This window comes from Dermacentor variabilis, chromosome 3 (assembly GCF_050947875.1).
Source record: "Dermacentor variabilis isolate Ectoservices chromosome 3, ASM5094787v1, whole genome shotgun sequence".
NCBI lineage: Eukaryota > Metazoa > Arthropoda > Arachnida > Ixodida > Ixodidae > Dermacentor > Dermacentor variabilis.
In genome coordinates this window covers 68684739-68828917 of record NC_134570.1, presented here as the reverse complement: position 1 = coordinate 68828917, position 144179 = coordinate 68684739, and the positions used below count along the sequence as shown (strand labels likewise).

General features: G+C 46.3%; 2 protein-coding genes across 3 annotated transcripts; one reads left to right on the top strand and one right to left on the bottom strand.

Annotated features, from left to right (window-relative positions):
* Positions 1-4065: 4065 nt before the first annotated feature.
* LOC142575835 (transmembrane protein 120 homolog) lies at positions 4066-33551 on the top strand. The gene is made up of 11 exons (XM_075685533.1): positions 4066-4428; positions 14349-14581; positions 18653-18709; positions 18810-18902; positions 21076-21165; positions 21317-21382; positions 21764-21825; positions 22431-22523; positions 24070-24134; positions 28547-28615; positions 30437-33551. Exons 1-11 carry the CDS (start codon positions 4354-4356, stop codon positions 30575-30577), a joined length of 1044 nt encoding a protein of 347 aa, XP_075541648.1. The 5' UTR covers positions 4066-4353; the 3' UTR covers positions 30578-33551.
* Positions 33552-37636: 4085 nt separating this feature from the next.
* Positions 37637-115305, bottom strand: Hk (potassium voltage-gated channel subfamily A regulatory beta subunit hyperkinetic). Of its 2 annotated transcripts, XM_075685532.1 has the most exons (16): positions 114812-115305; positions 66665-66806; positions 63278-63406; positions 62418-62461; positions 62231-62268; positions 61091-61170; positions 60217-60261; positions 58274-58318; positions 57626-57669; positions 54783-54869; positions 54083-54168; positions 53524-53644; positions 51277-51371; positions 50213-50366; positions 48949-49037; positions 47546-47772 (listed from the first exon to the last, which is right to left on the bottom strand). In XM_075685532.1, the coding sequence occupies exons 2-16, from the start codon at positions 66712-66714 to the stop codon at positions 47686-47688; spliced, it is 1194 nt and encodes a 397-aa protein (XP_075541647.1). In that variant the 5' UTR covers positions 66715-66806; positions 114812-115305; the 3' UTR covers positions 47546-47685. The 2 variants fall into 2 exon arrangements, with proteins under 2 accessions (XP_075541646.1, XP_075541647.1); XM_075685531.1 differs by lacking the exon at positions 48949-49037 and having other exon boundaries at positions 37637-47772.
* Between the last annotated feature and the right edge of the window lie 28874 nt (positions 115306-144179).

Below are 144179 nucleotides of genomic sequence, written 5' to 3'. Positions count from 1 at the left end.
AAAGCAAAGCGCGTTGGACATAAATTAATCTTGGGAATTAATTATTGCCGGGGTTCTCGCATCGCTTTCCGTGTTCAGAGGCTGCGCAACGCAAGACATTACGCAAGAGAGCGCAACCAAAATGTTCATATCCGCTTACCTGCTGAACGCACAGGCAAGAGAACGCCGGCACTTTATGGAGAGAGTCTATAGGTACCCTTCCCTATCATTCGCGACGGGGTTGCAGCAGGACAAAAGAAAAAAAGAACGAAAGAACGAGCGAATAGGTTCATAATGGGTCATTACGCTTTCTTTTTTTATCGAGCTCCCCGCTTTGGGTTCCAGCCGTTAGCATTCGTTACAAAAGCGCCGAACGCCCAATACGTCGCTATCCGCCTTGCCTGACGAGGACCAATAATGTTGAGTCACATACACACACGCTCGCTCACGTGTTGTGTCTGACAAAGGAGTCACGACGCCGCAAGGACGCCCGGGTACGCGAGATGCATTTATCTACGCAAGCATTTGAACTATTATACGAGGTCGAACGATATATGCGCCCCAAGGGTTCCCCCTCGCCGCCGTTTCGCCCGCATGGTTCGGGATTACGGTGAGGCGGAAATGTGGTCGCTTGCTCTGGGGCCGGTCGTGGAAGTTCCTCACGCCGCGCACGAGGAAAAAAGAAACGGAATAAAGAAGAAGCGGCACTCGATTGGTAACGTACGTGCATCGGTGAAGCTCGACATCTATAGCAGTTCTGCATGACGTCAACAAAGGAAATCCACAAGAGCAGTGACGTGGCTGACGCGGCTGACGTGGCAAGAGCAGAGAGCGCTGGTAGTGGGACGAGACGATGGGGGTGGTGTGCGTGTGCGTGCGCGTGTGGTTCAATTTGAGGTTAATAGAGCTCACGCCTTGCGACAGTAACATTGATACCTCGATGTTCCGTGGTTTTTAACATGTATATATATAACGTTCAAAGGGCACACCGTAAGATAATTTACACCCTATGAAGTGAGAAAGGGTGGAAATGTGCCTAACTCACACCCTTAGGGTGTCCATAATATAGATAACACCCTAAGGGTGTGAGTTATAGACACTTTTACAACCTTTTTCACTTTTAAGGGTGTAAATCATTTTACAGTGCACGCGCGTTTCTCCTAGAGCGAATTTTACAACCGGGATGAATGTGACCGGATAATTTTTATTTGAAGAATTTATGGCACAGGTTGGCGCAGGACAGGGGTATAATCGCAGGGAGAGGCCTTCGCCCTACAGTGGATATAAAATAGGCTGATGATGTTGGCACGCAGTTAACCTGACATATAGGGACACAAGATATCGAAGTTGTTTTAACTAGAGTTTAAAAAAAAAAAAAATTACAGCAATCAAGCAGGGTAACGGCAACAGCACGCGTAGAGTTTTAGAAATAAACTCCCAGCGAGCAGCCTCGAGTTTGTGACAGACTTCAGTGCACAGATTCGGCACAAAACAACTCAATGCACGAGGTCATTATTGTTGTGCAGCAACTTTTCTGTCTACTTACGCCGGCGAAAGATTGCTGCGTGCAGCGCAATGGCCGTACTACTGATATTGGCTCCGTGCACTGCGCAATATGAGAGAGAGAGAGAGAGAGAGAGAGAGAGAGTAAAACTTTATTCAATGTAAATAAAATGAGGCACGATGGTTCGAAGCCCTATTCCAGGGCCCCACTGGCACGAGCGGCTCGGTGGGCTTGGTCCAGAAGAGCCAACTGGCTCTCCCGACCGTAGCTCCAACATCGACACGTTACAAGTGGGCCAGCTTATGTATGCTGGACCTCTGACCCGTCTGAAGACGTTTCCTTCCCGCGAGCCAGAGCAAGAAGTTGGCACACTCTGATAAGATGGCTAACGTACCACGCGACGCTTCCGTTTCCTACTCCCGGTTTCAGGAAAAACAGTGAAACAAGTGAAAGGAGGAAGGCTTGGAATGCTCTAGCGGCAGTACGTTACACCCGCGCCCTCGTCTTATCTTCCAGACTCCGTTCCTGAAGAACACCAGGAAAAAACAAACCACTCCTGGAACAGGCGTATAACAGACAGTCCGGAGAGTGCTAACCAATGATAAGTTTCGCAGGCGGCTAGCCAGGAAACTGCTATGAGGAAAAGCCAGCAACCAATAGCGCCGATCGTTTCATTTTGGTCATGATATTGAGGAGGAGAAGCGAGGTCGTGCGTTGGATCCCAGCCGCGAAGGCAGCACTTCCATAGGGACGAAATGCAAAAACGATCTTGTACTTAGATTTAAGCACACGTTAAAGTATCCCAGGGGGCCAAAGTTGATCCAGCTTCCACCACTGCAGCGTGCCTCATATTACACCGTGGTTTTGGCACGCAAAGCTCCACACTTCATTCAATGATGATGATGACGATCCTCATCCATGGCGCGTGCCCACTGAGGGGGATGGGCCATGAATCGGGTGGCAGGAGGTAACGTAAGAGAAGTAATTATTCTAAGAGGAGAAACGAGAAAGGCGATAGGAAAGAACGGAAAAACGAGAATGATTTCGAAACAAGAATACATGGGCCAGACAGGAAAGTGCCTAAATGATAGACTTCGCGAGAAAGATCACAACGTTCATACAAGACAATGCAAGGGCACAATTCGTTGCAGGGTTGCGGTTATCAACCTGTTTTTGAAGATTGCGAGGTGGTCACCAATCATCAAAACCAAGTCGCAAGAGAGTTAGTTCACGCTGTAACAATTATTCGCCTGTGAATCGAATGTGTCAGGGCTGCATCGATACGGTTCGCACAAAAGGAGTTTGATTATCTGCCGCAATGTCCGCGGCCACAAGTGGCTCCTCTCGGCTCGTCTTGTAGGGCGAATTATTTTTTCCTGTTTGTTTTCTAATCGGTGTGGGCTGCGCGCGTGTTAGAGTCAGTCAAAGTCGATTTGTTTGTTTTCAAGTCTTTTTTTTTTCTTGTCAATAGCATGTAGTACGATCATGTCTGGATGTAAACTTCACCCTGCCAATCAATTAGGTGCCGTTGGAAGTTTGTGCTTGCGTCTGTGCGCGTGTTATTGTTTTTAATTTGTGCGCGAAACCTACCGCTCTACGTTCTACTTAGGACGTTTAGAGATGGTCGAAAGTGGTCAAAATATATCCGAAGTCCCCCACTACGGCGCGCCCCATAATCAGATGGTGGTTCTGCCACGTAAAACCCCACAATTTATTTTAATTTATTCACCGTATATCTTAAAATGTAGCGTAATAATGCACTGTCATCGCACCTGAGCTTGCTGCAAGAGGAACACATTTTACTCAGCTCACGTTTCTGGCAATTGCGTCCAGTTTAAACTGCGTCGCTGTCTTTTGCTTGCAAGAGTATAGACGGTTTGCATTGACGCTATCCTGGCCGTCATCTTGAGGTTCTGGAGCATACAGAAGCTGCATAAACAAGAAACATGACAGTATGTCAGCACGATGGGCTCATCTGGGGAGCCTACACGAGTCTTGCGCCGAGCGACAAACAAAAAACTGTGATAACCCAATGAAAAATGGTCACTGTCAAAAATCGAAAAAAAAAAGTGTACACTTGATGATATCGTGTAATGACGTCGTCGCGGCCGCCATGTTGGGTAATATCCCGGTGAAGAGCTGGAAGGAAAAAAAGAAAAGACGTCATGCAGTGGCGAACAAATGGATGTCGAATCTTCGCCGTTGCCCAAGCACCGCCCTTTTCCCCATTGTAAGAAATAAAGGTTCACTCACCTGCTAAAATGACAACAGGCACGTCAAGAAATTAAGGGTATGCGTTTCGCAGCAGTGGCGTGGGGATTAGCCAGGCCGCATACTAACAGGAATTTCGGGGGCACGTGCCCTATGTCTCCCTCCCTGGCTGCGCCAATGTTTCGCAGTTAAGACGGCCAAACGTTTCATGCCAGCGCCGGTAACAGATTGACGCCGCGTCACGGAAAAACCTGAGCGGCGCGCAAACATCTGCCTTGAATTTCCCGCTCGTCAGTGCGTCACTGCTGACGTCGCAGCCGAAGCACGCAGCGCAATCCAATCCAAGTGACCAGAGCCATTGCTGCGAGAGTAATGAAATCGCAAGCCAGCCCCCACAAGCGACGCAAGGCCAGCGAGGCAAGCCAGCGAAGAGGCGAGTGGAAGCGAACGCCGGGCGGGCGTGTTTTGTGAGAGGGTGTGATCGAAAAGAGAAGCCAAGGGACTCTAGCGACCGAAGCAGCGTCGGAGTTATCGCGGCGTTGTCCTCTGTGCGTCTTCCTTCGGCGGCTTCGTTAGGTGTCTGCCCCCGCCGACGTGCTTGGAGTTCCGGCGAGCGCTGGCTACTTTGCTGCGTTCGTCGCTCATTCCACACTGCTGAGATGAGCGATTCGCAGCCGTTGGCCGCCTGCATTGAAGAATGGGACCAGCTCGAGAAGGAATACTGCGACTTAGAGGTGAGCTCTCTGCGGGACAGCTTGCATGTCGTGACGTTTGAGCTAGCAAGCGTTTGGCAAGTGCTGCTTGTTGCGTCTACGCTGCGGCCGTACTGTTATAGTCTCCTGGATAATGGTACTCTTTTTGGCAAGCACCTCTTTGTCAGTTACTTCGCGAACACAAAAAGTCATTGCTGCTCAAAGGGAGTTCGCCATGCATTGTTAATGCAGGCAGGGTTAATTACTTTCGTTTCACCAAAATCGGAGAGTTTCCCCCACAACGTCTCGTAAGTTCTTTGCCCTAGTGGACAGCTTTGGCTGGGTGGTCTGTAGCGAGGTTCGTGTATGAATGCTTTTCTGTTAGCGGATGCCTGCGGATCTCCGTATTCCCCTGATACATCGTCACGTCTGTGCCACTAAAAACAATCTTTTGCGGAGTTTGAAGAACATAGTAGTGAGGCTGAGGCATCCGGCAAGGTTCGTTGCTAGCATCGTGACTCTTGACCCTGACATGTAATACCGACCAGCTGCTGACATCATGTTGCCAGCGCAAACGTTGCCGGCCAGTGTGCCAAAAGACATCTACTGCGCTTGCCTACTCCTCTCTTGCCGTTTTTTTCTGTCTTCACGGCATGTTTTTTTTTTTTTTAAATCCCAGCGTGAGAAACAAAACACACTGTAAACAGTTCCGCCGAATTGGCTGTCTCATCCGCCTTGAGAAGTAGGCGCGCCGTCGATTCACTCAAGGTCGAACGGCGCCTCAGCCTCTGCTTAGCATGTTTTCCTGCCCCTTGGCGATCTCAATCATCGCTTAACTGGTGTCGGTAAGAGCCGAATAAAATACACCACCGTTGCGTGCGCTTGTGTTGTGGACGTTGTTTCCCACGTGATTTTTCCCCAGGGCCGTTCTTTTGCGGCAGCCGATTCTGGCTGTCGTGAGGCGCTGTGTTCGTAGTTGAACAGGAAGAGCCAGCAAAGGCGCACGAAGGAGAGAATCTGGCATCGAGAACGTAGGTGAGATGAAAAAAAAAAAAAAAAGTAGGACTGTTAGTGCCGGCCATGCCGCCAAGTTCCCAACGTATGGCCTGTGCAGGGAAAAGGTAAAAAACGGCGACACCACAGAGTACTTCGCATTGAAATGCGTTTTTAAATCGGCTCGGTTTGACTGGAGGCAGGACCATTCGGATTTCCTCGTGCTCCGCGGTCGGTTGCTCAAGCGCGAGATTTAGCGAGTATGGGCGTACAGCACGAGCGCCACTTAAAACTCGGTGACCTCGGTATGCTATATATATATATAGCTCGGGGAATTTAGCAATAGTTAAAATTGAAATGTCGAAAAGAAAATGCAGTAAAAGACACACACACACACACACACACACACACACACACACACACACACACACATATATATATATATATATATATATATATATATATATATATATATATATATATATATATATATGAGAGTCCCAAAATAACCACATTATGTAGTTTCGGGGTGTTCGCTCGTTGGGAAAAATAGACAATGTTGAAATGTACAGCCTTTCATTTTGTGCCTACAGTAGTAGCTGTATAATCTCCTGAAGGGCTGTCTGAGCGGCTGGAAAATAGTCTACGCATATATGTTATTCCATCACCATGCCTCTGTTTCCTGTAGATAGTGGGCCTCTTCAGACCGGTAACAGACAAGCATGGTCGTCGTGCACAGATAAGAGCAGTGTACTTTTTAATGCATTGGTGCTGGTGGCATTGAAGACAGCAGCTCACTGTCTGCCGGTGCTTATCACTGCCTCAACAGCACACAACACCAGACAAGCGAGATAGGAAGTGTCGTGATTCTGCCCCATGGGTTGGTTGGGCTGCTGCGGTTATTGCTGGGAGCTCTGTACAAGCAAAGAGTGTGTTTCACAGTATATCTAGGCTCCAAGTGCTGCCATTGTGCGATACAACACTGTGCTGTTTTCTATAAATGTCTTTATTTTACACATTTATTTGCTCTTAGGTATGTAAGGAGTTAGGGCACCTCAGCAGCTTAAGTACAGTAAAATTGGCAGTTGGAGGCAGTTTGATGTATCTTTCCTTGGGTAATGCAAGCCTTCCTTGTTCTTTTCATACCGTCAGTTATTTGAACACGCTTCATGTGGATACACCCGCCGTGGTTGCTCAGTGGCTATGGTGTTGGGCTGCTGAGCACGAGGTCGCGGGATCGAATCCCGGCCACGGCGGCCACATTTCGATGGGGGCGAAATGCGAAAACACCCGTGTGCTTAGATTTAGGTGCACGTTAAAGATCCCCAGGTGGTCAAAATTTCCGGAGTCCTCCACTACGGCGTGCCTCATAATCAGAAAGTGGTTTTGGCACGTAAAACACCAAATATTATTATTATTCATGTGGATACCTTCTTAAGATGCTGCTCGTGGCTGACTGTTTTCAGTGAATGAATCGAATACTCTGGTATTCAGTTCCTTATTTGTAGCATTGAAAGTACTTGTGCGTACTTGTAGTCCTTTCCAGCGAAAGTGCTCTGGGTGTTGCCATAATGCCTTCTGGTCTGTTGTGTAAATATGCATGAGCCCCTTGCAAAAGCACTGCAGAAGCTGCAGCATGTGGTTTTGTTCTCACGTGCGGCAGCCTGGAGAGAAGCTCTAGTCTGCTGCAGTAACGCTGTGGCTATGGCATTGGCCTGCTGAGCTCGAAGTGTGATCCCTGCCATAGCAGCTGCATATCTAAAGGGGAAAAATGCAAGACCGCTTGTGTACTTAGATTTGTAAGTTCCCATTGAAGGACTCCAAGTGGTCAAAATTAATCCAAAGTCCCACCTGCTACAGTGTACCTCATAATCATATTGTGATTTTGGCTACTAAAACTCGAGAATTTACGAGATGGAGATGCTCTCCGCCCTGCCTTGATGGAAAGGTCTAGCATTTAGCGGAAATACCGGAAACAGTGTGAGAAGTGATGGGAAGTGTGCTTGCAGAAATATGCTTGCTGCATATTTCTCTGTGAGAGATTGTGTCTCCCTGTCTGACCCCTTTCTTTATAGGTATCTTCCTGCTTTTCTTGTGTAGAATTAAGGTAGCTGTAGAACCTCTGTATATATTTTCCAAGGTATTTACGTAAGCGTTCTGTACGCCTTGATTACGTAATGCTGCTATGACTTCTGGTATCTCTACTGAATCAAATGCCTTTTCATAATCTATGAAAGCCATATAGACAGGCTTATTGTACTCTGATCGGATTCATATCATGAGACTGAAATAATCAGAAGAATAAGAATGGGATGGCAGTACGTTTGGCAGTCATTCTCAGATCATGAACAGCAGGTTGCCATTATCCCCCAAGAGAAAAGTGTATAACAGCTGTGTCTTACCAGCACTCACGTACGGGGCAGAAACCTGGAGGCTTATGAAAAGGGTTCTGCTTAAATTGAGGACGATGCAACGAGCTATGGAAAGAAGAATGATGGGTGTAACGTTAAGGGATAAGAAAAGAGCACATTGGGTAAGGGAACAAATGTGAGTTAATGACATCTTAGTTGAAATCAAGAAAAAGAAATGGGGCGGGGGGCAGGGGCAGGACATGTAATAAGGAGGGAAGATAACCGATGGTCATTAAGGGTTACGGACTGGATTCCAAGGGAAGGGAAGCGTAGCAGGGGACGGCAGAAAGTTAGGTGGGTGGATGAGATTAAGAAGTTTGCAGGGACAACATGGCCACAAATAGTACATGACCGGGGTAGTTGGAGAAGTGTGGGAGAGGCTTTTGCCCTGCAGTGGGCGTAACCAGGCTGATGATGATTGTGCTCTGCGGATTTCTTGATCACCTGATTAATGACATGGGTGTGATCCATTGCAGTGTCTCCCTTCCTGAAGCCAGCCTGTTCCCTTGGTTGACTAAAGTCCAGTATTGCCCTTATTCTATTCGAGATTATTTTGGTGAATATTTTATATAATACTGGGAGTGAGCTAATGGGTCTATAATTTTTCAATTCTTTAACGTCTCCCTGTTTGCGGATTAGTGTAATGCTTGCATTCTTCCAGTTTTCTGGGACCCTTGCAGTCGATAGACACCTCGTATAAAAGCCACCAGTTTTCCAAGCATTGTGTCTCCTTCATCTTTGATTAAATAGACTTATTCCATCTTCTCCTGCTGCACTTCCTTGTTTCATGTCTTGTAAAGCCCTTCTGACCTCATCGCTAGTTATAGGAGGAGTTTCTGTATCCTGTTCATTACGGTTTCTAATGGTGGTATCCTGACTCTTCTGGGTACTGTACAGGTCAGTATAGAATTATTCCGCTGCTTCTACTATACCTTCGAAATTGCTCATATTACCCTGCTTATTTTTCAGTCCAGACATGTTGGTTTGTCCAATGCCAAGTTTTCTTCTCACTAATTTCAGGCTGCGTCCATTTTTTATGGCTTCTTCAGCTTTTCTCACGTGACAGTTTCGAATATCACTTATTTTCACCTTGTTGATCAGTTTTGACATTTCGGCGAATTCTATCTTATCTCTTGTACTGGACAGTTTCATTCTTTGTCTTTTCTTTATTAGGTCCTTTGTTATTTAGGAGAGCTTGCGTACTGGTTGCCTTAGTGCCTTGCCTCCCACTTCAATTGCTGCCTGTGAAGCCAGTCTAGTTACGGTTTCATTCATTACCTTTATGTCATCGTCATCTCTCTGTTCTAAGGCTGCATATTTGTTTGCAAGTACCAGCCTGAATTTGTCTGCTTTTACCCTTACTGCCTCTAGGTTGACCTGTTTCTTCTTGACCAATTTTGCTCTTTCTCTCTTCAAATTGAGGTGAATCCCAGCCCTCACTAAACTATCATCAGTGCACTTTACCCTATTTGTCACTTCTACATCCTGCAGTATGCTGGGGTCGGCAGAAAGTATGAAATCAATTTCATTTATTGTTTCGCCATTAGGGCATTTCCAGGTCCACTTTCTATTGCTACGCTTTCTGAAAAAAGTGTTCATTATTCGAAGCTTACTTGTTTCCGTGAATTCTACCAGCATCTCTCCTCAAATGTTGCTAGAATTGATGCCGTAGTTGCCAATTGCTTGTTGACCAGCCTGCTTTTTCCCCACTTTTGCATTGAAGTTTCCCCTGACTACAGTATATTGAGTTTGCGCTTTTCTCGTCACTAATTCAACGTCATAAAAATGTTCTATTTCATCATCATCGTGACTGGTTGTTGGAGCGTAGGCTTGTACTACCTTTAATCTATACCTCTTATTAAGTTTCATTACGGCTACTGCTACCCTCTCATTAATGTTGTATAATTTGTCAATGTTGCCTGCTGTGTCCTTATGAATTAGGAATTCTACCCCATATTGCTTCTTATTAGGGAGACCTCTATAGCAGAGGACACGGCCGTTGTTTAGCAATGTATAAGCCTCACCAGTTCGTCTAATCTCACTAAGGCCGATAATATCCCAAACAATGTCTGATACTTCCTCAAAGAGTGCTATTCTTGATTATAGACAGCTCACAATGTTGATCCTTGGGCATACAAACACCTTTTTTTGAAACTAAACTGATGCATGTACTGCACTGTGTAGATGTGTAACATTTAAAGGGACGCTATTGAGAAACGAGGAAAGTTTAGGTTGCTAAAGTATTATTAAAGGGCTATACAGTTGATGGCTTCCCATTAATTGGTTGATTATTGGAAGTGGAAATGATGTTCGAAGCTCTATTTTCAAATTTCCCACCGAACTTGCGGAATCAGTACACCAATGTGACGCCATAGATAACATAGTATCTTTTCGCATTTCGGCCATTGTGCTTCAATAAATATTCTTGAAACTTCCCAAGTTCAGTGCTTGCCTCTTTCAGAACAATGTAATTCATTTTTACCTATAAAGAAAGCTTAACTATGCCTGAGGAGACGGCATAAATATCGCTGTTGTCACGGCTAGCTGGTGCGGGGAATTTCAAGGCGGCATCACCAACCGCCTTTCGTTCTTGCACCTTTTCTGGCTTACCAGGTGTATTCTTGGAGTATGAGTGACTGTTTTGCTATTGTGGAAAGGTAATTTACTTACACAGCTGAAATCATTCTTCTCTTTAGTGACCTTTTAACCAAGTACATTTTGGTGATGGTATTAAAAAAATATGGTATTATATTTATGCTGCATGTACAAGTAGGTTATTAGTTAATACATATTTAAAACTAATGTTGCATTACAAACTTAGTTATACACGTCTGCTTACTTGTTCTTTTTTCATTAAAGTATTTGGATGCACATAAAACCATTAGTCTTAGCTGGTTCATGCAGTCATTCAGTTCTTTAGAAATACTGTCATGATGTTACATTGGCACATCTGTTGGCTGTTGTCCTTCACATTTAGATTCCTTGTCATATTTCACTAAAGGTAATTGCACAGACAGCTGTTTTTCTTTGATCTAAGCAGTCCAACTGCATTGTTTGGTGTATGCTGATGTATTGCTCACTTTGGAAAAGCTGAGAGGAGGGATAAAGGGCAGAAAAGAAAGAAAAATTGACTTTTCATTGTGTCTCCCATTTCACGTCATCTGTCTCGAATGCCCCTATATTTAGCACAAGCAGGGGTACAGTTGCTTTCCTTTTGTTCTGTTCTCTTGTTTGCAGTGGCTTCCATATCAATGTGCATCCAAGAAATCATTGGGCGCATTCTGTAGAGACTAGTGCATGAAATATTTTGCATGCCTCCTTAAGTAGGTGTTATACATTCATTTTTTTTTCGGCAAGGTATGAAAGATCTTTTGAGACATCGAGTATGATGCTCTAATTAGTAGATACGAATATTTGAATTTAGTATAAAACAATGCAGTTGCACTTGAAACTGCTTGACATGTCTGTAGTGAAAAAAAAACAACAAAACAAAACAAAAAAACGTGACCAAATAAGGCAATTGTGTAACTTCAAGCCAGTCAGTCACTATACAGCATGTCACAACATTTAAGGCAGTTATAATGGAACTTCTCTTTCACTTTGTTTCTGCAAATTGCAACTTGAGGCGACTGAGGCAGTATACAGTCTTTGTAATGTTGATCATAGCAAGAGTTTTGGAAACACAAAAGATGTGTATTAATCTAACACATTTCCATCAAATGGCATCTGTACCTCATTTTAACTCCACTTTCGAAGCATGCAGCTGTATATTTCAGCATATTATATACCCAATTATGCTTGCACACAAAAAAATAAAGAGCAGTGAACGAGGGCACAGTGTGGGATAAAAAGTAACAGCTGCTTGAAAGAGCTTTCATGCAGTTGTAGTTGAAAGAGCTTTCATGCAGGTGTAGAATGTTGAATGCGTTGTCTCTGCAGGGTCTAGTAACTGCGGTGCTTATTTCGGACGGGTGGCCAAGTATATTAAAGGCACACCAAACAGAAAAATTGCTTATGCTGCATTAGTAAATGACCTTTCTATGATACGAAAAATGCCACTCTTACCACGAAAAACTTGGTGAGGCCACAGATGGTGCAAAACGAAAGACACGTGGGGATGTCCCCTTGAAGCTCCCACGTCAGCTTGCCGTCGCATCATAAACTTTGATGGACAGCATCTGCTTGAGCCTAGTTAATTAGTGAAGATGGACTAAATTGTGTTCTAAAATAATAGCAAGTCTCGGGAACAATTAGTGAACCACAATGGCCAAGTAAAAGAAACATGCTTTCAAATCCATCAGTCACACTGATGTACTAGCACTGGGATTTCAGTGTGAAATACAAATATAGAACTTTGACCTTCTTCTTTTTCTTCTAGTAATGAATGTCTTATTGTGAAATTAATGAATATAGTTTTGAAAAAATGCTTTATCAGTCTTAGCTGATTTAGCTTATCTCTTTAGTGCTTCTCTTCATCATAAACAAATCATTTTATTGGAATTCATTCCTTGCTCAAGCTTCTCACATTGTTTTGAACATGGTCTCTGTGTTGCACGCATGGTTGTTGTATGAGTGTGTGCAGATGCAGGCAAAGGTTTTTCCTTTACAAAGAAGGGTGAGGCAGTTAGCAATGCAGAGGCCACAATGCCTCAGCCCTTTAGCTTATTGGGCCTTGCTTAGTATACATTAAAGATCTGGAGCTGAGGAGTAGGCTGGAAATTTAATGTTTATATTCTATCTCCTCAAACTTGACATAATTTTTTCTGGCCAGTGTTCCAAGCACTTGGGCTTTGTGGCTGACCTCTAGAATTGGATTTGATTGCCAGTTATAATGTTAGGCATCCTCGGGGTGCTCTACAGATTTGCCTGCAAAACAGGCATCATCCACCTTTTTTAGAGGACTTCTAGATGGCATCCTCAGGATTGGCCACTGATTCCCGCGATGCCCCTCTGTTGACCTTCGCTCCCAGATCAACCTCTTCCTACTTAGGCCACAGAGCCAGCTTTGTGATAGTAAACACATTCATTCATTCATTCATTCATTCTGGTAAAGCAAGCTGAGCAGAGTAATTGGTGGGGAAGAAATAAGGAAGGTGATGGAAATGGAAGAGTCGTTAGCAAAAAATATGAGTTTGTTATTAAGGATTGGGAAAGAAAAAAAATGCCTTGCACCTTCCTTTCATGCCTCGAGAGAATGCAAGCTTTGGGAGGTATACCCGTGACATCGGGGAAGGCAAACATTATTCATTGGCCTCGCAATATAGTGGAGTGTATGTGGCAGCAAGCAAAGTTTTACGAGGTTTGTCAGGACACTGCAGGAGGTATTCTAGATAGCTTTTCTTACACGGGGTTCACTTTCTTTCTTAATTTAATACACTTGCATTGCTACTACTGGGCATTGATTCACTAGTGTCTAAGAACTTTGATTTTCTAGGGTGTAGACTTGCCGAAAGGCACATAGGGAATAAAAAAATAAAATTTGCAGTGGCTTAGCTCGGCTGTGCCAGGATATACGTAGCGAAAGCTAAGGCATAGCATGGTTGTTAGCCTTGGTTAATCTTGATTGCAAGTCCAGGTTAGTCTGGTTGTCTAGCTATGTTGCGGCGTTTAGCTAATCGTTCGGCGCGCTGTTCGTCTGTTTCCTGGGCGATTCGTTTCCTCTTCATCTCGTTCCGATGTCGATTCCAGGCCTCCTCCTGCTTATCAGAATTGTCACCATCCATGCTGCCGCCTCAACTGTGGTTGCGGCGCTTGCGAGCTCTCCTTTTCAATCCTCCGACATGTTATCAGGCATGCGACGCAGCTGGCGGAGCGAGCGGAGGCGAGCGCAATGACGAGGAACGCGGTGTGACGTCATACCAAACGGCGGCGGCGGAAAGGCGCGGCGCTGCGCAGCGGCGGGACACCTTTGGCTTGGTGCTACTGGTGGCGCATGCGCAGTAGAGTCTAGGGAGCGAGTAGGAGAGAGAAATATCCGCGGCGAAGCGTGCGTTGTGACGTCATGTGCCTCCTCGGAGCACCGCCACGGGAAAATCGCAAGTTCGCGGCCAGTAAAGCTTCCCCTTTAAAATCTGCTAAGAGCTCCTAACTCTGAATTGTGCAGTAACTGCAGCAATGTTGCTGTAAAGTTATTGTCAGTCACCCAATGGGCGTAGTTCTCAGGTACATCTGGCTTCAGTGTAAAAGTCTATAATCACCTGCATTCTAGGGCACATGGAAAGCAGATGTCGAGCATCCTATTTATTGCTGAAGCTCATTACCTACCTTACCCATCTCGCCTCCATTCCACTCGGTCTTGAAGTGCTCATTATGATGTTGTTTGCTACTCCAGCAAATATGTCCTAATCAAGGTTTTCTGTACACAAATGGGCACCATCTATAATATGAGAGCTGGGCAAGGCTTTGTTCCATTCCTGTATACTTCCCCTTGTTCAAGTGACTGTTCACTTTTCTTGTTTTCTGCAAAGTGGTGGTTATTGTGGCAAGGCTAGGAGCTGATCTCTCCTTCCATCCCTGCTATTGTTTATTTATTCACTTCTGCTTCTGTGGCCCTTACAGAAGCTGTACCGTCGGTACACTGTGCTGACCGGAGAGCTGCAGCGGTCCCAGGAAGAGTGCCTCAAGGCTCTGAAGCACCACCGCTACCGGTCATCACAGATCCTCGAGTCGCTGAACAAGATTCAGCCAGCCAGCGATGAGGAGAAGGCGCAGAAGACGCAGCTGCTGCAAAAGCTGGAAGCCAAGCGGTTGCACTTAGACGACATGGGACAGGACCTACCACATCCCAATGGGTAATTTTGCACATGCGCCTACCACAAGCGATCTCTTATCAGTGTACTAGTTCAATGCCTGTTCATATCTTTCAGTCAAAATGACTTCGAGAGGTAGGTAGTGGCTTGACTTGCTCTCATGTAGCAAGCTTTAGCATATGCATGTCTATTGGGAAATGAGATCCCATTTTCACATCAGAAGTTTGTTCGACCTCATTGAGAGTCCTTGAAACTACGAAATTTGCAGTTTTTTTCAAGAGTGTGGGTTTCAGAAAATCTACAGGTCTGACACAGTCCAACTGCTAGCATGATATCCCAGTGAACCACCGATATCCTATCAACATCCAGGTATGGTTTATAGGTCCACGTCCCATCATAACATCTAAAGGACGTCCTACTACGTAGTATGTATTTTGCAAATATCAAGTAGCTCATGTCTTATTGACTTTCATTCTACTTTAGAATTACTCTTTATGAACATCACATACTGACGTCATAGAGATGTACCTACTACATCATATTGGTTGACTGCATTTTAAGTTTTTTTGAAGATTATTTAAGATGCAGTATCGGTTGGGAGGTGTAAAGTTCTGTAGTTAAATTTTTATGCGATTAGATCTTTGAAAATGCCAAACTCCCCGAGCTTGATTGCACATGAATTGCCATTCACGTTGAATGTGGTGCTTAAATTTTGCAGAAGTAATAGGTGGAACTATAGGCTCAGGTTAAATTGAAGGCTTGTCGAAATTTTTCAGAGAATTTTTGTTCCGAAACATGGTAGTCCGTGGCTATGGCATTGTGTGGCTGATCACATAATGTTTAATGTATGTTGTAACAACCTGACAAAATGCTTTTTTCGGGCAACACATGAACAGTTGCCGCCACCCCCATAGGCCGCTTTTCCATTCCCTATGACGGAATTACGTTTTCTCGTTTGTTCAAATTATAGTTCGAAACTATTCTGTCTGCATCTAATATGTATACATCTACTCTGCCTATTTTCTGATACAAGTTACTTTTAAAGCTTTGTTAGTTAAATATGCTCATTGTGCCAGGCGGGAGGTCCAGGTGAATAAGTAGATGCTGTGCTTTGTGGTCGTGGGCGTGTGTACTAATGTGTGCAAGCGATGTATCTGATCTTGCTGCGTGAGCGTTCTGCCACACAGTGTCTGCTATGTGAACATTATATTGAATTTGTCTTGATAGTACATCTGCTAAGGCACCTGCAAAAATAGCTCGCTAGTGAGAACTGAAAAATATCCTCTAGATGTTCTATAGACCTCTGCATGCCTAAATTGAGCATTTATTAGAGGTCACATATGTCCAGCTACGACGTTCTTACAACGTTACAGCAGTGTGATCTGGATTGAACTTAGATTGTCCACAGTATGTATTTGTAATGTTTGGACAAATCTAGATATCTATAGGATGTGTGCAATGTTGAAAACATAGTGTTCTATGGACATTTATGGAACATACATGGTTATCTAGGATCACTTGAACTGCATAATTTGTCATTCTGACCTCCTGCCGCGAAATGTTTATTCAACCAGCAATTTATTTATGTAGTGGCCAGGGTATGGATCATGGGTAAGTGTCAATAGTATGGAACTTTATTTTTATCCTCTGTTCAATGAATAGTTATCTTGTCATTGGTTGTGATCAGTTTTGACTTCATTCTGCTGAGAGCATTAAGTCAGCTATGATGTCAGTCATGTTTGAGGCTCATGAGCCCCGATACATTGTGGGTGGCTTAGGTGGCTTTGTGAAAAGAAGTGCTTTCCAAGGCATTCAAATATAAGAACAGTTAACATGTCCCCAAATTTCAGCATTTATGGTGTAATTTGCACTGAAACTGATTTTAAAAGGCTTCATGAACGCACAAGCTTCTGAAATTGGCCGGTATTCCTGCGGTATGTTTAAAGCAGCCATGCCAATTCTTGCTTTATACCCATGTCATTTGCATTTTCAGATGCTCATAACGCGGTAGCCTTTGAAGCTTACATTAATATCTGCATTACTTGCAGTAGCGCTTTTCCCGCTGCTCGAAAATACGGCTACCAACTGGGAATTTTGAACCAAGAGCTTGCAGCACTGCTGCAGCCAGCATCAGCGTTGTACAGTAGACTTCCGTTAATTCGACTCCGGTTAATTCGATTTTTGGGTCAATTTGATCCCGGTCGAAGTTTCCGGCCGGCACCCATACATTTCTATGGGCCCAAACTTTCGTTATTTCAATCATAAAATTTGCCTTCGCCGGATAATTCGAACTTTACTAGGCAGCATGCTCGCGCCTCATGCCTATGGTGACCTTTAGTGGCAGCGCCTGTCTCGGCGGATCTTAGGGGACCGTGAATGCGTTGAACACACTTAATCTCTTGTCAAAAATGCCTACTTTCGGCCCGCCCCTGGAAGATTTTCTAGCAGTAACCGTAGCTTACAATGTTTCATTACAGTATTTACCCGATTCTAATACGCGCCTTTTCTTCTTTTTTTTTTATTTTTTAAAGAAGATTGGACCGGAAATAGCCTGTGCGGTGCAATACGACCGATACCAAAACTGCCTTCGCAATGTTCAGATGCGTTGCGGCGTAACAGGGAAGCATTGCGGCGAAGCTAACTTGAAGAAACCGGCCGCCATCTTGCAACATTTCTTTTTTCACTAAACAATCGGTTGCTCATTATATTTCTACTTTGTTCAGGAGCTATAATGTCATTTCTACGTTAGTTTACTACTTTGGACACATAGAAAGGGGACGCGCCTTTGATTTGGGAGTGTGTTAAAATCGGTCAAATACTGCCAAATGAATCAGTGATGTGTTTTGACATTTTTTCTGCATCTTGTTTAATTCGACCCGTCAGATTATTCGATCAGTTTCCTTGGTCTTGTCGAGGTCGAATGAATACTGTATGCAAATGGCCCTGAAATCTTTGTTGAAGGATGTAAAAAATATGCATAATTTATCTAGAATATTTTTTGTGACATGCTACAGTGGCTCAGTGGCTATGGACTTGTGCTGCTGAGGATCTGGGTTCAATTCCCAGCAGCGCCAGCCACATTCCAATTGGGGCAGAATGCAAAAATGTTTGTGTACCATGAATTGTTAACAAACTCCCAGTAGTGAAAATAAATCCAGAGCCCTCCACTACAGCATCCCTCATAAACCTACTGTGTTGTTTTGAAACTTTATACCTCAAAATTTAGTTTATCCAGAATGTTTTTGCTGTGCATTCTTACAGATTTATCTGTTGTGCTTGTAGCATTACATGAATGTGAATTTTGTTTGTTCATTGCATTCGTATATTTTTCTTTGGCCAATATTGGAAAGAATTGAGTGTGTTTAGAAACTGAAAGGAAAGTTCTGTGCTGTTATATATAATACTGTTTAAGTCCCCTGTTAGTGTTCTTTTCAAGCTGCCACATTGCAACTAACCTATCTTGAAGTGGTGGCTTGTAAGAACTACAGTGATATTCAGGCTGCACTTTTGACAGCATGAACCAGGCATTCCCTCTTGATGTAAGACAACCTATCTGTTTTAAGCCATTAGATAACCTTCCGGTAATTGTTTCCCTTCAAAAGTCCTGTCCAAGGTGTGCTAGTGCAAACATTTTGCTGACATGAGTGTACAGTGCAGCCGATCAACACAGTTTTATGAGCGTTCCATCGGACTCTATGGATTCAATAGATTATACGGAGTTGAGGGCAGTTGAAGCTGCTGAGGTACCACTTAACAGTTCAATATTGACTTTATCTAATATGCAAATTTAGATGCCTTCACAATTCCCATGTGGAAAGGGCATTAACAAACTCTCATTGTGACTTGCTGCACTTGCTGGTGTCTGAGTGATATTCCAGCGAACTTGATGTGCTTGGTAAATTGAAACAAAACTGGTCACAAAGAATGACAGAACATATCTTCCTTTACCAGCTGGAGTAATTGGAGTTCTCAACCAGAGGCTACTGGCCACTTTCTTGGGGGAAACAGAAAAATAAAATAGTAGAAAATGCGAAAGTTCTATGCTGGGAGTCCTTTCTAATGCTTTTGCTGTGAAGCTTCTCCAGAGTCATGCCTTTCTTTTATTTTTTGCAGCATTTACTTGCAGATTGTGCTTGGAAGTGTCAACCTTTTTCTCAGGGATGCAGACAAGTAAGTGGGTTCAGATATTTGGCCAAAAGGTTGGCCTACTGTACTCTACTCCTTCACCAACTCTTATTTCATATGACCATCATTATTATTTTTGTTTTAGGTATCGGTACAAGGACGAGTATGAGAGGTTCAAACTGAAAGTCACCATGTGCATTCTGGTCATGTCCATCTTGTGCATAACAATGAATTACAGGTTGGTAACACTCTCGGTTCTGTTATTTGCTCCTCAATTGTTTGAACAAGGACAGGCAATGATCAAAGAGCTATAAAACCTTGAAGCTAGGTGAAAGTTGCACCCCTTACTCTGATGCAAATCATTATATCTTTGTCAAATAGTTTACCAAAAGAAAAAGAGAAAGGGAGTTTAAAGTGGAAGATACAGTAGAATCCACATATATAACAAATCATCATCAGCCTATATTTGTGTCCACTGCAGGACAAAGGCCTCTCCCAGTGATCTCCAATCACCCCTGCCTTTGCTAGCTGATTCCAACTTGCACCTGCAAATTTCCTAATTTCATCACCCGGCCTAATTTTCCTCTGTCCTCAACTGTACTTTCCTTGCCTTGGCAAGGAAAACACAGTTCTGTAACTGTAATGGTATTTTGTCACTTTAATGGTCCACCGTTTATTGCCCTACCCATTACATGGCCTGCCCTACTTCATTTTTTTTCTTCTAATGTGATCTAGAATATCGGCTGCCCTCGTTTGGTCTCTGATCCACACCGCCCTCTTCCTGTTCCTTAATTCTATGCCTTAAATTTCTAACTCCATCATTCTTTGCATGGTCCTTAACATGTTTTTGAGCTTCTTTGTCAACCTCAAAGTTCCTGCCCCATATTTTAGCACCGGTAGAATGCAGTGATTGTACACTTTTCAGCAACAGTGGTAAGCTCCCAGTCTTGATTTGGTAATGCCTGCCGTATGTACTCGAACCCATTTTTATTCTTCTGTAAATTTCCTTCTCGTGACTAGGGTCCCCAGTGAGTAATTGACCTAGATAAAATTACTCCTGTACAGACTCTAGAGGTTGACTGGTGATCATGAATCGTTCCCTTGCAAAGCCATTGAGCATTACGTTTGTCTTCTGCATAATTAATCTTCAATCCTACTCTTACACTTCCTTGTTTGAGGTCCTCAATCATTTGTTCCAATCCAACCCCAGTGTTGCTGAATGGACTGTCATCCGTAAACTGAAAATTGCGGAGATACTTGTCGTTGATCCTCACTCCTAAGACTTCCCAGTCTAACAGCTTGAATACTTCTTCTAAACATGCAGTGAATAGCATTAGAGAGATTGCCTTCTTATCTGACCCCTTTCTCGATAGATCATTTTCTACCTTTTTTGTGGAGGAACAAGGTAGCTGTTGGAACCATTGCAGACAGTTTTGAAGAGATTCATATGTGCCTCCTGTACTCCTTGATAGCGCAATGCCTCCAGGACTGCTGGTATCACTACTGATTCAAATGCCCTTTCATAATCTACAAAAAGCCGTATAGAGAGGTTGATTGTACTACACAGATTTGTCAGTTACCTGACATGATCCACTGTAGAATATCCCTTCCTGAAGACAGCCTGTTCTCTTGGCTGATAGTCAAGTGTTGCCATGATTCTATAGAAAATTATTTTGGTGAATATTTTATACAGTACCGAATGCAACAATTACACATGTAACAAACAATATGATCAGATTTGTGTTGCATTACGGTAAGCCTAAGTGTGACATGTTACTGATATAACTTCGGTTTCATTCTGCAGATAGCATTACATGTGCTATGATGCCAGTCATGTTTGGGGGAAACATTGAGTATTGTCCTACAGGCTCACAAGCCTCTGATACATTGTGGGGGGCTTTATTTATGTGAAGGAAGGGCTTTCCGATCAGACAGCAGTTAGAATTTCCCCAAATTTCTGGAGTAACATTAATTGAAAGTGACTTTAAAGGCTTCATTGGGTGCTAATGAGTGCTTGCAAAATTTTGTTTGTCAGAAGTGTATGTCCCATATTCATTGGACTGTACCAGGACTCCATCTTGTAGTTGTAGATGTCCTGCTCTGGAATTGGTTGCGAGGTCGTTGCAAATGCTGCATTGTATTAGGCACTTGGAACCGTTCATGGTGTAAAAGGTGTTGTCATTGCTGTGGTTTTTGTTTCTCTTGAAATTTCCGGAGATATTTGATATCTTTTTTCTTGCATGGATTGTTTTTTTTTTGTTAAACTCTGCATAAACCTCTGTACTCTCCAGGGGCCACTAACTATGCACTCATGTTACATTTAAGCATCTGCGTTTAATTTCAAGTTGTGCTGCTAACATTGACATTGCACTAATGTTGAAGACTGACTCGACACTCCTCCCTGCTTGCAGGGCCAATGACGCTATCCTGCACTTTCTTCTGGTCTGGTATTACTGCACACTGACAATACGGGAAAGCATTCTGGCAGTGAATGGCTCAAAGTAAGTTGGCTGGACAACATGTAAATGTCCTTACAAGTTTGATTGAAACGAGAGGGGATGCTTACTGTACATGTAAAGAGAATGCAGCAGACGTTCATTCAGCTGAATTTCTTCAGTAATCTTCCGTTTACTTTATTTGTTCTGATTGTAGGATAAAAGGATGGTGGAGGCTACATCACTTCATAACAACTGCGCAAGCTGGGATCATTATTGTCTGGTAAGCTGGATTTGTTCTTGTTAACCATTTTAACTCTGTCAACTTCTGTACTGTAATACTGCACCACTGTATGAGAATTTCAGCTTCCTTAAATTGCAATATATATGTAAAAGTTAATTTCTTCAGTGCTTAGCAGTATTTAGGCAGTGTTTTGCAGCCTAAATTAGCTTTTCAGTATCTTTAGTGGTCATCTTATTTTTCACTTTAGCTTGTTTCTTTAGCATAGGCTAGTAGTATGTTCTAATTGTTTGTCTTATGGGCCCTGTAAGTTTGGTTAGTATACCTTAGATGAAACATTGGTGCAAGTTTAGTTGGGCTGTGATTTTAAGCATGGCAAGATTCACTCTTTGCACTAGCAGTTACACTTGCTTTCATCTACAGGCCAGATGGCATCATATATGGAATGTTCCGGAGGCAGTTCACATGGTACGTCTGTTTCATAAGTAAGTGAACCATTCTTTTCTTTTTTATTGGTGCGCATTATTATGCTGTCTGGCTGTCCTGAGCACTGTTTTCTCACCAAGTCACATGGTATGCCACAGGTGATAGCCTAAGGGAGCCTGCAGCTTGTATTGCAGTGTATTTACTAAATTTTAGTTGAAAACTTCATTAGTAAAGTTTTGTTAATTAGTCATTTGTGCATATTGTTTTCTAGTGTAAGCAATGCACACCACTTCTAGTATTCCAACTCAATAATTAGATTTGTGCTAAATATGCCAAGGGTGATTTTTCAAAATTCGGCTAACGTTAAAATAAAACACCCAGTATATACATAAATTAGCAAAAGTGCTACTTGTGTTTCCACTGGCACTTGCATTTTGTTGATCCATGCCCTTCAAGGGACAAAATGGCTGAGCCCTTAGAGTTATGTGTAGTAACATGATGCACGGTTTATGGATTCAAATAATTAGTACTAATTTGGTCTCTTGTGAATCCCTTTATTGGATATTTTAATAACCAGAATGTAGATTGCTTGTTTCTTGGCACCTGCATTCAGTTTGCTCTGCTTTCCCTGTTTGCACTTTACAATTGTATCTTCCTTGGGCAGGCATAATCCAATTCTGGCAGTTCTACTACCAACAAGGATGCCTGTACAGACTTCGAGCACTGGGTGAAAGCCATAATATGGACATCACAATCAGTGAGTGTGTGTTGTCGTGGACTTGCTTGGCCCTTCTCTGACAGAGCAGTTGTACAGTTGGTAGAAGTCACTCGTAAGCCCTTGCTGTTCATTTATTTACAGAAGGTAGACATCGACGACTGCCAAAGGTTGTGGATTGAGCCAAAATAAGTTTTCTAGTCAACCAAGTCAACAAGTCAACCAAGTCTTTAAAAGCAAAATCTTGTTTTCTTTATATCACTGGCTTCAGCACTGCAATAAAGAGGGAAACGCTAATGACTAAAAATGTAATTAAATTGCTAATCACAAAGAAGACTGTTTACGAAGTATATTTACAAACGGAATTGCAGCGTCGACCAGTATAGCTGACAAGCTGCACGAAAGAGCCAGTTTGTCTTCGTTGGTGTGACCACGCTCATCCTTCGAGAGGTGCATGTAGCATCTCAAACCTTCAGCATTTTTATATTGTTGCAGAGGCTTTGAGTCCAGAATTCTATGCAACATTCTTCCCTAGCTTGAGGTTCTCCAACTTAATGCTTTTGAATTGAACTTTGAGTTCTTCAAGGTGTTTATGGCAACTAAATGATTTCAAGCTGTTGGCCTAAGCTTCCAAAAACAGGCAAACCTGTGGACAAGCCGAAATTGACCCCCTGTAGACTACATGTGAAATATACTGGGTGTAAACTCTATTCCTGAAGTTATGATAGTAAGATCTAGCATTCTTGTGCTGCAGCAGCTGTCACAACTGTAATGTACCAATCATATTTATTTATTTATTTATTTATTTATTTGTTTATTTATTTATTTGGTACTTGCTTTGCCTTTACATCGTATGTAAAAGTGTGTAATTGACACTCAAATCAAGCACACAACGTGCAGTAGAAATCATCATTGAATACTATGTAAACATATGCAGATGGAAAAAGACTCCATTCTCTTATGATGCAATGAAAAAAATAATGAATAACTTGAGACATCACCTCTAAAACAAAATAAATTTTCAGGTTATGGCCTCTTCTTTGTGATATATATGGTGGCAGTCTGATATACGTTTCTCTGTCTATACCTGTCTCACAAAATAGTATATGCTGTGAAAAAATGTTAAAGCTTTCTTGTGGTCTTCTGAACACTTCCATTTCAGCTTAAGCTTACTCTGTCATGCTAAGCTGTTTAGTATAATTTCCTATTACAAATCGAGCTGCCATATTCTGAACCCTTTACAGCTTGTCATCTACCTAACTCACTAGTATGGGGATCCCAACAAACACATTTGTATTTGAGTATATAACGTACATGAGTAAAAGGCTAATTAGTTTTTAATTGGCAGTCGTTGAAGGAGAGCATGCTGAACCTTCTGGCAGTGAAGGGCAAAGAGAAGTGCGATGATGCTTGTATTGGTTCACCACTCTGTGTGAGGTTATGGATGGGTGTAATACACACAGTTGAAGTGTGCAGAGGAGAACACTTCCTGCATCTCTTACACTTTGTCACTCGGTGCCTTTTAAAGGTTGTAATGTGTGCATAATGTGTGCATAATGGCATCATGTTTTCTTGAACTTTATTATAGATGGATTTCGGTCTTGGATGTGGCGTGGACTTTCCTTCTTGCTTCCATTCCTGTATTTTGCCTATGTAAGTAAACTGCCGCTTGTCAAGTCTGTTACAGTGTAACGTTTATTGCGTCTCATCAGTATCTGGCATTCCACCACTGCAGTTCGCACAGTGTGTGTTATTGTCACTTGTACCGTACATAGACCTTTCCAGTGGGTTCAGAGAGCACCTCCTCATTGGACTGTTTGCGCGCAAGTAAGGAGGCATGCGCTGAAGCTATTGCCGTGCTTTTGCAGTGTTCTCACGTGTAGTTACAACAGTCCAGAGTGCATTATGGCGACACCCAGGGAGCTTTTATTTGAAAGGTCTACTATTGCACAAAACCTTCAGTCACTAAGGAAACATGGTATTTTTTTTTAGTTTGTGCAGAATTTCATATCGTAAAGCTGTTTTTGCTTTTTTTTATCCCCACTGAAATAACCTGACAAATAAGGAAATATTGTTTACAAATTTCAGTTTACACTTCATTGTACAGTTGAGCCCGGTTATAACGAACCTGAGCATCACGCGGCGTCTGTTTGTTATACAATTAAAGCCCGATCTAATGAAACCCAATTTTACGAAGTTCCCAATCTAATGAAGAAATTTCCTTTCTTCGGTAAGTAGTCATAAGGCTTAATGTTGTCATCAACCCGAATTAACGAACCTAGATTGCATTAAACCCGATTTAACGAAGCTTTTGCAGAAATAAATGAGTCAAAAAGCTGCTATTTTTAATTTTGATGCAGATGGGTTTTTCTTTGAGTGTGCGCTCTAACAAAATCGTGTAAAACATCTAGGCACTCCAGTCACGGCCCTGCCTTTATTTTGAGGAGACTACATGTCGTGCCCATGCACATAAGAACGGACTCGGCAGTCGCTAGTGTTCTTATGTACCAGATCGCGCTAGGGGTGCGGTATCTGGCCCCCCGTGCGCACTTTTTGCACGCGCTGGCATGTGTTAGTGGCAAATACAATGCCACGGTACCTTTTGGGTGTCACTACATTACAATTTTAGATTTCGAAGGACTGAAAAAGCCCTTGCTCGATTTTCCGAACTTCCTGATTTAAGGAAATTATTCTAGCGTGGTCATCACTTAATCAAATTGAGTTTAAACTGTATCTCAATGTGCATAGTAAGTGGACCACAGCTTAAAAAATGTGGCTAGTTAAAACACAAAATTTATTTCCTTGCAAAGAAGTCCATGATGTTCGTCTGTTTCTGCAGTGCAGATCTGATGAGGGCGGTCTCCAGTTTATGTAAAGCTGAAGCGTGCTCTTCGCCGAGGCCCTTTGCATAGACAAGTTGCCTGGGGCCTTCTGTGTAGCCCGTTGCTACAGGTGCACTTATGGGTGCTGGCTTCGAAGTTTCACCGTCATCCGATTCCTCCACGTCGTTCTCCACCTTCACTTCACGTACGACGCCCTTGTCCGTGCACGGTTCTGCAATATCAGCGTCTTCATCAGCAGAAATAAAGTCATCCCAATTAGTGTCGTGTCCCCCCCCCCCCCCATGTCCGAATCGATGCCGCGCTGATCATCTCCAGAAGCACCAGGCACTATGTTGACGAAGCCAGCCTTGCGGAAACAGTTCCGCACGCACGCGGCCGTCACCTCCACCCAGGCCGCCTTCACTATCTCAGCAGCTGAATACAGTGAAACTCGAAACGGCAAGTTCGTGTCTGGGCAGTCAACGGTGATGCGCAAGCGCTCCACGATGTGGCGCCTACATGATGCCTTAAATGCGCATATTATGCCCAAATCAAGCAGCTTCACTTTCTTAGTGGTATTGGGCGGCAGGAAAAAAGTATAGTAATTGCCATTAGAGAAGTTCGCACGTGGTGCTATGAGCAGCTGTCGAGCACGAGCAGCAGGCGCCTGCCTTGCCTCTGCATGTCGCGGTCGAACTCACCCAGCCACTCTGCGGATGAATTGCGCGTCATCCATGCCTTAGTATTGTGCCTGTAGTGCATGGGTACATAGTTCCGAAAGCAGCGTGGCTTCTTTGATTTTCCAATTACAAAGGGCACACACTGATTGCTGCCATCCATATTAGCATACAGAAGTGCTGTAACGCACACTTTACTCTGCTTGCCGCCAGCGCATGAGTCGCCTTTCACGGCATGCGTCTTGTAAGGCAGCATCCAATAAAATAATCCAGTTTCATCTGTGGTATACACGTCCTGCTCCACGTAGCTTGCAATAATGGCCGTTTCTTACAAGCCAAGTGGCAACGTCTTGGTCACTTACCGAAGCCGCCTCGCCGACAATCGATTTAAAAACAGTCCCATGCCACACTTTGAGTCGATGTAGCCAGCCATTGCCTGGGCAAAAGTCTGGACAATCTAGCAGGAACGAAAAATGTTTGGCTTTGCCCAACATCATTGGTCCACTTATCGGAATGCTGCAGGCTTCTGTGTCAACGAACCACTTAACCATGTTTTTTGACATATGCAACTGCCCAGGGTTGATTTTTTTTATTGCTGATTCCAATTCTTCTTAGGGAGTTATCTCGAAAAAAATATCTTGCATTGTTATATATGTACTCTTCATTCATGAATAACAACAGTAAAGAAGGAAATAATCTTACAAGAATTGAAAATTTCGTGCAGTGTTATACATAGTTGAAGGCTTTGAAAGTGCGCACACGAGAATATTTCGCAAGACTGAAATGTTCCTGCTCTTACACTAATATGTGCGTTCATAGCGTAATCGAACTGCATAGGTGCGTGCACTCAAGAAAACTGTGGTTTTGTGCCCATCAAAAAAGCAAGATGTGTGACAAACTTCCTCTAATCTTCATCTTATCGCCAACCAGAGGCAATTAGTTTTCATGAGTCTCAAAAAAAAAAAAGAGCAACGGAAACACATGCACGGCGGCATCATTCCTATGCGCACCCCCGTGAGCACTAAACGAGTGAGAAGCAAGTGGTCGCTCTTTGAGCGATTAGTAACGAGATAGCCATCACTTTTGCAAGTGCAAGAAGCCAGCGGAAGAGAGTCTAAACCGCCATCCGCCCACACGTGTGCCAATGCGTGAGCGGTAGTATAATAGATGTGCGGGAGCGAACTAGTGCTAAAACAAACCATGCAATGAAAACCGAGAGAACGAGGCACGCGAAAAAAATTCCCTGTATTCCCACATTGTGGCAGCGCATGAAAGAAAAGAAAAAGTTAGGAAATTGGCGCGCTTTTTAAACATACAGACGGCACCGTAAATTTACGCCATCGACCATATTGGACTTTGTTTGCGGCGCCGTATATTTACGTCATTGACCCTCAAAGGGGTAAGCAGCATGTCCTCTATACATCCACATAGGTGGCCTTCTCCACGCGCTTTGTTTGTCGAGTCGGCGTCAGAGCTGGCGATCTTTTCCTTGGTGTTTAGAATTGTCGAGTTGGTCGGTTTCAACACGTACTTCTTCAACTTGCAGTTCTTAGCACCTTGAGTCAGTTCCATCAAGATTGCTCGCTTCGTTGCCATGTCCAGTGGTTTTTGTGTCATCACCGCTGCAGGTCTGGCATTCCCATCTGCCATCCTGAACCCAACTCAGGCCCGACTAGAACGAAGCGCAGAAGCGAGGAAAAATGGAGACTAGTGTGGAGGAGGCCTGCTTCGCAGTAGCGGCCAGAAAGCGAAACTTCTGAACTTTAGCCGGCGGCCGTAGCGCACCTGCTGAGGCAGTGAGGGAGTTGCAAGGAGGAGTAAGGATAGGGGAGTGGAATTGCAAGGATGGGTGGGAGGGCGATTTTGTAAGCCACATGTCGACACTCGTGGGCAGCGCGTGATGGTGGGAAAAGGGTAGCGGGGCACGAAATCGATAGTTTGCTTGCGAAGAGGCTTGGGAAAACAGACCGCACGCGCAAAGGGGTCGAAGGTCATTGTTATTCCGCATTGCGGCCCTGTGTTTACGCTGTCCATTCGCTGTAACCAATTGGAAGGGCTCAGAGACGTTCATTATACGTGCGATTTTATGGCATTGAAATGTATATTTTGATGGTCGCACGGGTCTCATTCGTGTTAAGCGAAAGTTTGTCTTAAGTGGAGCCATTATATGCGGGTTCGACTGTATTGTATAACAAAATCGTAGGGCTTCTCGGCGCTTTGTAGCGCCATGCATCCCCTGCTGTTGAAAACAATGACATCCATCAAGGTGGCTCAGTAGCTGTAGCCATCTGCTGCTAAGCACAAGGTCGCAGTTTTGATTCCTGTTTGTGGTGGCTGCATTTCGAAGGGAGTAGGGTGAGGGAACACTAATTTACTTTAATTAAGGTGCAGATTTAAGAACCCCAGGTTCATTTGTAGTCATCTCCCCTGCCCCATTTACAGCGTCTTTCATAGCATGTGTATTGCTTTCGGATGTTAAACCCATCTATTCGATTTGATTTTCATAACAGCAATGTCCAAGAGTTCTTTCTTTCCGTCCTTACTGTTATGTATTTTGTGTTTGCAGATGTTCCAGCTGTACAATGCATATACCTTGTATCATCTCAGCCTTCGTCCTGAGTGTACAGAATGGCAGGTGAGCAAACTCGTCACCACTTGCCTTGTAAAGAGTGAGCTCACACGATGATAGTTTTGGGATCCACATACTTATCATTGTCAAGGCTGTTCTTCCATAACCATATATAGTGGTTACAGGCAAACGTTGAATTGTTTCGTGTTATGAAGGTGCTGTTCCAGCCTTCCATGGACACTGTATTATCATGTATTATCAGACTGCTTATATTGGCCCATAACACAGCCTTCACACTAACCATGTGGTTGTTGCTGTAAAATATCGTTAATTCGACCCTTGTTAAGAAAATCAGATATTTCGCCCTCGTCCCGGCAAGCGTATCTATTATTTAATGGTGTGAAACTCTTGTAAATTCGAACATATTTGGCATTGCGTAGAATAATTTGGACAGCTCTTGGAACGAGGTGAGCGCGAAGCGCTGTAAATCTAGGCATACATGAGCAAAAGTGATGCTAATGTCCAACCGAAGCAAAGTGACAGAGTCTGCAATGCCATAGTCATCACCAGAAGCAGTATGGCAACACAAGAACTTCTTTCTCCCATTTGTCCGACCCGAACAGTCTCCGGAAAGAAACCTGCGGACATTTTAATGGCGATTCTTGTTTCTAAATGTGCCTTTGCCTAGGTACTACTGAGGACGACGCACTTTTCTCTGTTTAATGGTTTCTTACATTTCTGTCCGAATGGGATCATAGCAGCCGATACAGATTGTAATGGCGAAGCGTAAATTTTTTGTCACTGGTTGGCCCGTGTTACTGGGGCACATGTAACATAAGGTTTGCTGCCTTGCAGTGACTCTTCGGCGCTCTGCCAGCGGCACAACCATTGGCGAGAGGAGTACATGACACATGTACTCTTAGTGCACTCCTCTGCATATGCAGCATCCAGCCATAAACAAGAACTCCAGTATAGTGTATAATTGAATATTTAACCCTAAATGAATTTGCAGTAACGTGTCATTATTAATTGGTCTGCAGCTGCTAAAGTGGCACCTACCCTCCCCCCCCCCCCCCCTTGCTATTATCGATCGCACATCCGTTGTGCTTTCTTCTTGTTCACACGGGACCCAGCGGCCGGAAAAGATATACAATCAGTTTGCCGATTGACTGAACATCGGTGCTGAAAAGGTGTGTTTTCCAAGAATGTAGTAATCGGTAAAGAAGAAACATAACTGTATTGGGTCATTTTTTTGTGTCCTCGATTGCGAACATTGTTGCTGGGAAATTGTACAAAGCGTGGTGGTATCAGCATAGTTCTGCTGTATTGCAAACTATGTTATGGTGACCTTGGTGTCGCAACTCATTGCCCCATGGTAGACAAACAAAGGGGCAATGTTGGCAGGCCCCGTTAATGATGATACACATGTATACATGATGGCATTGATGGCACCTGCTAGCAGTGGACAAGGTCTGCAAGGGAGCTTTGCTCTTAATGTGATGTCTGCGGCACGCACCAATACCTTTGATCCTATTATTATGGGTTGAATGATTCAGGGATTTCTACATAGTAGTATAATTGTTCAGTGACAATGTGGTATTCGTCAGGACTGTTTTAGGAACCTGTTAACTAAGTTTCACTGCTAAAATAAAACTACGCTTGACAAAATTTGCAACTTCAGTTTTTCACTGCAAATACAACTTTGCTATATTGAGGCTTAACTCTTAATGCTTGCACATTTCTATACTGGAGAACATTGGTGTTGCACAGTGCTCAGGTTGCAGATGCATCATTACAGTTGTCACTCAGTATCATTTCTTGATGTCGGGTCTGTGTTTGTCCATGCTGATGTCTGCTACTCTTTCTCTCCCCACATGGCCGCTGCAGGTGTTTGTGTCGGCAGCAATCTTCTTCATCCTCTTCATGGGGAACATCTCAACCACATCGCTTGTCATATTCCACAAGATCAGTGGCCGTGCAATCATCCGCAGGATACAAAAGAAAAAAAGCCACAACCACGTGGAGTAGGACCAAGTTCACCCAAGCCATGTTGTTTGCCACAAATGTCACTCGTCTGTGTTGACCTCTTAGGACAGTGGCTGTTGGCACATACTGACATCGTGTCTGTGCACATGGGCAACATAAGAAATGTAACCGGCCTAGTCAGACTGCCCTGGACGAAGGCAGCCCTAGGATTTGTACTTTACTTTGTACTTGCATTTGTTCTCGTCTCTGGCAGGACAGTGCATAACATGTCGCGTAGTGCTCTTACAAATTACTTCAGTTTTTTTTTTCTTTCCTTGTAACTCTTGGTCTGTGGCATGATCTCCATTTGGACATATATTTTAAGAGTGCATGTTGTCATGACGTGTTGTGTGCCTGGAAAGCCATCTTGGGATCACTTGTCCATTTGTTATTGTTCATCTCACTTTTAGCTCTCTCTTTCGGAAGTGGTTGCTATTGGTTGAATGCAGAACCCCGTGTACTTGTGGTGCCCCTGACCATTACAAGCAAAGTTATTTCCTCTTTGACATTTGTGAATGTTTCTCATTAGCTGTGTTGAATCACACAAATTGAGAGAAAATGTGCTGTGCTTAATCCTGGTGTGTGGTACAAAAAGGCAATATACTTTTGCATCAGTGTGCTTTTTGTTGTTTCGTGTGTTGTCTGCGGCTGTTACTATAGCTCCAGGCTTGCGTGGCACAAAAGCCAAGTGGCCCTAAACGTGCATGCTGTTTGTAAGTGAGGCTTTCATCGTGCATTTCAATGGTAGAGGCTAGCTGTCTGTTGCTGCACTCTGATTTACTTGGTCGATGTTACCCAGTGAAGGCGCAAAAGTAATGTCTTCTCTGTCACTATAGCCACAAAGTGCTGATCACCCTACCTGCCAGGTTAGACCGCAAGTAACTCTTCTGAATAAGCTTCCTGGTGCACCATGGGTTTCATTAAAGTTGTCAAAAACAATGTCTTATTCAAGAGGTTTCAAGGTAAGTTCAAGTGGAGACAAGATAAGTGCTGCTACTACACCTGCTGCGCACTCATTGTTCAAGATAAAAACAAGCACAACTTGTCCAAGTACTCAATGATCATTCAGGTTACGAGCCTTGTCATCTGACAGATTGCATGCCCTCTAATCAAGGGCGGCATGACTGTGTGCATTGCTACAATGTTGTTAGGCCTAACCAACTGTGCTGCTGTAGGCTGCTGTGCTGCTATGGCTGCTATGCTGCTGTCAGCTGTAGGCATGAGTCATGTTGCAGAAGTTCAAGCTTGATATTATGTACAACAGCTGGGCTGGCAAAGGCTCCCACATAGAGGGCCTTGTCAAACAATGACAGTGTGTTTAATTGGCTCTCTGAAAGAGGCCATGAAAAGTGACATGGACAGCTCTCCAGGTCCCTTTTTCTTGAATGGTTGCCTGACTGTGGTGCGGCAACTGAGAAATTCAATGCCATGGATCACCACTGACACGTCTACAGTTGGCACATGATTAATCACATAAAAGTGCTGCCAAAAGATAAGACTTACATGCACTGGTTCCTGCAATACACTATTGAGTGCAGTAACGGAGCAGTGCTCTTCAGAGCTTGTTCAGGTGATGCCGTGATGCCTTAAGTTTGTAACACGAATAGGGCAAAGCTATATTTTTGGATGAGATGTGTGGTTCAGCAATGTTATCTGAAAGATGGCTATTTTGTCCATTTTTCTCATACTTAAAAAAAAGTGCAAGTCGATTTACTGTGGCAAAAGTCCCTATGTTGCCTGCCTTTATACTACACGAATTTCTCGCATTTTTTGCTCACACTTTCTCTTGCAACTTTCATGTAAGGCCGACATTTTTTGTCTATGCAAGTTCAGGTTGTTGAAAAGTTAGGCTAAATATGTGAGCAATCTTCCTGCACTGTTTTTCTTCGTCTTCCTGTTGGTGCCTTTGCATTATTTCTTCCATCGTTGGTTTACATTGTTCGCACAAGCATTAACTTGTCTATTGTTCAGACATTCGGAATATTGATCTAGACTTGATTAAAGAGTGTCCAACTTAGACGCACAAATGCTTGTCTTAAGGCTTACATATGAAAGTTTGTCTTTGGTATGTGTTCTTTGAAGCAAGTCCTGCACAAGAATATGTGCTGAGTATGCACACCCTTATCACTTTAACCACACCTTTTTCTCATGTTAGTCACTTTCCATGTAGTTCACTGTTCCCTGTGTTTAGAGAAAAATTGCAGGACTTACTAAAAATGCCTTCCGAAGACAAAGATAACTTATATGCATCTAGTTAAGTGTTCAACGAAGGCCATTGTCGTTACTGTTATAAGTGGGGGCATGCTTTCTAAGGTAAAGCTAATTTATGAGTGTACAACTGAGGAGTGTTCAACAAGGCTTGTTATTCCTGCGGTTGCCAGTGTACTGTTCAGCTTGTAAATAGCTATGCGTTTGTTCAAATGCATGTTGTTTAGAAAGTGCAGTGTGTACACAATGGCAGTTGCACTTTGTTGGCCAGTGCACCAACAATTCAGTGTCATGCCACATGCAACTTTTGTTTGTTCTCTGGCCAGTTTCGCTTTTGTCATTACTATAATGATAGCCCATTCATATTGCTTGTGTGCTAGGTAATCGCACTGTTTTCAACGCAGGAGTTAATTTTAGGCACTAAATTTAATGCCAAAACTTTTGCCTTTGGCCTTGATTCTTTCAGCAGCAATGCATGCATTGTTGCATCTCATTTAGATTCCAGTGTAACATACACCTTATGTCAATATTAGAAAACGGAACCTGATTGTCGCTGACTGTACCAGTGTGCAAGTTTAATTCTGGTTGCACCCTGCCAGTTTGCGTCTATTAGTCATGAGCCTGGGATAGCTATCACCATCTTTTATTGTGTGTGTGCTGACAGACAGGTGTGTTTTGGCCTAACTATTCCATTATATACAGAACTGTGTCTGTTGTGCGTCTTCAATATTTGATTAAATGTTGTCGATCAAACAAGCTCATCAGTGAATTACTGTGTTCAGCATATTTTCTGCTGCGCTCTTTGACTGCACTTTCTAGTAATTTTACATGCTCTTTTAGTAAGAAGAGTGCGTCTCTGCAGTGTATGGTTCAGCAACTTCGATTTTTATTTTCCATAGTTGGTCAGCTTGTTTTCATTTCTGGTTGCTTTCGGTAACTTTCTTTTTTTTTCTACACATTAGGTAGCTTTTTCTTGTGTGTGTGTAGCTTTTTGTGTTTGTGGGGGCATGGGGGAGGGGGAGATGACTACTGGGGCCTCTGATACGTTCCTCGCTGTTGCATTTTTCCGACAACTGCGTCATGTTTTCATGGTCCCAACATAAATTCCATCGACTCCTATGTATTATGTCTCCATTTGATACAGCACCATTCTGCAATATTCCCGCATATTATGTTGCATTTGAAAGTGACCACCGCGTAAATACAATGGTGCAGAGAAAGATTTACTCTCGCTTGTTGCAACAAGCAACCAATTTATTGCAGCACGCTACTACTTCGTTACAACAAATGACTAATTTGTTGCAACAAGTGACCGATTTATTGCAAGATGCGTGCGAAGTTTGCAATAAGCGAACTGAGTTTCACAAGCCAGGCGCTGCGAGAAAGCATGCACAGGGCTGCTGGCGAAGCATCTGAAAAAGTGTGCATCGATTGATACCTACTGGGAACCATGCACACTGGGCCAATTCTGCCAAGTATGGGGCTACATTTACTCTGGGGCCTGCAAGGGTCTTATTTGCATTTGACAATTGCCGGTTCTCTTCAGTAAGCTTCAGCACAGTAGAATTGTGTTATGCAGTGAAGTGTACACAATGTTTTGCAATAGGGGCCACTGTGACAGAGCACCGTACGTGTCCCTTAATTATACATGCGAGCATCTGCCATTCCTGGTCGCAGTACAAGTACCGATGCATCTAATAACTGCAGTGGCAGCCAGTTGGACTCTTTCTGACGTGCCTTGGTGATTTGCACCCTTCCTAATGGTTACGTTTTCCCGGCTGGTATTTTTTTCCACGGTCCCTTTAAAAACGTATTAGCGGGGTTCTACTTACCTACTGAAGCTTGTTTTCACATTCATCTCTAGTCTCAACATATTATCACCAATGGTGGCTTAATCTATTACTTGAGAGCACTGTGTTTATAAACAGTGCACTACAAAGTACCCTTGAGGCGCTTTCTCAACAGACGTGACGCTGTTGAATGTACCACACATGAAACCAAGCTTCTGTGCAGAAATGCGTTGCAATAAGCATTCCTTTTTAGCAAAAGATGTCTACAGAAAGGAGTGTGTGTGCTTGATATGTAAGCATGCGGACAACAGTGTTACATTCAATTAGCCTAATTGCAACCACAAGCAATCATAACAAGCACAAGTCTACTCCTTGTGCTTCAGCCCTCTTAAATATTCTAATCCTGCGATGCTTCCATATGGCGAGACAAGTTTTCATAGAGGGACACGGAAGAGAAACAACCCTCACCAGGCGCCGCGGAAATATCGGTTATGCACTAGAAGTTGTAAACCGCCGTTCAGGGAACATTGCACCTGAAAAATATTTTCAAAGTTCACCGACGATTACGGTACTCCCTGATGCAAAATTTGAGCGCAACTCTACGTGTTTTCATTTCGCGATATATAGAGGCAGGGAATTTGAGAAAGACATGTAGCAGAGTCGTCAATCGTTGAAAATTTGATCTGCGGGTCAAGCGCGCCGGCTTTAATACATGACTCGTCGAAGGCTCCAGTGCAATCGCTGGTGCCGCTTGGCTTCCAGAAAGTACTACATAATTCACGTCACCCATACAATCAGATTACAAAACAATCTGAAAACCATGACTATCAAAATGAGCGCGAACGAGACCAAACGAGCGCAAGCGAGAGGTGACGCGAGCAGACGATAGTACGAAGCAAGCAGTCCGGCTGAGACCAGATACGAGTATACGCGTCGAGCGGTCGGGCGGGTCCCCATGAAACCAGTTTTCCTCGCGCCTGTCATTGCAGGGGCCGTTCTCATTGGTCTCCGCCGTTCGCGGCTCGCGTCTTTCATCTGCCGCTCCGTGTTCGCTCATTTTTCGCTGTTGTGTTCGTTCGTTCGGTTACGCCACCGCCGACGCTCGCTGTAGGAGTGGGCCGGCCATTAAGAGCTGCGCTCTAAAATAATTTGGAGTAGCCGAGATAGAAGGAAATAAAATTTGTCGAAAGTCATGGTGCGAAAAGGCGAGCTACCTCCTTACCTGCCGCCTCTAGCAGCTACCAGACAAGGGGGGCTAAATTTTTGACGAAGCGGTAGTGGTCCTCCGAGAGGAGCGTGCGGGCTTTTTGAATTTTTTGATGTTTTTCGACCGCATTATGATCTGTCCGCTGCACTTGTATGTTTGCTATGCCCCGACCTGGTGAATGGGTCTTTCAGCAAAAGGGGCACTCTAACCGTGGATGTAGGCTTGGGTAAGTCAGAAATTCGTTCGAACTGGACGCGCCTTGCGAACTCGCCAGCTATAATTTGTAAATTGAAATATGCGCTGTAAAATAATTAAAGAAAAGTTAGTTACGGTAATTATGTTAATAATTTCATTAGGCATTTTGATTTCTTGTAGAAGTAATGACCGCCTCATCGAGTAATTTAGAACAAGGGTTAGAATTTTGCTATCTGCATGCCACAGGCAATATTTAGAAACATTGAACCTTCTAAAAAGAAACGCCCGGTATATAACAACACGTGGCTAAACAAACGAAGTGATAGGTTACGTTTCATGTCTATGTGTGTGTGGTGCGTTTATACAATGAACCCCCACATTTACTTGCTCAACCCTCAGTTCTTATAACGACTGTGCTCAATATTTGCGGTATCCTATAAGAAAAAGGCCAGCGCGGGGGGGAGGGCAAGTACCCCCCTCTCCTGTGCGAGTGTGTTTGCTTGCGTGACAACATAGCGTGGTGTTAACTAATTAAGTTTAGCTAATTAGCTTAGTCCCTTATGTTAGCTCAATTTCAAAAATTAAGCTCACTAGCGATAAGGGCATATCAACTTAGCGAAAATCTTGTGCTTAGCGCCAGTTTCGTAAAATACGCCCTCAAATATTCTGTGGCAGAATACGTTGATGTCCGGGTTAACACTGCGGGAGGGGAAGTGTACTCCGGGCGCATGTCCTTGCCCCCCCCCCCCCTTTTCGAATTTCTTGTGTAGCAGGATGCTGCCTGCGCAGCCCTTTCCTTCTCGCTCAACCGTTCGCGGTCAAATGCATGCCGCCCCCCCCCCCCCATCCCCAAGGAAAAGAAAATTCCTTGCGACGCCACTGTGTTGAGCAGCAGGTTGTAATTGTTAGGCAGTTGTTTGTCGAATAATTAAGGTGCTGTTAAGAAATTTTGTTTTTAAAGTAAGTTTTTTTTTCTAACAGGGCTAATCATGCATGTCGCTAATGCTACAGCATTTGTACTTTTGTTTCGTGAGCAGAAACATGTTTAGCATTTTAAGGCCGAAAAGTTGATGTGTTTAACATATGCCATTAATAAAGTTGTTCTTCAGGGTTCCGGCAATGAAGATCCACTGTATGAGAAAGAAAAAATTAAAATAATAAATGAACGGCAGGGAGGATGACCAGGACTGAGATCCACTGTCTAAAATTTCTGAGCATAGTAACGACAAAGTAGCGGGCGCTTTCTTCTTCTTTCTTTTTCGGTAACGTGGTACCTTAATCCTCTTCGTAATGTAGGACGGTAACGTGTTCCTTTTATTAGAACGTAACGAGTAACGTACTTCATGACATTTTTTCCGTAACTGCTATGCAGCTACAACACTGCTTATTACATGACTTAGGTATCTTACCACTGCTTAATTGAACACTTCCACATTCCTCCATGCGGGTATTTCAAGCCAATCAGAGATAGTGCAGAAGTTCTGTGAGCCAATCGTATCTGGCAAGATGGCGAATTCGACAATATGGCGGTGCTTGAGCGTCCAGATAATGCTCCGGTCAGTGGCGTCACTTGGGTCAGCGCCACACGGGCCGATGGCCTGCGTGGTGACAGGAACAACACCGGCGAAAATATCGCCCCGTTCGAAAACTTTGTGAAGAAAGAACGTCTGACCGAGCACACGTGCGCAACGGGCAACATGATATGTCAAAACTTTATTAAACTTTTCGTCGCATCGTCGACAGCACCACCGCAGCGAACAAAGCGTAACCAGCTGACTTCCCGTTCATTTGCGGTTTCCGTACTTACCTCTAGTAATATATACATGAAGCGTGAAGAGCTACAGTGTCGGCAATACAAAGTTAAAAGAAAGCTTTCCTTGTTTGTGTTTGCGGGCTACTGCATTCCAATATTTTAATTGCGGGGCTACTTCGCCGAGACCTTTTGCCGCTATAGACAATATCGTGACATTACAAACGTTGCCATGCACGTCTATAGCGCTTCCAACTAATAGGGTTTCTGTTATTGAAACTTCTCAAGTACACCTCTCGCGGAGAGGTAAAGCAGCAGTTTTAAGCAGCAGTTACGCCAACATGTCGGTGACAGAAATGAACCGTATGCTATTACGTCAAGTGACGTCATGCACAAACAGCGCGATGGAGCAATTTCAGAAGTTGAGAGAGTACTCAAAGTTACAAAGCATTTCAGATTGCGCAACGATAGTTGAGGCATCATAATTAATGAACACAGCTATACACGTAGCGTTACTATTGTCTATACGGCTCGTGCAAGAAAGACAGAAATATATATGCATATTTTTCCATCAGATTGCGCCGGTACATAATGTCAAAATGGCAGTGCGTTAGAAGGAAAACAGGGTAACGCACGCTGACACACAGACGCTCTGAACGCTTGTGAATGCTGTTTTTTTGCTGTTTTTGTTAGTAGTCCGTCATACAGAGAGAGAGAGAAAAAAAAAAACAAGCATTTTGCAGCGGTAAACGCATGTCCTCACAGCTATACAAAATGACGTCACTATAAACGAACACAACACATTGCTGAATTAACGCCTCTTTGGGCAAGGATATGATGTGAACACATCCAATTCCCAACAGCAATTTCACAGTACACTCTTGCTGGTAGCTTAGTAGTACACAAGTTGCATCATTTTGACTGCACGGAAATGTTTAACTCACACACACAAAAAAGGAACACTAACAGTCCTAATCTGGTCTCAGAACACTATAGCAAATCGCACGCAATGTTCTGAAAGCGTGCGATCCAGGAGCACAGAAAAATATAGCATTGATTTCGTGCATCGAAGGGCATCAATGAAGCAGGGCACATTTCACAAACGTCCTGAAAACGAATGCTCTGGCCACTGGTGCTCCAGAAACGGCTTGTAATTCCTGTGTCGTGCGCAGGTCTTCAAAACAATAACAAGTGTAGCGTAACCCTATGAATGCCACGGCGGGCTTTAGCAGCAAGCAGTGGAGCTTAAACATGTGTTTGCATAGGCGTTGGCATATCACATGCAATGTCTCAGTCATTCCTTGCGGGACTAACAAGCGAATGCGTAGGCGCGCTTGTGGTAGTCCGAAGTTGTAACAACGTGTCTTCGGTTGCTTGTCTTCGGCCCTTACTACCGAGGGTTCGAGTTATCAGAAAACTATATACCGGATCATGTAGCCGTACTGCACGTCTGCAGCTGATTAGGAAAGCCGCGGATTGAACGTCACGGCAGATAATTTGTGGGAGTGTTGGTACGCATCGAAAGCTAGCTAATAAGGCGCACGAGGCAGAATTACAGGTTCTTGCGGAATCTGGGCGGGGCTTACAAAAAATTTCGACGCCCGTATGCTCACTTTTCACGCAGGAACAACTATTGTATTGACATAATCCTAAAAGGCAGAAAAGCTATGATCACAAATAGCCGCGGTGCTCGAGCATGATACTCACGTGGCCAGAAAAAAAATATTTATTTTTTTCCTTCTCGAAACAGAGATGGCAGGATTTTTACTATAGTCGTGGTCTTTTTCATTGTCTACCATCTGTGGGAATCGGCTCCATAAACAGCTTCCTTCACGGAAGCTCCCATAACTCAAGACTGGATCTCTCGAGGACAATTTGAACAAATCGGCGGACACGCATTATAGCTTCACGGGAGAAACGGATTCATTAGGACAGCGACCTAATGACCGCCAACGTTTCGGTTATGCTATGTCCCCGACATTGGAATACAAACGAAGCCGCACTCGTCTTTGTGGCCTCGAGAGAAAGGAAAGTATGACAAACTATAGTTGCTGCGCTTAATATGTCCAAACGTTTTTGTGATTCGTTATACTTATTATGGCTGATATTCGTGTCATGAGTGACGGCAAGTTGCGTGCAGTTATGCGCTAAAGGCCGTGCGCGAGCACCTTCTCTCGCAGAGTGAAAGAGCTGCACTAATGAATGTGTGTACTCGGTTAGCTAAACAGAGTGCACTCCGCACTGATTGTAATTAATCATTGAACAACACATGTATTTAGAACCACTGCGTACATACGGGCATCTTCAACATTTCTAAAGCGTTTGTCATTCGAGAATCAACGGACCATTAGACCCTGTCGCACTGTGCTTCTTGGAAGAAGGAAACGGCTGAGGATAGAACGGTGGAAAGTTGCGTACACATTCTCTTCTCAGAATGTTCGCCCGTATGCTGGTGTCTACAAACCCTGCGCAGAATAACGCGCTCGGCGCTATGAACAATTTCACGGGGACGAGTTGTGTTTCGTGAAACGGCCTGCTCGCTGACAAGCAGTTATGACAGCACATTCTTGGTCAGCAAGCGGGAAGGCAACTACGAGAAGTTAAGCGTGAGAACAAGTACACCTGAATTGGACCCAAAATTTATACATAATTCAGCACCTGCGTAGCACAGTACCTATATACAGGAGGCGTTGCTTTCCTACGCTTCTACGCATATCAGTGGATCGGCTATAAATATGCCGTAGTTTAGATGCAGTGACTACAAGCGTCGTGTAGATATTGCTCTGTCTCTACAATGGCTATGATAACTATGTTCTTATTGACGTAAAAAACAGTCTCGATCTTTATTATATACGGTAGTATTATATATCTGCTTTTTTTAGTGTATTCCTCCGACGCTAAACAGTAGCTTAGCTCAGTAATTGTAATTGCTGTGCGTGGATATACGATAGCAAAAAAATAATTTGTTCATAACGCTTAGTGTGGCTGAATCAGCAGGCAGCATGCATGACGCGAAGCAGACGAGCTCTGTGATATCGGTGATAACCTGAGAATTCAGCACAGGATTCGCCTACAATACCGCACTGCACCCAAGTCACCTGTGCTTCCGCCCTCGAAAACATAGTTCCTGCAAAGAGGCGCCGATATCCAAGGAACTTCGCATCCGTCGTGACGTCACCGAAATGAGCGAGCGTAATTGGATGGCGCATCCATACAAATTCTCCCTGATTTGTACGACGATTTACTTAACGCTGCATTCTTAGGTTGCAACCGATTAGAGAGAAGTTAGAGGTTATTTACGTCCAAGAAAATAAAGAGGGAAGATAAATAGCGGGGTAGCAGCAGGCTGTATAATGATAGATGCGCAGCCATGTTACAAGGCACTTGGAAAAAAAGAAGTGCTCGCTCCTTCCTTCTTTTCCAGCGTATGTGGTCAGAAACAGTTAACCAGGGCTGTAGTTGATGGTTTGCCCGTGCAATATATACAGTCGCGGCTGATGCAGAAAATAGTATTTGCAGAGCGGTTTTACCTTGTGAGACTCCACCAAAGGCTTATGCTGCCAACAAAAAAGTCATAGAGGACGGAGCAAACAGATCGAATCAAAGCGAAGCGAACCGAATCGAAACAGGTATAGGAACAAACTTAATATAGACAGTCTGCGCGAGGTAAGCAAGCACATCGTTTCGGCGGGTGCGTCTACCTTAACGAACATTTCAAATCATTCGTTTATGGTGATAGCTTTTCAGGTGCTTTATACACAAGTTTGAGAGCCGGGTTGTGACTATGCACTCTTTGGGTTAGAATCGATCGTATTCTGCATGCTGCTTCACACCATGACGGAAAACTTCAAAACGGACTATTGTATAAATCAATTCTAGATTCGATGCGCGAAATCACCGATAACAACATCTCAATTAAGAAGTCTTAAAAACGTCCTTGAGGATTATTCTTGAACGCATTCTGAACTCTTAATCTTGCATGCTTGGTATGGCGGCACTTGAGAATTTCAAAACGGAGGAAAAAAACAACAACAAAAGCAGCAGCAGCAGCACCTTAGAAAGATGGGGCGGCAAACGCACTATAACACATCGCAGCGCTCTCATCCAATCGCCCATGCTTTACTGTAAGTGGTAGAGCTGCGACAGAGATCCGAGGAAGGATAGCACTCCTTCCTTAGTGAAGACAACCGTACAAGCAGAATGCTGTTTCAAAACTAGTTGCCATTCATTACGCTAGCCCGAAGAAGGAAGTTTCACAGACAAAAGGAACAAACAATGGTCACGTAGCGAAACCGAGGACGACTCCAGCTGCTCCAGTTTAGTTATGTTGCAAGTCGAATCTGCGAATAGAGCCGGTATCAACCGATACCGAATGGCAGGGCATGGCATTGCATCCCCGGTCCTTACGAAGGAACGGTCTGGGTACGCACTCTTAAAACACTTCTTGCGTCATAGAGTGGTTTTAACAAAAGACAACGGTCCGAAAGTGACAGAGATTAACGTTTTTAGCTATGAGGCTGCCGGTAGCAGACAAAACAGTTGTTACAAAGTCTTGCGAATTCGGCCCCTGTTTCTTATATGTTCTTTGCATACAAGTATAGTCGATTCAAACGCACAAACGAAAAATGCTGTAGCATTCAAAAAGCACAAAAGAGAAAAGCAGAAACGGCGGGCGTATACATCCACTGCCACGCATACAGCGGTGACACAAAGTCGCTGACCACAGCAGCCATAGATAACAAACGACTCTTACATGAACTTTCATTACAAGCAGAAGCAGAGCATGTATAGCTACACTGAACGCGCATACAGACTATATACACACACAGGATATACATGCACTCGCGTCGATCCGTCAAACATGTACAGGAAACGACTCGCACCCCCCACGCATGGGAAACGAGGCTCCTTGATCGCGTAACGCACACCATCGCAACCACACACGTTCAAATGAATTGGACCCTATGATAAACGCGCGGCGCGACGTTGGTATTGTTGCATACATAAACCTCAGTGCGTCTTATATGTGGACTACGCCGAACTCTAGGGACAACATCCAATGATTTACGGGATTGCGGGCGCGGCTTACTTTCGCGTCCGTTTCTGGTCATGGCGGCTCGATAGAAGGTATAGGCTCCTTGCCCAAAGCAATCGTATGCCATTATCTTGGTTGTTGTCGCTTACATAGCGCACCGCTGAACGGCCCTGTGGTTTTGGAGGAGTGGTCGTGAAACTGATTTCAATAATGATGACGTGTCTTATTCCTGCGTGTCTTACGCTCGATAAGTCGCGGTCTTTTACTATTCTTTTGCTATTTTTTTTTCGCCTTATTTATCGAATGCGCTTAAAATGTACTGGATGCAAATAGTGCTTCGTCGTTCAACGTTGTTTTCATTTATTGTATGTTTTGTGGTAAAAATAATTTGGAATTTATCCCAGGTTGCGACGAAATTTAGTTTCTTTCTTTCTTTCTTTCTTTCTTTCTTTCTTTCTTTCTTTCTTTCTTTCTTTCTTTCTTTCTTTCTTTCTTTCTTTCTTTGTGTCTAGCGTTGTTAGTAAACTTCCGTAGGTGATATAATCTTCTTGGTTACACGTTTCTGCTCAATCAAGCAGACGCATTGGAATTATGAAGATTGGATATTGGAGACACGCGGGATCTCCTACGGTTATACGGTTCCAAGCACTTACGCAAAACAATCCGTTATCTAACCTTTGAGTTCGTACGTAATTACAGCGCTGCATTTTTCGGATACCTGGTCTTATAAACTTGCTTAAGAAGTCGCACCCAAGCTTGTCTTTAAGGTATGCATCTGGCTACGTTATTCAATGTACAACTCTGTATGTACAGTCTGCACGTGCCAGATATGAGATTCGACCTGCATTCTGAAAAGTAATGTGCCAAAGTGACGTGCATATAGACGACATTTTTTTTTAGTGCGGTTAGCTATTTCCAAACACGAAGGTAGAATTTTTACAACTTCATTGTGCCCACAAGCAAATGTTTTTTTTTTTCCTTTAAGCAGCATGGCGTCTAGCCACATTTACTGAGCTTCCCTGTAGTTGCGCAGCGGCTGTACCGCTGCTTAACATGAGGTTGCGGGTTCGTGTCCAGACCGTACAGTTGCCGCACTTCACTATAATGCGCCACTCATAATCCAGGGTGAATGAATTAGTGGTTCTGAGAGTTAAAATCAATCAATCAATCAATCAATCAATCAATCAATCAATCAATCAATCAATCAATCAATCAATCAATCAATCAATCAATTCTGTGACTGTAATGAATCTTTGCCATAGCACTGCCCCTTCTACATCAGGCACTAGTCATGCAGAGCTCAATTTATAAATTATTATGCGGTGGCAGCACTTCCTGTAGACCTAATTCGCATTATCATTCTCGTTAAATGACTCAATTGCGTTCCTAACTGTAAGGTATTTCATGTTTGCTTTGCAGAACCATACAAAGGGTGTGGGCGTACGATGCCATTACTCATACAAGCGAAACGTCTAGTATGCATTCATGTCACCTTGTATTTGTAACATTCGCGAGAAAATAAGAAAATCAATACACAGGGTGCTTCGCCACGGCGCAGGAGAATGGTGGCAATGTTTGTATATAACCGGAACGTGCGAATAATGATTGTATCATTTTGCGTGCAAATAAAAGAAAGAGAGGTAGTATAGCGTTGCTCCGGTTTCGTGAATTAATTAAAACAAATTCAACGCGACAATCTGACCGTAAGTCCACAAGGAGGCCACACCGAAGCATTGACTGCACATTAGAGCAAAGTCGACATTGGTTAACTTAGACCGGATATTGGAAGCGAATGCGACACACACAAAAAATAATAACAAAGACAAAAAAGACCGTGTCGCTGAAAGATGTAGAAGGTCGTACCGGCAGTAAAAGCTACAGCTCACAGTGAAAGCTGTGGCTTTGACTGTATACATATCCTATGCTATGCGGTCATGCCCCCTTGCAAACACCAAGGACCCGCGCGACATTACGCAGGTCATGTGACTGCGCGTACAGTTTAGCACCGAAACAGGAGGTGATATAAGTAACTCTAGTTACAAAGTCTTAAGTGTGACACATGGATATCAGTGGTTTCTGCGGGAAACAGGAGGCAGAGGTAAAAATGGATTGAGAGGAAGAAAAAAAACGAACATAGTCAAGCAACGAGATACGCCTAAATACAGAGATATTCTTGAGCCCTGGCTGTGTCGATCAACCCCCGGGAGTGAAAAAGGCTGCAGCGTCACATGTAACGAACGCCATCGCTTGACCCAGCGGACGTTCCTCTTGTTCGTGAATGCCAAGTGAAGCCACGTAATTCTAGGATTGGTCCCGTGGCATACACCTGCCAAGTAAGCAAAAACCATACCGTCGTCTGTGCACATATTTAGAGGCAACATTCATGATTTTACATCAAATAAGTACAATGCACGTGCTGATTTTGATGTGTTAGGCATTTTTATTTTTTTGTTGCAGCTGCAAGGGCTTCTTTAGTGTTGTTCTAACGCGCTGTTCATCAGTTCAAGCGTCCGCCTTCCTAAAATTTCTTTGTCGCGTGCGATTAACGAGCATTTGATCACCAAGAAAGCGTCCCATTATTTAATGCTCATATGCCTTTTTCCGGGGTATCCTGTTCACGCAACCCGCCGTGGTTGCTCAGTGGCTGTGGTGTTGGGCTGCTGAGCACGAGGTCGCGGGATCGAATCCCGGCCACGGCGGCCGCACTTCGATGGAGGCGAAATGCGAAAACAGCCGTGTACTTAGATTTAGGTGCACGTTAAAGAACCCCAGGTGGTCGAAATTTCCGGAGTCCCCCACTACGGCGTGCCTCATAATCAGAAAGTGGTTTTGGCACGTAAAACCCCATAATCTAATCTAATCTGTTCACGCAAGACTTCGTTCTTTCTCTTCACTGTACTCGTATAAGGCAGCCAGGAACACACAGAAAAAAAAAATGGAACTATATATTTCAGGTACCCAAGAACGCCGGATCAACGAAATAATTATCACGCAAACACCGCGATACTCTGTGATCTTGCTTCGAGTCCAAGTACGTCATTCTTTCCTTGGCTGTTATATGAACATACGCAGAAAAAAGGATTAGAATCGACAACGTACGCCATGCCAACTCGCAAATTCAAGCTCCTAGCATGCCTTGGTTATTTGGCCTCAGCAGGAAAGTCAGGGTTAAACCCAGACACACTGCAGGAAGTCTCTTTAGCTTTCTCTTTCTTTCCTTTATCGCTCGCTTATAGCCCCCTATTCGCTGTCTGCAGACGTCAGAGCAACCTGCTTCCGCGTACCGAAAGCAGCGAACGAACGCCCTGGTGGGTTATTTATGCGCTCTTTTTTTGGTGTGGGCTCAGCAGCGAACGTTATGGTCGGCGCAAATTTGCCAGGACATTTTACGCCACTTTTTCAGTTAGCGCTTATTTTTTTTTTCTCGTATGCGAAGATTGTTTCCACGCTATTTGCGTGATATGGCCAGAGGCTAATCGAGCCGCTTAGGCTGTTTCTTTTTTGTTGTTGTTGCTGTTCAATGTACCTCCCGAGCACGTATCGGCCGGCGGCTCTAATGATTTCGCCTCCCAAACGACGCGCACTCGGTCATCTATACGACGCCGTCGCGACTTTCTGCAGCAACTACGAAACAGCGCTTGCTATAGATTAGGCTGTAGGCAATCGCACGTTGCAAGCCAGCGACGCGCAATATTGTGCGCTGAGCGTCTATAGGCACAGCCTCGCCTTCCGCGCGTACCGCAAGGTTTCTGGTTCTTCGCGTGGTCTTTTAGACCTCCAAATCATACGGAGCTGTTGTTCTGCGTACGAACATTTGTAGACAGTTATGTGGTCATTTGGCGCCTCGTACGCACACGTTACGGAATTCCGTCGTATAAGAACTTTACGGACCTACTTTGCTGCTTGGTAAGTGACCCTGTCCAATTCAGCTGTTGCAAGCATCCACAGTGGTTTTGAGAAGCATCTTTTCTGGCTTTAGATTCTATTCGCAACGGCGGATTAGCAGAAGCGTACAAAGAAACTACCTGCGAGCTGACCGGCCGCTGCGAGCTAAAGGAACACAGACGCGACTCGTTCTGTGTTCTTCCCTATGGTTGTCTTATCCGTTTGCGCGCTGGATCCCAAAGAAATCCGCAGGCGGTGTTATCGTGATCTGGGTAATCACTTCCGTTTATTGTAAGCGAGCTGGGCATGTTTCCCTCGCGATTTCTTTAACTCGGCAAAAAGAAATCAGAACATGTACAGCAAAACCTCGTTATAACGAAGTTGAAGCGGAAACAAGAATTACTTCCTTATTTCCATTATTGCATTTACTGCACCAGTAATCTCTACGAGGATTTCAAAGGGTAATTTCACATTTTTCGTTGTATTCGTTATTTCGTCATATCCCGTTTCGTTATAACGAGGTTCGACTGCATCGCGTACGTTGTTGAATCAGAGCGTGCGTGCGGGTCCGTCAGTCGAAAGCTCGTGGAACGGTTTGCTTCGACGTGGTACACAACCGGATCACAGGCATGTCCCCAACTGCATCTTTGTTTCTCGATATCGGTGACAAATAACTGGACAGTGCACACGACAAAAGCCGTACCGGGACGGCGAGGCATCACTGCTAGCTCAGACTGCAACGTGCTAGTTCACCAAACCGCTCGGTGCAACGTTTCGTGTCGACAGATGCGGTCACCTGACCTCGCGCGGAAGAACAAGAGAAACGCCCGCGGGCGCGCAACGCGACGTCCCGTTACGTGCGAGGCGCTACTGAATAACACAGGCGTGCGCGACGCTTGCGAAGAAGCGCTGCACCCGGCCTCCTTCGGCCGGGCCCGGGTCGTCCAGGTCGAGCGCGATGTGTTGTTGCGGCTGCAGCTGCTGCGAGCCGGGGCTGTCGGGGATCGGTGCTCGGGGGCCCAGCCAGGGCTCCTGCAATTGTCACCTGGGCGGGGGCACCGGCCGCGGCCGGTTGTCCAGCACCTTCTCGATCTCGCCCATCACGATCGACGTCAGCTTGGGAACCACCTGGGCGAGGCACGGGACCAAGTTCGACCTTGCTTTCTCCCCAGCGCAGCGCTCAGTAGCGTGATTAGCATTCTTGTTCCTTTACATGATTGCTTCTTGCGTTATAAATCGCCGCGATAGCACAGAGGTTATCGCGTCGCCTTGCGGAGCACGAGGCCGTGTATTCGGCCGCGGCGGCCGCATTTTGATGGGGCTAAAATGCAAGAACGCTCGCGTACTTAGATTTAGGTGCACGTAGGAGAACCACAGGTGTTCGAAAAAATGCGGCAGTGCCCCCCTACAGCATGTCTCATAGTGAGATTGTGGTTTTGGCACAAAGGACTCCAGAATTAAAATTTTTTTTTCTGACCTTATATTTTCATATGGGCCAGCCTGACGGACTTGTTTCCACCCGATATCTGATATGGCCTAGTACGATAAAGCTACTGATTGCTGACTGGCGCATGGTATTAACGCTTGGCGTACACCACAGCTATAGAGTGACTTGCATATATCGCATCGCTGCTCGCGAGAGGCTTAGTCCCCCCACTGACTAAGCGGTTGGCGTATACAGAGTGTGCTTAAACGTCGGCAGTCCTTTTGGTTTCGATTCACGGCAAACATGCTTGTAATTGTAGTCCGGCTACACGTAACACGTAAACAAGTCAGGGTGTGGTATTCCGACTAGGGAATGCAGAAATGATGTGCTATTGAGATTTCAGTGCAAGTTAAAGCATGTCAGGTGGTCAAATTTAATCTGAGCCCTCCACTACGGCGTCTCGAGATCGAACTGGATCTTATACGTGCAAAGAAATAAAAATAAAAATAAATACAACTAAACAAATAAATATATACAAAATAATAAATAAATAAATACATGCACTATACTTCCCCTGAGAAGTAAAACGACCTCTTTTACAGACCCTACGAGAGTTGTGGGATCCCACCTTGATACTATACCAAATGTATAACTATCTGTGCGCTAAAGAACTTTTAAACTTGAACCTGACTATAGCGATCACCGATTGATTCCATGTAGGGGAAGCCGTCGATCAACCCCATGGGGGATCTGCGAGTAAATGAGCTTTGCGACACAGTCGCAACTAAGCGTGAGGGCGATGAGGGAGCAAACGTTGCCGCGCAGAGAACCGGGAGAACGCAGGGCGCCAGTGCAGAGAGCGCGTTTCACGCACGCACCTGCAGTGCGCCCAGGTGGTCGTACAGCTGGTCCACCGAGGAGGCGCCCACGAGTACGGAGTGCACGTGCTCGCTCTTCAGGCACCACGCTGTTTGTAGGCCGGCATGCGGCAAAGGAGTAAGGACGAAACAAATTGGCGGGGATAAAGGATGTCAAAGCAACGGGCTAAGCGTTGCAACGTAATAAAATAACAACGAATTGAGACACGAGGACAGAAGATTGTGTCATGTCCCGGGATATACGCAAGCCTGCAAGATCATCACCACCACCACCACCCCATGTGCTTAACTGTGAAGCAACTGTTTAAAACAGCGAAAGAAGAAACCAAAAGTTGGGCAGTGAGGTTCGTATGGCGCACGACAACGAACACTAACTGTACACTAACGAACACTGTACACTAACGCGAGTAAAAAGGCGAATACAAATAGCGAAGTAATGGAGAGAATGAACTGTTGGCGCTCAATGATCATCATATACTATGGTGGTTAATTGGTGAATTTGGATACTAAAAAAATATTCATGGCCTGCAGGATTGCGGCAGCAGCGACGTTAGACGTTATCAGTGTACGTAGTGCGAATTACGTTAAACGCACCGTTTTTACAATGGTAGCTAGACTGCGGCATGCACGGCCTGTAGACTTGTGCATGTGAGAGACGAGGACGGTAAACGATTTCCCCAAACTTCTTCATTTCTATGACCACGTGATGCAGCCTGTCTTTATGTACTTACCTTATTTTTTTTTTTTTCTTGTCAGAATATACTGACACTTGGGGCCAAGTGCAACGTTTGTACAGAGGTCGAGACACTTGCCTAGAGCGCGCTCCCGACAGACAAAACAGCTTCCGAAGCACTAGACAGGCGAAATTAGACCGTGCATCTCTCAAAAGCAGCCGTGCACTGTCACATCCAGCCGGTTTCGCACAATCTTTTATCGTCGATGTCGCCGGCACAGTCCGGACAATGCGCTTCGCGCGTTCTACATAGTGCCTCGACCTCCGTACAACCAACTTGCGAAAACAATTAGTGAAATTCGCCGTGCAAAACACGTCTCAGCGCACGTCACAGAATCACTCGCGATTCGGCATTCACAGACCTGCTGGACAAACGCCGCTGTCCTGTCAAAGCATTCGCTTATAGCGCGCGCACATACAGTGGCGCGATTACGTATAGCTGAATTATGTGACGTGTAATGGAGATATACCGTGATCACGAGATCCCCGACTGCGCGCCGCAGGTTGGTAGTAGTTAGTACGCACACGTACCGATGGTGAGCTGGTTGCAGCTGCAGCCGAGCCTATCGGCGATGTAGGAGAGCTCCTGCAGCTTGGAGTGCTGCCGCGTGAAGCGCATGCCGGACTCCTCGCAGATGGCCTTCTCTGGGCGGTCCACCTTGTCCGTCACGGCGGAAACGTATTGCTGCGCGCCGAAGCGAGGAATGTGAAAGCACTGATTCGTTTCTTGAAGCAGTATGTGGAGGTCCACGCTCATCACACTTAGAACACATGGCCGCAACATATGTTTTAAAAGTAATATCGTTTAGTTCTTATTCGTCTGTTATTTTTCTGCCTCTCTTATCAGGGTACATGGGGTTCCTTCTCTTCCTAACACGGTAAACTTTAATCTTGGTATCCCGGTGCATAAATTTTGTTAGTGGCGAGCTTTCTGTTCGATTCCTGCATAATTTTTTTGGCAGAAGTAAGGTTGTTTATTTTCCACAAAGGAAGTGCAATACAGTGTTGTGCTGGGAAAGTGGGAAAAAAAAGCTGCTCATGGTAACTTAACTGGCCCCAACTTACTCAGTTTGCCTTGTTTCGCCCCGTCGAATATTTTTTTTCTTACCTTAACCAAAGAGCGAATTACGAAAAAATTTTCCGTCAGCTTATTGTCGACATCTTTGTCTCGAGCTCATTAAGACTGTTTGAGACGTTACTGTAAAGAAGTTTCACACCACCTAATCAGCTAAGCACAGGCTAAAGTCTTGTGTCTTTGTAGGTCTTTTGTAGTCCTCCCCCCCCCCTTTTTTTTTTCACTGTTACTTGTTGCAATGTACGGTACCTAAGCGGTATTCGGCACCTATATAAGCTCCTCTTTCATATTTGACCCGATAGAACCTCCTTCTGTGTTTACGCAATATGTATTTACCTTGTGCATGAACGACAAATAAGCCGAAGCTCTCACTAGCCCTCGGCATACTGTCCGTGATCGCCGACACAAATGCGAAGCCGCTACGAGTTATACCGGCTGATCTAACCGGCCTTGATCCGATGAGCATGGGTACAACTAACATTTTCAGAGAAACGCGCGAAGCATTGGGGAAGGCTCTCACCCTGAACGAGCCCCTTGAGAGCAGGTTGACGCCTTCGTCAAACTTTCCCGTCAGAACGCCGAAGGCCTGCGGCGACCATGACATTGTGCCAATTCCTGCGTGTCGAAAGCACGGCCTGTGAACAGCTGTTTCGCCTAGGTCGCGGGTTCGCTTTCCGACCACACTGGAACGGGAACGGAACTCAAAATCGTTCGCGAATACGGGGACTGCGTGCGTTGCACGTAAAAGAGCCCCATGAGGTCGAGATCAGAGCATGGGGAGCCCTTCCACGATAGGCGTCTGTCACAACACCCCGATCATGCTTTGCGATGTAAAATAACGCGAATTCCATGCGGGGTATGTTGGCACGCAATATGCTCCGACGTACACGAGGCCGACAGATACAATTTCCGGTGTGTGACTTCACAAATGTTGTTCTTCGGTTTGAGCAATTTTCCTTATGTCCTAGCGACGGCGAGGATAGGGTAGGGCGCATGCACTCCAATTATTATTAGACTGCCACGTTGTAGTGACGCTGAAGACCCAGACAGTAATAAAACTGCGAGCAGCGAAAACTAACTCTTTAGTGGGCGAACCTGCGCCAAAAAAAAAAAAAAGAAACATGCGACGCTCGAAGCAAACGATAGCGGCGAGTGCAGACGTCGGTCGGGGTAATCTCATCGGCAGCTAAGAAGCTAAGAAGCGTCGGCTATTTATACATGACTCGTCGGACATTCCAGCCTTATCGCTGGTGCTCGCGCATCTTCTAGAATGTGCACCGCTACTCCCTTCGAGCACGCAATCAAATTAGACAAACATTATTTCTCTATACAATCGGAGACAGCATTCGAGAATGTTCCCACACCCGAAGGAGCGTTCAGCGCTATGCGATTGCTTCGTAACAGCGGTTGGCAGGTGAAAAGCGGTTGACACTCGAAAAGCGGTCACTGGAAAAGCGTAAATAGTGTGCAAGTGTCTTTACGTAAAAATCTGTTGGTGATCTGCTGTTAGTGGACAGTTGGTTAGCAAAACGCTTCCTTGTCTGTTTTGTGCTTGTGTTTGCCGCAGAGAGAGATATGGAGTAGGAGCCGCAGGGAGGTTAACTAGACCTTGTGCAGTTTGCCCAGAAGTTTGCGCAAACATATTCTGTTGTTGGATTTCAAGAACAACTATAGCCAGACAGCTAATCCTTAAGGTTATGAATTACATATATAATAGCGATATTGACATTTGACAATTAATTAACATCACCATGATCAGCTTGTTATATGTACACTACCGGACGAAGGCCTTTCGAGCGGTTTCCAATTACTCCTCCTTGCATAGGCCAATAGACGATAAGCGCGAGTACGTAAGCAGTCTTTCCCACGCAGCTAACTTGCCCTAAGCAATACGACCGTGTTACCAGTGCTGTTAAAGCTGAGACACGCATTTTGAAAGTTTGGACGGTGCGCGGAATGGACGGCGGAATAATAATGTCACTATCCCGCATGTTGATACTTCAATTACGATTCTAGCCTGAGCTCCGCCATCTTTGTCGGGTCAAACGACGTGCGGTGAAGCGCACTTGCAAGTTCTGCATATCATCTATCCATTCTATGTGTCTATTCCATCCTATTGTGTATTCCATCCTACGCCATGGCAGCACCTAATCCTCTGTCATTATCGATTGGGTTTCCCTTCCCTTGACACCCATTCTGCTGCTCTATACCATGGGGTATCTGCTTTAATTATTACAAGATCTACCCGACTCCATTTCTTCCTGTTAACTGAATATCAGTAACAACCGTTTGCTCTACAAGTTACGCCGCGCGCTTCCTATCGCCTAACGTCATACACCATACACTTTTTGTTACATTTCTCGTTTCGTGGTCCTCAGCTCCATTTCAAATGTTTGCATTATCTTCCAAGCGTCAGCCCCATACGTCAGTACTGCAATTAGCTCAATATATATATATATATATATATATATATATATATATATATATATATATACCTTTTATTTTTTCAAGCATATATGCTTGACCCGTACCCGCAGCTAGTCGATATATCGACTAGCTGCGGCATTTCATGACACGTGAATAACTGTCATATGTGCTCCAACCAGTTTTTGTATTTCTCTGCAGATTTCATTGTCATGCGAAATGCATAAGAAAGGCAATGAACAGCTACTGCAAGGTGTCCAAATCTTGTTCTGGCGAGGAAGCGTTGACTCGAACTTGAACAAACAAATAATAATTACAACCGTAAACGCAGGGGGATACTGACCTATCTTTTGGCACAGCTCTGGTAGCTGCAGTTCCACCTTGTCCCTGTGGAACATGTGGTACTCGGTCTGTTCCACGACGGGGGGCACCAGGTGACATTGCCTAGCCACTGTGTAGGCTTCCTGTCGAGAGCAAGGAGTCAGCACATATACCGCACGGCTGCAGAGGCCAGCTTAAGCTTGTGCACATAATTCTGCCGAGTGTGCGGTCTCCAGAGCAGATGCCCTTGAAGTGCCAGCCACTATAGTCTCGACAGTAGTCTGTCAAAGCACTAGTGCGGTTCCAGAGCTCAAGTGCACTGACAACTGTGGCATTCAAAAAAAAAAAAAAGAAAACACAAGGAAAAGAAAGTGGGCGAGCGGTAAAATATCCAGAACAAGAAGGTCAGGCAAACGCCAACGATGCAACTTTCACGTACAGAATTTTGCACGCGCATAGTCTAATTCATTTTCGAAAGATGTACAAACAAAGCCAGCGTACTATAGCTCCTTCGGAAAGCATACGCGAACTGCAGCGTGAAAGTTGGTTACGTAGTGGGTGGTGAAGCCAAAGGCTCTTACCATTATTTCCACGGGGCTCCATCGCGACGTGCCCCAGTACATGGCCATGCCCTGGTTAATGCAGTAGGTGCACGTTCGCACTATCTCTGAAGAGTGGAAGAGAACAGAGAAAGATGACGAGACACTGCAAGCATGGCATCGCACGAAGTCAAATTTCGGTTTCCTAACTTCGTATTTTGGTTGCTTCGAGGAAACTGAATGAATGCTAAGCACACGCAGAGCTGATCAGCATAACGCCCACAATGATACATTTATGTTACGCACGCTATAGCTGAAAGTGTGAAACGCGTTTGTTAGAATACTTTAGTAGTAGAAACTGTTTTAGTGCCCGCATTTAGTGCTCTAGTAGGATCTAAGCGTGTAGACTACTCTTTATTTTTAATTTGTAAAGTCCGTTTTATGCAATCTACTTTGACTGAATTCCAATGTCCGAATCTTCCCTCACCCTTCAAGTTTTTACAGTCAACGTCAAAAGTTTACGGACCATGGTGTCTAAGAAAAAGCAAAATGTTTCTGCAGCCTGGGCACGCTGTCTCATATTTGAATTTGCAGCTTGTTCAGCATTTATGCGAACAACGTTAAGTTTTGGAGTTTTACTGGTTACGGCCTCACAATGCTAAAAAAAATAGCGTTTTCTCAAATCTCACGGTCTGTAAACCGTTAGACGTCATCTGTACACCCAGGGGCGAAATGAACTTGCCTTCCATTGGACACATGGAGTCGACTTTGTTGATTAACACTATGTCTACGTAGCTCAGCTGTAGCCGCTCCAGCGACGCATGAAGACCTGTGAAAGACGCAAGAAAAAAATACAGATAATTACTTTTCGAATTTTCCAGAAATTGACCATTCTCGGCTTGAGAATGTGCAATGTGCCTCCAAATGAGATCAATCTCCACGTAAACCTCAACGTCCGACAGGCAGAGGCAGGGTATCCCAGAGGCTTTGCTTAAAAGTGCCGGCTTGAGTCCTACTATTCCAAAAAAGAACCTACCTACTTTAGCCGCGTGCAGCCGGCATGTGTCCAATAAGGCCACAATAGTGGCTTGTTACGCGATTTGATACATGGTGGTATATAGAGGAGTTCCAGAAAACAGGAAGTAAAAAAAAAAACGAGGAAGACAAGGACAAAGGAATAAAAAGGGTGCTGGACAAACAACAGACTTTATTTCATATAAATGGTCCTCCAGACGATAAAGAGCATGCGTCACATCACTGCAAGTCCCTTCGAGCTAATCACCCTGACCACTATTTTTATCTATCTAGGACAACGCACTAGCAGCTTGACAGAACCCAGTAAACGTTTACATGCCAGAAACAAGGCTTAATGTATGCGGTGTATTGATTGTTATGTTCGATACAATGATTTGCTTGCGCCCATTCTTACTAAGGACATTAAAGGACCCCTCATCATGTCTGCCCATTTTGTGCCGGTAAGGGCAGTGCGTACCAAGCGCTCTAACAATCGTGTCTGCTAAGTATTACATCGCTACGCGCAACGGAAAGAGCTGAAATTTCAACCCAAGCGCCCTTTGCCCTCCTCGCGAGCGCCGCGCTCCCAGCCGGAGTGGGGACGTAGATGCGAAAGTGCGCCTACGTATACATCTATGGGCTGCGACTTCGCTCATCGTGACACGTGACTTCGAGAATTATTGCAGGCAGCATCTGTTATTTGTGTAATCTGTCGCTTCAATACACGAATTAAAGTTTAGAGAAACAATAAAACACGCAGGCCGAATGTCTGCGTGTTCTTGCTTTACCTCGTACCGTAGCAAGGGAGATGTACTTCCGTGTCGTCTGTTTGTTCCCACGTCGTGCCGTCGCGCGCGCAGACGACGAAACTACATAATTTTCTACCATTTTCCAGCGCGAGATCATGCTCTGTGATTCCTATGTGCCTGGCTCACTGTTCGCGTAGCACGAACTTATACCCCTAGTCAGGTATTCTCGTGCATGGCGTGCAAACTCGTGCTCTGCGCGAAACGACAGAAACGCTCGCGCACGATACCGTCTGCGACAGTGCGCAGCGCAGCAAAAAAGAGAAGAAAAAAGCACGAAGGCGGGGCCTTTTACGTATGCTTCCCGTGATCCTCGAGACCTGTGTGGAAGAATGCAGGGGAGGACTTTCGCCTGCGGAGGCTAGACGGAGAAGTGGAGAGAGTGTTATCTTGGCGGTGACGCTCGCCTCCTAAAATCATGTGTTCGCGGCACTGAAATATTTCTATCTTGGTTATTATTGAACCATTTTGAAACATTCTTGCGGTAAAACGCTTCCTGGAAGTAAAAGCTTCCAGCGTATAAACACAAATTTTTATGAGGCCTAGTGAGGGTCCCTTTAACGTATAGCAACAGCTTGGTAAATACGGGCCAAGGATCCATATTCGCGAAGTTGTTCAGCAGTCCGTACGCAAGAGCAGTTTATAAGAACAGTTGCTAATCAATTGTGTCAGTGAAATTACAACTAGTGAATGAGATCGGCCAACGACAAGATGCTCTCACGAAAGAAAAATTTTGCGAAATGGGCACTAGCTCTGCTGCTTAGATACTATTTCGCACGTGATCATATATAGCTATATTGGAAATGCTGCTCTGGAACTAGTTGAACTTCAAAGAATTAGTTCATTAAGGCCTCTGACCTTTTCAAGCATTCTCTACATTACTCTCTTTTTCATCGGTTGTGATTGGGAGTTGCATTCGCGAAAGCGTATTCAGCACTAATTAGAAGGATGACAGTCTTGCATGTGATGTCTGCCTCCGAGAGGAGAACATTGACCACCTATCGTGCCACTGTTCTCAATTTGAACCACAAAGACAATATATGTCCAACGCATTCAGGAAACTAGATTATCGTCTTCTGAGTAAAAAAAAAAAAAAAAAATACCCCCCCCCCCCTCCCTCGACCATCGGCTCAGAAGGCATCTGGCTTGTGCGAGAGTCTTTGACTCTATAAAGTGCTGTCCATGCATGTGTTTCTAACCTCCCTCGCCCCTCTCTCTACCTTCTTTCAGTTCCCCCTCTCGCTTTCCCCAGCCAACCAGAATCTTGACCTGTTAACGTCCCTACCTTTCATCTATCTCTCTCTGCCTCTCTATGTTGCCGACTGCGATCAAGGCAACTAATCAGACGTTTATTACACTAAAGGCCACAACCAATTTAGGAATAGAAATGATATGAAAGGAAGGCATGAATGATCAGGTACCCGAGAATTTCGTGTTGGGGTATGCATCGCGAAGACTTAGCACAGCATCTTATCTTTTGCTGCCTTAATCTGCGTTTCTTCTTTACTGATTCTTTTGTTATTCTAATAGTCAACCCGTTGTATGTCCATTAGATGACCCGCTAAACTCCTCAGTTCTTCTTAAACACATTCGTAGTGTCACCCACGCGCATTTAGTATATAACCTAAAGTAAAACCTTTCTACCCCTTTAACATCACGCCTTAATTCTTTCATTGCTCGACGTTTGTGAAGGTAGCAAGAGAGTAAGGTATTAAATTTCACAAACGTGCGCATGGCGACTCTTGTCGCGTGCTCGGTTTCTCACCTTCAATGATGGCTTTCCTAGACAGCCCTCGTTCGGAATCGCCCCTTCGGAAAAAAGAAGAAAACGAAAGCAATTACGCAGGTATCGCGGCGAAACGCGACAACGTGCTAGCCATTCCGAGATACAAAAAAACCACGATAAGGACACATAAGGTACAAGGCAAGAAAAAGGAGCACAGGACAAAAGAAGAGAGACATAACGTGTTTTGTTTCCGTCTTTAATCCGTGTTGTTTTCCTGTAAACTGTATCGGGGGCGTTGAGTAGCACTGGGCATGTGCTGGGAGACTGGATTTTGTCTGCACTGGAGGTTGAGGGCACGTATGTCATGTGTCCTCAACCTCTGTATCCCGTATTTGTGAGGTGGAATGAACTGCTACCGGTAATTTACTGACGTGCGGCGGCCGCAGCGGTGAACGTGTCTTGTGTGTGTGTTCTTTTTTTTGCCTTAGCTAGTTATTTTAGACAGAATAGTAGCTCCTACAGAAGGACGTCTGTTTTCCAGTGATCACAAACATACAAGCCACACAAACAGGAGCACGAACTAGCATATTTCGAAGCGCAATAGCCTGTCGCAAATGAAGAACATGTGTGTGTGTGGGGGGGGGGGGGGGGGAAGGGAAGGCGAGGGGAAGGAGAGGGTATACTTACTTCGTCGCCCAGAACAACTTCGTTGTGACTATGTATGAAGATCGTCTGGAAACAGAAAAAAAAAGAAAGACATGACGAAAGCAATGGATTTAACGCACGGCCTTTATTCTGAGGTTTACGAGCTTACATGTCGTGGTAAGCAGTACTTCTTGCGAACTCCAAGTATACGGCGTATAAACAGCGGCAGCTGAATAATTTCGCGCAATGGTACACACGACAAGAGCTTCGCTTGTGCGAAAGTGTTAACTATTCCAGGATTCCGAGTGCTCGCTCCAAATTAGTGAAACGTTAGCGTTGAAAAAAGAAAGCTCACTCTATAGTCAGCGCTCTGTGCCCGTATGAAGTCTTCGCATGCTCTATAATGACGCGAATACATCCGGCCACTTTTGTAAGCCTGCGCCGTTTGCTAGTATACAACGCGCATACAGCGTCGACACATTCACACATTCAAGCGCACGCACAAACGCATGGAAAGACGGGACAGACGTTCTTCACCCTTATACGCGCGCAAGGTTGTTCATCGTTAACGAACACAATATTTGCGGCAGGCATTTGCAGCAACGTTTGCAGCAGGCCCCTGCTCTATGCATCCTCGAGACTGTGGCCGGAGTTGGCGAGACGAGCGCAGTGGAGGTGCGGCGAGCATTTCTATTCTTACGACGCAACAACTGTGCACCCGATCTGTCTTAGCTTGTCTCCCTCCGTATGCGGCGAGGAACGCGCCTGTCACGCGCCTTCATTAGAAACAGAACGTCAGCGGCGGCTGTCACTGCGAGCGAGAGCTAGGCCGGTATTTCCAACGGAAACAGCCAGCCACGCACGCACACACGCACACATACACGCACACACAGACGTCTATCTTGCAACAAGGGATCGCCAGACGCGCCTTGCATCATGCAGGCGGACTACACTGCTAAGACAATGGGTGGTGGTGCGAAATTAGCCGAGACGGTGGCTTGGTCTTCTCCATCCCTTCCTCCCTCCCTCCACCCATTCTCGTGCGCCGCTGAACTTGGTACAAGATCCACACTTGCTTCGCGTTGTACAAGATGACCGCAGCGGCATACGCCCCTCCCTCCTCCACACACATGCACACACACGCACACACACGCACGCACCTCTTTTGTTTATTGTTCACTTGGCGGGTTTAGGAGCGCTGAAAAGAGGCTAGGGCGCACTTTGCCCTTTCGTAGCGCCATCTCGTTGTCGCCCTGCGCTTGCGCCAGTGACCGTGCGTCTGAGAACCGCGAGCAACCGTCTGGGAAAGATCGTTCGATCTGGTGGAAAGAAGACCTCGATATTGATTTCTTATACTACTGCTCGCGTTGCTAGTTCTGAAGCGATGAGAAATGGTTTGGCGACCGGACGTTTGTGACCTCATACTGTATGTGCTTCCTTGCGTCACACTTGTCCGTCGTTAGGGCTACAATGTTGCATACGCCTTCGATTACACAGTGCTTTAACGTTTCTCTCTCTGACGCGAATTTGATTTTCACTGCGCTTACAGGCCGCCGAAAGGCTGTCACACTGGCAAAATATCGCGTAATAATCGGGCGTGCGCAGACACGCAAACACGCGGGCTTCACAGGCAAACGGACAGACCGACACAGTCGCGCACGCAAACTGATTCCACTACCATTTCTGTGCCACTAACAGGTGTCTAGTACTTGGCGCGGGTAACATAAAGCGGCAGGAACGCAAACAAGTGCATGCGACCATCTTATCAGCGCGCCCAGAGAGAACCGCACTTCCACTAGGAACGCATCTCGAATGCACTCCGCGCTTTCACCATGAACACGACACTGCCGCTCTACTTGGGCGCCGGTCGCGTACTACAACGCAACGAAACAATGGAGTCGCACACACACGCACACACACATACGAAGCGCGCGGTCTCGCGGCCGCTTGGAGCGCGGCCAGCAAGGATCGAGAGACACACGCACCTCCAGCGCTTCTTCTTGAGCACCTTGCCAAGAGCCACCTCGGCCCTGTAAATACAAACAACACGAGGCGCTTGCACCCGCGCTCGTCCTTCGAAAAGCGCGGCTATGTTTTTTTTTCTTGTTTATAGTTTCTTGCTTTTGTTTGTCCTCTCGGCCGCAACGCACCGCCTCTGGGCACAGACAACGGGTGCCATTGAGCGCGGCCGAGAAGCACGGCGGAAGACTAAACGGGGGCATCGTTGGAAGAGGAGAGCGGAGGGAAAGGAAGGGGGCTGAGGGCTTAGGACGGCGCAATCTACAGGTAGGGAATATAAGCGGGGAAAGCGGCTGAAATAACGCGGGTACAAAGGGAACCCTTTCGCAGCCAGCATTATTCATTCAGCAGGCATTCAGTTTGCGGAAAGGAGAGAGAAAGAGAGAGGCATGACTGTTTTTGTTCACTCTGGGCCGCAAGAATACGTGAACTGGTGTGTTGTGCTATAGCACTAACTCGCTCCTCTGCTGATACGAAAGAAAAAAAAAAGATACAATCGGATATAGGAATGCTAACACGCTTGAGGCGTGGCATTCGTATCAGGACGTCACTTCTATAGACACCACTGTGACTAGATTTGCCCAGCTCACAGCATTCCGACCGTCACAAAATGTTGTGAATAAGTCTTCTATGGGAGTAGCCGTAACGTTAGCGTTATCTTTCTTTCTCGTTCCGTTTTTTTTTTCTTTTGAATTTGATTTGCTCCATGACTAGAGGTTTTCGCGTAATGTCAGGCACAGAATATTTTGCGGCGCGGAAAAGTAAAAGTTTATGTGTACACTCGAGCACGCACTACAGAAGCGGTGCATCACAAAGTACAGAACGGCCGGAACTTCGTACTTTCCTCCGGCGTAAATGTCGGCCGTGTCGAAGACGTTGATCCCATTGTCGAAGGCAGCCGTTACGATGTCTTCCGCAACCTGCGAAGCAGACCAGAAATCGAGTATATAGCCCGATCGAGATGTTAAATTGCTTTACGTTTGGCACTGCTGAAGTTGTGTGGTGCGAACCACCGCCGCGGTAGCCCGGTGGCTATGGCCTGGTGCTGCTGAACTAACTCTAAGTCGAGGGTTCGATCCCGACTGCGGAGACCGCATCTTGATGTAGGTTAAATAAAAAAAAAAGCTCGTGCACCCGTATTTAAGTGCACATTAAAGTACCTCAGGTGACGAAAATCAATACGGAGCCCCCCACGACGACGTGCCTCACGATCAGATTGTGGTTTTGGCACGTGAAACCTCAGAATTTATTTTTAATTTTTTGGTGCCGTTTCTCCCGCATTAGTATCGCATATACTGTTACCATGAGTTCAAACTGTCTCGTGTTTGGCAACCAATAATTCCGCACTGAAAAAAAAAATTTCTTGCCAAATAAGGCAACAATTTCAAATTCGCATGCATTCAAGCGAAAAGGAATCCTAGAAGGATCGAGTCAATACATGCACGGACAAGGTCTTGCTTGTGTTCCTTTGCAACAAAACTGCGGCGGCATGAAAGTAAATCTGCGCAAATCAGCGGTTACCGGGCATAGAGGGCGCAGCACAGCCCTGTTGATCGACACGCGCCACAGACATATGGAGCTGTTTATCGAGGAAACCTTCGATTTAACTCTCAAAGTTGTTGATGCTAAGATGTGATGGTGGCCGAGTGCGCTCTTATTATTTAACAAAGGAGGTCGACGCTAGTTAACCTGCGTGTGACTATACGTGTGTGCAGACGAATATTCGATGAGAAATTCAATTCTTCGTTCAGCATTGAAGCAATATTTTTTTTTAAATCTAAGGTGGCTGCATTGACTAATTCTAGTAAAGGCCGTGATAAAATAATAATGCACCTCTCTATAAGCTTCATATGTGCGTTATTTGTCGCTAAAGAGCAAAATACGCGCTTTAGAAAGCGGTCTTTGTTTATTTCTTGATGATGCTAGGTTAGTCATCGTGTTATCCAAAGTCTAGCGCGTCGTTCGAGATCCGTATCTCACCTCTTCTGATATTAGTGAGCCGAAGGTCACCCAGGTTCCTGAAATGAAGAACCTTCTGTTAATTCACTTCGAAACTGATAATACGGAACCAAAAAGAAACAGTATCCTTCCAGTGTTCCAGCATGCGTGCTCGAAAATCTATCAAAGCCCAAAACACATAGGCATATATATACGAACGTATACTAACCTAAACCGACGTTTGATATGCGTAGTCCTGATTTCCCAAGATTTCTGCAGAGGAACAGAAGAATCAATAGGTACGGTGCATTAAAAGAAATGAACAAAATTCATGCACATATCCTCGATATATTTAGGCTAGCGCGAACTTTATTGACAACGGCTTATATATATAACACTGCCTTGGCTGTGAGCGGCGCGCTGGCGAGTACTGCCACGACTAGACGATAAATACAAATGCCACGTGAGTCACATGGAAGTTGTGTACGTCCGGTTCCCACTAATTGCCGATTTCCTTTTTTTTTCATTTCTTTTTACTTCGTGGGGATCGAGGTGCGCTCCGGCGACTCTGTGCGGGAATTCGCCTATTCTGTCGTGCCTATACGCCACTGCCTTTTCACCCGCGGCTGTCGTCGGGGAAGGCTTTTCCCACGGACCTGTTTTCGGCGGTGGAGCGATCGGCAACGCAGGCACAAGGGGGTGGAAATTCAATCTGGAGTCCATCCCCACACTACGGCGTGCCTAATAATCAGATGGTGGTATTGGCACGTGGAACCGCATAATTTTTGTTTCAGGTTGAAACATGCGAGCTAGGAAATCGTACGCAGGGTCAGACGTCGCACATCAGCAGTAATAAATGACGGAATACTGATTGTCTCTGTTCTTTTAAAAAATGGTGCAGTACTGCACGTATGGTCGACACGTAGCGAAGGAACGCCCGAAAAAAAAAAAAAAAGCACGACTCATATCTTCCAAAATGATGATGCTGAAGTACTTGAAGACAAACCGAGAATTACGAGAACGTGAGTGGCTGCCGTATATGTCGTTCGCCCCCCCCCCCCCCCTTCTTATTCGCATGACACGACCCACCTGTAGCGGACAGCCGGCGGCGCGAACATGGACACCTGTCTGGTGGGTGGTTGGCTGGCCAGCACGGAGCTGCCGCTGGACAGTGTCCCCTCGTCCAGGCACTCCAGGCTCGCCATGGGAGCGCGACAGCTGCGGCGTAGAAGAAGGCCGTGTGCAAAGAAATCTGGGGGGGCCGGCTCCGCAACGCGTGATGCTACCGCCTCACTGAGACTATAACCGAGCAAGGTGCGCGTGCGCAATCGTTTAAGACTCCTCCGTGTGTTCTCACTGTTGGTTTGAAATTGAGGCTGGAACTGGTTTGAGTGAGAAAAATCCCGATGTTCACTTTTGGGCATCCTACCTGAAAAACCTGAAAGATTAGTGAAGAATGGGATGCAGTTTCGCGGCTGTGTGCGTATGTCTATTGGCAGTGATAGCAACGTCTCAGACCTTGTCGAGTCTATCCGGGAACATCGTCTGTCTCATTCTGCTCGCATTTTACTAGACTTCGTGTTGATTGAGGCTCTTAGCGTGCTTACTCGTCAGTATCTAATAGGATGACACTGTTGTGCTGATTTCCATAAAAACTCTAAGTGTGTATTTTTTTCTTCAAAAGTTTCTTGATAGACATTGGCATTGTGCGAAAGGGAGCATTTATGAAAATGCATGTTGTTGCTCTTGTTTGATAGAACTCTAGTATTGCGGCCTTCATGATAGCTTGTACTGCGTGGTACTGCAGTAGACATATGTACGAGATGGCTGTGTTCAATACATTGATGCTGTAAAAAGCAGCTGGCTAAAAACTCGGTCACGGTTCGTAAGAAGTGCGTGCTTGGTTGCGTGAAGTCTTTTCTGCAGATTGAATGGGTAAAAAAATGAATCGTGAAAATTGCAATCGTTTAAGGAGAAGTTAAATAAATAAATAAATGAATAAATAAATAAATAACCAAAGAATAATGTTTACTCCATTGACGAATTGCACTCCTTTTCTTATTCCAACAGGTAAGTGTTCTGTAAAGCATAATTCGCCTTTTGCATTTCATGCCTGCGGCGAAGTATCGCAAGACCGAAGGGGTAGAAGATATGAGTGCAAATCATACTTGTACATAACGCATTGCATGTAATTAATTATTTGTAATCAGTTGCGTTCTTTGGAAATTTTGTAATTTAACGATTACTTTGTTTGCACAGTAGCGCTTGCTGCAATCCAATGATTTTTTTCAGTAACCAATTACATGTAGCCAATTACATTTTTAACGAAACAAGCTATAACAGGTGACGAAGCTTTGAGTACTAATGCTTGGCAGGTACCACAGTGTCAAAAGGGAGTGAAATATGCGCGTTGTTTACCTCCGTCACGCAATCTACATTCTGCAGCAATGCCTTGATCACGTGAATACGGCAGCCTTGCAGACTTCGGCATCCTTCTTGGACGTCTGACCTCTCAGAATTTTTTATAAAATGTTTATCTCTCTTTTTCCTTACTGGAAGTGCTTGTAAGCGGCTTTCAGAGGCGTTAAGAGCTGCTACTCAATTATATTTTGTTTAGTGTAGTCAATGACTTCTCTGATATCGATAGTAGTTTATATATATATATATATATATATATATATATATATATATATATATATATATACTATGTGTACTATATATATGTATATAGTAGATAGTAGTGTATGGCCGTTAAACGCATATGTTTGTATCTCTAAGTAACGTACACGTGACTCATACGTAGCTATTTTGGTAAATCAGTTCTATGGAAGCCCACAAGGTGGAGGAAAGTTCATGAAACCGAAAAAATGTCATCCCTCTGTTAGTACGAAGCTACAAAAAGAAGCATTATATGGATTCTCCAGAAAGAAATCTTCGCAATTGAAGAAAAATTTGTCCTGGTCCGGAAACTCGTACGGGGTCAGGATGAATTTTTCTTTAACTGCGAAGCTTTCTAGACAAAACCGAGTAAGGCTTCCTTTGTAGCTTCATGTTAAAGTCGGTTGAATGACGATATTTCCCTTTCATACACCCATTTTTGGGATTATGAGACACGGAAAGTATCTTTAGGGCATATTATGCAGCCTCATATTCAAATAATGTTTAGATTCGCCACCTTATGAAGAAACGTGAACGTTTGCTAGCGTCCTTTAGAATCAGTGGTTCAATTCCTAATCGCTAAGGAGTGATGGGCGCCGGGAGGAAGCCCACCTGATGTTGGCCGACAGATGGAAGCGGCGCTTCTGCGGCTCAACAGCGATGACCACTTCGGAAGTTGATGCCAGAGCATCAGTTAATGGCAGATATTTCGGCTTTTCACTGACTTTGTCGGTAGCGCCTTGCCTTAGATACAGCAAACGATGAAGCGCCGCGGTTCATAGAGGGTCCAGACCTGAGCATCATCGCGGCATTTAATAAGCGCAACCTTGTGAGCGAGGTGTTCAGTGCTTTGCAATGCAGCCCTTCCTCCAGCGCGCACGTCGACCGAGTTTTCAGCGTCGCTGCAGATGTCTTCACGCGAAAATGAGGGAAGATTACCGAATAAAATTTTGAAAAGCAATTATTAGTGAAGGTAATGTGTGATGGGCAGCAGGGAGCGCATTGAAAGAGCCACCTCAGCTCGTTCGGATTACTGTACCTGTGCGAGGTTTAAAGAAATGTGGTGTGGAAAGCAACGTTAACGTAATCGATCATTGTTTAGTAATTTATAATTTACCTTAGTGGCATAAATTGGCAACTGTAATCACTCATACTTTTTAAATAAGTAATTGTAGTTGTAATCGGCTACTTTCTTTTTCTCTAATGTGTACACGTCTGGGGCAAAGGCGGTATGGCTTGCACCGTGTGTATCGTGAATGGATTGAGAGCATAAGGAACGGTAATGTAACTTGATAATGGAGAAAATTATTAAGCGTTATTGTGAGAAGCACGTGTTCACGGACAGAACGCAGTACGCCAGGAAAGGTCAAAGTTTAACAGAGCGCCGAAGCAAAACGTACGATAAAAATATATTTAATTAATTAAGTAAGCAATTAGGTAATTAGTAAGTTGGGTAGTTACGTAAACAATTAATTAATTAGTTAATTAATTCGATTGATTGGTACATTCGTTTGTTTTATAGATTGGCCGATTGATCGAGCGCGTGGCTGTCTAAGCTTCAAGTCCACCTCTCCACCCCTCGCCCCCCCTCCAAAAAAAAGCATAGTAAATGTAAGGCTCTGGGAAACACCCCGGGGGAGGGTTCTTGAATGCGAAAGGTGTCTGATGCAGATGTCAAGGTTCATAAGTCATAAGTGAGCCAGCTAACTGCATCTAGACATCTGATCGCGCACATATACAACGCAGTACCGACACCTCTCTAATGAGACGTGCGGCGAAGCAATACGAGCGTGGGGGATAAAGAGGAATGTTGCTCACTTGTTCTGTATGAGCGCATTGGTGAGGTTGTGCTCGCTCTTGACACTCATGCAGTCCGAGTCGAGGGCCACGTACTGCCTGCCCAGCTTGGACGTGCTCAGCGCCGAATCAGCGTGCACGTCACCCACCAGGCTCGGAGACTCTGCGAGGGAGGGGGGCAGAAGCGAGGCCGTGAGTATATGCATGCGAACGCCGAAACGGTTCATTTCAGCGTGGGCTAAAGCGCAGAGGCAGCAGGGCGCGGACCAAGTCGGTGCAATGCTAATGGTAACAATAACCGAGCGGTTGATGCGTAAAACATTGTAACGCTGAGCCACTTGGCGTGACTGCACCTTATAACGAGTAGAACCAAGCGACAATGAGCGCACACTCACCAGCTTTTTTTTTTTTTTTTACAGCGAGGCTGTTAAGGGGAGTTCCGCAACCGTTTTCATGCGACGGCGGCGAAAGGCCGATGGCTGCGTGTGGTGCCGTGGTAGCAATAAAATCTCAATAACAAGACAACAGCGAGCAACACCGCCTGCTTCGGAGCCCCGAAGCGGTCGCATGTACGACAGAGCATTGGTATGACATGCTTGGTGGGAACGCGTAGCCAGTCGTCGGCGTCGGTGATGAGCTATATGATCAGCCACGCAGCGCTGCCTTACCAAAGGCTGGCCTAAAGTGCGGCCAGATGTGGGCGACGGTAGACCCGGCGCAGCATCCGGGAACATGCGTCGGTTTTAACAGGGCGTATGAAAGTGTTAATCTCGGATATAACGAAGAAATTGAAAAGGATCGTCTATAGCGAAGAAATAGGAATTCCACCGGTTATAAGGAGACGTCTATAAGGTCGTGGGTAATTTTAAAGTCTTTAGAGTAAGCGTCAACAGTTGAAAGACAGCGCTTGTCCTTGTCTGTTCTTCGGTTTTGTCAATGACAAAAAATCGCCCTGTTATACGTTAAGTCATGCAGAACCAGCTAGTTTGATCTCCGAAAGCGTTTGCCTTTGAGTCCCACAGCTGTACTCGTGCTGTATACGAGTGACACCGTATAGTGTTGGGTTGCGGTCTAGTTTTCACCTGACTGGATGTAATTAGCAACCACTGCCAATAAAAAAAAAGTGTATGTTTAGGTAGGCCTTGCCTTGTGAAAAACAATTCAGAACCCCAAAGCTACTGTGGCAAATGCTGTCCTTTTGAACATGCTTAACGTTTGTGCGTGATTCACGTCAAAGTACGGGACTCTCGACCATAGAATGTCAATAAAGAAAGGAGACCCACGTGAATTAACGGCATAAACAGCCTGCGTAGAGTCATTAGAATTCTACATGATTAATGTTCGCATACTTCATAGTATGGTCTCAGCGAGCCCTCTTTTCTAAATACTGTTCAGGGGCAAAACAAACGAATGCAATCAACGAAAAGAAAGAAGAATGTTCCCAGCCGGCTGGTCTCATCTAACCATCCGCTATAAATTACACAGCAGGCCTTCTACGGAATATATGATCCCGGGACCATGACCTTTGGTTTCGCCGACGCGCAAACCTCAATAAGCACTACTTTGTTTCTTGAGATGCACCAGCCTACATCATCGCTCGTGCCTAACTGAACGACGAACGCGTCTTATTGCCTGTGCGCGATTTCGTACAGTGGGCTTTTCTCCTTTTCATTCTTTCGGTACCCTTTTCGCTTTCTCCAACGCGTGGTATAGCCAGTCACGCTAAGCCTGCAGTTATGCACCCCGGCTTTCCCTCGTTACTTATTTCTTCCTCCCCCGTTATAGTGCACGTCTTTGGGGTGGTAGACACATTTCCCGCTTCCATCTTTCCGCGGTATTTTCTCATCCTTACTGCCGCCACGGCTTCTCCTTCGCGGTTATGCTTTGAGCACATGCGGCGTCCTCGCTTCTCTATTCATCCCTTATTTCCACATAAACGGCGTCCAGCAGAGCCACGGGATTTGGTAACACGCAGGCTCGGGAACGCTGAGGCCGGTCGGCATAGGACGCGTAGACAAAAAAAAAAAATGCGGCGGTTTATGCCTGCGTGCACGCGAATGTCTGCTTTATATGCTCGCGCGACAATGATGCCGCCGCAATTTATAACGCCCGCTGTGGGCGGCGCAAGCCATTTGAGCGTTATACAGCGTCAGCCGCCTCTACATAGTGCCGCAGTAAGCAGTGGAGGATTCACGCCTATACACAGTTCACGCGACGTATGCCGGAATGGGCGCGAGTGGCGAGTTATCTGCAGACGACAACAAGCCGGCAACTTCTGCGCGGCTACTGCGAACAGAGAGAGAGAGAGAGAAAGAGAGAAGACAGGAAAAGCAGTATTGCGAACAGAATGGGGACAAAGATAGTAGAGGTGGGCAAAAGAAGCTCACACTAGATTTTCGTTCCATCACATTTTTTTTTTATTTACTAATGCAGGAAGTTAAAGTGAACACACCAGGAAAAGAAGTGAAGAAACGAAAAAAAGAAACTGTTGTCTGCCACAAATGTTCTCGGGCCCCAAACCGCTAGCAACCGCACTGCACGCAAAGCTGTTTGTGAGTGCTACATGCTAGGTGCCGCTGACGTACTTTTACGGTGCCGATGTTCTGAACAGTGGCGTTGCCAGGGGGGTGGCACACCGGGCAACGTGCCCCCCTCCCCCCCAAATTTCTGTGCTAGCATGCGGCCTTCCCAGCCCTCCTCCCCTCTTCCTCCTGCCTTCCGTGTCCGGTCAAGTTGGGGACACCCCTTTCCCCCCCTCCGGAAAAAATTTCTGCGCACGTCCCTGGTTCTCATAGACGCTGCAGCGCGTGACGTCACGAAGATGCGGCGTCACAGATAAAAAGAAAAGAAGCAAATTTCTCCATTTGTACTGGTATGAATTTGCTCAGAAGGCAATATTATCACGCTTCATCGAGTTAAAAAAATACTAGGCAATCAATATACTGTTCAAGGCTGCGAACAGTGAAGACGATTGTCACCAGCATTGAGACTAATACACTTCGTCGTTATAATGCTGTCGTTTCGAAGCGCTACACACGAGCTTTTAAATTAATTGTCTTAACAAATTCCTGCAGTATTCAATGTATTCGCCTATCATTAGGACCATGTCATTATTATGCGGCGTAATTAATTTGATGTTTTCCGGAATTTTTAGAAATCGCCTGTGGCGGATAGCATAATTTTTTCTCCTTGAGCAAGTTTATTCGAATAGGTGGACTTCACCGGCACGAGAAATCGACACACATATTCGACCAATTAACTTCTGAATTAATTACCTTACGATACATATTGCAATTTACGAACTGTACAAGACGTATCCACTTGAAATGAATCTATAGGATCACACTAGTTTCGAGATATTATTTCCGAAAGTGTAGGACGAAATACATGGGCATTCAAATTACTTCTTTGCTTCAATGCACAAAAGCGCATTTTGTTTAAAGAGTAAGTGGAACAACAGTGAACTTTAACGGTGAGTTTAATGGCGCATATCACGAAAGTGGTGTCATTCTGGTAATTCATTCCAAGTGTATAACCATTGCGATCTCACCAGCTACAATTGGTCAATTGCAATATGCGCCGAAAGTAATTAATTAGGAAGGTGATTTGTAATGTCTCGTTAAATAATTGAATAAGTGTTTCGCATTATCGTGCAAATAATAATATTCGCCTCTCTAAATAATCTTGCTCAGTGACTAGAATTACATTATCTGTAACAGGTGATATTTAAGAATTCCGTGAAACTTAAAAATGATCGACCCGTATAAACCTTATTATTGTTATACGCGTAAACCTTTGAGTTTTGTATCGTGTTTACTTACAGTGCATATGTGAGTAACTGAAATATATTTTCATATAAAAGTTTAAATGCATTTACCTTGGCGGATATTTAAAACAATATATTGTGTTTTTATGTGCATTTATTGTGTTCTTACTCCTACTTTTTTTATCAATTTCTCGTCTTTATTTCATTTTTCTCTGCAATTGGGTGAGGTGGAATGCCAGGTCTGCGTCTATGCCACGCTGTAAGAACAATTTTCGTACACCGTGGTCTATGCGAACCTGCCCAGCTATCACCGGAATAACTGTTTGTAATCTTTCTCGTGAATTACAGTCGGCGTTCATTATGATGTTACGCGCTATCTAATGACAAGATTTACGGCACTCCGTTAAAACAGAAGGACTCTGGGGTTTTGCCTGCTAAAACAATTTTTACAATTTCTCTGCTATGAAAATGCGGCCACAGCGGCCTGGATCGAACCCGGGACCTCGACTTCAGCAGCGCTACGCTACAGCCACTAGGCAACCTTAGTGGGTAGGACAATTTGTTGAGATGCTAGTGATCCAGTTAAGGGAAATGCGCGTAATAAATCGAGGGCTACAGTGGTCAAGGTTACAACCAACAGTAATTATTTGAGCGCAGCTTTGGGTTGTGAACTTGATGTCCTTGATGTAGGCAGGACAGCATTCAGTTTCGATCATGGACGCTCCCAAGTTCTTCACGTTCAGGTATATTTCTCGTCACTTTATTCGTTCGTCGAGGAGGCAGGCTCCTCACCTGCTTCGTGACAAACTTCCTCAGATAGCTGGACGAAATTGTGACGCAATAAAGGCCAATGAACAAGTGTACGTTCACAACATCATCTTTCTCGGCGTTTTAGTGCTAACCATCCTCCTCAGCAGATCGTCCCGCCTTGCGTGAAGTTGAATATCTCAGGAAATAAAAAAAAAATCGCCACTGTGCTACATATAGAGGCAAAGCTTCTTATGCTTCAATAAATGCACCAGTTCCAGGAGAGTATAGCACACTCGTCTCCACAGCTGTTATATCCTGGCTCCGAATGGGTCTTAAATGTCATAAACAATTTTTTATATCATGTAGATTATTGCTCCACAATCTACGAAATAATGAAAACATTGACCTTCACTTCTCTTGCTGGTCCTGAAGTCTGCTTTCTATGTGTACCGAGTCACGTGCGTATCGCAGGAAATGAGATGGCGGGAGGATTAGCCACTGCAGCGCATGAATTGCAGCGCACCCTGACTTCCGTTACAAGTTTAGTATCAGAGGACAATTAGTATTCGTGCCCTGCGGCACAAACATTGCGTGAATGCACGAGTTGATGAACAAAGTCGTCACTCCTGTACAGTCGATCCACTCCTGCGGTTCTCACCTAACAAAAAAAAAAAAAGAATGAAATAAAAAAAAACTGACCACGCTTTTGGCACGTTTCTTCGTCAACTTTAGACGTAGCCTAGACACCTAATTTCTTGGGTTGCTTCATAAGACGAAATTCTTCAGGCCTGTAGTTTCTGTGACCATATCGATGCGTCAGTAAAGAAAGTTATTTCAGAATACCCGCAGCGTGATCAGCAGCGCGTTCGTCTGAGTGACCGTTCTAACTTCCTTTCACAGACATCCTCTCACAGTGCGTGATGTCCTTGCACCGCGCATGTCTGCCCTGATCAGCAGGGGTGTGCTGTCAGTACCCTTCGTGATTTGTTTTCTGAGGCGAAAACAACCGAACGAGCGCTTCGAGTGCTTCTGGCTCAGCCACAGTTTCTATGTGCGCCGATAGGTGGGGTAAAAAAAATTAGATGATCGCTGTGCGACACAACAGACGGAAAACAGACATTGCACAAATGAATACGAAGACGCGTCATCTGAGCTTGGCACGAGCTGGCTTCCATCCTGGTCTCTGGTTGCGCTGCTCTTGTAGATACGTTGTAATTACTTGACGTAGCGTATTATCGTTGTTTGCGCCGTCTGTTGTAACGAAAACGTGAAAGCAGGATATCAGGGCGAAATCAGGGCTACGAAACGTACGCCTACATTTATCATTAGCCGCGAGCTGCTACAACAAACTTGTTTACAAACTCACCAGAGGAAGTACCAGTATCGTGGGCGTCGCATATTTATGACGCTTGCTCCGTCTCACCTCTAAGCGTCAGAACAGCTCGACTTGAAGTTCTTCATTTCACAGTTATGCAGTGAATAATTTCGAGAGAATCGGAATCCCGCGTTCTTCCCTGCCCGTTTTTCTCAGCTCTCTTCAACAATGCAACACGGTTAGCGCTAGAAACGCTAAAACCCTTTCCAGATCACGAAGTCTCGGCTCGGCTCGAGTCTTCGACCTAATGCGCTCCCCTGCGCTGACTCAACTAAGTCTACAGGCTGCACTAGCTGCAAAGCAAAAGAAGATTCGCACTATACTTCCGCTTCGTGAAGCAATGAATACAAATCAAAATTAACCTAGTAACTCAAACGTGCACCAACAGACATCCAGTGTCCTGTCAATATTGGCCTCTTACTGGTCATGCAATGCAGAACCAGTATTGGTTCGACGATGTTTATACGTACGGCCGATTTTATTTCTCCCGTTCTACTGCGTAAGTCTTTTCCCTCTACTATTCGGGTAAATCATGGAATGCATGGCACGAGGTACCGCGCGGGAACGCAGGGCACAGCCGGCGTCCTGCCTTTCATCCATAATAGAGGGACACGCGAGCGTCCGTTACTAGGCGTGGCGTTCGGAAAGAAGTGAGGATAAAGAGGAGACCGAGAGAACGACAGGGAGGGAGTCGCGAGGATCAGCCGCTCGGGGTGTCCGGTAAACAAATAGGCGCCCTCCATAAATGATGCCATCCTCGCGCCAAGGGCGGCCGCGAAAACGAGCAGCGACGTGCTCCTACCGGTTCTGGGCAGGCTTAAGCTTGCTATACTGAGGCCACGGAGTATATGCTGCAGGACCCCTCTCTCTCTCTCTCTCTCTCTCTCTCTCTCTATATATATATATATATATATATATATATATATATATATATATATATATATATATATATATATATATATATATATATATATATATATATATATATATATGCGCGATCCCTAGAGAATCTGCATCACACTTGAGCGGTGCCGGTCTGGGCGCAAGCTTGCAGTCTGCGTTGACGTTTATATTGTGGCTCCCAAATGTCAGCGCTTGCCGCGGTTTTCTTTTTCTCTAGTCGAACCCGAGCCCGAGAGGTGCTATACGCGTAAGCTAGCCATGAACAACGGCGGGAAACCTCTTTGAGGTATATACATGTACGCGTCAGCGCGGATGCCTGCGTGTACTAGCGCGCGTACATATGTAGATGAGTGCGTGTGTGTATCTTCAAACCTGCATCTATATATATAGGTGCTTCTGACCTTTCAAGCAGAAAGCGGACTACCTTTTTTTTTTCGAACACTGTGACGAAGTTGGAAGGTGGGGTGAGGGATTATGGCTTGAGAAAGGAGATCAATACCGACGGAACGTAAGGTACTGCAGCAAAGGCAAGAAGGCTTACGCCCCGCTCCGCCCCCCTCCCCGCGCCCGCAGTTAAGCTGTTAAAACTGAAAAAATCGTGGGACTGTAGTGCAGCAAAGTGAATGCATGCAGTACTGTAATGCTGTTCATGATGATGATGTTGATGACGATTACAGAGGTGGTATCAAAGGTGGGGCGCAGAATGACAAGCCGAAGAAAAGAAAAGAAGCACGCTGACGCAGAGTACAACGAACGGAGTTTGTTTCCCATACGAAATGACAGTTGAGAAACGTTAACGTGCTCAGCAGAGCGCAGTACACAACCGCGAGAAAGTATAGCCACCAACGGGGTGGGGGAGGGGGGGGGGGGGGCTGGTTCGTGCGCATTGCACCTGGCGCTCGAAACTTAGGGCAATTAGGGCTCCTCTGCACCAACCACGCCTGCTCTATTATTATGAGGAAACGTTTCATTCCTCGTTGTTTTGTTCGCCAGTGTGAAAAGGGTTGGGTTATTGCCTTCTCGCCATATTTTTTGCCCTAATTGGAACTTTCATTGCTTTATGATTTACGCACAACAAGCTATCCAGCAGCCAGTCTTCTAATTTGAATGCAGGGGATAAGAACAGCTACTTTCTCGGCATTACGTACCCCCAAAAAAGCAACAGACACACTTCAACCTGGTGCCACGTACTGCGCCAAGCAATTCACTTTTCCATGCCCCGCCTCAAGCAGGTGCTCGCACGTTTTACAGGTTGTTTCAGATAACTTGAACCAAGGAATGAAAAAGAGTTTTCAACCGCAGCTGAATGCAACAACCAACAACATATGGTTCGCCGCCATGTGGCGCTCCTTAGAGTATTTTTTTTAATATTATGTTTAAGAATCGCGCGAGCCGTTAAGGATTCTGACCCTCTGCGAAGCCGATGCCTGCGGCTGCTCACTTCGCCACGGTCCACGCGCACGATTGTTTCAGTCGAAGCGCGGTTCAGAGCGCTGCAATACGATACCGCATGGGTGCAGTCACGTGGTTTTATTTCATATTTCGTGCGCATTCTTTAAGACAGAAAAGTCACCATGCAGCATGTCATCATCATCATCATCATCAGCCGGGTTACGCCCACTGCAGGGCAAAGGCCTCTCCCATACTTCTCCAACAACCCCGGTCATGTACTAATTGTGGCCATGCCGTCCCTGCAAACTTCTTAATCTCATCCGCCCAGCTGACTTTCTGCCGCCCCCTGCTACGCTTCCCTTCCCTTGGGATCCAGTCCGTAACCCTTAATGACCATCGGTTATCTTCCCTCCTCATTACATGTCCTGCCCATGCCCATTTCTTTTTCTTGATTTCAACTAAGATGTCATTAACTCGCGTTTGTTCCCTCACCCAATCTGCTCTTTTCTTATCCCTTAACGTTACACCTATCATTCTTCTTTCCATAGCTCGTTGTGTCGTCCTCAATATGAGTAGAACCCTTTTCGTAAGCCTCCAGGTTTCTGCCCCGTAGGTGAGTACTGGTGAGACACAGCTATTATATACTTTTCTCTTGAGGGATAACGGCAACCTGCTGTTCATGATTTGGGAATGCCTGCCAAACGCACTCCAGCCCATTCTTATTCTTCTGATTATTTCCGTCTCATGATCCGGATCCGCCGTCACTACCTGCCCTAAGTAGATGTATTCCCTTACGACTTCCAGTGCCTCGCTGCCTATTGTAAATTGCTGTTCTCTCCCGAGACTGTTAAGCATTACTTTAGTTTTCTGCATATTAATTTTTAGACCCACTCTTCTGCTTTGCCTCTCCAGGTCAGTGAGCATGCATTGCAATTGGTCCCCTGAGTTACTAAGCAAGGCAATATCATCAGCGAATCGCAAGTTACTAAGGTATTCTCCATTAACTTTTATCCCCAATTCTTCCCAATCCAGGTCTCTGAATACCTCCTGTAAACACGCTGTGAATAGCATTGGAGATATCGTATCTCCCTGCCTGACGCCTTTCTTTATTGGGATTTTGTTGCTTGCTTCGGCCCATCCAATTCGCCACGTGTGAGGACTGTGGTAACGAGGAGACTTTTCAACACCTTCTTTGTGAGTGTCCTCGATTTAATTTGCAGAGACAATCACTCGCAACCGCGATAGCGCGCTTTGACCAAAGGCCTCTCACAGAGGAACTTATTTTAAAATACCGCCATCACAAGCCATCGCAGCAGAGGGCGACGAGGGCACTGTTGCGGTTTTTGAGGGCGACAGAATTGGACAGGCGGCTGTAGCCTGAACAGATGTTGATAGTGCGGCAAGTGTCACTGTGCTGTGCGATGACAGTATTCGGTGCCAGTGACCGATTGTGATTGTGTGCCTACGCTCCTTCCTTTCCTTATCTCTACTTTGTTACCACTTTACCTCCCCCTCCCCTCTCTCCCCAGTGTAGGGTAGCCAACCGGATCTTTTTCTCTGGTTAACCTCCTTGCCTTTCCCCTTTCCTCTCTCTCTCTCTCTCTCTCTCTGTTGCTTGCTTTATGGAGGACTACGGTACGCAGCATGTACGTTGCCGCAAAAAAATGGATTGGTCGTTTCTGAACATCCTCTACAACGCAACGAAATGCGCTTGGCCCTAAAGTGGATATTGAGAATGTTTGCATAATTCGTCTTAGTTAATGAACTAAGAATTAAGCGGAATATAAAAAAAAATGTATTCTAAGGAGCGCGACATGACGGCAAACCATATGCCGCTGACTTCACCTACCTGCGGTTTACCACTGTTTCTAAATTCTTGGTTCAAATTACCCGAATTAAACACTCTGTAGATGACCCCCTGTATCATTTCCATCTCTCCAGCACTTCTTACCTATACCTTGCTCAACCAAGTGCCTTTGATTACGTCTTCATATCTTGTGCACTCCGTATCGACTCTAACCTTTTATCAGACTTTCCCTGCACGCAAGCCTTGATGACGCGGGCGATTTGTGCGACGTTTTCGATTCGGCCTCAACCGTGTTTCGACGCACCACTGGGCGCTTCGATTTTTCTCCGCATCGGTAAACAGGATGCGAAGGAGACCCGCATTGGCTTTGTCGTGCCCCACCGCCTTATGCCTCTCACGTATAGAGGCATCGCCATTTGCGCTGTTGTTGACGCCTGGACATCAGCGCGCGGGTAGGATGACGTCACAGTATAGGCATCGACGTCAGCGCCGCCGCGAGCGAACATCTCCGAGCGTAACGGACTTACCGAGTCGAGTGAACGGCTACCCAACTTTACAAGTGCTCGGTGCACTAAAACACTCGTGCGATAAGGTTAGGAAGGAACCTTAGTGCTTAAAGTCAGTTCGAAGCTCTAGGCCCTTTGGGTTCGGAAACCTGTACTTTAATTACTAGTACGGCGACGCACATAGGCTTCTCACTGCGGGTTTTTCTTTGCGTATATGTGCGTGTTCTAGTAATCACAAGAATGCGCCAGAACGAGTTTGATGCAACGGAAGTTTCGATGTGCCCTTCACTGCACTTATTCAGCTCTTCCTTGCTGTTTGTGTGAGGTGCGTGTGCCGATTCCGTGGAGTCAGTGCAGTTCGTGCTACCGATTCACCCCACCATTGCCTCATGGACGTTGCCTACATTGGCGCCGCCAATAAAACCCCTCATTATGAAACCCGAAATCACTTGTTGATGCCCTTTGTGTGAGGAGAATGCTCGATGACATCTGTTATGTTCTGTTCTCTTTAACAGCTTTTGTGGACAAACTTCAATAAAGCTTAGACTGGGACTAGTTGTTATCGCATCCTTCTCCTTGGTGCGCTATACTGTTATACGAAGGCAAAAAAATAAGTTGAAGAAGTAGTCGACCTCCTCAGTAGAGCACAACCAGTCAAGTGCCTTGCTATAGATGCAAAAGAACTTTTTTTACAATGTTCCATAAGAAGCAGCCTTGCAAGCTGTTGAAGAAGGCATCGATACCCACGGGCAGTAAGGTTCCAAAATCACAGCGGATTTAGCGTTGATGCCTTTCTTAAAGCCGATAAGGTTATACCTTGATTCGCTGTTCGTCATGTTTTAGGGACAAGCGTTTTTACAGAATGCAGGGATCTGTATTGGGTCATGTTTAGCTCCATTGCTGTACGACATATTTCTAGCTAAGGGGGACAGAAAATTGCAAAAAAAAAAGCTACATAGCCTTGAAGCAGTTGGATGTTTCCGTTACGTCGATTATTTTCTTCTTTGTCTCACATTCGACCAGTTCGCAGAAGTTGCTGAAACAGTAAGTGTGGAAATGTTCACGCGGACACGCCAAGGCCTGAAGTTTACGGTGGAAATGCTAGATAATGATAGCCTCCAATCCTTAGACTTAAAATTGAGATTCAGTGCAACTCACAAGTGTTGGAAGTACAAAACGAGCAGTGAAAAAAGTCTGCTCCTTTAGGATTCAGGGCATTCTAAGTTAGTTAAAAGAGCAATTGTGAACTCGAGCATTAACCTAGCCATCCAAAAATCATGTGACCACAGCATCAAAGGTAATATGTAGCGGCAGGCCACGAAGCTTAAGGACCGCGGTTATCCCGTTACACTTATAACGTCCATCTCCGAAAACGTTTTGAGAGGCTTAAATAGCAAAAATAACGCTACAAAGGGCGGCGAGGATAAGAAGGTAACTGTCGTACCTTATATGCATAAAATTTCACATGGCCTCAAAAAGATTGGCGAAAGGCACGGCGCAAAGTGGTTTTCTCATCTCCTTTAAAGATGAAAGGCTTATGCAAAAGAATAAATAATAACGAAACAAAATCTGACAAAAACACATGCGAAATAAAGCACACAAAAGAAAACAGGTATTTGGAATGCGTTGACAACCTTGTGTACAAGATACCTTTCACGTGCGGAAAATCACACATAGGCCAGATCGACAGACAGATGTATTAATATCAAGTAAAGAGTACACAGGTGTGCGACAAAAATGCTCCAGTCACCAGGACATTTGGCGACGCATTGCGCATGATGCGGCTCCAAGGCTATCTTCAAGGAAACCAAGGCCTTGGCTCGATGCAGATCTAAAAAAGCACGTGAAATTTTGGAAGCGTTTTTCATGCTCAAAAATGACTCGAGAAACCCCGTTAGCACCCCTTCTTTGGCGCTGGGAGAAAAAGCCCTTAAATTGACAGACGGATGTTAGACCTAGCCTTACTTGTTATTCTTAAATCAGATGTGCGTAGTTTGGCTTCTTTTTCCTCTTTCGTTTCCTGTTCTCTATTTATTTTACAGTCATTCTTCGTGTAAGTACTTGACGTGCGCTAGCGGACAATAAACAGTTGAAAGTTTGCGCACATGTGCGTCTGTCTTTTGTCCTTCGTATAACAGCATAGCGCAGCAAGCAGAAAGGGGACCAACTTCATTGATAACCCTTTTGAAAAATTTTCGCATCGTTCAACTAACGCACGATCACCGCTACGCCAATAGTAAAAAAACCCTCATTACGAAATCTGAAACCTTTGCTGTGCCCTTTGTTTGTTGAGAAGATTTGGTGAACACCACGACTGTTGACGAGCTTCGTTGACAAACTTTGTTGACAACACATTTGCGCGTTGCTAATCACGCTCAGCTAACAAAGCATCAAGCACTCGAGCTTCCGTGTTGTTTGCGCTCTGCGTCCTTGTAGCCATTCACTCTCCCTCTCAGGGCTTCATGACGGGGCGCATAAACAAGCGACGAAGTTCTTCTTTTTTTCCGAAAATAAAAACCCTTCCGAGATGCAAGTGGGCAGCACGCTCACACACACGGCCGCGCTTACACAGCAGCGCAGGAGCCAGGATGAGGACCGGAACAGGGTTTTCCGGGTGAAGCGGGGAGCAGAGGGTGTATAACTGCACCAGAAGACAAGCAAGCGGGGACCATATAGCCGCAGGGAGCCGCAAAGCGTGCTTCGCCGGGAGTGTCAGAAATAAGACTGAAAGGGTCCCGATGCGAGCGTTGGCCAAGCTTGGCCCCAGCTGCTGTGCGGTTGCCCCAAGTTGCGCCCTGGGACGTCTTCATTTTCGGCGCCTCCGGGTTTAGTAAGTCGTTCCGCGGCTGTGAGTTGCCCAATAATCGTTGGTAAGAGCGAAAGAAAGAAAGAAAGAAAGAAAGAAAGAAAGGAAGAGAGAAAGAAAGAAAGAAAGAGAGAAAGAGAGAAAGAAAGAAAGAAAGAAAGAAAAAGAAGGTAGGCAGGAAGGAAGGAAGGTAGGAAATAAAGAGGAACGAAATATTTCTCTTTCAACTCGATGTCAAGATTTTTTTTTTGTCTGCTGTTCGCGAAGATGATTCCCCCTCCCTTTCCGCTCTGACTGGCGGAATTATGGCGTACACTTATCCTCGCTGTCACCGTAGCTAGGGGTAAACAAAAACCCCAATCCGAAACTGAGCGGCCGACACGAAATGTTGGTGAGCCGTCAAAAACAGGGAGGAGTAGTGCTAGTGAGCTAGTAGTCGTTAGTGTACAGACAGGGTGTCATCTGTGCACGAGGATGTGTCTACCTATAGGAATGTGTCGCCTGAAAGCAGCCCAACCCTATAAGAAAGCTATACGCGTGTGCTTCAGATCTAATCTCTGCAGAAAAAAACAAAAATGTTGTCTTGGTCTAAAGATCGAACCCGGCAGCCAGTGATATCCCTGCTCACCCACTAGGTGGTTTGTAGACCGTACCCCCCCCCCCTGGTTTTTATGGACCCCCCCCCCCCCCTTGAAGCTCTAAATTTTACTCATCTCAATTCTTGTACTAAACGTCTGGGCACTTTGGTCAAGCGCCATTAAAAGGAGGAGCGAAATACCACGTTACCATCTAAAGCGAAACAAAGAGAAGATAGGCACCTGTCTACTTTAATCTAAGGGGTTTTACTTCGAACCAAGGACCGAATTTCTCTGAAAATATGAAGCCTCATAGGAAGCTTATGCTGCAGTGGGCGTCAGGGGAAAAGAAAAATGAAGGGATGTGGTTCGAGGTACGAAACTATAAATGGACAATGTTTTTAAGTACAGGCAATGCTTATCAATATTGGAAACAAGTGATACAACCTAAAGTAAACTTTATAAAGAAATTAAATTTAAAAAAAAGACAGCGTGCAGCCGTGATGCTTCCAATATAGACCCTTCTAAGAAAAAACCCCTACATGTGGCGCCACAGGCTTCAGCCATCGGAAGACGTCCCAGAAAACTTCCGATCTTTGATGTTTACGTGTGTTTACGCTTGGTTTACGTGGCCGCGTCTCAGCTTTTCTTAGCAGGCTGCCGCAGTTTTTTTTCGCTAAAATATTTTCCTGTAGCGGTCCTCTTTCATGTGCCCGCTTTATAAGTGCTGCATAATCCATATACTCCCTAAACATTGTTTCAAAAACTTAAATATTCTCATTGACGCTGGCAACAAGTTTGGAAATGTTCTTATGCACTGATAAATGCTCAGACATTTAGAAACTGAATAGTGACCTTTTTCGGTAAACATTGAATTTCTAAAAAATAAGTTTTTTTTTTCAGATTAAATAGAAAACACCGCCTCCTAGGTGTACATAGAGAAAAAGGGAAACATACGTCAGGGGGATGAGCATTTGGGTAATAGACGTCTATTTTTCTTTTTTATTTTACTAATGGACTAAAAAAAAAAGCGTCTATAGTTTATCTAGCCTCCGAGTACTACGTTTCAATCACTGAGCACCATATATTTCCGTAGCAGATTCGCTACGGTCTAGCAGTTCTCACATTAATAAAGGGGCCGTTCACACGCAAGAGCTTCGTGTCCCATGGGAATTGACGGTCTTCACCTCCGCAGCTGAGACGGCTCCGGAGCTTGGGCTACGAAGGCGAGCACTCAGATGTATAGTCGCCATTTTGCCGTCTTGTCAGTGTATCAGTTTTCCTTTCAGGGTATATTTTGCTTCCTCGCGCTTCCCAACTGTAGCTGCATCCGGCACATGACTGCTTGCTGTGCATCGACGGCGAACGCAAGGGTACGGGTGTGTACACGCTTGCCGCCACCAACTGCTCTCATCGCGCTATGTTGCGTGAAATGGACCATGACCGAAAATTGAGCTAGTTTCTAAAACTATAGGATTGACGAAGCATTGAAAAAATAAAAATAATTACGAGAGACAGGGGACGGGAACTCACCGACACATGTGCGACCGACGAAGCAGCTCAAGAAACAGAAAAAAAATCACCGACGATTCCATAATGCGAAATTTGAGCGCAGCTCTGAACGTGTTTTCATTTCGGGATATGGTGCGTAGAATCGGTCTCGTGCGACGCGTTACAAGTGTCGCGCGACTGCCTCTCTAATCTAGAGACCGCGAGTGCCAGCGCCTGGGGCCGGCGCGTGGGTGACGCGTGGGCGTCATTCACAGAGCGAACGTAACCGAGCGAACGAACACAGCGAAAGCTAAAAGGGCGAACGCGGAGCGGGAAATGAAAGACGCGAGCCGAGAACGGCGGAGACCAATAAGAGCGGCCGCTTCAGTGACGTCCAGTGACGTCGCGCGGGAAACTGGTGTCATGCGGAACCGCCCGACCGCTCGATGCGTACTTGTGTCTGATCACAGCCGTACCGCATGTTTCGTACTATCGTCTGTTCGCGTCAGCTCTCGCTCGCACTGGTTTGGTTAGCTTGGTTTAGTCTCGTTCGCGCTTGTTTCGATTGTCATGGTTTGCGCTAGTTTTGTAATCTGGTTGTGTGCGCGACGCGAAGTGCTTCGTACTTTCTGGAAGCCACGCGGCACCAGCGACTACGCTTGAACCTTCGACGAGTCATGTATAAAAGCCGACGTGCTTGACCCGCAGATGAGATTTTCGGCGATTGCTGTCTCTGCTACATGTCTCTCCCAAATTCGTTGCCTCAATATATCGCGAAATGAAAACACGTATAGAGCTGCGCTCAAATTTCGCATTAGGAAGTATAGTACTCGTCGGTAAATTTCTTTAACCACCGCTGCGCGCCGCGTACGCGCTCATCTTTCGCTGTGCTCTTTCGCTCGGTTACGCCTGGAACGTCGACGCTCGCCGCATGAACGGGCGCCTAAGAGCTGCGCTCTAAAAAAGGGAGACGTACACTCGGCCACAGAAGTTTACGAACCACGGGATTCCAAAAAAACGATGAATTTCCGAGCAGCCCCTAGCAGTAACCAGTAAAACTGTATACGACAAGGTTGTTAGAACATTCTAGTCAAAGTCCGAAATGCAAATACGAAGCAGCGTTGTGAGGTTGCGGAGATATTTACCTTTTCCTCAGATTTCATGGTCCGTAATATTTTGCGGCTGTATGCACGTCTTTTTGAGAGCGCAGCACTTAGGCGCCCGTTGGTGCGACGAGCGTATAGCGTTGTCCCTCGGCGTCCTCGTAACCGAGTGAACAAGCTCGAGCAGCAAAAGAATGAAAGAACGAACGCGGAGTGCTGATGAAAGACGGCGATAGCGAAAAACACGCGAGGAGGAAAGCGGACACGTTCTTTAGCAAACAGCGCGAATAACAGGACACAGAAAAGAGACACACGACACAGCGCCTGTGTCGTGTGTCTCTTTTCTGTGCCCCGTTATTCGCGCTGTTTGCTAAAGAATGTGTTCGCACCAACAAGCCCGGCTAGCCACTATTCTAAAGGAAAGCGGAGGAAGAGGGTGCAACGGAACCATGAGGCGGAAAGCGGATGAGGAGGTTATGGCGAAAGCGCGAGAAGAAAAGCCTAGTGCCGCGCAAGACGGGCTCTGCGGCGGCGATCGCTACGAGATGGCGCCAGAGTAGCGCGCTGTCGTCTGTTCACTGATGGCATTCGGAGAATGCGTCCACCGATATATATACCATACATGGAAACAAAGCACTGCGTGAACGGAGGTCTGTTTGTGGCGGCTGCTGTGAATCGCGCCCACGCGCCACCCACGCGCTGCCCCTCACGATCTCCCGGTTAGCGATTCAGTCGCGTCACACTTCACTCCGTTTGCAGTGTGCCGCGCGAGACCGATCGTCCGCGCCAGCCGATATGTCGCCAAATGAAAACACGTATTGATTTTGCAGGGAGTATCGTAATCGTCGGGGAATTTTTTTTTTTATTCCTGAAAGAAACGGCACAATCTGAGCCGGACCTGAAGGCGGCACCGTGTCTAGCAGCCTCTTCGTAACACTCTGCCACGAGCACGGAGCAAGACATATAGGAGGTGAAACTCCCGTCAGCGCGAGCGAGCGCGGGCGACCAGATAAAGTCACAATTGTTGCATGCGCCGACGCTACCGTATGCAGTGGCGGCACCATGCGGCGCGTCGTAGAAGCCTCAGCGGAAAAAAAAAAAAAAAAAGCAGCGCCCGGCAGGCGGCTCGGCGGCTCCGGCAGCTCCGGTCACTCCGTGATAGAAGTCAGCCGCGCGCGGCCGAACGGGAGCAACACGCTCAACCGGTTGCCCTGGCAACCGAAACGGCGGTAGTTTCTTCCCATGCCGCCAGGTGCCGCCAGCGTGAAAATATATCCGCGGGCTTGTGACCTTTACTGGTCGCCGCAAACAGCGGAGTTTCCACTCCTAAATATTTCTTGCTCCGTGGCCACGAGTAAAGGACTGGGGAATGAGATCCAACCCCGAAGGAGGGGATGCGGTTTAACACAGAGCCCCAAAGTGTTAGCTGCCACGGGGCAAGAATGAGAGAAACTGACACGCTCCCGCTCACGACGCAAGGAAGAAAGTAATTAATTCTAGTGGCCGAATGGAAGCTAGAGCGCATACAAACGCTCTAGCTCGTGCTATGCGGGATGTGACGTATAAGTGCCAGTCGTGTCAAAGATGTGTAATACAGTCGAACGTCTTTAAAACGAAGTGCTTCGGCCATCCGAAATCCTTTGTTATGCGGGTCACTTCGTTGTAAAGGTCAAGGCCCATCTAGATAGGTCGCGAAGCTTGGAACGAAAAGCGGGCCAAAGCCTATCGACAAATATATCAGTTAGCGGTGCACGATTGAAGCGCGACTAGGTGAGGGGGGGGGGGGGAGGACAAACACTGAAACTCGAAAACTTATATATTAAAAAAAAAGCGACCGAAAATTTTTAATCAGGATACTGTCATACGAGTAAATATTCCGTTTCAAGTATTTTTGCTCTGCCAGAACGACAAATGTAATTTTCTTTCTATTTCACAATTTGTTAGGTCGTTCTTAGTGACGCCTACCAACTAGTGGTTCGGCGCAACACTTGGCAAGGCTGTGCAAACCAGCTGCTATGTCATCCGGAACGGCGTTGCTCACTTGAACGCGGCGGTTTCATCCGAGTTTCTTTTATTTCCTTGCGTGCTTGTTCAAAGTGTGGCTTGCGCTACAGTTGAAATCTTGCGTGACCTCGCGCTCGGCATTCATCGGCGAAACGTGTGAGCACAGCTATTTCGTTATCGCGCAAGTTCACGCTGCGGTATCCGACGCGCTTGTCTCGTCGTGACGATAAAGGCGGAACGCTCCACGAAGAAACCTCGCGCTATGTTCGTTTACTCTCCGCAACACAGCCTATAAGTGCCCGACGGGTAGCACAATTGGTAAGTCGAATGTTTTCTAAGTGATAGTTAGGGGTAATGTTGTCTTGTCTGATAACTGTTGCATATGAATAGATGGTGTCGCAAGGAATTACGAATGATTCTGGGAAAATGATCCGCATATGTTGCTATACACTACGACTTTTTTTTAGACATTGCGGCCATAGTACTTTTCATGCATGGAAATGTGTTGTGTTTGGTCAGTTATATGGGTTGAATTATTCCAGACGAATAAAAGTGAAGTTGCTTTTGAAACCATTGTGGCAGTGTCATTTATTTCCACCCAGTTCGCTCACTTTCCTAAGGAAGCTACAGTAGCAGTGGGCGTCAATAACAGCCTAATTATGTTTACGTTAAGACATACGCCACTCGTATTGTTGAAAGATACGCTGACGGGAGTTGCAAGCTCGCCTCAACCTCAAATAAAAGATAACTGCCGGCGTAGCGGTTGAAATGCCGGGCGCTCAAGAAATTCAAACATTCGTACTAAGCAGCATACAATTTTGATGTCACTGTTATTTCCGATTGTGACGTAGTAGAGGTGACAGAGAAGCATGCGTACGGTTTCAACATCGCACTGCTGAGCTTTCGGAGCCATGGTTTGACGTAAAAAATGCATGCGCATGCACAGACCAGCACTCGCATTGGAACCGAATAATGCTCCCGCAAGCCTACATGTTATCGTTCACAACCACTGCAGTTACTCCGGCAATTTTTTGATGTCTTCTGACAAATATTTGGTCATTGCATGATTAACCAGAAAATCAAACAGTCGATCGAAAACCGCTTCGGTAGCAGCAAAAGCCTCTTAGCTCAATCTCTCCTATGCAAAGCCATTAAAGAACACACACGCAATGTTAAAGGTCATATTTGGCAAGAACGCGCTCTTTGAGAACCGAAAAAAAAACCACAACGTCGACGCCAGGCCTCATTTGCAAGGAAATTCGCGTTACCTGAATGTCAAGTTGTAATGTGAAGTTGTGATACTTTCAGTGACGTCAAAAAAAAAAAAAAGGTTCATTGAAGAGCGGCAGATGCCCGTTGGCCCCTGGGGCACATATGTCTATAGTGGCCCACATGCATGGATACATATGCCTAGTGGTATGCATTTCATGCATTTTTGTTACATCGTCGGTGATTTTTTGTGTGCTATTCTCCTACTTACATGATTAAGTACGCGACAATGTTAACGTGCACAGCAAAATCGCATCTGGAATCTAAATGCTGGAGTTCCACATCTTAGCTTACCGCGGTGAGCTCTGATGGCGGGGTGCATTTGCATCGCAGTTTGCACTAGTTTCCTACTGTATGTATATTACCTGCACGGTGCCGTGAATGTGGCCTGTCTCGTACAAGTGGCGACCTTTCTCAAAAGTAGATGCACGAAAATGCGTCTTCCGGTACGTCAGGCCTTAAAGCCTGCACTGCGAAATCACTGGAAGCAGCGTGAACGCCTTCGTCCCGTCGTCTGCTTCCCATTCCAGTGCTCTGACTTCTGCTGTCCGCGGCGCTGTTCACCAGCGCGTCGTAGTGTTCGTGTATATGCTTCTGCAGGGAGCAAAGTATGCACGTACGTCATTCAAGGATACTCCGCGACTTCCTGTTTACGATGGCGCCATGTTGGGGAACCTACAGGCCTATTCGCGCGCCTGTTGATAAGGTTCCCCAAGATGGCGGAAGGTAGCGGAAGCAGACGACAGCAGCGGATGTGACGTCACGTGTATACAAGGACACTAGCATGTCGCTGATGCGCCGCTAGCGCCTTACGACGGCCGCCCGGTGTCCATAATGCGGATTGGCCTGTAGTGACATCTGTAGCTGGATCTACATAGACCCTATCCCTAGAAACATGCACACTGAATATAACAGGGCCCGGCGCCAAGCTCGGGCCGTAGCTATCATAAAAGCCCTTGCCCACGCACCTGGCGTCACATTTGTTGATGCAGCCCAATACTCCCATGGCACACGATTTGTGGCCGTCGCAACACGCGATGGAGTCCTACACCACGCCTGCAGCGTCACTACCCACACTGCCGAGACGGCTCAAGAAATGGCCATCGCCATGGCCACTTTAGATCCCACGTGTCACACCATAGTGTGTGACTCTCGCTCAGCCGTCACTAACTTCACCAAAGGCCGTATTTCTCCCCAAGCTCTTCGCATCCTCTGCCAGGCACCACACTCTAAAGACAGCGTAATCTCCCTAACATGGATCCCGGCCCATGCGGGCCCTGTCCACCTACACCTCCCCAATCTCAACGAGGTCACCCACTCCATTGCGCGAGGCCTAGTCAACCGCGCCGGAGTCACTGGAGATGAGTTGGACACCAGGGACAATCTGACAACTTATAACGATCTCGTTAAGGCCTTTTACCTCAGTCGCCGAACCTTCCCTCCGCCTCACCCAAAGTTCAGCCGGGCGCAGGCAACCACCCTGCGTCTACTACAAACAAACACGTACCCTTCACCCGCCCGCCTCCACCTTATATTTCCGGACGTCTACACTACCCCCAACTGCCGGTGCTGTGGAATTCACCCGGCTACGCTTCCGCATATGCTATGGGAGTGCCCAGCACAGTACACCCAGACTAACACCACGACTCTCTCGTCGAGGTTGCATGAGGCTCTGCGGAGCTCCGCCCTCGACGGCCAAACCTGGGCGACCCAGCACGCCCGCGAGGCGGCGGCGAGACAAGCCCTCGACGTCCCTTCGTGGGAGGCTTAGGCCCAGTCATCATAAAGTGCTGGTTCTACAGTAAAAGTTTATTCCTCCTCCTGTAGTGACATCGCACAGACGCCACTGCGCTCTATGAACTGTATTAAGATAGAGTTCATCAGGGCGCCCGAGCCCACGGCCATTAGTGGGAGTCAAACCCACGATTTGTGCTGTAAATCAAGGCGAAGTGAATTAGTGCACAGTTAATTAGGATATAGTTAGGGCACAGTGAATTAAGGCATAGTTATGTAGGGCACTCGAGCCCACAACCTTTGTTGGGAGTCGAACCCACGACATTGCATTGTGACGTAATGTCTAAGCATCGCGGGGTGGTCGCAATGCTTTCCCAGTCATCCACGTAGGGATAACTAAGTGACCCGTGAATTTTTTATTTCTCCAGAATAACAATCTGTGCAGGAGGATATTGCCTGACAGCTCGGTTGCGCATTCGTCTCTTTTGTTTTCTGTTGCGTTGCCATAAACACAAAGGTGGTTTTGTATTTGTCGTAGTTCTAGTTCTGTTTTAGGCCTTGACCATTCACAGTACCTCGATATATCTGTATTGGCAACGCAACTACTGTACCTTTCGTGTAGTAAATCGTAACATAGTAAAACTAAATAAAACCAAAGTGTCAACCAAGTGTCGACGCTAAAGAAGCCAAGGTAAATGTGCATGCTGGTTCGAATGATTCGATGATTAAATGTTGATATCTCTCTATTCTGTTTCTAGCGTTTTTTCATGTTCCTTATTCGCTCATTTAGTATCTTATTCGTATCGTATTTCACGCGCAGTTACATCGGCCTTGTCCTTTTTGGTATCGACACTTATTTGACCTCTTTTTTTGACCGAGAGGTCAGATGGGCGGCCGATCGAGGAGATCGTGAAGTATATGATGCAACGTGGTTAATTATCCGCAATATTGCCCCTATATAATTACGCCTGTGCCGCTATTTTTACCTACTGTGAGACTTATTGCTTCTTATTGCTTCTTGTGGGCACCGCCTAAGCAGCCTTCCAGGTACTATTGCCTTGCGGGAGCCCTCTTTAGACCAGTAAGCTTGCTCCATTTCCCAAAAGTCTGATGTATGGCGGCTTTGCCTCGATATGACGCATATGTACGGCCATGCACCCTTTATAGGCGTGTAGTGCAATTCGCTTAATTATCGAGGATATTGGTGCTAATCACGCCTGTATCGTTACATATACCTACGTTGCGACTGATGATCGCGTCTTGTCGTTTTGAGACCGCCATTTTGATGCCTATAGCAAATCGCTGCTACGCCTGGGAGCGCGGAAGGGTCGTTCTTTTTCTGGAAGTGGTTACAAGACACCCAGATCCCAGCTAACCGGTGCGAAATAAGCTAAGACCTTGTCTTGAAAAATACTGTCGTGTTTGCATGTAGAGACTGGCGGCTCCTGACACAGATTGGGTCAGTCGTGTGCGCCCCCCCCCCTCCTTTCGTCTCTACTTCGTCCAATGAAGAGTGGGCAGCCCTATATAGCGTTGACTCGCAACTTAATTTTATTGGGAATAGGCATCACGTACACCATGTGACCACGTTAACTTGGACCGAGATTTTTTTTTAAAAAACCCAAGAGCTCTATAGAGATCGTACCGACTGCATAGTATAGCCCTAGTCGTGTGTACTTACAGCCAGTATTTTTTCATCACGAAGCAATAATTAATTGCTCTTAATTAGTGAACTTTTTAATTAATACTTGAAACCCTAACATATCAATTACAAAGTTGTAGCGTACCTCAAATAACCTCCAAATCAAGCATTTGTTTCGTGCTCAGCTTTGCCTCGTTGGTTTTTGCGAGAAAGAACAAAAGCGCGTGAAATATCCAAAATACGAAATAGATACGCACTAGCCGTGCCAGGTACGCGAGTGCACTGGAAGTGTGAAAGTGCCCACGTACTCCCGGTATCTTGTCAGGCACTCCCAGCGTATTTTAATACGTAAGCATCGTTAGGATACTTCCCTATGAAATCTACTCGTCTACCCGTGCGTCCGTCTGTCTGTAACGCGTGACACCGATGCGCTCCATAGGTATGCATAGGAGGGTCTATGGGGGGGTGGGGGGGGGGTCTATAGGAGAATTAAAAGAATTAAATTGTGGGGTTTTACATGTCAAAACCACGATTCGATTATGAGGTGCGCCGTAGTTCTGGGGACGGGGGGGGGGGAGCGGAATAATTTTGACCACCTGGGGTTCTTTAACGTGCACCTAAATCTAAGTGCACGACTGTTTTCTCATTTCGCCCCCCATCGAAACGCGGCCGCCGTGGCCGGGATACGATCCCGATACCTCGTGCTTAGCGGCCCAACACTATAAGAGAATGCCTCATGACTGCGTATGGCTACTGCGATTTATTATTATGACCGTGTATAGTAAGTGCTAAATTTTATTGACGGAAGACTAATACCTTATATAAAGCGAAAGGTAGAAGTGAAGTGGAAGGGAGCGATACAAACGGGATAAAATGACATTGCGCATCGATGATAGACATTGATAGAAATTGCACATCGATAGCGAGTACATAAGTGGTATTAGGAGTAAGAAATAATTATCAAAGACTACTTACATTAATTGCTATAAAATTACTTAAGCGCAAGTACGATTAAATGAGGGTAATTACAAATAGTGAGGCTAATTAACACTGAGTTAGGGTGAGTTACGGTAGCCTAATCAGGAGTGATTCGGTTTATCTAAGCTAATCAAGATTAATTGAGGCACTTAGAAGCAATTAAGCCTCATTATTCAAATTACATATTATTTAATCATTGAATAATATTAAGAATTATTTATTTATTTGATTACACAGACATACACATCATCCAAATAATTAGTCCTAATGCATTAATTATCTTTTCGTGTAGATAATTAATTAGACTTAATTGACATTGCCAAACGTTGACCCGAGTGCATCGCTCTCTGCTAAACCGCTCCGAATCAGGCGAGCTAGGCTCATTCGCGCTCGGAGAAGCAGCAAGTCAGAGCTGCGTGCTGAAGAAAAATGCGCTGGTACCACCTGCTAACTACAGAGAATATATTGGAACTTCAAAGTCTCCGGTTCGCTCGCAGCACACGCCGCGCTGTACACTCTTAAACAAATGAACGCCCTTTGGGGTGTATATTTGCTGCCACACAACAATAATTGTCATCTGTATTGCTTGCCTTTCCTTTCTTGAAAGCGCTGCGCTCGCTACTTTCCTCTCGAGAATGCTCTGTCATGCTGATAACGCGCATGCTGTTCGTGACTTGGAAGTACCGGGCTCGCCGAGTTAAAGAAAGGAAATGCGGACAAGACAGATACGTCTTAAAGAGCGTAATTTTGCTTAAGAGTGTAGGCCCCGCTTCTTGCGTATCCGTCTAGCAGGGGAACGAGTCCAGCAGACGCTTGCTAAGCAGCTAGAGCACAGGCCACGCGCTCGCATCTTGCCTTTCCAAAGCAGACCACCGCGTACGTGATAAAAATGTACACAATACACTCTAAGAAAAGATTACACCCTTCGGGGTGTATATTTGCCACATAACAATAACCGTCAAGTCTTGCCCACATTTCCTTTCCTGAAAACGCTGCGCTACTTACTTTCCTGTCGAGAATGCTCTCTCATGCTGATAAAGCGCATGCCGTTCGTGACTTGGAAGTACCGGGCTCGCAATGTTAAAGAAAGGAAATGCGGGCAATTATGACAGACGGACGATAATTGTTGTGTGGCAAATATACACCCCAAAGGGTGCAACTACCGTAGCATTCACGAAATAAAACGAAAAACCATACCACGCAATCTAACGAAAGGCGATGCTGTTTCTCATGTTCCTGAATGCTACTTTGCTCAACCGTCGTACTCGCTCAAGCTTTTTTTTCAGATTCTGACCAATTTTCTCTTGATTGCACAGTACAAAGCGTCTGTAATAAATGTAATTATTTGATGCATGTGAGTAATTTTCTATTTGCACACCTGAAGCGCATTATCCTGACTGCGCATTTGAAGACCGAAGTGGAAAGTGCCATATGTGTTGCACTTTTAATAGACGAGCGCCAAAGTTGCGGTTGGACATGTCTAAGTATGTCCAGTGCTCCTTCAAAAAAAAAAAAAAAAAAAAAAAATCATCTAGGAGCGTTTTTTTTTTTTTTTTGCCCGCCGCGACGGTCCCACGGCCTCCGAGGGGCTGGACATTCAGTTTAATGACCCGCTACTCACTTACCAAGAAATCACCTCACACTATCGAAAAGGCAGAATGAAATACCCGATCCCGCACGCCAAACTCGAGCGCGCGCAGGCGGCCGCGTTTCGAATGCTGCAAACGGACTCGTATCCGTCACGAGGCCTATTAAGCCACTACAATTCAGAAATCCCGGCAAATTGCCCAGACTGCCCAGAACTCTATTGCTCACTCTCGCACATGCTTTGGCAATGTACCGCGTTACCAGAGGGCCCTCTCTCCAGTGAGCCCGAATGGGAAGAAGCCCTCAAAAGCCCGGACCTCACACTCCAACTCAAGGCCGTCCAGAGGGCCCAAGAACTAATAATAATAATATTTGGGGTTTTACGTGCCAAAACCACTTTCTGATTATGAGGCACGCCGTAGTGGAGGACTCCGGAAATTTTGACCACCTGGGGTTCTTTAACGTGCACCTAAATCTAAGCACACGGGTGTTTTCGCATTTCGCCCGCATCGAAATGCGGCCGCCGTGGCCGGGATTCGATCCCGCGACCTCGTGCTCAGCAGCCCAACACCATAGCCACTGAGCAACCACGGCGGGTAGGCCCAAGAACTGGCGGAGCGTCACCACGTTCCCGTCCCGACTTGGGCGTCGCCTACCGTTTCGGCCCAAGGAGCTCCCCGCGTCCGATCTCCAACGGCTTAAACCCTCTCAGGACCTCAATAAAGTTCTTGACTGACTGAGGAGCGTTTCTCTAGATTCTTTTATCTCCAGATAATGTGCTGCCGGCGATGTTCAAATTCGTATAATATACGTAGTTCGATGTTAGTTTTAAATTGCTCACTTTATTTCGCTTCAGGATTATCCGACCCTATATATTCTAATTTTAAAAAAATCGAATGTTTAGCACGTTCCAACATCCGAAGTGTAACTGGAACGCGTTCCTTTCGTATTAAAGGAACTTGTACCGGGAACTCGTTTCAAGATTGGGAAGAAACGTGGAACGAGCTTCCATTCCTGTTTTAGAGGGACGTGTACAACACTGTGTAAATGTTAGGCTATTAGGAAAGTAAAAGCCTGCGCTGTTTGAAGCTAAAATATTATTTTTGGCTCTCAAGGTTACTATGAAAAAAGCGACACAGACATATCTGTACGGGGGAAAGAAAGAATGGAACGACGAACAGGAAGCGAAAGTGAAAGAAAAGAAGCGGGTGTTTTGAACACTCTTCAAGAAAATACGCGAGCATCATTGGCTGTCTGTAGTTTGTGTATGATTGCGAACTGGCTAGGCGCTCTGTCATAGGTGAAGACTGGCTAACTGCGTTTTCTGTGGCTGGAGCTCGTTTGTAAACTTAAAGGGGCTCTGAACCGCTTTCTTCATCGAAGTAGAGAAACGCGTTTGAAATCAAAATAGACAATTTCAGAAATACTTTATCGCAAAAGAATACTTTGAGGCCATGCTTGCTGCGGGTTTTCCTGCCACATTCGCACATTTTTTTTTTTATGTGTACTGCAGGTGCTGGGGTTTGTAAATGTATTTTTCTTTTCTTTTTTTTTGCATCGTGGTTCCTGCACAACGATTAGAAGTACTCCGGGCTTCTTCAGATCGGGCACAGATCAGCCGGGCAACTCTTAAAACACCGTCCTATGTCTTGGCTACGACTGCGCCTTTCCTTCCGTCAAAAATCCGACTGTATCATTGGCGCATGCGCGCTAGTTATGAACTTACTGTGACTCTCTCCTCTACACTCCCCTAAACCGCGCCGCTCATCGACTAGAAATTAGCGCTTGTCTATCACGTCGTGAGGGCCTATTTCCCATGAACGTTTCTTTTGTACTTTAATGAGTGAGCTTCAACGTTATCAGGTGACGCTCCCTCTTTATTGTTTCTCCACAGACGGAAGGGTCACTAATCGATTGGCTTAGACATGTTCAGTATGAGGCATCAAATGGAGTCCTGTCCTCTAACGTTTTACTAACCTTTGCATTATAGCGTTTAATCCCGGCGGAGCGGCTATCAGTCTCGCTACTGAGCTCAACTTTCTGTTAGAAACGCTTGAGCGTCGAGGCGCCCAAGATGCTAATGTAGGCGACGTGTTTCCACGAGGACACTGTACATTCTGGCGGGAGGTGTTCCGGCTTCTACTGAAGCACTTAAGTTAACTTAAGTTGTGATTGGTAACCTTCAGCAGGGGACTTATGCTAGGGCGTTGTGTCGCGGAGGCGGGCGTGCCAGCGTAGGCAAGCGCGACATCGTGCGCTGAATGGCTCACAAGATACAGCTTTCGCTCTGTTTCGCGTCGCTGTGCGTGTCGCCTTGTTCGTCCGTCTCGCAATGCGCCTCCGTTTGTCGCTACTTTTCAAGACATACGAAGGAGCTTATTACAGAGCCACCTGGGCGCATAAAAGCTGTTTTCATTGCGATAGCAATTATATGGACACTCCAGGCGCATTTCTGCTGTTGCCATCGCCGCGAGGTTCCGTATGAGTGAAATAGTGCGAGGGGGAGCTGGCGAACGCGGTTCAAGCTCGCGTGCGCGAGCCAGGAACGCAGCCCGGATGCGTGCCCTCTCCAGTGGCGTGCGAGGCAGGGGGGTCGGGCGCAGGAGGAGGGGCGTTCTTCTCCGGCGGCTGCTAGGGTGCATCAAGAGTACACTGTAATCAAGAGTCCGTCCTTTCTTTAGATCACCACCACCATCATCATCATCATCAGCACCGATATACCCCTCGCGCGCCGCTCCGTACAGAGTCGAGACAACGCGGCGTCTACTACGGCGTTGGTCACGCGAACCGCGGACGCCGTAGTAGACGTCTTTGTATTTTCCGAGCGGACGCCATAGGGACGCGTTGCCGGTGATCGTGTGTCTAGAAAGCGATCTGTGACGTGGCCCACATGCGCGCCCGCGCGGGCCTCATCTTCAAAGCGATCTGCGATGTTTGCTGAGTGCGCGTAGTGTCGGTAGCTTCGTATGCGCTGTGCTTTCGACGTTTCGTTCGCGTTGAAGCGACAGATGCACGGAGGACAATTGGTACAAGGCTACTGCCGCGATTCCTAACTCCAGCGTCTTCACAGACAGTTTCCGCTGTCATTGAGCGAGATGCGTTCATTTTTACCTGTGCGCGCGTGACACCGTGCTGGTTAATTTAGTTAGAATACATTGACAGGCTTGTTGGTTTGAATTCATGATAGAATGTGTAAGCGCGACTGAACAAGGACGTAGAAAGAAGCAGTCACACAAAGAGAGCGCTGTCTTTGTGTGTCTGTTTCTACGTCCTCGTTGAGTCACGCTTACATATTCTATCATTGTTAAATTAGTTAGTAAGCGAATGTTTACAAGTTTATACGGCCGGTGAAAGTACTATCCTTACTGTGTAGAGATGTCTACTAACTTGCTATCGCAATCGGTGCTTTGCCTTTCAGGCGGAACTGCGAATTTTTCCTAGGCAAAGAACACTTCACCCACGCGGAGTGCATGGTGTGGCTGAAGCGCAGTACATACATACCTCAGCTACATTTATCCACGTCTATTGCCGACATGAGTGCATCATGTTTATATTGCAGAAGAATCACCAGAATAGGTCACTATTCAATGCCTCCCGTGACTCGATCCTAGATGTCTGATACATCGTGCCTTCTTTTTATCACTGTCGTATTGCAATCACAGTGACGTCTTGTCTTGTCTTGTGTCCCAGACAGTGGCGCATACCCACTATGGGAGATTGGCCAAGAAGCAGGCGGTTTTTTGTATGCTTAGAAGTAAAGCCAAACTAGATTTAAATAGTGGAGCGTGGGACAAGAACTGTAATTTAGACGTGTGATGAAAATATTGTTAAGAATTTTGATAAAGTAAATTAACGTGAATAAATGAAATAATAGAAAATATTAATAATTTTAGAAATTCAGCAAGGCACTCTTTTTGTCTCTCTCATAAAATTGTAAATTGCAAGAAAAGCATCCCTGTGGCTGGATCCCAGTGAGGTCGCACCAAAAGAAAGAATGGTTGGCGAGGTTAGCGATAGCCCAAGTTTGGTGAATGAATATACCAATAGTTTTCTTTGTCTTAGAAAGCGGAGGCAGGAGAGAAAATAATGTTCGATAGTTTCAGGTGCACTGCAAAAAGAACATAGAGGGGACATAGCGAGACCAGACCTGCGTAAGTAAAAATTTAGAGGAGGTATACGACATCTCAATTTTGTAAAAGAAACTTCCAATTGTCTTGAAGGACACCAATTATTATTCCATGGGAAGCCAAGATGGTCGAAATCAGAAGACGGTGTTAGCATGGATGCTGCAGAGTTTTGAGATATAGCGAAATTTCGGTACCTAGCCGCGGTGACATAAGCTGATGTCGGCAAAACAGATATGATAAGGCCGTTGAGGGTTGCTCGTGCGAGTGAATCGGCCATTTCATTGAAGTGTAACCCACGATGTCCCGGCACCCAAAGCAAACATACTTTCCGTAAGTACGGACGTACCATCGAACGAAATGTTCTTTCAATTCTTGTATCTAAAGATGCAGTTAGTGCTGTACATACAGATAGCGAGTCGGTCACTATAACAGCTAATGGGTCGTTCTGGGGGAGTTTTCGTAACGCTAATATAATCGCTAATAATTCTGCTTGAAATATAGGTGTGAAATCGGGAAGGCGAAGGGAGTAAGACCAATGTAGAGATTCAGAGAAGATCCCCACTCCTGCCTTCTCATTGCACACAGACGCGTCAGTAGCTATTACATTTTCAGTGGTTAGTTGGTGTAGGTGGTCGTTTAAGATATTAATTAAATATCGCCTTGGTAACAGTTTAGCATGATTCGGAAATATGTCCTCGAACTCAATTTTGAGGTCTGTTAAGGCATCATTCGAATGACAAACTTGGCGTCACCGTCTTTGTAATGTCGTCGTCGACTTCGTCGTCGTCGGCAGTCCACGTATATGCCGCCTGCTATTTTTTGGCGACATACGGCTTTGGGGCCATTTCGCGTCCTGTTCTTCTCCGACGTTCTTGAGCAAGAAGCCCCATACCCACGAGCTTATGCCAACAACCGCATATACTAGTCACAAAGAGAGAGAGAGAGAGAGGCAGGGAGGTTAACCAAGACTGAGCCCCGTCGGCTACCCCGCGCTGATGGAAGGAAAACGGGGAGGGAAAAATTAAGAGAAGAAGAGAAAGTTCACTGTGGATATCGCCGACAGTTTTCTAACAGTAACAGATATACGGTTTACAATACCAAGGAACGTATACCAGGACGAGAAACTCCCCGGCGTCATCCGTCGCTTCCTCCCTCATCTCCTTTGTTCTCGCGCCTGTGGAAGACGACCGACCGCAGATCGAAAATAAAACAGACCCGAAACAACAAACAAAAGGGAGGGGCGCGCGCAATAGAGACTAGAAACAAAGGAGCGGTGCGACAGGCCGGTGACGCAGCCGCTCGCTGGCAAGCTCGACTAGCTCTCCCAGCCGCACGCGGTGTAGCTGTATACCGTCGGGTGGTAGTGGTGGTGACGGCGGCGGCTGTGGGGTGCCTCGTTTTATCCCGTCTCTTGCGTCACGTGTTACCCGAAGCAGGCACCTCTGTCCCGGTGCCACAGCGGATTTTCTGTATAGACTGGCGGGTCGCGCTCCACGGTATCTTCGTTTGTCGCCGGCTTTATAGACGAAGGAGTCTTTTGCTTTTTCTCCCGTCACCACACTCGGAACACCTTCGGCGACCACCTTCGGGAGGTGAGCTATAGAGCGCGGCCGGTAGCAAAAAATAGGGGAGCCCGGAGAAATCAAGACAACAGAAAAGAGCGGGGCCGGCTTCGCATTAGACTCCGCCGCTCCCCCCCCCCCCCCCCCCACGCTACCTTGGCACCAAAATAAACGGCACACGTCGCCCGACGCTAAGCGAGCGAAGAGCACGCCCTCCCCCCTCCACCCCCCGCCCCTCCCCACCTGCTCTTCCTACTAGATTTTCGGGGCCACGGAACTCTACGTGAAGGGAAGTAACAGGGAAAGCAAAGCTGAGGGCCTGGGTGGGGAAGTGGGTGCGGATTACGCCTGGGCAAAGGCGCAAGAGGTTGCCCCGGCCTCGGTTGTGGCCGGTTATATATCTCCCCTTTGCTCGGGCTGATTCACGCGTCCGCGTCATATGCGTTGCCACTGCGAGCTCACTCCTGGCGCCGCAGTCGCGGTTATGGTGGCGGGGTCGCGGACTCTTGACGCGACTGCTCCGCTTCGCTGATTAAGCTGGAAATAATGGTGGAGAAAGAGACGCACTCATCTGATTGGATAAGGATAATGCCAGGAAAAATAAACGCTTTCTCAAGGGGCCCAATCTAGGGAGATATGGCGGAGGAGAGGAATGAGGAAGAAAAAGAGAGGGAAAGGCAGGGAGGTCATTCAGTGTAAATTATGTCTGGGTAGCCTGTCCTGGAGAAAGAGGTAATGTGAATGAAAATTGATAGAGCGAAAGAAGACGCAAAGAAAGAGAAAGAGGGCGTACGAACACTATAACACGATGGAACGAGCTGTGTAAGCTCAGAGTCGGTCACGCAGTCCGTGTGTCCTCAAGTAGCCGAGAAACGACGTCTACAGCCTTCTGCGCTGTACTCGGTCTGCACGAGTCTCCAGACCGAGTACCAGACGGAGGGACGATCGTCCAGTTTGTCAAGTGCCGTCGAGAGCGCTTTTCTCGTCCCACTGCGACGAGAGCAGTCGCGTGTAGTAGATTTCTGACCGTCTTCTTGCAACCGCAGTTGTCGCATACAGACCTGTTAGGGATTCTAGTTTGGAATGAGCAGGAATTCGTGATTGCCACCCCGAACCACAGGTGGCAAAGAAGTGTTTCTTTGGGCCGTACTATTCCTGTCGGGAGGCCGAGTCTAAGGGAGCGAGGCTTCTGCAGTTATTGCGATGAGTGGTTGTTATGCGTGGTTGTACAAAAAACAAAAAGCGCGTGTGTACGTTTGTGTGTGCGTGTGTGTGTTTGTGTTGGTGGGCGTGTGTGTGCGCCTGCGCACTTAGAGCATCGCCCTACCAAAGCTTTTGCAAAAATCGCATCGCTCGGCAGAAGTTTTGCGGTCACGCTCACAATGATTTAATAGATCCGGTAAAGCACGGTAAAGTGCGATATCTGACGTATCGGCATCCATAGACATAGGGAGCTCGGCGTTCCAGTATGAACGATTCTGAGCCTTAGAGAAGAACATAACTGCGAGTCGGCCTAGTTGGAACAGATTCATCTTAAAACTTTTTGTGCGCAAACAAACAGGGACAAAGAAGAACAAAGAAGGACAAACAGGACAAAGAAGCGCTCGTCCTTGTGTTTCTTCTATTCTTTGTCCCTGTTTGTTTGCATACAAAAAGTTTTTTAGAGAAGAACATTGTCATTGGAGCCTGCCATAACATTTTCGCAAGAGGTTGGACGAATGTGTGCTGTTGTTTCGGAGGAGGTCATGTAGAAACGAATCTACATGGCCAGTAATGTTCCTGCACGGACTCCACGTGTCATATTTGAAGAAAATTCTAACAGTGAGTCGTTCGACGACAGGCTTCCGAGCCCCTACGCTAAATCGCTCAATGAGAAATGACAGCACTTGGTCGCAATTGCTGCCCCAACCGCGCAGCGTTTACTTTCACACAATGTTGAGTCTGAAACGACGTACCGCTGAAGTTGTAGGCACACATTGGAATAAGAAGCTGGTAACGCCGATGCAGACCACAATAGTCACAGATAATATCACAAGGTACTAAGAATATCTTGCGCTATTCAATCTTGCAGAGAGGATACATGAGAATAGTGGAATGCAAGTTTTGTATGGAGCGAGGCCGTTAATGACGGTGTGAGGCCGTAATAGTTGTCAAGCGAGTGAACCGTTGAATAGCATGCTCTAACGTTTGTCGGATCTTAAGGTGCAGTTTCAGCTGTAGCAGCCGACTGTTATGCAGTATATAACACTCGCGCAAAAGTCCATTCGAAAAGGCGTTTGAACACATTTAATCCTCCCGTGCTATGAGCCCCATTGTAAGGAACTGGCATTATATACAACACTGGCGTACCGACGCGCGCTATATTCTGCCGCACTTTCTCCGATGGCAAAGTCAATAGCGTCTTCCGACAACGTCCAAACCCCAGCACGTCCGTCACGCACTTTCTGGGCTTTTCTCTACATAAGCGAACTCGTGGTCCCTTAATAGCCATCCATTAGCCGCAAGTGTCCGTTCTGCGAACACAGAACATTTCACGTTCAAGTTCGTGCCTCATGCTTCTTAATTTCTTGTATATATATATATATATATATATATATATATATATATATATATATATATATATATATATATATATGTAGAGAGAGAGAGAGAATAATGAAGGGGAACGCCGTCTCTCTTGGCAACCTTTATTCATTGCGCGGTCCACATGGGCCTATACGTCTTTTGTGGCCCGGCGCGCCATTCCTTTATCCGCGCGGCCAAGCCCTTTCACCTTTCCATTATGCTGCGGCCGCAGCGTGAGCGCGATATGCGCGTTCTCGCTACGTACATATTTATACGCTTACATCAAATACCGCGCACTCAACGTTTCAGCTATACGCGGCGCAATGAAAAAGAGACGCAGAAACGGCGCCAAGATTATAGCCTTCCCGTCGGTTCCTGCAAAGCTTTTCTTCCTCGCGCTTCGGCGACTTGTGGGCCCCTGTATGGATGCGCGTTTCCAGCAGCAAGAAACAGAGACGGACGGGGCTCGTAATTCATGGAATGCATTCACGTTGCCACGGCCGCCGCTCCGCGCGCGCGTCGTTGCGCGGTCTCTCGCGCGCGGTTCGCGGAGCACACTGCCATATCTCTAAGCGTCTCGCCCCTAAGGGGGTGCGCGGAGGGCAAAAAATTAAAAAAAAACCGAAGCTGTGACTGACAGAAACGGCAGCAGTCTCGACGCGTGGCCAGTGTGTAAGGCTTCCTTGTTTACGCTTATTTTCGGCCTAACACTTCGGGACAACGTTGCGCATCCGCCCATTTACTTGTGGCACGCAGACGCGTGTAATTGAGCTTGTCGAGTACGTGTGGCAGACGCATCGAGTTTGCCGTCGTTTATATTATCCGTCTTGCGAAAGTCTTTAGAGCGGCGCTGGGAGGGGCGCGCTGCGCGTGGGCTTTGGCTGACTATTGTCGCCGAGAAAGCGAGAGCTAAAGATAAACTACATATCGGTGAAGAAGGAGACATAATGCAGGCAAAGCGAGCAATCGACTACGTTGGCATTTCTCTTCTTCGGTGTTCGCAGCTATGACTGACTGAATAAACTTTATTGAAACCAGCAAGAGATGGTGGCTGGGCCTAGGCCTTCCACGTGGGGACGTCGAGGTGTTGCCTCTTTGCCGCCTCGCAGGCCTGCTGGGTCGCCCAGAGTTCAGCACAATGCGTTGGCGGGCTAGTTGGTGCGAATCCATGAATACTTTGTTAAGCGCAAAAAGACAGACACAAGAAAGACGACAGGACAAGGCGCTATCACTACAGTCCAAAAGGCATTATGGGGCGACGCCCCATAATGGAAGGGTCTATAAAGTCGTCGGTTATATTTTTTTTATGCCTCATACTAAATGGGACGGTGACCTCGCCGCATCATGTGACGTCACGCTTTGTAGTTAGTCGACAGCAATGTCACACGGGAGCATGTAGATGCGTTTTGAGGAAACCACAAATCGCCTTCCACTTCGCAACACCGGACACGGGAGCATATGGCACGATGGATCACCCGTCATGGGCCCGGGAGCGAATCCTCGGCGGCAACCAGTGCAGTTTTCTGGTGAGTTCTTGTTTGAATGCCAAGGAAACGCGATGACGAAAACCACGATGATGATAAGCACGACGGTTACCTCTGCAGCGGCCTCCAGAAAAAGACTGCCGGAAGCATACTGCCTCTAAAGAATCCTGCCGTTCACAAATACAGGCGCCAATAATGTCTGCCTTAAGTTGCACACAGCGCCTTGTCCTGTCGTCTTTCTTGTGTCTGTCTTTTTGCGCTTAACAAAGTATTCATGGATTCGCCCAGAGTTGGTCGTCAAGGTTGGGGCTACGCAGGGCAGCGTGCCATCTCGACGAGAGGGTCATGGGGTTAGTGGCGGGGTATTGGTGTGTACAGTCCCAAAGCATGTGTGGAAGTGTGGCTGGCTGTGTGTTGCAGATATGGCATGTGGGATTGGGGTAAATGTCTGGGTAGATCTTGTTATAAAGTTGTAACGAGGGGTAAGTATTGGTTTGTAGCAGGCGGAAAGTTGTAGCCTGCAGCTCTGAGCAAATATATTTATCAAGTTTCCTCCCTAAAACTAGGTCAGGTGTATTAACCTTGCGTACAGAGAAAAATACAAAACTTTCCACCGGGGACAGAGAGCACCACCTCATCTGGGCTGTTGCGCGCGGGGGTACGAATCGCCCTGCTCCTGCATCCGCGGTGCTTCCGAGCGCGGGTCACGTGAGTTTACAACAGTCCCCCGTGGTAAAGCGTGCTGCTTACGGTCTTGAGGAACGCGGACGCAGGCAACAAATGAACGTAAGGACGGCACAGAGGAAGCGAAGGAGGAACCAACGACTGTTTGTTCAGACAAATCCGCCGTGTATTCTTCACTGATATGATTGATTTCCCTGATATGCTCGCAGTCATGTAATATAAGAAGAGGCAACTGCTGCGCGAGAACAAATCGTTGTTGAGTATGGCCCTGTTTCTAGCCTCGCTATCACTACAGTCCAAAAGGCATTATGGGGCGACGCCCCATAATGGAAGGGTCTATAAAGTCGTCGGTTATATTTTTTTTATGCCTCATACTAAATGGGACGGTGACCTCGCCGCATCATGTGACGTCACGCTTTGTAGTTAGTCGACAGCAATGTCACACGGGAGCATGTAGATGCGTTTTGAGGAAACCACAAATCGCCTTCCACTTCGCAACACCGGACACGGGAGCATATGGCACGATGGATCACCCGTCATGGGCCCGGGAGCGAATCCTCGGCGGCAACCAGTGCAGTTTTCTGGTGAGTTCTTGTTTGAATGCCAAGGAAACGCGATGACGAAAACCACGATGATGATAAGCACGACGGTTACCTCTGCAGCGGCCTCCAGAAAAAAACTGCCGGAAGCATACTGCCTCTAAAGAATCCTGCCGTTCACAAATACAGGCGCCAATAATGTCTGCCTTAAGTTGCACACACTTTATCTGTGGCGCAGCAGCCACATGTGTCGAGAGACATCGTGAACACTCTCATAATCCAGGTGTCAATTTTTTTCCATTATCAAGACATTAAATTTGGCACACTGGTGTTCAGATTTCTGACAGAGCGTATTGTAATGTTGTCCACTTTGTTTCTTCAAACTACCATTGTCGTTCGCATTGGGTTATCTATAGTTCGCTTAGCCAAACATGGTGCCGGTCTCTCCATTATCGTGCAGGTACTCTGTGTAACGTATGAAACTTTTATTGACAGCTGTGACGGCACTTCTGCGCGCCTTCTCTGCGTCTGTCCGTGCTACAGTGTCAGAAGGAGAGCAATGTTCTATTTCTAGGCCAGTTTTTCCAGAGAAACTCCTCGGAGAAGGCAATATTTGCGCTGCTCAAGCTCATCTGGTCTACGGGCCCACACAATAGACTCTGAGAGCTATGTCTGCGCGCGCCGGATGGCATACAGTCACGACCAATATGACCTGCAACGCCGGTGACCGTGGCTGAAGGGGCTCCGAGGCTGTACGGGCTGTGCAGACCCAGAAGTTCCAGACCTCAACACAGCTTCAAACAGCGGTATTCGTTAAACCGCTATTTCGCATGTCACAGCCACTGCGCAGCCCTGGAGCCCCTCCGACCACGAACAAGGGTGTTGCAAGTCATATTGCACGCGACTGTGCGTGGTTCACTTCTTTCAGTACCCTTCTCCTCTTTATTTGTTAGCTTCTCCTCGTGCAACCTAGCCGTGCAGGACTACCTTCGGTTCACTCAGTTGCTTTTTTGTACTTCATTTCCCCACCTCTTCAGTGGCAGTGCATTCCCGCTAGGCTACTACTGCTTTTTTTCACCGTCTAGTTGAAGTAGCTGTGCGCACGTTCTAGTGCATTTATTCAAAGGATAATACCATTTAATGAACCACTTCCACGGGTTACGCGGTGCGGGGGTCCCGTAAGTCGTGCACTGTTTCTTTTTTCTTTTTGCTACCAAAGGTCACAACGGCAAGGTTGAGTAGTCCCACTGACCGGCTTAAGCCAGCAATATGCGCCACCCAACAGTTCTAAAGTTATACAGACAGGTTACTAAAGCGACGCAGGCCTTTGACGCGCTTGAAGCTGGCTGTAAGCTCGCAGTAACCGACGTTGGCGACTTTCGGAGAATCCACGACGTCCTGATGCCTTCAGCTTTAGCGGTAGGTTCGCGGCTTCCGAAAAAACAAAAAAGAACGCACTTTTTCGAAAAAGTGGGAACAGGGCCTGGAAGTCGTCATAAGCCTTGGCTGCGGTCCACTGACGTCGCCCGCAAACTGCGCTTGCCGTGAAGGCGGCGTCGCCCTCTGCCTCGCGCGACAGACCGAGCAAAGCGACGCCTTGAGCGCACTCGCGAAAAGCAAACACGACCCGGAAAAAGGAGCAAGAGAAGCGGATGTGGGGACACGCGCCCGGAGTGGTTCTCCGTGCTCCCTGCGTCGACTGCGTTTGCATCTCCTGGTCCTAGCTCTACGGATTTGCAATAGAAACTAGATTACTGGCAGTGAACCAACATCAACCTCCGGATTTTTTTCTCCCCTTTCAATTTCCCTCCACGCAGCACGTCAGCTTTGTTATCATTCACACCGATGGATCTGTCTCAACCACCAGCTCCGCAGGCGCTGTTATCATCCCGGCCTTACAATTCACAATTACTTTCAACGTGTTCCATATAGCGACCTCTACGGCAAGAGAACTTGCTTCTCTACGTGCCGCTGCTAATTACGTAGCACAAGCGAAAACTCGATAGTGGGCCGTTTTTTGTTTCTCCAAGGCAGCCCTTCTGAGTCTGCAGTCAGCCTTACAACGCAAGACCCATAAACAACTAGTATCTGAGACCAGAGAGGTTCTCCATCAAGCTCTCACAAACGGGCATGAATGACATCATCTTCCAATGGCTTCCGGTGCACTGTGGCATCGTCAGAAATGACCTTGCTGATGATGCCGCCCGGTCTGTCCATAAAGAAACCCTGGCGCTTCCTATACCCTTATCAAGGATAGATGCTGCCAAGGGTCTTCGTTTACTTGCTCAAACCAAGACTGAAACTTTGTGGAACAGCCCGATTTTCTCCTACTGCCGTGTCCACCGGCTGGATCCTACATTAAAGCTGCAGATTCCATCGAACTTCTCCCGCCGTGATGCAACTTTACTGTGCCGCCTTTGGCTAGGGGTGACTTTTACGAAAGCTTACTCATTCCTTTTTTGGAATGTCCCACACACCGATCTGTGACTTGTGTAACTGTGAAGAGACGATCGAGCACCTGTTGTGTTTTTGTCATCTCTATGACAACGAAGTTCTTTGGAGGGTGTTAAACCGATTAGACAACAGACCATTTTCAGAGAGTAAGATTCTCTGACCATGGCCCTACGCGTCGCAGGCTTACAAAGCGACGCGTGCGCTGCTGCGTTTCACGAAAGCGACTGGCCTCAGTGACCGATTATAGGCGTGAAGTTATGGACATCCGCACGTATTCACACCGACAGTACCCTCTTCCCTACCTCTCCTTTCTTCCCTTAAACCTCTTCTCCTGTGTAGGGTAGCAAACCGAACCGACCTCCCAACCGTTCCTTCCTTCCTTTTCCTCCTCCTCCACCTCCAAGTCAAAGCTAATGGCTTCGACATGACGGAAAATTTCTTCCGTGAATCCAAAATCGTAGCTAAGGAACCGAATTTCTAAACAAAAAAAATGTAGAAGGAACGAGCCACACTAAAGCATTTCACACTGGCCGGGAAAAGGACGTAACGTCGAACTCCGCGAGAAAACAGAACACCAAACTAAGAACGAGACATGATGCCATTAAATGGCACATCAACGTGCCAGCTACTTTTTCTTCCTACACCCCTTCATATAGGAAAATCGACCGTTATGTTCCAAACCAAATCTAATTCATTCATTGTCATGCATTCATTCCTTCAACCGTTCGTTCTCTCCCTTCACTTGCGGATCAAGCTGAACGACACCCGCGACAAAGGAAACGCGAGAACCGTTATCCACCACCACGCGTGCTCGGCATAAAGACGTCCGCAGCTGAACTGAGAAAAAAAAAAAAAAGAAAAGCTCGGCCACGCTCTTCCCTACCAGCGGACTTCCCCTCTCTGCCCTAACCGCTGCAGAAAAGCCGCGACCCTGCCCGGCCGAGGTTCTGCGACGGCATCTTTCGCCGATCAATCGTCGAGACCGCGAGCCGCATGCGACGCCGACACGACGGCTCGTTTCGCGGTGCTGTGTGTCAGTCCTGTTTGCCCGCGGCAAACACAAGCGATATACAACGCCGGTAAACACCTCCGCGAGGAAGAAGGCAAGCTCGGAAACGTTCCTCTTTTTTTTTTTCTTTTCTCTCCCCTGTATTGCGTTTCGTTTCGCTCGGTGTTTACCCGAGGGAAATAATATACAAGCGGTACGCACAACACCGCCAAGGAACCTTCGCGAGAAATAGCAAGTGTGAAAATGAGAGGCGGTGATGGTGGGGGGGGGGGGGGGGGGGGCGAGGAAGAGGGCTCGGGCACTGGGCCAAGCGAAACAAGCCCACTCCAGCGGGGGGTGCCCGCGATGACGAGGATGCACGATGCGCGAAGTGAGTTGGAATCACGTGTCGGACATCCCGTTTGAACGGGCGACGACGCGGTGCGCCGAGCGTAAATCCTGCGCGGCGCGGCGTTGACCGCCGCTTTAGCCGCTTTGTTCGAGAGAATGTCGCACGCGCGCACGCACGCGCAAATCAAATCGTTTAAATGATAGCTCGATGCCTAATTATTAAGGGAAGAGTCAAAGGGGAAGGAAGCTAAGTGCGGCGCACTATGAGAGAGAGAGATAAGGAAATGGGCTTTAATGATGTGGTGCAGATGTTAGCCTGGCTGTTCGCCTGACATGCTACTTCAGGTGCTGGGTGACGATTATATGATATGTACAGTGATAAGCGCTTAACAGCACATACAGTCACACACACATATATAGGTACATACTACAGATGGATGGATGAAAAACTTTATTAGGGTCCTTTAGGGCGCGCCCTAGCGCGCAGCGGGCCGCTCCCACGTCGGGACAACATACTAAAGAGATATTTAGATATGTACAAAATTTTGTTAAGGATTGTGGCCCGCAAGAACGTCAGCAGCGCTTCCGTGTAGCGTAACGCATAGTGGCTGCTTTGCCGTGGGCCGAGAATGCGCTGTAGTGCCAAGCTCGAGTCCCGTTGAAGGCGCAGTGACTCTAAGTCACCGCGCTTCCACTACAGCCACTGAACTAGCTGCACCGCGGGCCGCTTTGATTCATATCATCGACCAGAAAGCTGAGGCGTGGGCCATCTTTACCGACTCAAAAGCGTCCCTGAAGTCCCTGAAGTAGCCACGTACGCAAGACCAACTCGTAATGGACATCACACGCCTGTGCAATAAAACCTGCGAACTGCATCAGAGCGTCGTGCCGCAGTGGTTACCACCCCACTGCGGAATACAAGGCAACGTACAGGCTGACCGTGCTGCCAAAGCTGGACACGACACTTCGAGAGAAACGGTCCAGATACCTTTCTCGAGAAAAGACGCGGAGATACTGGTATCTGCACACGATTGGCGTCTCTATCGAACCCTCTGGACAGATGCCAGCTAGCAATACGGGCCCCTATACAAAATACACCCATCGTGCGACTTTTGCATGCCGCGAGGCCCCAGCAAACTAAGCATGCCTTCACCGCATAAGACTCACCGTGGCACGCACAAATTACTTCAGGTGTAAGATTCAACTCACGGACTCGCCAATGTGCTCTGAATGTAGCGTCGCTGAAGACCTGCAACATGTTCTGTGCGGCTGGTATCGCTACGCGTCAGAGAGAGAGAGAGAGAAGGTCTCTAAAGGCTCACTGTGGGAGTGCAACGAAACAACACAATGAAAGTCGCGGCGAATGCTGGAGCAAAGGTAAATTTAGCGCCCCCTAACTATAACCTGGCGGATTACGCATACGTAGGAGAGTGAACCAAGAACAAAACGCAAAAATAGCCCCCTTCAAAGAAACGTGCTCGTCGCGTTGTCGACTGTCGCACGCAACTTGTCAACGAGGCTCCGCTCTCGTGCAGCCGCTGTCGCGTCGGTCAAGCGGGAAGCGGCTTGACCTAACGACTCCCCACCCCGCAGACATCTCGCTGCCGGTTGTCAGAGGTGCGGGTGCACCCCTGTGTTCGTAAAAAAAAAAAAAAAATGCGATGCAGTAAAAGAAAATCGTATCACAAACAGCGCTCGCGTGCGAGATTTTTGAGGCATTCAACATTTTTTACGAGTGACGACGCTCGCTCCAGCTATCGGCACGAGAAATATATAGAGTACCCGTCATGTTCTGCTATTTAGCGCAGAAACTTCACAAAAACACTACAAGCAGATGCACATCATGTGGCGAGGTTGCCACACTTAGTCCCATGTTATGGGAGTGCCAGGACTTAACAAACAAGTCGGGGAGTGCCGACCCCTCCGTCTCTCCCACCGTCAGCCTCCGCTCGCGCTGGAAGACTGCACTGCCCAGCTCGGACCTGACAGCACAACTCTGGGCCGTCCAGCGAGCTGAGGAAGCCGCTTCGAGGCGAGGACATGGAACCGCGTCCGCGGCGGGTGCTCAGACCCACTAAAGAGACGCCGGACTCGAATCGTTGATTTGAAAATAAAAATTACGTTCTTCTTCATAAAAACAACGGACAGCAAAGGATACACACACGAGCGCCGACTTTCAACAGTGATTTATTCGTTGTTTATGTACTCAAGAACAAATAAAGTATGTGCAGACTTTGAGCCAGCCAGAAATGACAGTTCTTTTCTCGCTGAGGGCATCGAAGGAGTACTAACGCACTCTTGGCCAAGATTATCTACTGTTGTGGATTCAATTATAGATCTTGTCATTTACTCTTTATGCCTGCGCAAAACAAAACATTCATAAAACTCAGGCGAACAACGCGGTTCCGCGGTGGTGTTCGGCGCTTAACACTAGACATTATGCCGTATCAGTAAAGCCTAAACTCAGCGCTTGCGGAGTATCTGTCGTGTTTATTCTTTTTCAGCTTTTTCTTTCTCTTTTTTTCTGCAACTCTTCCTTATGCATTTATGCAGCGCTCCTGGAAACAATTTGGTTATTAGACAGCGCGTGGTCAGCGCTCTGTCTGTGTGTTTCTTTTTATTTGTCCTTTGTCATTCTGTTTTAACCTGTTGTTGAACCAACTGTGCCAACCAGCCAAAATGAACACGCTGCTCACAATGAAAACATTAAGCGTGAAGCTCCATATTAAATATATCCTTCACGTTAGCCGGTGGTCGGACCCAGTCCTCAAATGACGCCACACTCTTAGGCGGGCACATTTCTCGGGCTCTCTTTGAGTCCTTCGCATTTCCACACGACGTGATAAACATTTCGAGTTATCTTTCTTGCGCAGGCATATAATTTCGCTTCGAGAAGGGATTGCCTGGGAAATGGACGAAGCTGTTTGTACAGTCACCGGCGTCCTTAAAAGTTATCAGCTACTGTGCGTCGACTTTTCAGAAAGCGGCCAATTGCTTTCCTATGGAGACCGATGACGCAGAATCGGCCACGTGAAAGACCAGCTAAAGGAATTCAATTTTATTCAGAATTCGGTGACGCGTTCGGCCCCTTCATACTAAAAGTTCTGTCAGGGCCACGACAATCGCCTCTGTGCTGTTAGATAACGTGCGAGAAACAAGCCGTGTTTAGATATAACTTATCGTTTTTTTCAGGGGGGGGGGCGAGAGGGGGAGGCTCAACAACGGAGAGAGAAATCGACAGCTTTCCTACATGCGCAGACACTATTTGTATTTGTGCGCACATTTAATCTGTAATCATCTTATGAGGTCTTGCGAATCAATGCAAGGCTAATTGAACCATGCCGCTAGGAATCACTGGAAACATATGCCCGTGTTTAGATCCTTGTCAAAATACACAGTGAATTACTCATTAACTGCGGTGAAACATTATGTACACACCATGATAGCAATAGCGCAAAGCAGTAACAAAGTTATAAGTATAAACTTATGCGCCGTTTTGCAAAAAGTTTTAGAGGGGAAGATTCACTGTAAAACTGTTGACAATGGTGTTGAATGTGAACATTTGTCCTAAACGCAGTAATGGCGGAGAGATGTATTTGCATAAAAGTTTGCATAAAGAAAGCCATTCTGCAAACCTTCAACATTCTGGATAAGATTGCTAGCGAGTTCTGAATGAAGCGGCGAACAGTTTGAGACCATATCGCGCTGCTGTATTCTGCAATAGTTTCGCCGAATGTATTCAGCTTCTTAGATAAAATGAAAAGGATCAAGTTGGTAACGATATGTCGTGCATAACAGCAAGGAAGAATATTCGTTGATATTTCCGATATATTTCCTTTCATATGCCCTATGTTCTGATTGCGCCTGGCTCTTTACAACGAAGTCACCCGTATAACGAATGATTTCGGAACCCCCAAGTTTTTCGTTATAAAGGCGTTCGACTGTAGTATGACGCACCGACGCGCAAGTATCGGGTGGCGTAATGTAACGACAAACGAGTACAGAAGCGCTAAAATATATGCGTTACCAAAATAAAGGGAAGGCGTGACCGAACAATAGATCACTAACAAAAATAGAATTAGGGAATAAACAGAGGGACCTGTTTAAATAAAGACTTCGACGACTTAGGAATTTGACTATAGACAAGATTCAACACCACTCGGTGACAATCTTCTTCAGATAACAGGTGTAAGCCTAGTTTCTGCGCATTATCGTAGGACTTTTATTTTGTGAGAGGCTGCCATTGGTATTTAATCAGAATATTCACTGAAATCCGAACAGGAAACAATTGATCAGAACGCCTGTTACCCGTAATTACACGAAAGTGCGGCGGGTAATTTCTCTGCATGAGGTAGTTTCCAGTGTATACGTTTGAAAGTCTTACAATTAAGCCACTGTCACAAATACAGGCGAACCTGGAAACAGAACCACGCTTCGAAGTAGTTTCGTAATTGTTCGCACTTGAATTTGTAGTGGTAGCACTTGTTCACACCCCAGTCTAAGTTTGGTGTCACTTTTGCATGGCATTGCTATAATGACGCTACGATTTATAGTGAACTGTAGAGTATTTGCAGATTGTTTTATATCACCGTCGCCGTTTCTTCGTTACAAAGTCGTCTTTGTAAAGGCTAAAAAGAAAGATAGAAAAGAGGTAGAACTACAAAAAAAACAACACTTCTTCTTATGTACCACGACAAAAGTCAAACGAAATGATAAGCGCCACGCATACCAAGCGTTACATAATTCTTCTCCTCCACACACGTAGTGGTGCAAACATTAGTTATGACAATTGTGACGTTCTTCATTGGGGTTCAGATTTCATTTGAAGGAGACAATGCTATCAGCACTTCAAGACAGTGTAAATCACAGGGTGCAAACGTAGAACGCAACGCGAGGCGTATTCCCGCTTTTTAAAGTTTTTATTGCAAGCAAAGACGAGTAAAAGATTTTTCTTGCAACTTCACCAGAAGCGCTACTCTGTCGTGCTTACCAACCACATGCGGCATCACAGAACGCTTACGCCGTCAGTTTACTTCCTCTTCAGTGTTTTTTTTTTTTTTTACTCAGTAAATGTTCTTGTACAGTCAGCAAACAGGCGAGCCAGATTTGGTGGCATTCAAGGGCAATGGTATCCTCGTAACAAAGTCTGCCGCCATGGCCTGAAAGCCGCACTATTCTCGCAAATAAAGATACGAACTAGTTGCAGTAACGGAAGGCGCACGCCCTGGCATTTTCACATTAGAAATTGGATGTCGTAATAGTTCTGCGGAAACCCTTAGGGTGGAGAGAAGTAATTCATAAAAGGAAAATTGAACATCCACCCATTCGTAGCAATTGCTACAAAGGAAACCGAAACGGGTTCCTCGAAAGAAAAGCCTCGCAGTTGAAGAAAAATTCGTCCTGGTCCCGGACTTGAACCCGGGACCACAGCCTTTCTGGGGCAGCCGTTCTACCATCTGAGTTAACCAGGCGGCTAGCAGATGGTAGGACGAAGTCGAATTTGTCGACAACTTGAAGCAAAGGAAATAATTTGACGTAATAGTTCTGCGGAAACCCGCAAGGTGGAGAGAAGTAATTAATAAAAGGAAAATCAGTCATCCACCCATTCTTAGCAATTGCTACAAAGGAAACATTTGTTTCCTTTGTAGCAATTGCTTCGAATGGGTGGGTGAATGATTTTCCCTTTATTAATTAGAAATTTAATGTGTATTCAATGTACTGAAAAATATTCGTGTCGAATATTATGACTATATCCGCCATTTAAGAAAATCTTGTCACCAATAGACGCCACATTGCGAAGTCAACTAATCGTGTAAGTTTTGCTATCCACCCGTTTGTGTTCGAAGCTATTTCTACAGTACGTACTTTTTTTTCTTAGCAGTGCAACCACAAACTGGCGGAAGCTACTGACGCTTTAACGGCCTGTCGTGCAATGCGCTTTTGGCCACTTTTTTCAGAACAGCCCCTCTTTTACTATTTGGACAAGTTCCAACTATTAGCACGGAGACAGTTTGGTTTTCGTCCTGGATATTCCACTAACCTAGGTTAAATCATGCTCACCGACCAAATCAAAGCGGAAATTGACGAGGGCAGATTCGTAGGATCTGTCCTTATCGATTGCTCAAAAGCATTTGATTCCCTTAATCGCAACATTCTTTTTTTTTTACTAAAGTCGGCGCATATGACATAACAGGTCCATCTTCAGAGCTACTGCGGAGTTATTTACACGACAGGCACCAGCAGGTTTGCATTTCAGGAGTACTGTCTCACACAAAAATAATGAACATTGACGTTCCACACGGGTTCATACTCGGTCCCCTCTTATTTCTTACATTCGTTCTTGATTTCCCAAACTGCCTAACTTCTACAGAATGTCTCCTGTACGCGGACGACAACCCTGTTTACACTTCCCATAACGACATCTGTACAATAACTGAGCGTTTAAATAAGGAACTAAATAATATCACTAGTTAGCGTAAAAAAATAAGTTGCTCATTAACACTCAGAAAACAAAATTTATGGTTTTTAGTTCACGCACTAAACCTCTATCTAACCTTCCACCACTGTACAAAGCGTCTCAACCAATATTACATGTAATGAGTGCTCATTTCTAGGTTTCCAATTAGACTCCTTTCTAAAATTTAATTTGAATGTCAGCTTCGTAAAAAAGGAGACCGCTTATAGTATCAGAGCGCTTTTGAACGCCAGACACTACTTTAACAGCACACTCTCTTGACGTTATATTATGACTTTATTTACAGCCATTTAAATTATTGTATCAGTTCCTGGGGTCATGCATAAAGCTCATCATCGTCGTCAGTCATCAAGTCATCAAGTCATCATCGCATCGGCTCCTTATAAGGCTCATGTTAGCCCCTCCCCTCCCCCCTTTCACTGAGTTAAACACAATGCATAAAATGATCTGGTACAGCCACAACATCGTTATTTACTTCCTACTTAAAAACGCTCAATTACATTATGTCATTGGCAGAAACAGTTTTGCTAACGATTACCACTACTAGGTTATCTATACAAAATATTTTACTTCCAAAATCACGAAGAAGCTATGGCAAACTGATGGTTTTGCCAGTGTGAAAATGTGGAATAATTTACCGGCCTGTGTGAAATCTTCACCTACATTATCATTGTACCAACGTTCACTGAGAGGTTACATTACTACCTTGTAAACTGCGTCTCTTCTTCGATGTACGTTTTTATCTTGCTTAATGTGTACGTTTTTATGTTATGATGTGTTGCCATAAGTTGAGTGCTTTAACACTGGAGAAATTTTGTAATTCGTTCTTTGTTTGTTCATAAGCGCAATTGACGCATTTTTTTTATGTAACTGAGAACAAGAGGTCCCGCTGCAGTTTATAACTGTGGGACCTCCTTCTGTATAACATCTTTTATATATATGGGCCTGTAATGAAACAATAAACTTGAATTTGAATCTGAAGCGTTTATAGTATGAATTGATGACTTGTAGTACACAAACACCAACGATGCATCACCTGCACTTTGACAGACAACGAAAAGCCTTTCCCTTTTTCTTGCTGTTTGTTTCTTGTCAGAACTAAAAACAACCAGTAAACTTCATCGTCCTTCCGAATTGGCCGTCGTATCGACTGCCGTCGCGACAACTACAATGCCGGATGTATCACGCGCCGAACATGCTTTAAAATGGCGAGGAACTGCGTAAACTGAACGTGCTAACTTTTACACTTACGTGTGACGAATCCGAGGAAAAGTTCTCCCCGGAACTTTCACTGGGTCCACCGATGACGCTAAAGTACCACTCCGCAAACTTTCTTGTCGATCCTTTCTTTCCGTGGGCCTTGCAACTCAGGCACTCCAAGCTTCAACGAGTAACACCCTTGTTTATCACTCTATTCCGAATGAGCACTTCAAAGACTATGCCGAGAGCAATTGGCAAACGTTGTTCAAAAAACCCTTTGACGATTCACAAAATTGGCACGACAGTCGCTCCGATCGGTGTGCAGGCGGCGACCGTGAGCCTCTTGCGGCGACAAGAAAACACTTTGCGCCTAGCTCACCCAAGTCAAAAGCATGCGCCTCCCGGGCCCTTCGGCTGGCCCACGCCGCGCAGCAGACGACGACGAGCGCAGCGTCCGGAGCAGACGACGCGCCGGTGCCCGAAGACGCTCTCTCTTTCCGAACTGCCGCCGCTGTGCTCAACGCCGTGCTCTTTCTCTCTCTCGTTCTTGTTCCCACACCCCACCCACCCCTACACTTTCTATTCGTTTTTCACCCCGCGCTGTCCTGCGCACGTACTTACTTCAACCCGCCGTTTCGCGAACGTGCTACGTCGCTTCCCGCCCCTTTCCCGAGTACCAGCACCACGGCCGACGACGATTCTCGCGATGTCTCGCGACCCATGGCGAAAGAAAAGCGAGAGAGAAAAGGGAAAGAGATCAGCGAGAGAGGAGGTTGCGGCGGCCTTCGCTCCGGTTGGTCGCCGTGCCGCAAAGAGTAAAAAACCGTGGCGCCCCGCGCGCGCGTTCGCTGTGGGGCGCCATGTTTTTGTGTCCGAGTTTTATCAGACCTAGTGCTGGTGCGGTGTGCGTGGCGTAGGTACGTGTGTGATCGTGCGCGTGTGGCTTCTCTCGCTGACCTCGTCTCTTGCTTTTTTTTTTTCTGGCCCGAAAGCTAACGCCAAATGGATACCGCTCGCCTTGCGACGTTGTTACTGCATGATAGCTAAACTCGGTCGATGAGAAGGGTCCCGAGGGAGTGCATAAGCAGCGTACCGCCATTTGTTTCATTCGCTTATTTTTCGTTGCACTGTCACGCAAATTCGAATTGTCGAAGCTACCGAAAGCGCTTCCGACGAAACGATAAACTATTTTAATCTTGAATGGAACACATTTCCTCACTCAGAGCTCGATGTGGGGTAAAGGGTAGCAGCCAAATGTCACCTACTGTCGCGTCGCGTGCGCAGAATAGTACTAAAGCTAAGTGGTGCATTAACAATGTGGAATGGCTTTTTTTCTCTCCCATTCTGCCTCTTTCTTCTCTCTATCTATCTATCTATTTATCTTGAGCTTGAAAACAAAAACTGATTTTCTCTGTTCGCGGAGAAACAGTTGGCACAAGAAACTTATACATTGGTTTCCCCACAAGGAAGCTTACTTCCCCTGCTTTCTAGTTGCCCTTAGCTTTCTCTCCTGCCCTTAGTAGCGCGTGCATAAGTGTCATGGTTGTATTTCTTACAGTAATTGTTGCATTACGTCTGAATTAGCTTTACCGTAATTACAATTTCTTTGCGAGCTGCTTAAAGCCTGGCGCATATTCAGCTGCGTGTAATATTCAAAAAATTATTTTATGCACTCGAAACCCGCAATCTAGCTTTTCTGCAAGGCAGAAGTGCAACACAAGAAGTAGCCTTTAGGGCAAACAGAAAGAATGGATGGATTGACACTTCAGCAGTTTGCAAATTAATATGCGTTTGCGAGACATCATATTCACTATGTTTATCTAAGCGAATAATAAACAAAAGTTATTTCAAATAAGATTCGTTTGCTCACAACTGTCGAACTACGAACCATTCACAACAAAAGAGATATTGGGCACTCAAACGTCACCCAGCGTCACCAAATATATATTTAAAAAAAAGAACTCTTCTTGGTTGTTCAGCACAACTAGAACAATCAAGGAAGCTAAAGCAAATAAACAAGAGAAAAAAACACCCTTCTTTCTCGTGTTAAATCGAAGTCGGACACCGCTTCGCTTTCGACCGCATGACGAAGAGAAGCAAAGAATATTTTTTAACAAAGTTTCTATCAAAATTACATTATTGGGTTACGTTCCAAAACCACGATCTCATTATGACGCACGCACTAAGGAGGGGGTGAGGGGGGACAGGGCGCTCTCGTATATTTTTAAACGGCGCTCGCTACTCGAGCGTTCTTACACTCCACTTCTATCGGAATGCGGCCGACGCGGCCAAGATCGAATCCGCGAACTCATATTTAGCAGTGTCACGTCATTGAACTACCACGGCGGGTCACAGATATTTCAAAGCGCATGATTATTATAACCACTCTAAAAAATGTACTAGTCTACATAACACTTGTTCCAGCTTATCATGTTAGCACGTTACTAAAAAAGAGAAGTAATTTCAACGCCATTTCGTAATACTTTTGCGATTCCTTAATTTTTATTGCGACGGCAATTAAATGGACACTCCAAGGGAATCTTTGCCGTCGCTGTTAGGTACATGTATGCTATATGCCACACCCTGCTATGTGACATGCGGTATATGCTGGTTATATTGCCACATCATTTTATCACTGAGGTTGCTCGTACCAGGTCTTAAATTCATGACAAAATTATTCCTCACAATATTGAGAATGGCAGCCCGGAAACAAACGTCATGAAATAAAACATCGACAGCGCCTTAAATATTAAAAAATTAAATATTCTCAGGCTTAAATATCAGAAGTACGAAGCAATAACAGAGCTCAAACCTGAAAATTATGCAATTTTATTGGCGCGGCTGTGCAAACCTCCGGGATTGACCAAGAAATAGATTTGAAACATATCCGATACGGAAAAGTGGTAGTGAGGTCGTTAAGAAATGCGTTTGTTTTAATTAATAAACATAAATAAAATTGTCCGATGGCCGGATTTAAACAGAGGACACCTAGCACAGCTGCTCGTTTTTACTTAGCCAGCTTATGTTTGCTTCAATTCGTACTGCTACTATAGCTACAAGTCTTACGCTTCGTGTAATATTCTAACATGTTGCTGTCGCATTCACTGCTTCGCCATTATGGGGAAACTGATGCGAACTACATGATGAACTACAGCGCAGCTGTTCACCTCTCGTTGGTCGGCATTTTTTGTGTCCATCTCCGTGGGCAAAAATGTGGGCCGATCCTGACGGTAGCGCGATACCGGGCCGACCCGCGGCGGAGGTGTCGCATGCTTCAAGCACTCAGCAAGGTGAAGCGAAAAGCGCATACATACTTTCAGATCGCGCATACAACATACAGAACAGCATTCGTTTCAATAAAGAACAAGCACAAAACCAGCATCAGAACCCCATAGTTGATTATACTTATGAACAACGTCAACCCGACACAAGGTACGTAAGGCGCTCCTGATAACAATCCAGACCACGAAGTGCTCCTTACTGCTGAGATTACTGCTGCGCAAGCTGCCGCGGCGACGGCAGCTTGCGACGTGGGAAGTGACGTCACTAGCCTCTTGTACATATTAGAACCTGCCTAGCAACTCATGTTACTGTTTTTGCAGCATCGCTATGTGTAGGCAACGCAGTGTTAGGACTTCCGAGTAGCAACGTGAATAAGAGGAGCTGCAAAGGAGGAAAAGAAACGGCAGTACAACCAGTGGTGGTTTGCTGTCAAAATTACCATTACTACCATTACTCTTAATTGCTAGTTTTACCTATACTCTAAAACAATAAAGAATTGCATGCCTCCGTCAGCACTGTAGTGGTGAACTTCAACAGCTTCGCTGGACATCCACTTTCCCAGGGCCGGGATGGCGAGACAAATTTTTTTATGCACCTAACGTCTGCCCAGGTGGTAGGTGTAGCTTCGAAGACGCATTTTGTGTAGTGATCGCAAATTTAATACGTGCAAAGTCTCAAAGAAGAGCAACTCCTCGTCCTGGCTCAGTGGTTGTAGCGTTCTGAAGGCTAGTACGTGGCCGCGGGTTCTCTTACCCAGCAGCGAAACACTCATTCCCGTAGGCAGGGAATGCAAGAAAAAAAAAATAAGAAATTTGGATCGAGATTCAAGCTCTACAGTTGACGTCGGTGACAAACAGTCTTCCTGTGTGGGCTGGGTGTGAGAATAGGGTGTTCGAACCATGGTTTATTCTGAGAGGGCCGCAGCGTTTCAAAGGACAGGCTCCTCGCCTCAGACCAGAGACGCAGCAGGTCAACGATAGAGACCAAAACGCTACATGTCACGAGGGAGGAACGCGAGAAGGCTCCACTTACCACCGGTACCACTGCACGGCGGTACCGCCGCCGTGCGGTGGTGCTGCATGGTGGTACCACCAGTACCGATACTAGCAATTCAAATTTTTTATTGCTTATGATGTAATTACATTTAGGCATGAAATATGTAGAGAAGGAGCTGACCGTGAGTGATGGTACCGTTACCACTGGTGCCACCATCAGTGCCGAATCTCGTGATCAGCGCACAATTTTCTAGACTGCACTATCTCCGGGATCGGCTCACGAGAGAGGCTAGAAACATACCCCATACAGAAAAGTGGAAGAACTCGCCAATACATTCGTTGTCTTTAAAGAACGCTCTCCTTCCAAGCTCTGGGTGCACGTTGAAGCGTTCCTGAGCAGGTCCTGAGACATCTTTAGTATATCCTGGCAGTTGTAAATCGCTTTCGAGGGACCATTTTAACTCTAGGCTGTTTACAAGTGTATTAGTAACCGTGGAACTATAAACAAGTGAAATATTGCGAGGCAATGTTGAGAGAGCTACCCTTCCCCTCAGCAGATGCTCTTTCCTTTCCCATTGCCTCGACCAGCGCGCGTAAGCGACATTTCTGCCCTGACTTCTCGCATATTGGCACCAACAGTGCAAGTGACTTCACAACCCTCGCATCCTTTCTTTCTTCTTTTAAAGCGAAGGTTTCCTTTTCCATTTCTCGGGCTTTGGCGTTTGCCCTTTTCTCGCCGGGTATAATTCAATAAGTTATTAACTATTTCATTTGTTTATCTATAGAAGTATGGCAGGTCACACGAACCAAGCAGGAAACGCAGTACGAAGCACGATACGACAGTAAACAACAGTAATGAAAATAGTAATAATGATAGCAGAAGCCAAAGAGACAAATTGCTACAAACGCCAAAAGTGAATTCAAAAGGAAAACAGCTAATACATGGTATTGGAACTGCCCGCCAGAGGAAATACGGAGACAATGTACGCAATAAAGTATTCAGCGGAATGAAATACAAGGAAGAGCTAATTAGACGATGAATCGAGAAAAAAAAAAGAAACGAGGTAGGAAGTAGTTTAAGCAGTAGCACCAAAGTGTACAATGGACAAAAGGCGGCTGGGTGTCAGGTTAGTCCTATCACTGATTGCTTGCGGGAAGAATGACGCTTTAAATATACTTGTTTTCGCAAAATTAGTAGTTAGAGAAACTTATATGTACTCCGAATGAAACTACCAGCAAACGGGCTTGTATAATGCCTGTATGAGACCGTCAAAGTAGAGCTAGAAGGTAGACCTCTGTTCTGTGTAATGAAAATATTAATTCCCACGTAAAACCTGAACACACAATGTCTTTTCATAGGCAGCTCTGATGCACACCGTCCCCTCAAAGGGATAGCGCATTATATTCAGCGCCCCAACTATATCATTTACTTGGTTTTTCTTTAATTTAACCGTTAGGTATGCGGCACTGTGTATGAGCCCATTCTCGCATAATTGTCCAGGATGGGTATGTACCACAATGACATAAGGGATACAGAAGTTTTAAATATATTTAAATGTATGCACCAATGTGACACAAGGGATACGGGAGTTGTGAGCTTAGTGGCGCATAAACATAACGATTGCGGCAGACTACAGGTTAAAAATGATGAAAACAAACACAATTGCACGCATCACCGTTGGTTGCATTCGCCAGCGTCACTAGAGCCTCGCTTCACATTGACTCCAACACGTGTGCTGGATCTGCACATTTTCGTTTTCTTTTTTATTCGCTCCCTTCTTTGTTTTATAGGCAGCGTATTTGCGGATCTGTGCGCTCTGCGCTTAGCGGGAATTCCCCCGACTTTGCGTTGCCTCTTGCTACTCATGCGCCGAAGGCGGTACGCGTGACGGCATCTGTGACGTCGTGCGTGCTGAGTAGGTGAATGGTTCATCCGAGATGGAGAGAGCACAGGCTGTCTTTTGAATGTTCTGCTGCTTTCGCGACGTCGATCGGCGTGAGCAGACACGATCAGCCACTGCGTGATCTATGCACCGCAGTTATCCCTTCGCAATGCCCAAACCTGATGAGGGTCCTTTTGATGCGTTCAAAATTAATACGGAACCCTCCGGTGGTGGCGCTTCTCACATCACCCCTATGTCGCTTTAGAACATGGAAGTCCAATCAATCAATCAGTCAATCAATCAATCAATCAATCAATCAATCAATCAATCAATCAATCAATCAATCAAAGAAGTTCAGTGTGAAGCACTGGTAATCCTTTTTCCTGCTGGCTAATGCCTTTTATATGATTCAAGTGGCTTTTATGTTGTTTTCGTCAACGTTCCCATGCTATTTATGAAGTTTTGCACATACATACATACATACATACATACATACATACATACATACATACATACATACATACATACATACATACATACATACATACATACATACATACATACATACATACATACCATAGGTTGGCACAATAAGATGATACTCACTCATACCGACTCACTCAAGTATTTTCTGGGCTATATGTTCACTCACACTTGTGCACTCCCGCTCATGAACACCGGCGGCACTCTCTCGCGTTCATACTCGCTCTCATTCGCACTTACCAGCACCTCACTAATGCCCATACTCCGCCCACGCACACTCACCAGGACTCACTCACGATCGCCCACACGCCCACTCAAACTCGCTATCACTCACTGTTCACACGAAGTGCACCCAGACCTACAAGCGGCGGCCTCATTCGCATTCGCATGCCACGTTTAATCTCGCATTCTGCCACTCATCAACACTCATCCCACGCCTGTGAAATCGGTGCGGCTCCTGATTGACCATGCCGACGGCCTTTTCTAGGGAAGGCAAGAAAATAAATCGACGTCTGGAAGAATAAAATAAAAACTGCGACGTCTGGCAAATCAGCGCAGCTCATTTGCCAGACGTCGCAGCTGTTCGCATGTGCATTTGCGTTCTGTCGCTTTGCGAAACGCCGTTCGATATGCCGAAAGGTATAGCAGAAGCTCCAGACATGCGCTTCTTTTGCTCCTTCTGTGCCTCGATGCCCAATCAAAAGAAATTATGCGTTTCACTTTTAGGCATGCAAATAAAAAAAAAAAACAGCAGATTTCTTTTCTCGGACAGTATACTCTCGCGCTAACCTCCTGCTCAACGTAGAAGTTTGTTCGCTCCTGGAGGCGCGTTCGTTCCGGTTCATCAATCACGGCAGGTTTGTTAAGGATTGCACGTCCGATCACCTTTACTTTTTGTGCGTAGCACCGTGAGAGCTTCGACCGGCAACGTCTGTCAGCGCCGCATGACGGAGCGCTGTGGCGAAATTGGCTTGGGTGCGTGTCCGCGTGTGCACATGGCGCGCGACGTCACGTGTCATGTGGTGATACGTCATGTGGAGATACTCATATATTTTCTTTTACATTCCGCCTAATTAGAATATCAGTCTTAATTTTTTTATTTATCTTCTCAAACATTATAATTAGACGAAAAGTGTCAACTAGAAGATCGTAGAGTAGCATAAAGAAATTCCCGATGCAGCTTTCTGGTGCTCGATACCTGCTGCATAAGAGTGTTTTTCCGTGCGTGAGAGAAGCCCGCGAATACGCGCAAAGTGCCTCGAGTGGCCAGTCGAGCGGCAATTTTGCGTGTATTTGCGGGCGTCTTTCACAGCTCGCAAGAACACTTTTAAGTAGCACGTATTGACCAACCTAAAACTTCATCGGCGAGTATTTTTATGTTACTTTACAGTTTTCTCATCGACACTTTTTATCTAATTACAGTGTTTGAGAAGCTGAGTAATTAATTAAAACAAATGACCTAATTAGGCGGAATGAAAAAAATAATAATCAGAGTATCTCCAAGCGACGACAAACAGCATTGCCTTGGTTCTGTCCGGCTGCGTAGTATTTGCATATTTTAATAGTTTGGTCCGAGTTAACTGAAACACCTCGTATAGTATATGAGTTTGTCAATTCGGAACTTCCGATAAATGGCAACTGTAAGTGATGCTTGCGTGCATTCGCGCGAGCGCATTTGTGCGCGCGCGTTTCTTCTTTACTTCCTCATCAAGGATAAGTGTGACAACCCCGAGACTTGTCATGAAAGAAGTACAGTGTACGGCGAACTTCAAGCGCGCACGCTATAGTAATAATAATAATAATAATATTTGGGGTTTTACGTGCCAAAACCACTTTCTGATTTTGAGGCACGCCGTAGTGGAGGACTCCGGAAATTTTGACCACCTGGGGTTCTTTAACGTGCACCTAAATCTAAGCACACGGGTGTTTTCGCATTTCGCCCCCATCGAAATGCGGCCGCCGTGGCCGGGATTCGATCCCGCGACCTCGTGCTCAGCAGCCCAACACCATAGCCACTGAGCAACCACGGCGGGTACGCACGCTATAGTCGACAATCTATAAGCGAGCAGAGCCACATGGCATGTCGTTATGAAACCGCCTCACAGGGAGCGCGCCCACGTGATGGTTGCTGACGTAACAGTGGGCGCCGCTCCCATAAACAAAAGAAAGAAAACAACGTGTTCGTGGCCCGCTTTCCTTTTTCAATCGCCAACCGACCGCGCTAATGCGCTCCCGCGGCTAAAACTACACGTGCGAACGCCGCGAATGGCGAACCAGCGGATGGGAACCACGCCTAAGCTGACCGCACCTGACGCGCGCAGTCACGTGGGATCGCTGCAGCCTGCGGGGAATAAGGACCGTTGAATATTTCATAAGTGGACCCAGCGTTCGGAAGGCGTCGGTCTTTCGCGGAGGGGTTTGCACAACTCGCGAGAACAGATGTCTCGCTGTCGAGTGCGCCGGCCGTGTTAAATACAGCCTCGGTGGTTCCCGCACGAAAGATCTACGATGGGCTATTCGCGTTTCGTGCCAACCTAATAGCGCGAATAGATGTATCGCCGTTAGTTTATCGTGCTCGTTACGTAACGTCGCGTGCGTCTCCCGTAAATCCCTCTCTCTCTCTTCCCTCATTTCGGTCTTTTTGAGCTTTTTGCTTTTGCATAGCGTATTGCTAACAACTACAGTGACCTCTCTATATGAGCGCGCACGTTTTGCAGTAGATACAGTGCTTCTCTGTCTGTGTTGACGCGAGTGCAAGCGGGCTGTTCGAGTCCGTTGTTCTTATTACGACGAGCGTGCGCTACCGCGCTACGTATTCTATTTTCGCCTCGTAGTCGCCAACTTCTTTTGTTTCGTGTGTCGTCCTCTTATGTTAGTCACATTTCCCCTAAGTGTACATCGATCTGCCTGTGTCGCTTAAAAGTAGTTCCTCTGGTATTCCGGTGCCACGCTGTATGCAGATGTTCGCCCTGCTTTCTCACTTTTCGTGACTGCTTTTATAACGTTTTCGTGTTCCCCCCCCCCCCCCGCCTTTTTTTTTTTTTGTAACGTCAATCCGCTTTATACCCAGCGTGGAGGTAATAATCAGTGACGCCTATAGCAATGGTGACCTCATCTGTATCTATTAGTTCTCATTCTATAGCCGCTGTGCTCGCGTATGCGAAGTAGGATATAGTGTGCGTCGGCTTAGAAGACGCTTTGTACCCGCTGGTAAGTTGTCTTTATCCTTCCCACGACAAGTGACTCTTGCCCTTCCTAACCACTTTTCCCAAGATGCAACTTTATACAAATACTAGTGGCAATCCCACGCTTATCATGCCACACGCCGCGGCGGTGGCTCATATATATGGCTGGGGTGTTGTGTTTGTTTTACTTGATGTATGTGTCATGGTACCGGAAATTTCGGCAACAAATATCTTGCTGACCTCTTGGCAGCATTGAGTTGTTGCACGAACGAAAATATTACTTTAGGGGAAATGAGTCTTTACATCATTTGTGGAGTTAGCTAGCACACGCGAAACTATCCTTTGCACGATTTTGTAATTCGCTAAAAGATATACACTATAGCACTTTCCCCATATATAATCTATGATACAGCACCAAAGGAAACAATGCCATAGCATACACGAGCTGTCAGCTAGTCCTAGTGTATATTATCAGTACACATAAAACTTGATCAGTAACCATCGCATCTTAGGTCAGCTTACAGAAGAAGAGCGGATTGCGAAACAGAGACATCTAATTAGACAACAATATACGATTAATTTTACGTCCCGAAAGCAACAGCTGCGCTTTGAGGGGCGTGATATCAGAGGGCTCCAGAATAATTGTGGTCTTCCTGTGTGTTTTTTTTAACGTGCACCTTAGGACAGCAAAGTTGTTCTTAACTGAAATGCGACTATCAGTGCCGGGAGTCGAGCCCACAGCATTGGGAAGTACAACAGAGCGCAACGACTATCAAGGAACTCCGGCGGGCTGAATTATATAGTGATAGCTAGTTAAGCTTGGAATCACGAGGCATAAATAACTTTTTTCTTTCTGCATATTCTTTAATTTTTGCCGTAGTGACACGGCGATGATAATTTCTTGGCTCGCTGTACCGGCGAACAAGAACAAGTGTGTCACCCGAGTTCCCAGGCTGTGGACCTTGTGTGACGGCTGAGCTAGCTTGCTCATCATGCCACCACAGACACGTCCGTCCTGGTTTGCCAGCACCACTGTCCACGCACGCACGCGCGTACGCACTCGGGACCAGCTCTCCCCTTTTGAGGTCATCGATCGCGCACGTAGGTGGCCCTCTCATTGCCAGAGCGTGACCAGAATGTGACCGCTCGGGCGACTTTCTATATATATTTTTATGCATTTTGTTCCATCCCGCCACCCCTTTCTGTCCCAGTCCTTCGCTGTGAAACCGGCTCTTCCCTAATAGCGCGCGTCCCCGCCCCCCCCCCCCCCTTCCGCCGTCCCCCTTCGCCTTGTCTTTTCGTACCCCGCCGTTGTTGCCACGTGGCCACTTCTCTGCTCCTCGTCACCGAACTCCGTGCAGCGCGGTCAAAGCTGCGGGTATACGCGCCATCCAATCAGGAACAAGGACCGACGCACATCGTCGGTCTGCTGGGTTCGGCCTGACTTCTTTAACGCCGCCAGAGAACATGCAGGACAGCGGAGACAGCATGACGGTCAGCGTACCTCCTATCGGTGAAGAAGTTGCGCTTCCTGTCGGGATTTCACATGAAAGTGCCGTGCAGTTTAGAAATTCTTTTCATCACGCTCTCCTTGCTAGCTTGTGTGTCTACAGTTTATCGTTCGCAAGCGAGCGTCCATTCTGCGCGGCTAAGAAATTAAACGTTCGCTTGTCAGTGCGCCTTGTGATCACCTTTGTGCATCATTTTGCCTTCGTGTTCTCTGGCGCGCCGTTTGCAAGGCAACGAGAACTGGTAGTGCGTCACAGAGGAAAGGAGGATAGTTTTCCCGGTGTAAGCCACCGAGCCTTCCGTGATCCTCCTGTGCACTCTTCACCTGGTTCCATGCAAGTTCCATTAAGTGGAACATTCTCGCAAACACATTCCGCTTACTTATAGTGGAACCCGCGTGAAAGAATAATATAAGAGCCGGTGTTGCGCACAAGTGGTTCAGCGACGAACAGCAGTAGTAAGCAAGCGCCTTTCTTCTGGTTCTCTTTCCTGGTTGGCTGACGCCGCCCCTGTAGTGTTGGCTGCACTGCACGTATTTGAAAGGACGACATCGCATGTACCGCGCCCGTAACGCGGTGCCGGCGGGCGCGATCCCCTTTCTTCTCCCGCGTTTCATATCGCGCGACTCTGATATTAAACACGGTCAGATATCGAGGGGGAAATCCCCTTTCCTCGCGTCGCAACGGCGACGCCTGTGCAAGCGATGCGGGCTAAGCGATGCGACCACGCAACCCACACTCAGCGGTTGAGTGTGTGCGCGGCGGCGTGAAGTGACAGCCCGCACGCCTTTGCCACCCCCCCCCCCTCTCCCTTTATCCTTTCTCGGGCCGTTGTTTCCCAGCTCGTATATCACCCATTGCCCTGTTACCGGGGGCCTTGGGCCCGCGGTCTATATATCCGGTGAAGCGAGGGGATACGTCGAGTTGGTACAAGGGCATCTGGGCACGAAAGCAAGGAGTATATAGTGTAACGAACAGAAAGCAGGATAAGAAAGTGGTAGGGATTCGAACTGATCCTTGAAACTGTCTGTAGGGTAAGCTGCTTACTGAAAACGTCTATATAGAACGGGACCTTCGAGCGATACGAGCACAGCTCTTCTTGGTGCATGCTAGCAGTCTGCGATAACTCATAAGTGGCAATAGCTATTCCTCCCGAGCATGCCTATACTTACAATCAAATGAATGCAGAAGAGAATGAAGCCAGAGAAAGTGAAAAAAAATGAATTGTTCCTTTTATTTAACACATAGACTATATCTGTGACTTCCGCGTAAAGTTGCGTTATCTAAAGCTGCAGATTGTGCTTGTCACCAACTCTTTCTCTGAATGTACGTCAAAAAGCCTGGAAGTACTGACGCAGACAAGAATGTGCTTCTGCAGTGGAGAAATTCTGCATAGTACGTCAATAAAGCGCTCGCGATGTCGCGACCTTTCACACGCGACATCTCTGTGGCTAGTCATAGTGTCTTCATAATCGTACTGCCTAATCTTCGGAAGAAAAAAACGTGAGGCGGATCTTGGACAAAGAAACAGAAGCGACAATAAACTATTAAATGGTTCTTTTTAGCTCACGAGGAGCACGTAGAATGGTGGTGGTATGTTGCCAGGCAGCAACGGTGCCACAGATTTTTCAATCTTGACATCAATCGGTGTTCGCCATGGCTTCAGCTGTGTTCTCGACAAAGCGCGCCTGATCACACAGCTACTCACTGACGTTTACAGTGTGTAGTTTGTCATCGGTTATCGGATGATGTGAAGTCGGCAGAGAGACCGTCAACTCCGGCCGATCTCCAGGTCATTATTATCATCGTAATCATCATCACCGTCGTCGTCGTCATCATCATCATCATCATCATCATCATCACTATCATCATCATCGTCATCCTCATCAATAATTTTGGTGCCTACTTGCAGAACGAAGGTTTCTTACTGCAATCTTCAGCTGCCCTTGTCTTGCGTCAGCTGACAGCATTTATGCTTGCAAATTTCTCAATCTGATCGCACCACCTAATCGCCGTTTCCCTTACCGGAAAACGCAGGAATAGGTGGAAACGTAGATCATGGGTGATATTCTGTAGGAGTCCACCTATTGGACTGTCCATTTCGGCCGCTGCTGATTGGCTGGGGCCGCTTGACTCCTCCTCGCTCGTACAGCTGCAACCAATCAGCAGCGGCCGAAATGGACATCCACTAGGTGGACTCTTACAGAATACCACCCCAGGTTTCCTTTACCTTATAACCCGTTCTGTTACTCTAATAAATCACTGATTACCTGCCCTACGTATTACGCGACCTGCCCAGCTCCATTTCTTCCTTCTCATGTCAACTGTACTATCAGTTGCAGCATTCGTTTGCTCTCTAATCCACACCGCTGTCTTCCTGTATGTTAACGCTATATAACGCCTGCTATAATTGGTAAGAGCATAGCTCACGCGTGATGCGAAGACGTGGGCTCGTATCGCACCTGCGCCCACTTGTTTCCATATCCACTTTCATGTTCATTTATTTATATATACTTCTACATTTCAGTTAAATAAACAAGTAATTCTCCGTATGCTTTCCTTGTTGTCATCCTCTGTTCGCTTTAAGTGAATGTGACTTACGAAAACCGTGCCCCTCGGTTCCCTGTCTTCTCGTTCACACACACTATGTGTGTGTGATGGGATCACTAACACTGGCAGTGGCCAATCGAATGAGAAACGAAAAGTCAGTGCTGGATGTACGAAAAGGATACGACAATAAAGGTTATGAAGCTCATAAGTTCGTAGGTATTTACCTCCGATTCTGAGAAAGAATGAGGGAGGCTCTCTCGATCTTTCGTCAAGCGATGGGTAGCGTAATGTCGGCTGAACGCCCCTCTTCCCCCCCCCTCTCCCGCTCCCAGAGGAAAAGTATTAATTGTGACGTATTTACGTGCCGAAGAAACGACCTCAAGCCCCAAGCGTAGGGAGGTGCGCCAAACCCCTTGCGGTGGCCTCAATTGCTCCTTTCCTTGATTGTTGCCCCTTAGAGCGGTGGCAAGAAAGCCACGTTAGCGTAAAAGCATGAAACGACCGAATGTCGCATGGATGAGCGATGCTCTTCATTTGCCGCGCCGCAGAGGATTCGCAATGCCTCATTCAAATAGGGCGTGAGAGGTTCCCGTGTGCATTGTAGAGCAGTCGTCCGGCGCCCTGCTCTGACTGTCTCTCTCTCTCTCACTCCTGACCGCGTGCAACCGACTGGACCCTTGAGCGTCCATCAGAGGCAAAAGATTGTTGGACCGTGTCCACCTCTGTCGCCGACGCAGAAACAAACTCGGGCCCTACTGCGGTCTCTGAAGTTGACAGGCCCCAGTGACCGTCCGTGTGCTGTCGTGCTGTGCGTCTTCTCGCTCGCGCAAAGCATTCACTCTCAAGGTTAATTGCTGCACTATTTGGGCCTTTTGGTGTGCGATTAGTTCAGATTATGCGCAGCGCGTTACGGACAAGGACGACGGCGAGTACACAATTTGTTTCTTTTCTGTAGTTCTTCTCCACAACGCGTTACGCACTCTGAACTCATTCCCTCTCTTCCATCATTTATAGATCACTCTTTATTCTCTCTCGACCCGGTACACTCGCGTCGGGTGGAAAACAGATAGTGCGCTTGGTTGAACTCTGTACCTTTTCTGAGATCTTTCTCATTTAGAGGCGCTGAATTGAAATTAATTTTATCGATGTTGATCGCGGAAAACTTACGCTCAATTCTGCTTGCTCAGCAATTCAGCCTTGCTGCGCTCGTGCAAACTTACTTTTGACGTTCTTCCCGGTATATAGGTGCTCGAGCGAGATAATTACCGTCTCCCTCGCAATTGAACAAGAGTGTCAAGTTAAGCACGCGTTAGTAAATTACGCCTCTGCAACAGCAAAGCGGTCACACCCACCTTGAGAGGAGGCCTTGGTTAGACCAGAAAAAAAATTACCCTAAGATGCAAAAAAAAAAAAAAAGAAAACTAGCGGTGGCCCATCCCTGAGATACTCGCACAAGGTGTCTGTGAGGTCATACTTTTTACAGCGGCTGCTCAGGTCACGTTCATTGTTTATCGGTTAAAGAATGAGTATACATTACGTTCTAACAGAACGTATTCGACCTAGCAGGTCTCGTTAACTCTTTTTGCGCCAAAACGGCCCGAATACTAGATAATGATGTTTGATATCTGGGACATCCCAATCACGTACCGACGATCATGTTCTGGGGTGCGAAATTCAAGAATGGAGAGTTTGCAAGCCACCTCCCCTAGCCCCGCCCCCCTAATAATAATCAACATTTCCCGGCAGAAAAAAAGGATAGAAGGGTGGTTTTGAAAAAGAAAATACTTTACCAATCTAAGCATGACTTAAGCTTGAACTTTAATTAGCAAGCCTTTAAATGCGGAAAGAGCGAAGCAATTGACGCCCATTTTGCACTTGACGCCCTTTATCAGGAGGCTTAACTGTGGGTGGAGGCATCAGGGCATTCCGGCACCCCGGTTACCCCGGAAAACTATTCAGACCCACTTTTCGAGCAAAGCGAAAACTGAGAGTCTGTGTGCAGAGAGAGAGAGAGAGAAGTTCGTTCGTTCATCGCTTTGCCTGGAAATACCGCTTTGGATATAATTCCTGCCCGACCGTCTCACCGTCATCTTCATCGCTGCTCGCACTGCCGGGGTGAACTTTATCCAGTAGGTAACGCACAGAAACTGCTCGAGTAAAAAAAAAAAAAAGACATAAATTACCAAACAGCACTTTGACTCGCTTCTAAAGCTCTCCTCTCATTTCCTATTATAAGCGCACCGATGGACTCCTAGACTGACTCGAAGAAGAAGAAAAAGAAAGACGTTCCGGAAAGGTCTGGTAGTGGCTCTAGCTACTCAGGCAGTATATACATGCAGCAGAGAACGTTTCGAACGGCTCGAGGCGAAGAAGCGCGCTAAGAGCGGCGGCCTGAGCTGCATACCGAGACGACACGCCCGTGTACGCGGAAGGTTTTCTGCAGCCGTGTGCGCGCGCGCGCGGGGCTCGCCTTGAAACGACTCTCGTACAAACCGGGGCGCCCAGGCTACCGCATATACATATATACTATATAACTAAACACAAACGCGCACGCGTATACACTCCATCCGCCGCCTTTCGCTTAGTCGTCGTCAGCACCGTCGTCCTTCGCGTTCTCTTCTTTTTTTTTTTTTTTGTGCCAGCAGAAGCGGCTATACGATGGCGAGTTCGCCAGGCGCCTAATTGCGAACCCAGCTCGCGTAATAGTTCAAGCCCGAACTGCTGCTGCGGCGTATAGTCGTCGGCGGGGTGGATAGGGGTTGCAGGCGCTCGCTACAGCTGCCCTTGCGTAGTGCGGCCTCGCGGCAGCGCCCCACGGCGTATAGGGGAACAGTTTCGCAGGGTATAAAGGAAAGGAGAGGGGATGGGGGGGAAAGTGGTGGTTAAGGGACGGGGGACACCGCTCTCGAGAGAGCTCGGCGGCTGGCCTTCCGACAGTGGGCGCGAGCCGCGGCGGCCATTGGGGGGAATCGTTTCGTCGTAATTACGAAATGGCAGATCGTGCTGCGGGCGCCACGTGGAAGCGCGCTGGCCTCTTGTGCCGCGGCGGTGTGATGCTCTTGTCTCCCTCTTCCCCCTCTCTTTATTTCCCTTCTCCCCAACCTCATCCGTGCTTTATTCTTTTTTTTCTTTTCCTTTAGCTTTTTCTCCCTCTATATATAGCGCAACTTTTATCTATGCCCCACCGTCTCCCATTCTCCGATGGCCCGTCGCTGCTCGTCTTTCTGATTGCAAAGGGCGCGGCGTCAATGGGCACTTATGCGAGATTTATTTATGCTGCTAAGACCCATTACGTGGATCTAATTGCTCCCCTCCCTCCTAGCCCCCCTTTCCCCCGGTTTTCTTTTATTTGCAACATGGAGGCGGAAACAATAAAAAATGTCGGAGAAGGATAAGCGTTACCACCTCCCACTTTTCACGTTGTAGATAATAAAGCGCGATCAAGACAGTGTTCAAGTATTTTTGCTGTCTTCATTTCTCGTCTATTCTTCGAGCCCTCTATACCACCTCCGTTCCATGCGTCACAGCACACAAACCAGCTCTTGGAAATGTATAAAGTTTACGAAGTCCGGGGCACGGCTAAGATCGGATTTAACGGAAAATACATCCCGCTTTCTTGTGCGCAGAGGGCGTCGGCGCACCATTTACACCTTTTTACTGGCTAGTGTACGCGGGCGCGTACAGTGTGCGTGCGTGCGTGCGTGTGCGTGTGTGTGTGTGTGTGTGTGTGTGTGTGTGTGTGTGTGTGTGTGTGTGTGTGTGTGTGTGTGTGTGTGTGTGTGTGTGTGTGTGTGCGTGCGTTCGTGCGTGTGTGTGTGTGCGTGCGTTCGTGCGTGTGTGTGTGTGCGTGTGCGTGCGTGCGTGCGTGCGTGTGTGTGTGTGTGTGTGTGTGTGCGCGCGCATGTGTGTTTGTGTGTGTGTGTGTGTGTGTGTGTTATTTTCACTGCAATGAGAGTTCGTGATAAGGCCTGCACCACGCAGGTGAAGCAAAGCAAGCAAACTGCGTCGTTGTCGACTCTGTTCGAGGAGAACGAACTAATTTCCTAACCAGCATTCCGCCATCTGTTTATACGGATGGCAGGCATTTCATGCATAAACATTGCGCTTTTCCCAGGAAAACGTTCATCCTTATTCAATATCAGCTTTCAGTTTCAAAACTTGCTGCCATACTATAGCTGCTGCTTTGAACAGCCTTGATCCAGTCTTTTGCAATCCATATATATACGTATACTGTCAAGTCTCGACACCACAAAAGGCCACCAACCCCACCATTGCCTGACAGCCTGAACTAAGGATGAAAAGGGGGGGGGGGGGGGGCTCCAATGCTACCGAACAACGAAGGCGACTTGGGCTTCGTAGTTAATTAGACGTTTGCCACGAATCAAACCACCACCCATCCATCAGCGCCTATCCAGAGGTGAATGCAGCGTGGACACCGACTTTTGACGAGCCCACAAAAGGCCACCAACCCCACTATTACCCGACAGCCTGAACTAAATATGAAAGGGGGGGGGGGCATCCAATGTCACCGAACAACGAAGGCGACCTGGGATTCACCGTTAATTAGACGTTTGCCACGAGGCAAACCACCACCCATCCATCAGCGCCTATCCAGAGGTCAACGCAGCGTGGACACCGACTCTTCACGAGCTCCCAACCCCACCATTACCTGGCAGCCTGAACTAAGGGTGAAAGGGGGGGCGGGGGCGTGCAATGCTACCGAACAACGACGACGACCTTGAATTCGCAGGTTGCTACCACTGCTGCATATTCCATACCATCGGGCTTCGGAGGCAGGGTTACTGCGGAGTGTTGCGAGCATGGGAGCGGTATCGCAACGTATTCGACGATTGTGATTTGCTGCGGGACAGCCTTCGAATTCCCTAGCCGACTCGCCTAAGGACGCCGACGGTATTAAAAGCGGAGACTTTCCGAGCAGTGGGACAGAGGGTCCTGATGTAAACTCGGACGTTTAACTTGCTCTTGCGTGGAATGGGCTTCCGTACTGGAGCCGTGTAACTAAGCCGATAAACCCTTCTTCCTTCATTCCTACAATCTGACGTAGCAGTCGATGGGCTTGGTGGATTCCTTGCCCTGAACGCCAACCCTAAGCCGCCACAATACTTTATTCCTTCAACGCTCATCAATCGCAAAATCCTCGTCACTGGTGCGGCGGGCCCGGGAGACAGCAAGAGCCGCAGGAGCCCTGGACTAAGGGCGCCTCCCGCACAAGCAGAAAGACACCTGCTTGTCCTTTCTTTTTAATAAATGTTTCTCCTCCTCCTCCTCGTCATTTCAGCTGTTTGAACGATTTCTTAAGGTTAGAACATTTTGTACGCGAAGCATCTCGGTCTTATAGAGTGTTGACTGTCATCGTGCTGTCTTCTTACACCTGATCATTTTGGTTCCTATACAAGTAAGCTTCGTGCAATAAAAGTTTTTAACGCATAGACATGAAACATAAAATCTTATATGCACAAAAAGATACCTTCGTTGCTTACGGATGTGTCACGAATAATTTAAATTGTCGCTTTTATCTTACTGAAAATACCATAAGCATACAGGCAGCTAAACGATTTCGAAGTATCCATTCACTGTCAACGGCTTCGTGTGAGGTTAAGTGTACCGTGTCATTTCCGTTCAAGCCATTAGTCGGAATGCCCTGCGCACTAATTGTATTTATTTTTCTTTCGCTTCTTTTCTTTTTCCTTTCTTTCTTTCTTTGTCCGTAGGCATAAGGCTTGGTCAAGCCATCATTTTGAACAGCTCATGTATCGTCTGCATACCCCCCTCCCCCCCCCCCCCCCCCCCCGATTTTCTTTGAAGGAAAGCATTGGATTATACGCGCCAATGCACAGTAAGATCGACGCGTCGCTTAAAAGGTAGCATACGAAAAAATAAGCACGCACCTTGCGCGACACAGTTGTATACCTTCATTTACGTGCATGCACCTAGATGGACGATGAACGATATGCGAGCTCTCAGTTTAAGTGCATGCATATATGTGCGACGTATTCTTAGCTATTGTCGCATACCCACAATAACGCGAACAATGTTAGGGTATATCTTTGCTCGTCACTTTCTTCATTCTCGTTTCACTATCTCGCTTTAGGTGCTGCATGTATAACGTCTGGGGCACTGTCGTTCAATACATGGACACTACCCAGGAGTGTCAAAGTTTTTTTGTTTGTTTCTTCGTGTTCTTATCGTGATTTTTTCGTCCTCTTTGTCTTTTCTAGGCGCTCGATTCTGTACCGTAGTATTTCGGGAGATTTAGAGAGCTGAAATATGGGACCTGGATGCTGTAACAATTCTATTATCAAACATGGCGGCCGTGACGTCGCTCTGGCTCCGCAAGCACTTAGGGCGCGAGCAGCCCGCGAAAGCATCGCCTTCGAGGTCAATTTTTTGTTACTTCTAAGCAACTCTCGCTGACGCGTGGACTTGGACAACATCTGTACGTTTTCATTCTTCGTCAGTGGTGTGAGTGCTAGCCATCGGGTGGCGATGAGCTGTGGATGACAAGAAAGGAATAGAATCGAGCAAATAGAACCGTTGCCTTATACCGGCTGCGGGTTGGAAATCCTGTCGGCAAAACCGTCTTCCTTGCTTCTCCTCCCACTGAACCGCCTTTGAATACTACTTCTGCGCTTACCTCTTTCTCTCTCTCTCTTTCTTTTTTTCTTTTTTGTAAAGTTAAATTTGATGGCACCAGTTGCAATCGTTCATATTCTTGCTGTATTGTACACGGTTGCGTTTTTCGCTGTACAATATCGAGCGATATCTGATCCTGCTAAACATGTTGAACATGCTATACTGCTGAACATGCTATATGGTGTTGGTTGTTCCTCCATGAGCACAATGTGGGTGCGTGCGTGTATGTGCGTGTGTTTTATTTTCTAAGTAGTTCAGAAAGTCTTATACGATGGGCGACATATACTAGGGGAACTGAGGGTATCTGTAAAGCAACCATCATAACGTGAACAGGCACCGAAAGCGAGAAAATCAAAAGGGCTTTTGTTTTCTCACAAGCAGTGTTTTTAACCTATTCTTACAGGATTCAGTCCTTGAGCCTATCATTTGTTCCGGGCGCGCTGAAATGAATTTTTAAGTATAACCAACAATATTATGGCTGCGAATGTTGCTTCGAGCGAATATTAAAGCAAATTCGAGTGGGCTGCTATAGCTTTATTTTTAATTTCGACTGAGCTGCAACCTGTACCGTACAAGACAGACGGACGGACGGACGGACGGACAGACAGACAGACAGACAGACAGACAGACAGACAGACAGACAGACAGACAGACAGACAGACAGACAGACAGACAGACAAGTACGGTACAGACAGACGGACGGACGAACGGACAAGCACGGTACAGACAGACGGACGGACAGACGAACAATTACGGTACAGACAGACGGACGGACTGACGGACAAGTACGGTACAGACGGACGGACGGACAAGTACGGTACAGACGGACGGACGGACGGACGGACGGACAAGTACGGTACAGACAGACGGACGGACATGTACGGTACAGACGCACTGACAAGTACGGTACAGACTAGTACGGTACAGACTAGTATGATACAGACGCATTGACAAGTACGGTACAGACTAGTACGGTACAGACGCACTGACAAATACGGTACAGACTAGTACGGTACAGACTAGTACGGTACAGATGCACTGACAAGTACGGTACAGACGAGGGCTTGTGCATACGGGGTCCCAAGATTCTTTCAAGTTAAAAGTTAATGCCGTGCACCTAAGCATATTGTCACGTGGTAGTGACGGTGAAGAAGGAAGCAAAACTTTGATTAAAGAAACGAGCGTTTTATTGGGCGAACTTGTGCCCTCAAAAGCAGGCTACACTCAAAGAACGATAGCGGCGAATACACTCGGCGATCGTCGAAAATCTGATGAGCGGGTCAAGCGCGTCGGCTTTTATGCATCAGTCGTCGAATGTTCCAGAATAATCGCTGGGACCCGCGTACCTTCCACAAAGTTCTACATTATTAGCGTCGCGCACACATGCAATCAGATTACACAGGTAGAACCGCTTCCGAGAAACGTCCACCCGCAAGTCAACGAGGGGCGCCGAAGGGCGAGGGCCCGAGCACTGCTGAAATCAACCGCCAGCTGTCCGGGACTGGCGGCATTTGTAGACGCGGCCCAGTACGGGCGCAGCGACCGGTACGCGGCCGTCTCGATACGCTGGGATGGCACGATCATCAACGCAGCATCGGTCAAGGGGGTAACGTCCGAGGTGGCCGAGCAGGTGGCAATAGCCATGGCAATGAGGGACCCCGAACGTCCTTACGTATACACAGATTCGCGATCGGCGGCCAGAGCATTCGCCTCGGGCTCGATATCGCGGAAAGCGGCGGCCATCCTCGGCAGTGCGGGAGCCGCGGGTCATCACATCCTCAAATGGTTCCCAGCCCACATGGGGGCCGACGTGCACCCCGACTTTCCCAACGCCAACGAGCTGGCACACGGACGCGCGCGAGGACTCACGCACCGCGGCGATCGTGGCGAGCGAAGTGGCGGGGAGGGAGGGGAGCACCGAGACCCGCTGCTCACCTTCAACGAAATAACCACGCATTATCAGCTGTCGAGGAGGACCTTCCCGCTCCCCCACGCTAAACTTACTAGACCACAGTCATCTATATTCAGAATGTTGCAAACCAGGTCGTTCCCCTCGAGAGGCAGAATGAGCCTTTATTCATCGGACGTAGAGCCGCAATGTCCGGATTGCGGCGAATCGTACTGCTCGCTATCGCACATGCTTTGGCAATGCTCCGCGTTAAGCGGCACCGTGTTCAGCAAGGAAGAAGACTGGATGGACGCCCTGCGAAGCGACGACCACCAGACCCAGCTCCGGGCCGTCCAGAGGGCTCACGAAAGGGCGGAGGCTCACGGGCTTCCCGTCCCAACGTGGGTGCGGCCCGCGACCCCTGCCGACCACTAAACCAAGAGTGGGTGGGAAGGGGTTCCTCAGGACCCAATAAAGTTCTTTCCTCCTTACACAGGGTTTGATCACAGACAGCGGATGGAACCATCGATAGCATTTCAGAAACTTCCGATACATTGTGGGGATGCGCGACTCTCGCGCGTCCCCTGATATGTTTTTCCCGCATGGCGCGTCTCCTGTAATCCGGCTTCGCCGCGTGGCCTGCGTGATGCCCACTACGGTCGATGTGGTTGGGGCGCAGTGCGAGAGATGGCGCGAGTGTTGCGTGGCTAACGCCGCCTCACGGCAGGGTTACTTGGGGGCGCAGGGGAGGACGGGCTGGGGCTTCCCCGGCGGGTCGGCGAACGGCGCGGACATTCCGCGCGCGCGGCGACCGATGCTTCTGCGAGACCGCCTCGCGTGGCCGCCTTCGAACGCGCCACGATTCGCGTGACCATACACGCGAAGGACCAGGCGTTGGGATCCAGCATGGGGCGAACATATTCGCTCGCTCCGGTCGCGGTGAGTCGGACTTCTAGATTTGTCGCGCGCCCATCGGCATGTTTTGTGGATAGCAACTCGGCTAGCAGGCATTGATCTATGAAAGGTGTAATAAATGCCCTTGTGATTGTTTGCACTACTGTGTTGTCGTTCCTTTGTCCCAAGAGTACGGGTGAGAGACCCCACAACATGCAGGCGCGTCCTGCGCTGTGCGATAAGGTTTGTTAGGCGCTGAAACGTGTCGCCTGATAAAGACAAGTACACGTGTCAATATCGATCAATAAGAATAGCACAACGGCGAGTTTCGTCGCATTGTTGCGAACCCCATCGTGCTCCTTGTTTAAACTTAAGCGGTCAGGATGGCTACTGTGCTCTGCATGCATGTAATGTATGGGAGAACAGAGCTCGTTTTATCCGCCCTTGCGGCTACTTAACATTCCATAGGCCCGCCCTATATTGCCCGTACTCAATACGCGTTACAGATCACGTCTTCTAGCGTGACACGTACTTTGAACCACGGACCAGCGCAATCTGTGTTGCGTCCCACTCCACGAAGGTGCTTTTAACTTTCCCAGCGAGACGCTGGTCTCAGCGAGATACTCAGATTAGTTTTGGGTGTGCCCGAGCGCGCATTAGCATTCTAAGCGTGCCGTTAGGCAAAACTCTGCAGTTTCTGCTTATATAACCGTTCTTTCGCTACTCTGTCTCTTTCTTTCTGTTGTGTAGCAGTTTCTGCTGATGCAGCACCTGGAGTATCACATCTCGCGCCATCTTGAAATGTCGCATCTCACAGGCGTATTTTTGTCACTGGTGGCGATGAAACGGTCTCCCACGTTTACACTGTATTTTGCTGAGCGTATATCGACTGGTTTGACAAGCGTAACATTACAAATGAGTGATGAGCGTTCTCGTTTCCTTCGCGACGCCTTTGTGTAACGTTATGCTGGTCGGAGCAGTCCACTTTCGCATTAGCAGTGGTGGATTGCGCAGCGTGGGAGCCCGGGCCCTCCACAAGGCATGCCGGCTGATAGCGTTGAGGCTGCAGCAACTGCCTAGCGTCATTCGCAGAAAACCGGTGGGATTAGGCCCCTGACACGTTGTACCGCGTGCTTTCCGATTTATTTCGGAGCGATTTCGTCGGGTAGGACTATAGTCATTTTTTTAAAGATCTATTGAAGCTTGTGTTCACGACAAGAAGACTTGAGCATTTGATTACAGCCTTTAAGACTGGCGACGTCTGCGAGAACAGGTCCCGCATACGCTCAGGCACTTTCGCCTCTCGCTGTTCAGGATGTACATCTAAATCAGGTTTTCAGGAATCCTAAAACGTGCTCAACTTATGATCTGTGAGTTAGCGACTGACGCATGTGGTTATCCAATTAGTTGAATGGCTTCCTTTCCACTTCCTTTCTTTCTTAGTTTCTTTCTTTATTTTTATTGTTTAGTACCCACAGCACCCATTCAGGCATTACAGAGGGGGGGGGGGGGGCGAAGGGGGTACAGAAGAAAAAACAAGCATAAAAATTGCAGGCTTACATAAATTCGTGTAAGTGACAAACAGATTATTATACGCCGACACAAAATCACACGGCCACGTTGCGCGCAGCCACGTCGGACACAGGCACGTTGCAGATGTCACATGTCACACGTGAAAAAAAAAAAGTAGATAAAGCACAATAATTACAATGACTCATAACGGAAAAGCAAAGAACAAAGCGAATAATAAGTTGCAAAAAAAAAAGAAAGAATGTGGTGATTAAGATACAGTACAACAAGGTGAAAAACAGAGGCACTAACAGAAAAGAATGTCATTTGCAACTGGGATTCTTTATAGGTCATGATGATTGTTAGACGTACACGTGATATTTATCAAGCCTTAGGGATCAAAAGATTCTATCGCTTTTAATGAAGAAAAGAACCTGTTAGGACAAGAAACTCCTACAACTGAGGAAGGAAGTCGGTTCCACTGACTGATGGTTCTTGGGAAAAAAGAGCTACTAAAGGCCGATGTATTACATTTGTGTTCTCTTATCTTGTGTTCATGATCTCTGCGGGCTGATGTGTAGTGAGGCTGGTTTATGTGCACGTCACGGGAAATTCGAGCATGAGAATGATATATGCTGCGTAAAAGCTTCAGTCGAAACGACGCTCGTCGGTGCTGGAGAGATTGCCAGTTTAGCATTGCCTTAGATTTAGTTGCACTAAACTGCCTGTCATACATTGCTATATCTAGTACATATTTTGCCGCCATGGACTGAACTTTTTCTAGTCTTGCTTTGTTAGTCACTGGTGAAGGGTCCCACACAGAGCATGCGTATTCGAGCGCAGATCTTACATGTGATTTATGCAGTAACTCCCGGGTTTGCTGTGGAAACGCACGCGTATTTCGTCGTAAAAATCCCTAGCTCCGACAAGCTTTGCCTACGGTGTGATCCACATGCCGATTCCGCGATAAAGAGGGGCAAAAGTAAACGCCTAGGTATTTACATTCACACGCCATTTTTACTGGAGAGCAGTTTATGGTGTATTCAAATTTTCTAGGATTTTTCTTTTTCTGGAGAACCTCATGCACACCGTTTTCTCGGGACTCAGATTCATTTCCCATCGCTCACACCACTCGTGTATAGCATATAAGTCGTTTTTAATTACGAAGCAGTCACTTTCAGATGCAACTTTACGGTATAATATACAGTCATCTGCAAATAACCTAATATTGGACTGTAGATTTTCATTAATGTCACTGATATAAAGTAGGAGGAGAAGGGGCCCCAGAACTGTTCCCTGAGGTACCCCTGACGTAACACTAGTTATTGCATATTGTTGGCCGTTTACGACTACATATATATATTACGGGGCTTTACGTGCCAAAACCACTTTCTGATTATGAGGCACGCCGTAGTGGAGGACTCCGGAAATTTTGACCACCTGGGGTTCTTTAACGTGCACCTAAATCTAAACACACGGGTGTTTTCGCATTTCGCCCCCATCGAAATGCGGCCGCCGTGGCCGGGATTCGATCCCACGACCTCGGGCTCAGCAGCCCAACACCATAGCCACTGAGCAACCACGGCGGGTGCCGACTACATATCGTCGCCTCTCGCGTAAATATTCGGCGATCCACGCAATAGCTCGGGGATTAATATTAAAACTGGTTAGTTTTTGCAGTAACAGGTAATGTGAAACGGTGTCGAACGCTTCTTGAAGGTCAAGAAAAGTACAGTCAACCGATGATTTGTCCTCCAGGGCGGTCGCTAAGACATGTGTGAACTCTACTAGTTATGTGACGCATGGTAATCCTCGTCGAAATCCATGCTGATTTGAGTTAAATAAAGAATTACTATCTATATGTTTGACTACTGCAGTACATAAAACATGCTGAAGAACTTTACTGCGCACAGAAGTGAGATAAATGCGACGGTAGTTATTAATAACGTTGCGCGGGCCAGTTTTATGTGTAGGAGCAACCGATGCCATTTTCCAATCAGCCGGAAGTGAACTGTGTTCCAAGAACATTTCAAAAATAATTTTCAAGTACATTGGCACTATATGAGAGCAACACTTCAACATAAAATTGGGTAAACAGTCAGGGCCCACAGCTTTTGCATAGTTTAAATCACGAAGCAGTATTTCAATGCCCCAAGCTTCGATCGCTATTTTCACTATTTCACTATCATTATTTTCGATCACTACCACAGAAGTGTGCGTGTGCGGTTCACATGTAGTATAGGGCTTTTTGTGCTTCTTTTGTTTCAGTCCTACCGCAGCTTTCGATGTTCTGAAGATATATGACGTTTTCTTTTATTAAGTACCTGCACCAAGTTTTTTTAAGAACCACCTGGTGGCAGATAGCACTATTCTAAACCTTGAACCGAATTACTCGATGAGGCAGGCAGTAGTTCTATGAGAAATTAAAATGCTTAACATTGAAAATTCACATAATTGCACTAATTACTTTTCTAATTAATTACTCTACTGCCCATGTTGTAGTTTGCGAATTGAAGGCGGTGAGTTCGCAACGCGTATTCCCTTGGAACGAATTCTTAGGATGGCGCCAGTTTTGCGATATCAACGTTCAAAGTGTGCGACGAAGTACATCGCCGTTCCAGTTACCTTTGTGCTTCAATACCTGAAACAGCGTTTTCTTTAAGGAAAGAGGGATAAGTTGAACAGTGCATTTCTATCGCAAAGGGATGATCAGTGTCCTAGATATACGAATCTGACGTCTCGTATCCCAAAACCGTTGCCATCCTCAGAATTCGTTTCAAAATCGATCGAAATGCCTTGCAAGCTCACTAGCTGCAATGCGTCAATTGTAATGTGCTGTAAATTATTCGTAAACAGTTTAATTTGTGAAATATTTTTATTACCCAATTACGCTCAGAACGAGAGATGCCAATGAACACTAGCCAACTTTAGGTTAGCGCATGTGCTTGTTAGTGTTCTGCTTTCTGGTTGAGCGTTTTCGTCGGTTTGTACTTTCTTCGGAGCACGCTTGCCAAATACTTAAGTGCTAGCATGCGTGATGGCAAAACATGGAATGGGACAGTTACTAGGTGATAAAGTAGAGTCATAAAATTATATCATGCACGTTTATTCCGCTCAATATTACTAAAACGCCGCTTTATTGCCTAAGCTCTTAAGTTCTTACATGCGACAACGTGCTGTTCATCATCGGAATTAGCTTCTTACCTGCTTCTTTCTCGATTTAAGGGGGGTGTGACACGGTTGTCCAATCTGTACTCATTTTCTCATTTTAATTAAGAGTGGACGGTCCATTACAGCTATACAAAAGAAATTGGGCTTCAGAGCACATTTTAACTAAAAATTTGGATTTTAAATCGCTGCTTCTAAACCACTCCCACCGAAAGCAACCGCCATATTAGAATGCCATTCTGTGACGTCAGGAAATGGCGGGCCACGGCTGTGTCGTCTGGTTTGAACCAGTTAGAGACCACATCGGGCGCATTGCTCCGCACATTTTCACGACCAACGGCGCAGCAACGATGTCGTCGTTGACGGCTTGTGTCCGCAATTCTTTCATTCGCGCGATGCAGAGTAGCAGCAAACCACCGGGAAGCACAAGCAAAAAAGTAAACTATACATGGTGCCCATGACGTATTTCCAGCTTCTGGAATACTTCCGGTGTTTGCAGTACACAAAAGCATAACATTTGAGATCAATTCCTGCTCATGTGCGAGGTGGGGATGTCAATTATTTCGCCACCACTAAGTGTCGCCAGACTGCTTTACGGTTCAAATGCGACATGGAAAAAAATTTCAAATACGAATTTCCTGCTGCACCGAATGCGCTCAAATTTCGCCAGCGTGCTGTGTAACCCGTACTGTTTAGCACGCAATGCATCGTTCAAGCTCGAAAATTTGGTGTCACGGTCCCTTTAATGACTACATTTTGTGCGGTTCATTACGCCACCAATGCGCAACGAGACGTGCTGCACTAACCAACCACGGCACGGTAGAGTCAGGTAAACAAGAAGAAAAATATGGAAATCTGACGCGCTGTGAGCATCGATGTAATCGAAGCTTTCTGTCCCGTTTGATTTAACTGATGACAATTATCGATGATGGTTTCGGCGAATGTTTAATTTTTTGAACGTTTAGTTCAACACGAGAGTGGCGAGTTGACGTTAAACGTCACCTTGAGTGCCCCACTGTTGTTTATCTGCGTAGTACACAGAACACAAAAGGAGAGGTGTTTGCTTGAGGCGTTGTGTTGCGCGATATTTTCATAAACTCTGGGACGATTGATCATTGTCATTGCCTCACATCGCACACCGCATCGTGGCAGAAATGTTCAACTTTAATTGAAATATGGGGCTGTACGTGCCAAAACCACAATCTGATTAAGAGGCATGCCGTAGTGGCGAACTCCGGATTAATTTTGACATCGTGGTGTTCTTTAACGTCTCCCTAAATGCAAGTGCACGAACGCTTTTTATTTCGCCCCAGTCCAAATGCGGCTACCGCGGTCGGAATCAAACCCGCGACATCGAGCAATGTCATAGGCGTAAAGCTACCGAAGTGGGCACAGACGTGTTGATTTGATGACGTGCGAC

Coding starts and splice junctions, on each gene's coding strand:
- LOC142575835 (XM_075685533.1), top strand. CDS start 4,354: ATGAGCGATTCGCAGCCGTTGGCCGCCTGCATTGAAGAATGGGACCAG. Junction 22,524..24,069: donor TAATATGGACATCACAATCA/GTGAGTGTGTGT, acceptor ACTTTATTATAG/ATGGATTTCGGTCTTGGATG. Junction 24,135..28,546: donor CATTCCTGTATTTTGCCTAT/GTAAGTAAACTG, acceptor TTGTGTTTGCAG/ATGTTCCAGCTGTACAATGC.
- Hk (XM_075685531.1), bottom strand. CDS start 66,714: ATGAGTGTCAAGAGCGAGCACAACCTCACCAATGCGCTCATACAGAAC. Junction 63,407..66,664: donor AATGCGCTCATACAGAACAA/GTGAGCAACATT, acceptor TCTACGCCGCAG/CTGTCGCGCTCCCATGGCGA. Junction 58,319..60,216: donor CTCAAGAAGAAGCGCTGGAG/GTGCGTGTGTCT, acceptor TTCTGTTTCCAG/ACGATCTTCATACATAGTCA.